This window comes from Cornus florida, unplaced genomic scaffold (genome assembly GCF_030987335.1).
Source record: "Cornus florida cultivar Cherokee Brave unplaced genomic scaffold, ASM3098733v1 CherokeeBrave_3.0.0_Hap2_Chr08, whole genome shotgun sequence".
NCBI lineage: Eukaryota > Viridiplantae > Streptophyta > Magnoliopsida > Cornales > Cornaceae > Cornus > Cornus florida.
In genome coordinates, this window is record NW_026775578.1 from 1,008,190 (window position 1) to 1,152,368 (window position 144,179).

General features: G+C 34.9%; 7 protein-coding genes, 1 non-coding gene and 1 pseudogene across 11 annotated transcripts; 4 read left to right on the plus strand and 5 right to left on the minus strand.

The window, feature by feature from the left end:
• Positions 1-22,614: 22,614 nt before the first annotated feature.
• On the minus strand, positions 22,615-30,743 carry LOC132268781 (BRCT domain-containing protein At4g02110). Its single transcript, XM_059769617.1, has 10 exons — positions 30,394-30,743; positions 30,166-30,255; positions 29,976-30,080; positions 29,115-29,216; positions 28,882-28,966; positions 27,228-27,297; positions 27,030-27,074; positions 24,105-26,474; positions 23,664-23,880; positions 22,615-23,433 (listed from the first exon to the last, which is right to left on the minus strand). The coding sequence occupies exons 1-10, from the start codon at positions 30,496-30,498 to the stop codon at positions 22,870-22,872; spliced, it is 3,753 nt and encodes a 1,250-aa protein (XP_059625600.1). The 5' UTR covers positions 30,499-30,743; the 3' UTR covers positions 22,615-22,869.
• Positions 30,744-34,299: 3,556 nt separating this feature from the next.
• On the plus strand, positions 34,300-34,848 carry LOC132268494 (uncharacterized). Its single transcript, XM_059769332.1, has one exon. It carries the CDS (start codon positions 34,300-34,302, stop codon positions 34,846-34,848), a length of 549 nt encoding a protein of 182 aa, XP_059625315.1.
• Positions 34,849-40,473: 5,625 nt separating this feature from the next.
• LOC132272108 (small nucleolar RNA R71) lies at positions 40,474-40,572 on the minus strand (annotated as a pseudogene).
• Positions 40,573-59,016: 18,444 nt separating this feature from the next.
• Positions 59,017-61,059, plus strand: LOC132268783 (uncharacterized). The gene is made up of 3 exons (XM_059769619.1): positions 59,017-59,377; positions 59,453-59,672; positions 60,591-61,059. Exons 1-3 carry the CDS (start codon positions 59,172-59,174, stop codon positions 60,804-60,806), a joined length of 642 nt encoding a protein of 213 aa, XP_059625602.1. The 5' UTR covers positions 59,017-59,171; the 3' UTR covers positions 60,807-61,059.
• Positions 61,060-68,163: 7,104 nt separating this feature from the next.
• LOC132268782 (phospholipase A1 PLIP2, chloroplastic) lies at positions 68,164-72,640 on the minus strand. Its single transcript, XM_059769618.1, has 5 exons — positions 71,646-72,640; positions 70,180-70,680; positions 69,833-69,892; positions 69,196-69,612; positions 68,164-69,095 (listed from the first exon to the last, which is right to left on the minus strand). The coding sequence occupies exons 1-5, from the start codon at positions 72,309-72,311 to the stop codon at positions 68,517-68,519; spliced, it is 2,223 nt and encodes a 740-aa protein (XP_059625601.1). The 5' UTR covers positions 72,312-72,640; the 3' UTR covers positions 68,164-68,516.
• A 6,251-nt stretch (positions 72,641-78,891) lies between these two features.
• Positions 78,892-84,226, plus strand: LOC132268785 (transcription initiation factor TFIID subunit 13). Of its 4 annotated transcripts, none has more exons than XM_059769625.1 (7): positions 78,892-79,046; positions 79,748-79,877; positions 79,975-80,012; positions 82,413-82,472; positions 82,750-82,824; positions 83,628-83,767; positions 84,001-84,226. In XM_059769625.1, the coding sequence occupies exons 2-6, from the start codon at positions 79,775-79,777 to the stop codon at positions 83,736-83,738; spliced, it is 387 nt and encodes a 128-aa protein (XP_059625608.1). In that variant the 5' UTR covers positions 78,892-79,046; positions 79,748-79,774; the 3' UTR covers positions 83,739-83,767; positions 84,001-84,226. The 4 variants fall into 4 exon arrangements, with proteins under 4 accessions (XP_059625608.1, XP_059625605.1, XP_059625607.1 ...); XM_059769622.1 differs by having other exon boundaries at positions 78,894-79,057; positions 83,628-83,787; positions 84,003-84,226; XM_059769624.1 differs by having other exon boundaries at positions 78,894-79,051; positions 83,628-83,787; positions 84,003-84,226.
• Positions 84,227-85,618: 1,392 nt separating this feature from the next.
• Positions 85,619-92,880, minus strand: LOC132268784 (dnaJ protein ERDJ3B). The gene is made up of 10 exons (XM_059769620.1): positions 92,525-92,880; positions 92,283-92,431; positions 92,071-92,197; positions 91,012-91,123; positions 89,474-89,590; positions 89,109-89,195; positions 88,009-88,068; positions 87,851-87,928; positions 86,226-86,297; positions 85,619-86,107 (listed from the first exon to the last, which is right to left on the minus strand). Exons 1-10 carry the CDS (start codon positions 92,593-92,595, stop codon positions 85,949-85,951), a joined length of 1,032 nt encoding a protein of 343 aa, XP_059625603.1. The 5' UTR covers positions 92,596-92,880; the 3' UTR covers positions 85,619-85,948.
• A 19,515-nt stretch (positions 92,881-112,395) lies between these two features.
• LOC132268786 (transcription factor MYB94) lies at positions 112,396-115,586 on the plus strand. The gene is made up of 3 exons (XM_059769626.1): positions 112,396-112,957; positions 113,150-113,279; positions 114,318-115,586. Exons 1-3 carry the CDS (start codon positions 112,825-112,827, stop codon positions 115,372-115,374), a joined length of 1,320 nt encoding a protein of 439 aa, XP_059625609.1. The 5' UTR covers positions 112,396-112,824; the 3' UTR covers positions 115,375-115,586.
• Positions 115,587-122,763: 7,177 nt separating this feature from the next.
• LOC132272128 (small nucleolar RNA R71) lies at positions 122,764-122,872 on the minus strand. The gene has a single exon (XR_009469970.1). It is a non-coding gene; the product is annotated as a small nucleolar RNA R71 (small nucleolar RNA).
• Between the last annotated feature and the right edge of the window lie 21,307 nt (positions 122,873-144,179).

Below are 144,179 nucleotides of genomic sequence, written 5' to 3' on the forward strand. Positions count from 1 at the left end.
GATCAAGTAGAGAAAGGAGGAGAAATAAACCAGCCCCAAAATAAAATACTAGAGAGCAAGTAGAGAGAGGAAGACGAAACAAACCAGACCCACGTTATCTATTAAAATAATTTCTGTATTTTGAAAATAATGTTTAAAGTTTTTATATATATGGAATACAACGTAAAAGGTGTGGTGAAAATTTAGTTACTCACTTTTTTTAATTGACATGGTGCTTTCGTGGCCACTTATTTCGTATCGGATGGAACTGGTCACTGTGAGACGGGAGGGGATTTTGCACCGAATATGACAGGGAAGATAGGAGAGAAGAGACAATGAGAGAAAGGATAATAAGATAAATGAGTCATCTTTCTTCTTTTACCAATTTTCATCCTCTAAATATGGGCTGAAGGCAGGAGGAAAGACAAGTGGAACTATTATGAAAGTTTTAACTCACAATACCATCTTAATTTATACAAGTTTTAAATTACAATATTATATTCTATAAATTATAATATTATAGATAGTGATGGATAAAACTCATTATTCCATTCTCTTATAACGAACCCAATAAATTGTTAATTTATTCTACTCTCTTTCATTCAGCCGAACAAAAAGAGTGGAAAATACAATCTCTTCTCCATTGATGTCTCATCCATCATTTCTTCTCTCCCTTCCATCTAAAATTTTTCTTTCCTACCGAACGAAGTATAAAACAAATGACGAATACAGATGCGGTGGTAGACAAATTTCAAAAAGTGTGACTCACTTAGTGGTCTTAGAACAAAACGATGTCAAAGATCGTTCTTCCCTAAGGCTTAACTTCGCCTTGTTCTTTAAGGTTCTCAAGAAGCCACGCTTCTCATTGTTAATTCGTACGAGGATTCAGTAATTTTATGTTTTTGTATTGAATGTAGCTCTAAGATTTGGAATGATTAGGAGATTACAAATTGTGGTTTGATAAATTTACAATAATTAGGGTTCCATATGTTCAAATTCTTTGCTGTTGGAGGAAATTCTGAATTTATGTTCTAAGGTTTGAAACTTTGAATGGTGAAAATGAGAGAATTGGGAATTTTCTTTGCTGTTGGATGAAATTCTAAATTTATGTTCTAAGGTTTGAAACTTTGAATGGTGGAAATAAGAGAATTGAGGTTTCATTTAGGTCAAAATAATTTTTGTTGCTCTCTTCGTTGATTTTTTTTTTTTTTTTTTTTTTTTTTTTTTTTTTTTTGGGATTTTTGACATTTCTCTCTTTTCTTTGTTCTAATTGTTGTTGTAGTTGTTAGTGTGGTACTCTCTTTGAGATGTGGTTGAAGTTGACGTTAATGCTGTTGTTTGAGCCACTGACCTTTTATGGAGACTTTAATAAAAAATATTTAATATAATTATTTATTATATTTATAATGATAGTTATTATTATATGAGTGAAAATATATTTATAGGGGATATTATTTCAAACATTATTTCTATAATTTAAATACCTTAGCCGTTACACCTTCTACTCTATTTATACTATCTATATAAAGCATCTATGAGAGGACTTTTGAGGGTGGATTGTAAAAATATAGTGATGTTTTATAAAGCTGTGAACATATTTTATCTTTTTCTTGAGAGTAATTTGGATATTGAGTTTATGAGTAACGAGACACATATAGACTTAAACATAGTATTTCTGTGGTCATGCACGTGGAAGAGGTGCCGCTGCGAGCTGATAGAGTTATATTTCGGAGCTGACTAATTTTCCCAATGCCCACACAAAGGGGAGAACTATCAGCTTTACGGTCAATATGTTTACACATACCTCAACAATCAAGTTAACACTTTCTTACATATTTTACTATGTCATTTTGTTTAATTGAAAGTACAAAGAATTTTCCCCAATTCTAGAGAGAGAAACTTTACACTTCCAAAATATTTTCCAACTACTTTTCCCTCTCATTTCCATCTATTTATAGACGGTTACAATCACTCCTGGGCTGGACCTATCTTCTTTCCTTTTGTTTGGGCCCAACTCCTTTCATCACAATGTGGGCTTCCTTAATGACTTCCTGGACCTGGGCCCATTCAGCGAGGACTTGCTCCATCTCGGTTGCCCATACCCGACCTGTTCTTATCAATATGAATCATACCAAGCCCGGGTCACTTCTGGTGTCTTCATCTGCCCCCATAATCTCTCCCTTAATTCATTAGGGTGAGATTATTGAAAAGACACAATCTTGGTCTGACGGCTCGGAGTGATGGCACAGGGAATCGAACGGCTGGCACGAAGACCCAGACTCCGAGATCTATTGCGCTACTTTTGCCTTAACCTTTCGAATTCTGTGTCGCCTCTATTTCTTCTATTTAAAATCCCTAATCCTCTCAATCCTTGTCTTCCTTTAACACATCCTACTTTTATCCTCCGTTGTTGTCTTCTTGGGTCTCTTCTGTTATCTTCCTGCATTTTTCGGCGAGCTTTCTTCAGTTTCTCCGGCGAGTTTTTCTTTCGCGATTTGGCTCTTGTGCCGTTGCAGAGTACTTCACAAACTCCTTCCTCAAGGTCAGTTTTTTTTTTTACTATCCTTTTTGAAAGAAAAATTTTCATTATCAGAGATTCCTCCCCTTCTCCATGGCTCCCCCTAATTTGAATGCCATTCGTTTCAAAAATAGCATTCCCAATGACGTTTCTCTCAGGATCTACCCCACAAACCTGGATGGGAGCTCTGGTGAGGGTCGCCTTCCTGGGGAGATTTTATTCTCTGCCGTCCACTTAAACGTCATTAGGTTTCCCATACATCCATTCTTTTGTAATATCTGCAGCAAATTGGGGCTTTGCCCTTTGCAAGTTAACCCTAACTTCCTTAGGGTAATTTTAGTCCTTCTGCTCTTGAACCGTGACAGGAGTCTCAATCTTGACGTCATTGACCTCCTCCTCTGCTACCGAATTAACAGAATCAAACATAGTGAGTTGTACTATCATTTCTTTCCTATTGAAAAACGATCAATCTGTACGGACAAGAACTCCTTTGAAAAAGGTTGGAGACAAAACTTGATTGGGGTCGGTGGGAATTGGCGGACTCCGTTCGGCCAATCTTTCTCTATCCCCTCCACCTTTGGAGTATGCTCAGTCTCTGATTATAAAAAACTGAAAACACATCCCACTGAATGCCACTGTGAAAGTTGTCTTCCCCGTTTTTGTACTTTTCTTTGTAGATGCCTTTAAATATCTCATGATGAACTGGTTTATAGCGTTTGTAGGGCTAGGCTAGACATCTTACAAGAGAGTGTACTGAACAACGTCCCTTCAGCTACAAACTTGCTTACTCTTGACAAACTCTCTGACATCTCTCTCCTAGGATCTATAATAGAAAGCATTCAGATTCCATCTTTCAGCAGGAGGAGGCATTCTGCTCCCATCCCTTCTGTTGCTCCTATTACCATATCTTCCTCTACACCTGTTACCACATCATCCACCTTAGTTGTCTTAGCTCCGAAACAGGTTATGACTGTTCCAGTTATAACTCAAGTCGCAGATCATTCTGCTGACGGGCCTTCTGCATCCATCCCTGCTGAGACCCGTGTTATGGATCATTCTGCTGAGGCCCATCCTGCTGCTCCCACCAATCTGCCTTCAAACATTTTGTCTGACACTTCTTCAAAGAGCACTTAGGATGTTGGGGGATCTCAGAACAATGGAGGGTCTCCTCCAGTTAGAGCTGGTATGTCAGAGAAAAGTCTGGGAAAAAGGCCAATGCCTGAGGGCGATTATGACCAGAATGACGTCCCACCAGCTCGGAGGACCAGGATGGCTTCTTTCAGGATCACCAATGTAACGACCCGAACCTGAAAGTTTGAACCGTTAGCTGGATCCTTACTCAAACTCGTGGTCATCTACGTCAATCTTATCATTTCAAGCGTCAAAACATCACCCTTAGGACCATCCCTATGTTGTCACATGGTTTCAACATAATATCCAGAGGTTACAAGTGGGATACTGAAGAGGAAAGAGCAAAGAACCCCAAAGCAGGTGCACTTCGGTCGACTGAAGTGGAGTTTCGGTCGGCCGAAGCAGACCTTCAAGAACCGGTCGACTGAAGGTGAGATACTGAGAGCATGTGAAAGGTTCGGTCGACCGAAATGGAGATCCCGAGAGCATGTAGGAGAATCGGTCGACCAATGCACTATTTCGGTCGACCAAAATGGCTCTGCCGAGCCTGGAACATGATGCTTAGAAGCTGCACTGTGGGGACGAAGATGAACTAAAACAAAGACTTATTTATTGTGATAGACTTGCTCTAACATCACACAAGGGAATGGATCTACAATCATAAACAAGAGTACCAATTCATAAACACATCATAATGAAGCTTGGTTCAAATTACATAGTCCCGTACATGGTCATTTCAAAAGTCTATATTTACAACAAAATGAATTCAAGGTTTCAATTACGTCATCATTTACATACCCACTGAACTTAATACATCTTATTACATGTATTACACAAAACAAGCTCAAACTCTACAAAATTATATCCAAAATGCTTTCCAAGTTCCTTCAATTCAGTGGTGGATTTTCATCCGCTGTTTCTTTGCCATGACCTAAAAAATGTTAAATATTTTTGGGTGAGCGAATCGCTCAGTAGGTGGCACTTAAGACACGCCTTTTGTGTCCCCGTGAATCCATACAAAGAATAGAGCAATGGGAAATAAGGATCATACCATGTCGGGACAATATCACATAACAATCAATCTTAAGTATACACAATATGATGTAATGGGAATACAATGCATGTCAATGTCGCTCCCCATTTTCACAATCAAATCCATCGCTTTCAAACTATTAATATAACCCGTCCTTTGGTGACCCCGCAGTGACACGAGAGAAGGATTGACTAGTGTCCCTGACCTTGGTACCCCCGCGACGTCATTATGGGGCCCATCTAGGTCAACCATGCTAGGGCAAACTCCCTAATTCCCTTTAGGCTATATTAATCTTCTGGCTCTTTGGTACGCTCGAGGCGACCGGGTTTTTACAAAACCAATTTGTCAAAACACTTTCCTAAAATCCCCCATTTTCATTTTCAAATCGATTTCTCCCATTTCATGCCCAGTGCCAATGCATAGATGCCTCAATGACATATACATGTTCATCATCCCACATCTAATACAATTTAACTAACAAGGCATAGTTCACAAGAATATCAAGGAAATCACAACATGTTTTTTATATAACAAGAATCTAGCATAATGATCATATATAATCAATTCTTAAGCATGCTCTTCACCTAGAACATTTAACACACATAGTTACACAATCAACATATATACATAAGAATCAACACTTCAATAGATTTTTAAACAAATTACTCAAGTTAAGCAACAATTAAAGAGAATTAACTCACTAAGGTACAAGATCTCATGGATTAAGAGCCCTTACCTCAAATTGATGCAAAACCCTTAAAATGGGTCTCCAAATTCGAAGTCCCTAAGGAGGCTCAAAGCTGAAATTGATGGTACTCGCGCTTAGAGCTCATCGTGCTCTCCGTTTTGTCTCAAACAACACTAAAAAATTCTAAGTATTGAAGATGGAATCAAAGCTTGAAGTTTGATTATGAAAATGGAAGAAAAATTTGCAAAGAAAAGAGAGGAGAGAGAGACTTAAAAGAGAGGTGAGATTTGAGACCCAATTGTGGTCTCTAAGTCACAAAATGAGTGGGTGGTGGGTCCCACCACCATCCTTTTCTTTTCTCTTGTTCTTTTTCCTTTAATTTCCACACCACACACACATGTAATACACCACCAATAGTTGCCACATAAATCTCATAAAATAAAATATATGAAATGCAAGTGGACTCAACTAAAATACCCATACGCGAAACATGAAAAGACCCAAATACCCTTGCGGCGGCAAAATTTCTGAAAAATTGAAAAATGCTGAAAATTGGAAACATCACAACTGAACCCATGCCTCCACCTCCACTTTTCATTCCAGAGGGTGAATCTGCCAGAACCTCTGGTCCAGCACCATCCGTTCTTCCATTGTGCTCTCTGCTCAGCCGTGAAGATGGCTCGACCATTGGCCCTACAGATTCTTTATACCAGGACCCCCTCACTTCTTTTACTTTCTACAAAGGCTTCTGGACTCCCAAGGATTTTGAAATTCATAACAAGATGACCTTTGGTGAGATGTACCGGCGGTTCCCAGCAGCTGCCATAGAGGTAACTTTTCTTCTTATTGAGATATGTCTCTTTTCTATTTTAACTTTTTAGTGGCTGAACTGACCAGAACTTCCCTTCCTCTGTGCAAACTCTATTTGGGATGTTCACCTTTCAGAAGACCATTGAGGTTCTGAACAAGAAGCTCAAGTCTCTCTCTGCTGGCCTTAAAAGATCTATTGAAGCGGAGAAACGTCTTGAGGCCAAAATCGCTGAGCTTGTGTCTAAGCTGAACGAGTCAGAGAAAGAAACTGCCGCCTTGAAAAATGAGAAAAACGTTCTGGCAAATGAGAGGGACGCCATGAAAGTTGAACGAGAGGCCCTTAAAGCTGAATGGGACTCTTTTCAGGATGAAGTTGATGTCCTGAAAACTGAGAAGAACGTCGCCCTGACTGAAAGGGACTCATTGAGGGCTAAGAAGGGAGACCTTCAGCATACACTTATTGCTGAACGGCTGACCCATGCCAACTCAAAGGAAAAACTTTTAAATAAACGCTCTTCTTTGTTGAATATGATTGGCAAAGTTGAGGGTGGCATGAGAGCTCTCCTTACTCGCTTCACTAGAACAAGTGCTCTTAGGTATGCTGAAGGGTATAGAGATGGTTTTATTGACCGTTCTCCCCCTGAGGGTGAATCTAGCTCTTGTGCTGGTCCGGATGAGCTGGACGCCTCTTTGGATATCCATCCACCAAGCAACTACCAAAATCCACCCTGCGACCTTGCTGAGAATATCTTTATTGAATGCAGAGAGGTTGCAGCCTCAGGGGTTGTTCCACCCTTCCATCCTTTGAGCGTTCTTCGTATGACTACTATCATCCCCTCCACATTAGTTGCCTCTGACAGACTCGTGCTAACTGAGGGGGTGATTCATCTTGACTCTCCCTCCAAGGATGATAGTACAGCTAAAAACAGAGAGGGCCACAATGGGCCAGAAGGAAATGATGGGGGAAACAATGAGTCATAGCTTGGAGAAAATCGTGCTAACTAGCATTCTGCCATCTCAGGCAACAGTTTTTTTTTTTTTTTTGAATATATCTTCATGTATCCTCAGAACATCAAACCATGTACCTCAAAATCGTTTTGTAATGAAGGAACAGGGAATGATAATACCTCTTTTTGGCAAAACTTCTATTCTTCAATTCTAGATGATATGATAACTTGATACCTGACTTTTTTCTTTAACTTCAAGTTTCAGTTTTCAAATTTCAGTTTTCATAAGTGTTTGGCGTTCGGCTTGTAGTGCCAGCTGCCACTGACTCTGCTAAATGTCTGGTGCTCGGCTAGAATGCCACTTGCCACTCGGCATATGTTTATTTTTGAGTAAGTGTTTGACGTTCGGCTTGTAGTGCCAGCTGCCACTTTTTTTGCTAAGTGCCTGGCGTTCGGCTAGAATGCCACTTACCACTTGACGTATATTTATTTTTATGCAAGAATTTGGTGTTCGGCTCGTAGTGCCAGCTGCCACTTACTGTGCTAAGTGTCTGGCGTTCGGCTAGAATGCCTCTTGCCACTTGGCATATATTCATTTTTGTAAAGTTTTTGACTTATCTATATATATAATTAGTATAATGACTTTTCAACTGTGGGGCCCACCTGAGATATAAGGGTCATTACAGACCCATTTAATTCCAATTTGCTTTCTCTCTCGGGCAGCTTAAATCTCTCTCTCTCGCTGCTTCTGTTTTTTTTCTTTTCTTTTTTCTTTTTCAACTTCAATCCTTGATTTCTCTCTCAATTCTTGGCGGATTTAGGTGCCGTTTGAGGCAAAACAACGAGCATGACGAGCTCTACGTGCTAGTACCAGAAGTTCCAGCTTTTGGTCCTCTTTGGGAGCTCGAATTTAAGGACCAATTTCAAGGGTTTTGTTCAATTTAAAGGTAGGGGCTCTTAATCCATGTTTTTCTTGCTCCATTGTGAATTATATCTCTCTTGTTGTGACAAGCATGTTTAATTTGGAAGTTAATTGTTTCAATGATTATATAAATGATGTTTAGGAAAATTCATGATTATGAATATGAGTAGAAAAGCATGCTTAGAGGTTGTCTTGTTGTGTTTAATGTTTTGATAATTTATTTGGAGATGTTGAACATGATGTATGCTTAATTTTGTGGTGTAAAATTTTGTGTTGTCTTGTTGTGTTTAATGTGTTGATAATTTATTTAGAGATGTTAAATATGATGTATGCTTAATTATGTGGTGTAAAATTCTAAATGCCATAATATTGAAAGCATGGGATATACATACATGTACATACCATTAGGTTTGCATGAAATGGGAGAATTTGCTTGAAACAAAAAGGAAAATTTTGGGAAAAGAGTTTTTACGAAATGGTTTTATGAAAACCCGGTCGCCACGGGGGTACCAAAAGGCCGGAGTGTTAATATAGACTAGAGGGGACTAGGGAGTCGCCCTAGCGTGGTTGAGCTAGTTGAGCCCCATAATGACGCCGCGGGGTTACCAAGGGTCAGGGACATTAGCCAATCCTCCTCTCGTGTCGCTGCGGGGTCACCAAAGGGCGGGTTATATTAATAGTTTGAAAGAGATGGATTTTAAATGTGAAAACGGGGAGCGACATCGGCATGCATTCGCATTTCATGGCATTGCATTGTTTGTACTTGAGTTTGATTGGAATGCTGTATTATCCCGATATTGTATGATCCCCATTCCCATTGACCTATTCTATGTTTGGATTCACGGGGATACAAGATGCGTGTATTAAGTGTCACCTACTGAGCATATAGCTCACCCTGCATACTTATTATTTTTTTCAGGTCATGGCAAAGAAACGGCGGATGACAATCCTCCGCAAACTTGAAAGTTGTTAGAAGGTTGTTTGCTATTTTGTATTTTGACCATTCTATGTATATTCATAGTTGTGGAAATGTAACTAAGTTAGTATTCATGGCCTTGTAATTTAATAACGAACTTATCTTTTGTTTAATGTAAATGAAACTAATGGAATCATGGTATATATTTTCATGTAATTGTAACATGTAACGTTGTAAGACAGGGACTTTAAATATTAATCTTGTATTTTGGGACTATAATTATGATAATTTAGATGAATTGATGTGTGGATGTTCCACCATGAGAGGAACTATGTTGAGGTATAATGAACGGATGAATGGGATGCTGGATGATTTTATGTACTTTGTGTATTGGGATAGGTTGTTGAAGGCCCATTTTTAGGGGAGGTTATGCAGAATTTTTTTTTAAATTTTGGCATCAGTTAGGGTCGTTACAATTTTTATGCAAAAGTTTGGTGTTCGGCTCGTAGTGTCAGCTGCCACTTGTTCTGCTATGTGCCTGGCGCTCAGCTAGAATACCTCTTGTCACTTGGCATATATTAATTTTTATGCAAGAGTTTAGCGTTTGGCTCGTAGTGTCAGCTGCCACTTGCTCCGCTATGTGGGAAGAATGCCAATTAATCTTAAGCAAAATAAACTTTTTTTCATAAAACTTGAGAATTTCATACACTTGCAAGTATGCAAGTCAAAACGAGCATATTGTTCGAAATTAAATTCTACTTCTACTGGTAGTACCTTTTCAGAGACGTGGCATTCCATTGTTTACTGACCAACCTTCCTGCCATGGTCTTCAGGACGTATGCCCCCTTCCCTATGACTTCTGCAATCCTGTATGGACCTTCCCATGGCGAAAACATCTTTTTGACTATCCCCACCTTCCTTTTCAGAACCAGATTGCCAAGGGCGAAGTCTCTGTGCTTCACCCTCTTTTTATGGCTATTTACTAGCGTCTGCTGATAAGAAGCAAGCCTTATTGCAACTGCGTCCCTTTTCTCTTCCAGCAGATCAAGATTAAATCTTAACATTCTATCATTCTGCTCTTGATTCCACGCCAAACTTCTAACGGTTGGAACTAAGTACTCGATTGGTATCACTGCCTCGGTGCCATACGCCATAGCGAATGGGCTCTCCCCGGTAGGCCGTCTTGGGGTTGTTCTTTAAGCCCACAAGACGTTCAGAAGCTCATCTAACCATTTTCCTTTTTTATTTTCGAGTTTCTTCTTGATGCAGGCAAATATTGTCATGTTCGTGATCTCAGCGTGACCATTAACCTGGGCATAGCTGATTGTTGCCAACTTTTGATTAATTCCATATTCTTCCAGCAGCTCCTTCACTTGCTTGCTATCGAGATTGGTGCCATTGTCCATAACGATCAACCTTGGTACGCCAATGTGACAGATAATATTATTCCAGATGAAGCGTCTTACTTGAGTTTGGGTAAGACTAGGGTACGGCTCTGCCTCCAACCACTTGGTGAAATAATCTATTACTAGCAGAACGTACTTGTTCTACGATCTTGCGGTCGGCAGAGGGCCAATCACATCCATCCCCCATTGCTCGAAAGGCCATGGCGTGGCCATTACATGCAAGTCTTCAGGTGGTTGGTGTATCAATGGTTTGAATCTTTGGCATTTATCGCATCTTCTAGAGAATTCTTTTGCATCCCGTGCCATGTTTGGCCAAAAGTACCCTTGTGTCATTGCTTTGTATGCCAAAGATCTTCCTCCCGAATAATTTCTACATACACCTTCATGAATGGTTCACATGATCTGTCTAGCCTCTGTTAGGGTAACACACTTCAAGTATGGACCCGAAAAGGACCGTCTGTACAACTGATCACGCACAATAGCATATTTCGCGGCATTGGACCTGATTTTTCTTGTTTTATCTTTCTGTTCGGACAGCACACATTACGTACGAAAGCCATGATCGGATCAATCCAGCTCGGCTCATATGGTATAACATTAACTTGCTGAGCGCTCGGATCGGGCAGCTCATAAAAAATGGACGGCTGAATCAACACGCCAACCGGGATGACCCTAGCCAGTGTTTCTCCAGAACTGGATGCACTACAGTCCAAGCGATCGGCATCTTCATTATACTTCCTCGGCAACTGAATGAACTTAATCTGATCGAAATCTTTTGCCTCACGCAGAACTGTGGTTCGGTATGCTTCCATAATCTTATCTTTGGTTCTGTATTCTCCAATTACCTTCCGAACGATTAGCTGTGAATCGCTATAAGCAATTAGATTCTTGATCTTCAGTTCTTTAGCTAACTTCAGCCCAGCTAACAATGCCTCGCATTCAGTCTCGTTGTTGGTTGCTTTGAACTTGAGTCTGATCGTTTGGCTCAGCATAGTGCCCTCTGGTGTTTGCAATTTGATTCCAATTCCTGCCCCCATTTGATTTAAAGAACCATCAACAAAGAGCTTCCATAAGGAATAACTATAATCTTCCTCCAAGTCTTCAACATCACATTCAAGTAGGAAATCAGCCACCGCTTGACCTTTGATTACCATTCTGGGTTCATATATAATATCAAATGAGCTCAACTCAATAGCCCATTTTGTCATTCTTCCTAATAAATCTAGCTTGTGCAAGATCATCCTTATAGGAAAAGTAGTTAAAACGACAATTGGATGGGATTCAAAATAATGCCTGAGCTTTCTTTTCGCGTTGACCAACGACAAGATCATCCATTTAGCTTTCGAGTACTTTCTTTCCGGCTCGACTATTGTTTTGCTGACATAAAACACTGGGAATTGCTTTCCGTCTTTGCAACGGATCAGAACGGCACTTGTCGCGATATTGGATACCCCAAGGTACACAAAGAGCTTTTTCATTTGGCTCGGAGGCTGATAGAACCGGAGGGTTACGCATGTAATCTTTCAGGCTGGTCAATGCCTGTCATTATTCATCCCCCTGAGCTTGTCTTTCATGGCTTCGTATCATGTCAAAAAACGGTTTACAACGGTCTGACAGCTTAGAAATGAATTAGCTCAGTGCAGCTATTCGACCTGTGAGTGATTGCACTTCCTTAATTGTCTTTGGTTCTGCATTTCTGATCAGAGCTTCCGCTTGGGCTGGGCTAGCCTCAATTCCTCTATAATTGACCACATGTCCCAAGAATTGGCCAGAGCTTACGCCGAATGAGCATTTAGTTGGATTAAGTTTCATTCCGTACTTCCTCAACACACCGAACACATCATGTAAGTGCTCCAAGTGATCATCTTTCTTCTTACTCTTGACCACCATATCATCAATGTAAGACTCTACAGTTCTGCCTATTTGACTTTTGAAAATCTTGCTAATTAGCCTCTGATAAGTAGCTCCAGCATTCTTTAATCCGAATGGCATGACTTTGTAGCAATAGGTCCCACGTTCAGTAACAAAAGAAGTTTTCTCTTCATCAATCGGGTCCATGGGGATTTGATTATAACCTGAATAAGCATCTAGGAAGGTTAATCGCTCGTACCCAGCAGTGGCATCTACCATTTGATCAATCATTGGCAATGGGAAACTGTCCTTTGGGTAAGCTTTCTTTAGATTAGTGAAGTCAATACATACTCTCCATTTCCCATTCTTTTTCTGCACAGCAACGACATTGGAGAGCCAGGCCGAGTATTGAACCTCTCTAATGAATCCTGCCTCGAACAACCGATCAATCTCCTCAGCTATGATTCGATTGCGTTCTGGGGCAAATCTTCTCTGCTTCTGCTTTACAGGCTTTGCGTTCGGATCTACATTGAGGGAATGATAGGACACAGAAGGACTAATTCCTGGCATATCTAAATGGCTCCACCGAACACATCTGCATTCTGAGTCGAGAAGTAAATCAACCCTAGTTTTTCCTCTTCAACAAGTCTGGATCCCACCCTTGATGTTCGATCCGGCTTTTTATGGTCAATCTGCACATCAAGAAGAGGTTCTGCTGTCAGAACTGATGGCTCCTCCTCCCCACTTTTGTTGGGTGGAGGTTTCTGTAATTGTTATCTTGGACTTGCAGAACGGATGGGAATTTTCCCCTTTCCAACAGATTTCAAAGTCACTAAATAACATTCTTTAGCTGCAACCTGGTCCCCATGAATGTCAATCACCTTGGTCCCATCTGGACCCAAACATCGCATCACTTGATGTAGGGTTGATGGGACACCTTGAGCTCTGTGAATCTACCCTCTTCCCATCAAGAGGTTGTAAGATGGATGAATTTCTACAACCACAAAACTCTCAGTCAGAACTCTTTCAGCAGCTTGTACTGTCAATTCCACTATACCAATGGGCTCCACCCGCTTCCCATCAAATCCTCGCAATGGATTTCCTGTAGGTTTAAGTTTTTCGGGTTCGTTCTTGAGCTGGTCGAACGTTATTCTGGGCATGACTTTTGCACTACTTGCTGGATCAGCCAGAACTCTTCATTCCAGGCATTCTGTAACTGTCAGACTGACAACCAGTGGATTTTCATGAGGAACCTGAACGCGTAGCAGGTCTGTTCTGTCAAACATTATCTGTGTCGATACGTGCTGTTGATGCAAAGCATGTACACTGCCAATCCTTCTATTCAACTAGGCCTGGCGTAATCGCGTTCTGAGCTACTCATTTGACTCCGCTGTCTGTTCAGGTCGGCCATGAATTGCATTTATAATCCGAACGGGCTGAGTGCTGTGGTGATTCGGCTTCTGATTTCTCTTGATCTGCTCAGCCGGTCGGACCTTGAACATATCCTGCAAATTCCCCCTTTGTGATCAGCATCTCCACTTGCCTTCTTAGGTTCCTGTATTCATTAGTCTGATATCCAAAGTCACTATGGAAAGCACAATGTTTAGTTTGATTCCTCTGTTTAAGAGGTTGTCTGATTGGTAAGGGAGGGCGAAACTTATCTTTGTTCTCTTAATACAGCCTTGTGAGGGTAACTCTGAGTGGAGTAGCCAACTCCTCCTCTGTGGGCCTTTTATTTGCCTTCCAGGAGGTCTGACGTTATGGCTGAGCTTGTTTTTGCCGGATCTTAGCTTTAGACTTCTCTTCTGTTGAAATAATTGACGTCATCCTTACATTAGCTGCCTCTTCTTCTTCCAGACGCACAAAACTATCAGCTCTCTCGTTTAGCTCGTCCATAGTCTTCGACGTATTCACCACCAAGCTTGTGTGGAATGGTGTCCTTCAATTCATTGCAAGTTTAGACATTTGGACCGCTGTGTACAGGTGACATTCCATTACCATGCTTTTGACAAGATTGAACCGGGAGAGGAAAGCTTGGAGTCGTTCATCTTCGTGCTGCTTCATTGTGAAAAGGCTTGAAACATCCTTCGCCGGGCGTTTATTCCCATAGTACTGGCTTATGAACTTGTCACACAAGTCTTGGAAACTAGCAATTGAGCCTTGAGCCAGATTCTTAAACCAATTGAGGGCTGGCCCAGCCAAACTTGTAGGGAAGCATTTGCACATCAAAGGATCATTGTTAGTATTCAAAGCCATTTTCAACTAAATGTGGTAGATGTGGTCGACTGGGTCCGTTGTTCCATCAAACAGAATGAAGATCGACATGGAAAATTTCTTCGGATTTGGAGCATTTAGGATTTCATCAGTGAACGGAGATGCAACCGTCCTTGCTGATGAGCGCAGTGCTTCGTTTTCCCTTGAAAACCGTGATGGAACTCCCTGATCGGCAGATCTCCTTTCTGAATTGCGGTAATCAAATGTTGCTATTAAAGGTCGATAAGGTGGATCAAATGATCTGTCCTCCGCAAACTCACTTTGCCACGGTGATGCAGCCCTACGATCGTACACCGGCTCTTCCTCTCGCATGATCCATTCGCGGTGTGGCTCCAAATGAATAGATCCTTCTCAATCCTCTACTTGACAGACATTTGGAGGTAGATCGCCTACTAAAACTTCATCACGATGAGGATTCACGTGATTGATACCTTCTGGATCACCTTGATGAACAACATTGAACGGCAAGACTCCCTCTCCTACCGGAGGTGGCCTCGTAATAGTAGGAGTTTCACAACGCTCCATTCCAGCTCGTAATTCTGCATTTTCTTTTCTCAGGGCTTCGATCATGTTCATCAACTCATCGAGCTTTGACTGATGGCCATTCTCCAAGGGATTTGAGCTCTATTCTCTGATCATCATTCCTGATCGGAGCAAAGTCATTAACCGCGGATTTCTTGATCAGATCTGAGCTTTGCTAATGCAAACGCACCAGATCTGGACTCAAACTTGTTGAATTATGTTCGTTACTGGCTGGATTTGGATTACTTCAGCTACGAGCTTGCCGAATTCGGCAATCTCAACAAGTCGCAACTGCACAGCTCGCCGGAACAAGCACAGATCAGATTTGCGTAGATCGGACGCCAACCTCTCGAAATCAACTGGAACCGAGATTCATCAAGACAGATCGCAATTCCATCAATCTTGATTCAGCTTTCAGAGATTAAGCGCCTTCTTCGCAGAGTGCTCTGAATCGAATCGATTTAGATCAACACCAATCAATCCTCGTCGTTCTTCCCACAGACGGCGCAAATTGAAAGTACAAAGAATTTTCCCCAATTATAGAGAGCGAAACTTTACACTTTCAAAATATTTTCCAACTACTTTTACCTCTCATTTCCGTCTATTTATAGACAGTTACAATCACTCCTAGGCTGGACCTATCTTCTTTCCTTTTGTTTGAGCCCAACTCCTTTCATCACAATGTGGGCTTCCTTAATGACTTCCTGGACCTGGGCCCATTCAGCGAGGACTTACTCCATCTCGGTTGCCATACCCGACCCGTTCTTAACAATATGAATCATACCAAACCCGGGTCACTTTTGGTGTCTTCACTTAGTTTTTATTATTATAATAATTATCTATTGTTGAATTATTTATGTTCTTAAATCCATTCGTAGTTTGTTGTTTATCTATGTTGTTCATATTGTTTGAAATTGATTATAACAATCATCACCTTGTCCTGATACAATATTGTCCGTTTTTGGCTCCATGGACCAGAGACTTCCCAGGGGGTCACCCATTCTGGTAGTACTCCAGGTTAAACACGTTTAATTCTGGAATTCTGGTGGGCTCATGGTCATCACGACTTTAAAACGCATTATTTTATAGAAGGGTATTGAATCTACATATAGTACTTACCCCATTCACACCCAGGCGATGTGAAATTGTGCACCTGCAACTCACTCAGTGTAATAGTTTACTGGTGCCACCTGCACACGCTCACACACACCTACTCCCAAGGTCACCACAATTAATGTATTATTCAAAGTTATTCAATAGTGAATTATTCACTACTGTTACATTAATGTATTATTCAAAGTTATTCAATAGTGAATTATTCATTATTTTATTTGATTGTATAATTTTATGTTTGTGTATTGTTCTATAAAATATGTAAAATTTCCACAACATCAAATACTCATTTTCTGTTTTGCGAATGAAGGAGTTTATTAGAGGTTTTGGGTTACCACTTAAGAGAAATAAATGCAGTGTGAAATGATTAGAACAAATACAAGGAAGAAGAGAAGAAGGGGAGGACACACTGGCGATGGTTAAAATAATTACTCCATCTGTCCCATTATTGTTGGGTGTTTTGGGAACTGTGACTCACAAATTTATGAGTCACAATTTCCAAAACACCTGGGACAAAGGGAGTAGAAAGCTAGTTTTGTCTATTAAAATAATTAGAAAGGTTAAAATTGTAATTTCATAATTAAAAAAAAATGTAATTTCATTATTCATATAGGTCAATTAAGAATTCAAAGGGTATGCATACATTTAAATTTTGTGATGGCCTCATAGCCGTCTAATCGGTCAAGAAGTCAAATATTCTTGATCAATTAAATTTTGTAAATGCAGGTCCATCAATGAATATGTGTCAAAATCCTAAAGGTTTAGACCTTTAAAGAAAAATGCAGTTTAATTCAAATTTGAATTTGAATTAATTTCTATATAAAATGGAACAAATCTTTTATTTATGGACAAATTGCAGAATCATTGGAGAGTTTTCAAATAAAACGATCCACTCTCTTTGGCTTATAAATACAAGGCCACCCTACACATTTAAGATACACAGAGAGACCGAAGCTTAAGTCAACAGAAATTCCGAAATTTTTGAAAAAGAAGAACAGCAAGTGTGTCACACCTAAGCCCTTGTATCGATTTACTAAAGAAGTTTAATCAGAGGTAGAGATGGCAACCGGGGGGGAGGGTTTAGAGCGGGTTTCCCTAAATCCCGCCCCGCCTCTTTTAATTTTTGTCAAGTCCATGCCCGCTCCGAGACCCGCGACGGGTTGAATTTTCATGTTCAGCCTCGCCCTGTTGGGAAATACTGTGCCCCCGTGCCCGCCCCGCTAACAAATTTTTTTTCTCTCACTTTTTGGAACTTAAGCTCTTGCTATTTAAATGTGGAAAGCCTGAAAATGGCACAATATAAATGAAATTATGTATCCCAACAAAAATAAAAAAATAACATGCACATAACATAATTAAGAGAACATTATAAACAAAAATAAAAGTTTAATACAACCAAATCATAAGAAATTCTAAGCTCCAACTTCCACCATAACCAAAACAAAAGCAAATTTAATACCAAGTTTACATCCCAAATTAGGATTGTTAGAGATGGGTAACTGGGTAAGCTACTAAAATAAGTTATTAATATTATATATATATATATATATATATATATATATATATATAATATAGTTATATGCTTAGTGGGGCGGGGCGGGGCGGGCCCCTAGGATATGTATACTGAACCCTTACCCGCCCCGTGACCCTCGACGAGTACAAAATTTGTATCCATGCCCGTCTCAACAGTATAAAAAGTGTTCCCATATCCGTTATTAACGAGGTGGGATTGGGCGGGGCTCCAGCAGGGCGGTAAAAATTGACATCCCTAATCAGAGGGAGATTTTGATTGTAATAAATTCCCTAAAGAGGATTGTACCCATTTTTCCTGATTATTAAAAAAATTATTTTTTGTTACATTTATTTTTGTTCCTAGATTTTTGAACACGAAATTTGTGAGTGCGGGAAAAACAAAAAAAATCACTACGTGTCAAACAGTCAAAGATCACATGTAACGATTAAGTAGGTCATTGTTAATTTTATTGAGTGTCGTTCTAACTTGTATATAGTTATTAAGAAATTTTAGGAGTGTGAAGTCATTAAAAATAGATGTTCGTTATTTTTATCTTCTTAAATTTTATACTATATGTCTAATTAACTCATAATATAATTTAAAATATATTCAATTTCATTTTTTTAAAAATGACAAAATTAATATTCTAAAAGTATTCAAAATGTATGATTGCCATATTTTAGCTTTTAGTCTTATCTAATACTAGAAATAAGCATATTCACCGTAACCAACAAGTATTCAATACTGTCGTTCTCACCTCTAGTAAAGTATTTATGCTTTCTGGACCTTTTTTTTTAAAAAAAAAAAATCTCATTGCGCATGCAATGAAATACAATAATGTGGGGTGATTATGAGAAGCTTTCCCTTCCCCTTTCTCTTTTCTGTATTCTTTTCTTTTATCAAACCAAAAAGACCTTCTACCTCCACTTTTCCTTCCATTAATTTCTTCCACTTTTACCTCGTAAGAGTAGCAACTCTCTTTTAATGAATTGGTAGCAAATATTAAAAAAAAAAAACAGGTTCTTAATTCTCTCTCAGTAAGAATTTCTTAAATGAGATATTATTAGCCTCCTTTCCCACTTTTATTTTTCCTCCACTTCATTTGCATCCACTTTTTTCCCCCGAACGGTAGTTGCGATAAATTTTTCTCATTTTAAATTAATAAAGCACGAACACTCCTCCCAAAGGTCCCGTACCAGTGTCGGACACTTTTTGGACACCGACACCCTTGTCCGAGGCTCGAACACGTGTTCGACACTTCTGTAAAGTGTCCAAATATTATTTTTTATTGGACACACGTGTCCGAGGCTCGGACACACGGTCCGACACTTCTGTGAGACAAAATTTATTTTCTCTCACTCCTCTCTCAATCTCTCCTCTTCTTCAATTATCTCTCTTCATGAACAAGATAGATATATATATATATATATATATATATATATATATAAGTTACATGAACAAAACTTTGTGAAAGACTGAAAATATATATGTTTATTCATATACATATTTAGTTCATTATAACTATGTCTCTTTTGCACATCTTCGTTTGGAATTTGGATCAACTTTATTTTTAATTTATTTTTGTTTTATTTATCTGTACAAGATTATAGTAATTATATTTTGAATATATATATATAATTTTATAAGCGTATCCCCGCCGTGTCCGTGTTTTATTTTTTTGAAATTTGCCGTGTCGCCGTATCCGTGTCGTGTCATACCCGTGTCCCGTATCCGTACTTCATAGCTTTAAACTAATGATTCTTCCGTACCTCATTTTTGTCCGGTAAATTTGAAGATAACCATCTTCACATGGTTCTATAATTGTCTAAAATTAAATGTGATAAAATGATTAAAAAAAAAAAAAAAAAAACAACACAAAATTGTCCAAATAAATTTAGTCAATATGCGTTGAGGACTTTAATTGTCTCAACATAATTGAGAATTTCTAATTAGTGTCGTGTAGAAGATATTGCATCTCATGAGGGAGATTATCCAAATAAATTTAGAGTCAAATGTATTGAGTATTTTAACGATGTCAATGAGATGTCAATGATACAACGTAATCATTACTTTCTCTGCTCTACTTTAATTGTTCTATTTTAAAAATCGTGCTGTGAGTCACAATTCTCAAAACAGAACAATTAAAATAAAATAGGGAGTTTTTTTACCAGAAATGGAAGTGATCCCACAATTCAAACATTTCAAAATTGAGATACCAAAGATTTCGGATACCACATAAACACTGAAGTAAACAAATCAATAAAAATCCAACTTCTCTCTGTTTTTTTCTTGTTTTTGCCTGGTTTAATCCCCAAACCCTAGTTGACCTCACGCGATGTTCTCATAATAATGACAGGCCACTCTCATTACCATTGTGTAGGGAGCTCGATGATCAATTCAGTCACGTGCTGCCCAAAAAAGAAAATTCAGGAATTGTGACAGCTAGGTAATTAATTACACTTTGAAGAAGTCAAAAGAAAAGAAAACAATTAATTAGTGCTACTGAACCCTGTTCATAACTGAGTACTGTATATATACATTATATATAAATTTTACACGACTCAATTTGTACAAGCACTATACAGATACAACAAATTAAGATTCAATATTTATAATATTCTTTATTTTATACTACAGGTCATGTCACTAGCTGGCAAGGGCATGGATCAGCTGCTTGACATAACTGATGATAGCTAGCTTCCCCATGACCCCATACTTACAGATAGATGGATAGATGCAATTGCGGATAAAAATGGTCTATATATATATATATATAGATATATATTATACACACACTTTTATATAAATAAATTTACATGTATATATGTAAAGTCAGAAAGTGGACAAAAATAGATACAGATGTACATGTTCACTCCAACTGGAAATGTGTAGAGCGTTGGTGGGAGAAAAGTGGAAAACATGCCCCTCACAGATGTCAGTCTCTGGTTTTGTGATTTTTAAACTCTCGATGCAGATAAAGTTTAAGCAGAAGTCAGTTGTATCATTAACTATTTCTCAATTGTTATTCTGATAATATGTATATAATTTTCAATACATGTTCACACTACCTTAATTAATGTATATTATATAAGTACATGTAATTATATATATATATATATATATATAGTTAGTCGTTATTTTATAGTATTTTCTTATGGTGAAAGAAAAGTGGAAGCATGCTTTTGAGAGCATCTTTCTCAAGTCTCCGCACTCCTTTTAAGCCCTAAATCTAATAAGCCTCCAATGGAGTGTGTGCGACGAAGATGAACCCTTTGCGTGAACTACAGTTTATCCATGAAAATAAAGCAATTGGCCTGGAGGATAAAATAAAAATATATAATAATTGAAATATACTGGGCTTAATTTGGGCCGAATCGATTGTCGCAGGGTGGTAGTGGCCCCCACCAACTTGGGCCAAATTAGGCCCAAGAAACAGAGCTCTAAAATTATTAAAATGAGATGTTGGGGTTTGGAAAAATAAACACGTGATGTTTGAATTTTGAGAACATTGAAAAGTGGAGTCGTGGCCAGATATGATGATGTCAGTCACTGCATGTGATGGGAATCATGTGCGCTCTCTCTCTCTCTCTCTCTCTCTCTCTCTCTCTCATCATATTAGAAAGAGCTCTTCTACTCAAAACCGATGCCTCAGAAAATAGAGCATTTTTTCGTCCAACCAATAATGTAAAATAATTGCTATTCTAATTTTTCGTATCTTAAAAAATAAAATATAATTTTAAGAAGACAAAATAATAATAAAGGTGAAATACCCCTATTTTTTTTTTATCCAAATATCAAACTATTATCAAAATAACCTTAGGCATCCTTTGAGATTTGTTCAAAATTTTCTAGTAACTCCTGACGTCGGGTTAAATTAGTCAATTGAATATGTTTTATAAATGTCCAAATTACACTAAGTGAGAAAAAATGACTCAAATGACCTTATTAGTATACCAATGAACAATCTTAACAATAATAATATATAAATAAATAATAATAATCATGGTATTTCAACCCCAATAATAATAAATATATAAAGTCGAATGGTTGATTTCCTCAATGTAATGTAGGATACTTTTAGAATTGGATAGAACTTATAATATTATTCGTATAAAGTAGTAAATTGTTTTTATACATGAACTTGTGCTCTTTGTCCAAATGTTAGCCTAACATTGTAAATGAGCTTATTTAAGATTTTTTTTTTTTGTCCCGGTAAGTAAGAAAACTAAATTAAAGAGGAAAAAAACTTTACAAATATCCCAACAAAAGAGGCCCAATAGCAAATGGCAAAAGACGCCCAAAAACGAAGGCTTATAGCCCAAACAAAAATAGAGACAAAAGTCGAAAGTTTAATCTTGAAAAGAAAAGCCCACAGAGAGGCCCAGTGTTTTAAGCTTAAACAAAATGCGATTCAAATCATTATTTTAGATGTTTTCTGGTATATGGATTTGAGATGTAAGTACAAATATTTACCTAGGGTTGTACTTGTAAATAATCGAGTTTAGGTGGGTTGGAAATGAACCGAGTAATGTTAGATGAGAATTTAGAATGAGAAAAACAATTGAAAGTGGTTTGGAGTGGAATTAAGAGAAATTAATAGATGGTATTTAACAATCACAACTGTTTAATTAAGAAAAGTGGACTCCATAGACTCACCAACTCAATGCTCATGGCGTCATTAGTTAGGCGGCTGAGCCTCACAAAAATACCAAAACCACACGGGCCAAGCCTTCTGTATGTACGACCTACCTGATTTCTGTCAAATGAATTGGAATTCAGAACTAAATAAAAACACATGCTTAAGAAAATAATGCATCAATATAAGGACAGCTGAAGTAAGTCTGAATCAGAAATGATACAGATTTTATGAGACTTTAAGACTTTAGATGTTATTTGTTCCCACTCCAAAGGGTTTGCTATTAAGTTCATTTCACATAACAAAGAGCACCATATAACTAAATACCAAAAACCATCCATCCCACAGGAGACCATTGCAATATATAGGTGCAGCACCTATTCTTGTAATGAACTTCAATGATATATGTTACAACTTAACGTACAAACACAGAATACCAAAAATACCAACACAGCAAAATCACTTGCTCCACCACAAAGAGGTTCCTGTTGTTAACTCTTAGGAGGTTCATGCAACTCTTCTAATGTTTATGTCTACACAACTGAATGTACAAATTTGAGATGACACCGTACCTTCTACAAAACCCAAAAAGGATTACAACAGACCAAATTCACTTTCTCCTTGTCTTCTTCTTGATACTCTTGCCAGCACAAACATTCACACTCTTTCTGTTATTGCTACACTTTGGGCAGAACCACTCTTCCTCCGGAACCTCTTCAAGTGGAGGATCGCAACAATCAATATGCATACCAACACCACACCCAACACCACCACTTTCATCACCACAAATCAGCATTACTTCTCCTCTGTCACGAGACCCGCAGACTTGACACGGTACATCATTAATACCATCATCTTCGGGTGGTGTCTGCTCCTCAACAATCTCTTCTGACCGGCTTAGCATATTAGCAAATGACCTCTCTGCCCAAGTGTGAGTGTTGTATTGCACATGTCTCTCAAGCGAATACCCAGGCTTGCACACATACTCCACCAAGTAATCAGCCACGACACATGGTATCTCATGTTGTAAGAACTCTTGTACCCACATATCAACACGCGGCATGCCCGGACTTACAATGGCAAAGTCAACCCCAGATTTGAGGTACCGGGTGTAAGGGGGAGAAGTTGCTAATATGGCCCCATCTCCAGCCTTCACTACACGTTTTAGAGTATCCTGAGATATGATGAGAAAAGTTAGAAACAGGTCCCAAAGCAACAAAGAGTACAAAGAATATGCAGACAAGACAAACAACTATAATAAGATTACTATTCCTTCTTTTGTTAAAAAAACAAGACAAGCCAGTAAGAAGATAGTTTATGGAAGATATCTAGTCAATCCTAAGAGATGTGACTGCACTAGCATAAAAATTACAAATTTATAATGCAGGAAACTGTAAAACGTACCAGAGGAGGAGCAATGCATTCTCCATATATGATAATACGCATTCCGTGGAAGGCACCATGACCTGTTTTCTCCCTCAATAGACGCCACTTCCTTGGGGCCTCTAAGTTAATTGATCCGTCCTCACTTAGGCTGTTCTGGTGCCATTCATAGGGCTCCTCCACCAAGAATCTTCCTGCTTGACTGCTAGCAGTTAAATAATCAGTCTTCAGAATCCACCTGCATTTTGAGGCAAAATTAATTAAATAATTAAAAAGTCAAGGATTCTCAATTAGGACGACTCCAATCTCCTCACAAGGAGCACTATCATCATTGCTGGAGTGTCCAACCTCAGAAAGAGAGCGCACCCTTTTAAATATTAATGTTAGATGTTACCATCTATATATCAGGTGATAGGCCATAAATTCAAAGTTCTGATAGTACTAGTGTTGATGAGGCTGTACCTTCCGGATGCCGCAGCAGCAAAGAACTTTTCTGTTCTCTTTATTGGATCTGGTACAATGAAGTGTGTTGCCTGATACGACCATTGATGAGAATCTCTGCAAACCCTTCCTTTCAAACGCCTAATAACCTGCTGGAACTCCTTTCTTTGTAGCCTGTGCCCACTTAGTATGAACCACACTGGTTCAACTTTCACTTTTGGAACTCTTTCTCGACAAGTCTGACCAGACTTCAGATCAATCTTCATAGGTGTCCTATTAGATTTTGAAGCTAATTTCCCATCCTGCTGTTCCCCATGACTGACATTTTGACCTCCAATATCAATAGGCCTATTCTCCTTCTCCTTCTCCTTCTCCACCTCCACAGAGTTATCTGACCTGAAAACAGGTAGACTTTTCTTGGTTTTCCTTGCTGGATATGGAATAATTTTCTCTTTTTTAATTTCAATCTTCTCCTTACTTTTTTCATTATTGGCGTTATCCCTATTGATTCTTTCATTTGATGACCTTATCTCTGTTGCAGTAGGAAGAGACTTTTTCTTTGTTTTACTTGATGGATGTTTTTTCCCTTTAATTATTTTCCCTTTTACAGCACTGTCCTTACGGGTTGATTCACCCAGCTTGATCCTCTGCGCACAAACTGCCTTTTCAAATCCAGTTCCACTTTCATTTTCATCTGAAGTCATTGCACAATCATGCAAACCCAAAACTTTACGTTTGGTTTGATTTGTTACAAGATCCTCACCTGATTTCTCTCCCATCACTATATCTACCATATGTGCTGGTTCAACCTTTCCAGACTTCTCTTCATTAACTGAAGCCTCTAACTGATGATCATCTTTCTCCTCTGGAGCTTCAGTTTCATCATCCATGGATATGGTATTAGCCTCATTGTCAGGTTTTGAGACATTATTTGTCCCAGTCCCTGTTGCTGTACCCACGGTAACATTTGGAGTGACCGTCTCAACCTTCTCAGAATTAACAAACTCCTTACGACCTGCAGTCTTTTCCCCTCCACTCGAACAGGTTACAGCATCCATTTGGGAGGCAGTTTGATTTAAGTAAATAGGACCTTTCTCATTTGTAGAATTACCTGTACCTAACTTTGGTCTAGAACCCAAATTCTTCTTGGCAACCGTCTTTCTCCTAAGTGGTTTTGAAAGTGAGTCAGAATTTACTCCTTTGCGCAAGTCCAAGTTAGCAGGACTATTGGATTTCTCAATCTCTAAGCTTTTGGTTCTGGCAGATGGGACCTCAATATCTTGCAGTTCATTCTGTGGCCCCCAAACTTCATTCATAGCATGTTCTACCTTACTCGTAACATCTGTGGTCTCAGGCTTGCCAGCCAAGCTGGTCCTTTTTAATCCGGCAAAGGACACTCGAGATGCCTCCACCACATTGCTACCTTGCCTAATCTCTGAGATGTCAATTTTAGAAATCGGCATATCGTGAGGCAATGAGCTCCTGGTATAACTCGAGGTCTTTGGTGTTGACAAGTTGACAGAAGAATTCGAAAAACTCGGAGCAGCAGTTCCGTCCATATAATGGGCATTACTGCCAGGAGAAAGATGATTACTTACCTCAAATGGGCCATCTAACAAAGATGCAGGTTCCGACACTTCAGCTCCATCGCTCACGTGTAGACCTTTAGATATGAATGCTTCTGGACTGTGCCTCGTCTTCTGTAATTTGGAGGTAACACAAGAAACATCCAGCTTCCTCTTTTCAGGCAAAGTGCCAATTTTTCCCTCTTCGTAGGTTAGGCCAGTTCCCTTCAGAGTGGTTCTGACACGACGAAAATCAGTTCCACTTCCATCCTTATCTTGTTCTGCTTTGGAGGAAGAGAGGTCAAAACCATCCATGACATTGGATTTTTCCATATTTATTTTTGGTAAGCTACTTAAATTGCTTTCCATTTCTCCCGAGTACATGGGAAGTGTGGTACTCCTTATAGTTTTCCTTGAGTAACTAATAGCACTTAACTTCGCTACATCAGAAGGAGGAGACTTCTTGGCACTTCCAGAAGTACAAGGCAAGTCGAATCCAGCCTTGGCAGAAACTGGAGTTCTGTCATGTGGTTCATTCAAAGCAGCAGCTTGATCAGATGTGATCGTCTTTCCAGTGGCTAATACCATGTCATTAGTATTGTCAACATTTGACAAGCTTTTAGATGCACTTGTATTTAGCAGGTTCCTTGAACCCTCCCCTTTTAATACGGGAGATTGATTCGCTCTTGACATTCCAATTTGCAAATTAGGAGGGCTTGCATTGATTTGATTCTCTCTACGTAGCTTTTTTGCGATGTCTTGACTGTCTTCTGCTTCTTCTTCAGAATCTTTAGCTTCAGCCTCCATCATCTCTAACTCGTAGCCACTAACGAGGGGGAGAGAAACAGAAAGAGAGGGGGGAGGGAGAAAGAGTTTAGTTTTAAAACAAAAAATAAAAAAAGAACACGAGACATGCATATTTTATGCTATGTACTCTAGCGCCAAGTGTTGGAGAAAAAAGTGGTCAATTATTATCTAACAATCGTAATAAAACAAGAATAACAAGATTGGTCAATTATTATCTACAAAACGTAATAAAACAAGAATAACAAGATTACATTTATAGTTACAAAACTCCATAAGGACCATAACTAAACCGGCATATTGACTGTAAAGAAGATAAGTTCCATAAAATCCTGAAAACAGAAGAATATTAAAGCAAAATTGTTATATGCCAATGAATGTTTATTAGACCATCTTTTGAAGTGCTTAAATCTGTGAATGTATAGGGAGAGACATATATCTGAAACCCTCTAACCTAGTATGAACACCTAAATCAAGCAGCAACCTTATGCAAAATATATAGCAATGTACATACATACGTGTAACAGTGCAAACCTTACCTACATTACAACACTAAGCATATTAGCTCGTATCTCACCTCTTATCATAACTATCTTCTGGAACAATTTCCCAAGCATTTAAACTGTAATAAAAAATAAAAGAAGGTTAATGTAAGTGAAATTCCAAATAAGAGAAGGACAACCAGCCATATGTTATTCACATAATCTAAAAGTCATTCAAATTAGACGAATATGCTCAACTACTAAAAAAGTAAGGAATACTATCCTAGACGTACCAGTCTTCCAGCCACCGATGATTAACAAGCTTTATCCTTTTTATTTTCTTGGCAAGCTCATACTTCTCCCCTATTAAAATGGCAACCTCTAGTTAGAATATGATATAATTCAAGCACTCACTAGACATGTCATACAAGTGATTGAAAAGCGTTTATATGTCAGAGAAACTTCACGAAATATTACAAGCAATTAAATTAATATTATACCATTTTGCAACACTTTAGGTATTTGTCTATTTAATATAAATAAATAAAAAACAAAGATAGTTGCTTTTTCTTCACTTCCACTTTGGGTTATTTGATCAGGCCTGTCAGCCAACCTCCCTCATAGTCACATCCCACTAATACATCTATGACCATGTTTTATGCATATCTCTATATACAAGCATGCATGCAGACAAACACATACGCACACATACATATGAACATATATTCATGTGTACATCTAAATATTCACATATTGCTATGTCTATTCTAACCTACACCTATGTACCCACTGAGCTATATGTGCCTGTATATTTATCAATACTCATATAAACTTCTGTACACACATATTCACTTATAGACATGCTAATACAAGTACATATGTCAATATATGTGTGCACATGCCTATATACATGCTTATACACATAAATGTGTCTATATATGCCCTACATGTACATAAACATCCATAAATTATACAAACCTATAGATGCTAATATTGACATATATAAATTCATGTTCACATATATACACTATACATGCACATATACAAATGTGCAACGTGTAAATTACCCTTAAGGCTTGAGCAGAGATATTAATAGCCTTATTGGAAAAATCAATTCTGAAAGATGGTTACCAAGCCTATTTTCTTAGTTTAAAGCCTACATCTTCTGATAACACAAAAATTGTTGGAAATTACTGGCTAAATTGTTCATCTTGCAGAACAAATTTTGCAGTAGAAAGCCGTAAATTGTTCGTCTTGCAGAATAAATGCACAAGAAAACTAATCCAGCAAAAAGAATACCAACCTTGCTAAAATCAAACAAGAATATCCACAATGCAGCATCCATTTTTGTAATGCAATACAAGAAGATAAGAGCAAAGTACAACCCAATTTTATGTACAACATACTCGATCACTAAACACTAGATACGGCAGGGTACTTGGAGTACCACTGACTTTTGAAGGTAAATGTGCAATAAAGCAGCATTGAACTGAAATGATAGACAACTGTGCAGCATTCAAAAAATCTGATCTTCCCCCTTTCCCCACCCCCCCCCCCCCCCCGGGGGGGCGGGAATTGTGATATCTATAGTTTTTTCCAACTGTTTGTTCATATTTTTGTCCTACTGGTTTACCTGATGATCCATTAGTATAACCTCAGTCCTCAAAAGTTGTCTGACAGTTTCTAAAAAGGAATAAAATAAAGAAAAATTAAGAAGGGGGTTGGTGGAATGGTAAAAGCTCAAGCTGCCAAGCATGAGCTATATATCCAAATCTAAGGACAGTACTTTGAAAAGATACTGCCAAATGTGCTGATCTTTTCTTATTAGATGATCATTGACTTATGGAATAACATAACATGTATTAATAAAAATGAAAAATGTAAAGATATTCCATTTTAGTCCTAATAAGTTATCAGTAATCCATGAGAATGGGAAAAACAACGCACCCTCAAATTTGTAGCATATAAGGTGAGTAACTGTGTTTGCTACCAAGGGCTTGGAGAAGTGTGCACCCATCAGGCCAACCATTGTCTGACCAGAAAAGCACAAAAGATAGTAAGATGGCATGGCAGTTTGATACCTCATTTTCTAAAATCGCCGTTGGCAATCACAAAAGCAACTATTATATGAGACTTTTAATCATAAAAAATAATGAAATCTCAAAAATTCAGTCACAAACCATAATGTCGTCTCGACATTGCCGTTGGTATCCAGTCAAGCAAACTATTAGAGATTTTGCACCGGGAATTCCATTCAAATCTCTTACAGGTTGGTACAAAATCTGTAAAAGAGTAGATAAACACAAAATATATATGTATATATCAATATTGTTAGGAAAGCTAAAATTTGCAAAAATCCCCCTTTTAACCACCTAAAAAATGCGGGACTTACATGCAGGTAACCCACCAGGCACCGGGGGGAGTGGAATTTAAAGTAGCTCTGACAGAGACATAGAGACTAAACTAGTAACTCGTATACAATGTATGCCAACATCACATGAAAATTAAATGTTTATAAGATTGGTTTAATTTCATTTAAACCAATATAAACTCCTAAAAGCAATGATAGAACTGCCCTTTCTAGAAGGCTTTTAAATTTTGTATCTGTGTTACAATACAAGGACCAAAGCAACATAAAACTCTGGTAATATAAATTGATCGTGTAGTGCTAGAACAAGAAATCAAAAGGTAAAATGTGACATGACAAATTGACATACCATGATAGGCTATCTGATCAGACAAAACTTCTGCTGATGTTCAAACTCACACATAAAATTGGGATGTAGTCTAGATTAAATAAATGCATAAACAGATATAAGAAATTTTGTTAGAACTAATACACACTTTGTGTGAGCATTTCAAGCCTGCCAGAAAGGGGCAGTTCTATCATTGATTTTAGGAGTTTATAATTTAAAAGTTAATTCCGTAGTGTGTTAGGCGCTTAATGTTGGTCCATCGTCAAAATAACTAACCAAGATGAATAAAATAAAATTTAACATTTTAAAAATATATAGAGAGAGGAAATTGTATGAGAAACTTACAGCTGTGGGATCAACAGGCATTCCAATATCAAAACTATGATCAACCCATAAGGCTGTGACTAGTGTCTTTTCATCTCTTCGAGCCGCGACACATATAGGATCATCCTGCACCAGAAAAATAGCGAATTAAGTGATAATACTATGAAATTAAAATGAAAAACAAAATTCAAGAAATACTAGTAGTACTTACATAAACGAGCTTGTCAACAATAACGTGTGTGCAATTCGGATTATACTGACCAACATCAATCCCGCCACCATTAACAAGTTTAAAACGAACCTATAGTGTACAATAATAGATGAATAGATAAGTAAATTTCAACCCATCCAAGCCAACATATTTAATAACCTCGAGCAATAGAAGAAAATAATAATTAAATACAAATGGAAGAAAGAAATTAAATTGGAAGAGAAAAACCTTGTTGTCATCGATTGGATCGAATCCGAGGAGGACAAAACGTACACCAGCGAAAGTTTGAGAAGGGTGGTCAAATGGTGATGAATCTGGTCTGGTTTCCAACATTGAAGCGAACCGACTCGACTCTGTAGATTCAAAATCAGGTAAATCTTTGAGGAGAGAGGAACACGAGAATTGGGTATATAGAAATATATATATACACACGCTAGTGAGTAGTGTATCTTCTTTGTGTATCAATTAATGAGAAGCAGTTGGAAAGAAGTCTCCGTAGTCAGTCTAAAACTTGTGGAGGAAGGAGGAAATAGTGCTACTGTATAAGATAATGGGTGGGTTGAATTAAAAGGAGGGATTCTTATTTGGTTTGGGGTTTTTGATTTCAATACAGTGGCGGGACTACAAAATTTGTCTCACACGCGGACGAGACACGTGACATTGCAAGATCCACGTGTGTGCTCCGCTTCATTATGGGGCTACGGGAACCGTGTGAACAGAGCACATTTTCCTACGACGTCGTTAGGCATTGTCATAACCATTATACGGCGCCGTATTCTAAGGCTAAACCAAAACAGCCACATCGTAGGTGTTCTTTTTATTTTATTTTTTTTTATAGCACTTTCATTCCTAGAATAAAAAGGGAAGAGATATTGCGTGTGTCAACTGCGACATGTTATTAGTGTGTCCATCGAGTAAAATATAATATATTATTTTATTATTAAAAAAAAATTAAATAGGAAGCCACTCTTCACAGTAGTAATGTTTGCTTCTCCTTCCAGGTACACTTCTTAATAAGTGTTATGGACCAAGTCGTGTTGGCTCCAAGGTAAGCAATAAAAGGAAATTAAGAAAAATGACATTCTTCAATCAAATAATAATGGTATCATTCTAATGTAGGTGAAATGGTGGTTGGGCCAAGAAAAACCTTTTGGACTTTGGGCTTTATGAAGCTACAAGTCCCAGGTTCGAGTCTTTTGAATGCATATAACTTCTTGAACCTTAGACAAGTTCTGTTCTTATCTTCTAGACTCAAAAGTAGAAGTGTAATTTGGGTTGGGTAATCCAAACCCAACACGATTTTTTACAGATTTGGGCAATCATTTTTACAATTAGGGTTGGGCTTGGGTTAAAAATTATCAACTTGAATTTAATTAGAGTTGGACTTGGGTTGAAGTACTAGTAACCCGAGCCAATCCGAACGCGAATTCTGATATTATTTTCATATATATTTTTAGTTTTAAATACATTATATATAGTATTTAAACTATGATTACTTTTTTTCTTTTCAACTTTTTTTTGTTAAATCTTAACTTATTGTATGTTAACATTTAGGATAATTAATTTTCTAAATATTTCTTTATAATTTATTAAAAATTCACAAAAAGTCTTTAAACTTCTTCTTCTTTAAGAGTAATTTAATCTAAAACTAATTTAAAATCATATTAAATATCCGGTATAAAGATTAACCATATGAGTAACTCGAATTAACTCGAAATTTTAACTCAGAATCTAATTCTAAGTTGCAAGCCCGAATTTAAAAGTAAAATAATGGGTTGGGTTCGAGTTGAATAGTTAAGGTTAAGGATAAGGTTAGGGTTGGATTTGGATTTGGATTTGGATTTGAGCTTAGCATTTCATGTGATGGGTTGGGCTCAAGTTATACCTCAAACTTGTCCGAGTTGCAGCCCTACTCAATAGTGATAGTATATTCCGTTTTTTCATTAAATGGCACACTAATGACATGGCGTGCCTAATGCACCCAATATCTACTCACATAAAGGATACTAAAGGCACAACTTGGGTTAGGTAACCCACGCCCAATCTAATTTTTCACGGGCTTAAGTAATCATTTTTACAATTAGGGTTGGATTTGGATTGAAAAATCTCAACCCGAATTTAATTAGGGTTGGGCTTAGGGTGAAGTGCTAGCAAGCCAAGCCAACCCGAACCCGAATTCTAATATTATTTTCATGTATATTTTTACTTTTAAATACATTATATATAATATTTAAAATATGATTACTTTTTTTTATTTTCAACTTCTTTTGTTAAATCTTAACTTATTGTATGTTAACATTTAGGATAATTAATTTTCAAAAAAAATTGTTTGTAATTTATTAAAAATCTACAAAAAGTCTTTAAACTTTTTCTTGTTTAAAAGTAATTTAATCTACAGCTAATTCAAGATCAAATTAAATTTTCGATGTAAAAATTAGCCATGTGAGTAACCCAAAATTTTTATTTGAAATCTAAGCCCGAATTTAAAAAGTAAAAGGATGGATTGGCACTTGGGTTGAATAGTTAAGGTTGAGGATAAGGTTATGGTTGAACTTAGATTTAGTATTTTATATGGTGGTTGGGTTAAGTTATACCACAAACATGCCCAACCCACCTGAGGTGTAACCCTAAAGGATACACCACAAAATTTTTAGAATAAATTATAGTAACTTCTCTTAAAATTTTGACAAATTACATAATTTTTTATCTTTATTACTTTGACCTTTTAACATGTGTAAAAGTCATTTTATGCCCTAAACATAATAATATATCGTATTACAAATATCTTATAAATTAATAAGTCATTTAAGCCCTTCCGTGCAAAATCATCATCATTTGTGTCACTCTACCTGTTAACTCAATAAAGATCGAAATTAATAAAAGTCAACAGTAAATTATGTGTAATTTATTCAAACCTCATATAATGTTCATATAATTTACTTTAAATCTTATTTTCGTTATTTTTATTAATCCATGTACCTCTTTGATATTTATTTTTAGTAACCTCATTCATTTAAGTTTTGATCACTTTTTTTTGTTACACACCCTTCTCCTAAGTGGTATATCTTATATTTTTAAGGGGTAATTTATGCAGATCTCCTTTATGGTTTGTCATAATTACATGGACCTCTCATGTGGTATGGTAATTTACTCGAACCTCTCAAAACAATGAAAATATCCTACACGGACCTCCCTTATGTGTGACGGACCATCGAATGCACTAACGGACCTATCAAATTTACTGAATTGCCCTCACGTTGCCATTTAAAATTACTAAAGTACCCATATGATATTGACTAAGCATGACGTTATTGTGTTAGTTATACACAGCTGCCTTATACATATCCTTTTGAATGGAAAATTGTCATCAATTGTACCTCTGTTTCCTAAAACTGACGTCACTTCATATGCCTAATCAATATAAGATTGTCTAAGTTAGGGTTTTATATCATTTCAACATTTTGAGAGATAGAGACAAAGATTATATGTGATCTGCCAAACCCAAAGTTCGCATTGATAGAGAGAAAAAGGGATTTATAAAAGATCGCATCAACAAACGATTTCTCTTTCCATTTTTGGCATCAAATCCAAGTTCGTTTCTACAAAAAATGAGTTAAGGTTTGTGCGACATCGCATTAAAATAATTGGAACTACAACCTACTGATCTGCGACACTGAAGTGCTCTGAGTTAAAGGTATGTGGAAATTTCTACTATATCTACTTAATTTTTTTGCAAAATCAAAATGTAAAAGTTAGGGTTTTGGTGTTTCTTATTAGTTTAAGGTTTCTGTTTTTAATTGCTCTATATTTAGTTTAGGGTTTCTGTTTATTATTACTCTATTTAGTTTATGGTTTTTATAATTGCAATTCTGTCTATTTTGGAGGTAGTTGTTCAGTTCATTGTTTTGGGTAAATTTTGTTTATTATTTATTTTTTTACAATTTTAATCATTACAGTGATGGAATCAATTCATGATGTTGTTGTTCACTACTAGAAGAACCTAACTTTTTATAACTGGTGTGGATTCGGATTTTTATAGCATCTTTTATAATTGGGGTATTTTATCTCATATTCCACCTACTGTCCCTTTTGTCACTGTATTTGTCATGTGTTATTCCTAGGTCTTCTGCTATAATGCCTATGGATAGTGATAAAGATGTGTTAGAGATGTTTAAAGTAAATGCTAGAAAGAGATTGATAGACTTGTATATTGACAAGGTTATCACTAATGTAAATCCTAAATTTAGCTCAATTGAGACAATGGACTTTGATGATAAGAACTTTGATGACAGTGACTTTGATGATAGTAACCTGGATGATAATGAGACAAATGTTAATAACAATGATGCCAGTAATATAAGAGACAATGAAACTAATGTCAATGACAGTGATGACATTAATCTGAATGACAATGACACCAATGTAAATGGGAACAATGGAGGACAGCCTGAGGATAAGTATGATTTGGAAAATGATAATAATATATTTGGGTTTAGTTCTGAAAATGAGGAATGGAAAAATAGTGGGAATGGGAAGAATCCAGTTCACAATGATGATGGGAATAGGAATGTGGAGGAAAATGATAACCACAGTGAGGATGGTACGTCAGACTATGAATCTGGATATGATGCTAGTACTGAAATTGATAATGACTTATATATGGACAAAAAGGATGTGGAATAATAAGAGTGTGAGATAAATATTGAACAACAAAAATATGAGACAACAAGGGCTAGGTCCTTTTCAAACTGTATAAATGGAATTCCATTTGAGAGAGGTTTGGATGGAAATATTAAGTTACAAGAAGGTCATCTATTTCTCAATGTAAACCATTTCAGGGATATTTTGGTTGATTTTTATGTCCAAGAGGGATGTAATATAAAAAAAATTAAAAATGAGAAACAAATATCTATCAGATGTGAATTAAAAATGAGAAACACAAGTTGAGAGCCCGCTCCTACATACTGGGAGTCGGCTCCCTAACATTGGGAGCTTGCTCTCATAAGCTAGGAGCCGGCTCCATCCATGTAGGAGCCGGCTCTTGCCTTGAGGGAGCTGGCTCCCTCTTTTCCTAGAGCCTGCTTTCTCTTCCGAAGAGTCGTCTGTCCGTTCTGTTTCGTCTTCCTCGCCTCTGGTGATTCCCAAGGCCTTTGTAATGTTTTTAATATTTATTCCAGGGTCCAATCTTAGTCCCAGATTAATCCTAAACCATTGGTATACAACCACGACATGAATTGAACCCAACGTTTGAAAACAACGGCAGCAGGGTTTCTGTTATAAATTCTTAAGCAACACAACACAGATAATTCAATGAAATTAAATATTGTTTAAGCATGCATAAATGATATGTTATACCATTCGTTTAATCCGTTTTAACATTTATTCAATCCCTGGAGCCTACCTAGGCATGCATAGAACACAGGTTTAAAGGAAAGAATAGAACAGAGACTTGCCTTGAGTTTCAGTTTTGAAACTCTAAACCACCGCCTCTGAATTTTTCGTCAACGTCCCAGACTGCTGTTCCACCTTTGTTGCTCTTAGTTTCGCCAACGAACAACCACTCCTTCCTCTTCCTTGGTCCAACCTTGGTCTAAACCAAACCCTAGCCTTCCCTCATCTGTTTTTCTCTCTGTATCACTGTTTTACAGAATTACGCTTACTGTTCTCCAAATGTTTATATTTATAGGCTTATAACAATAACCCTAGTTCATGTATACTTAGAGACTAACCCCCAATTCCAATCCCAGTCGGCTCATAAAGCAACCTAAGTTGTAACCTACGGCGGCTAACGTGAATCATAAAAATAAAACTCTAATTTACAATAAAACAAATAACAGCTTAATGCAAACCAATTTAATAATTAACCATTAATCAAATAATACATCCAAAAATATAATTTAATGAAATGAACCCAATTAAATAATCCAATCAGTTAATCACGTAATATAATTAATAAAACAGTTAAGGCAACTAATTAACTAACTACAATTAAACAGTTAAAACAACCCAAATAATAAAACAATTAAACAACCAATTTAATACGTATTAAATCACATAAAAATAAAATAAAACAATAAACAAAATGCTGAGAGTATCATTTTAAAATTAGGGGTATTACACGAATAATTCCAGATTATTATATAAACCCAGTATGCATCACTAACAACAATTAAAACACATATGATGAAACAATTGATTCGATAACTCAATTTCAAACACAATATAAAGTTTAATTTATGGATTAACATGCACATAAAGCCAATTTTAATGTCTGATTAATCCTGGAGACTATCTAGGCATGCACAGAACACAAATCTAAGGGAAAGAGCATGAGAAAGAACTTGCCTCTAAGATTTCGGATTAAAATCTCAACGTCGTCATCTTAGATTTTCTGGCAAATCCTCGACTGTTCTCTACTCCTCTACTGCTCCTGGTTCAACCAACAAGCAGTCTTCAATAACCTCCCCTTGGTTCAGCTTTTGCTCTCGGCAAAAACTCTAGTTCGTTCCCTCAGTTCTCTCTGAAACCTCTCCGTAATATCTCTCTGTCGACACTGTTACGTGAAAAGGGTTCTAAAACCCTTGGCAGACACATAACACTATATATATAGGCTTATATGAAAACTTAATTCTAATTAAATGAGGAGACATAAACGAAAAATAAAAGAAAATATAATATAAAAGAATTATATATATATGTAAGTCTATCATCCCACACGTAATAATCTCAAATATATATTAATTCCTAAAACCATATAATACATATTTACAGAATATTAATACTAATTTAATTATTTATAATACTAATAATTAAACTAACCTTCTATACACATATATCCATTTATATATGTATAACCATCCATGGGTAATAACCGTACCCATTTAATCTCCTATCCAAGTAATCCATGTGACCCAAACTGTTGGTCCATTATTACTATCCAACCCCAACTCTATTTAATTTAAACAATAAATTTAAAAGTCCACATAAGCATATAATAATAAATCAATTAAACAATCAAGTAAACAGATAAATCAATTAAACAATTAACTAATTAAACAAAAAGCCAAATAAATAAATAATGAAAATAAACAATTAACCAATTAAACAAATAGCCATATAAACAAAAATAATTGCAATAAAACTATAAAAGAAATATCGAGACTATCCTTTTAAAATTAGGGGTATTACACCATGTCATTAATAATTTTAGTGAGTCATTCAATAATTGGGTTGGAAAGCTTAGGTCTAAAATATTTTAAGGCTGTTTGATGGTATTAGGAACAAATTGATGAGTAGACTTGGGAAGGATTGGTGACCCCAAACATTAAGAAAAAATTGAACAAGTTGATTAATGAGTCTAAATCATGTACTGTTACCCCAACAGGGCAGGACGAGTATGAAGTTATAAATGAGGAATGAAAACATATAATCAAGCTTAGATCAATGATAAGTGCTTAAATGTTGCACATTTCAGCACCTAAGCTAGGATATTTCAGTCATTGCATCTATCTTAATTTCATGTTTTAGTCCTAATTTATGTTTATATGTATTTCAGGGCAATAAAGTTAACATGAGCTAAAAACGGTCCATTAAAGCCTTTTTGGAGTCAAGCAAAGATATTCAGAAAAAGTTCAGAAAATGGCAAAAAGGAGGTCGCAGCCCATTGCTCATATAGTGTGTTTATTCTTCAAAAGCGGTCAATCTCAGGCCTTTGATGATGTTCCCAAAGATGAAAAAGCAAACTAATGAGCTCGGGGCCAAAATGGAGCTAAATAGGGATTAAAGGAAATTTCCAACTCTGGGGGGATCGATCCCCCAGGACTTGGCAACATTACAGATTTTTCTTATTGTTTGGGCTTATTTTGTGAACTATTGGGCTTAAATAGGGTTATTACTTAAGGCCCAGTGAGTCATTAGTTTAGGGTTAGTTTTTATTTTATTTAGGAGAGAGTTTTATTTTTTTATTATTAAGTTTTTTTTTAGTTTTTCTGTATCGTGATATCACGTTCTCTCTGGGGGAAAAAGGAAAAGCTAGGGTTTGAAGAACATTTTTACAGAGGCTTTGTCTATAATTGAAGGAAGAAGAAGAAGGAGCCAAAAGATGGAGACGGAGCTTGTTGACACCATGATCATCTTCTCCATAAGCTAGTTCTTCACTTAGGGCTTGGATGAGCCCTAAGTTCATGTAACCCTAACCTTTGTATTTCTTTTCTTGGGGAATTATTATGTTGTAATTAAATTATATGGCCTTGTGATTTCTTTATATATACATGCTTGATTTGATAAATTAGGGTTTGTATTGATGAATTCTTCCATTGAAATCTCCAATTGATTGTATGTCTATGTATGATTAATTAGGGATTTTATTCTTCATTAGATGATTAGAACTTAATTCTTTCATTAATTCTATATGTAATTTGCATGTCTATGTGTGATTGCTTTAGGATTATATTCTACATTAAATACTTCTTGTAGTTGTGTTTAGTGATGGCCATAACATGATACTTATTTGATACAATTGTCCATTAATTTGATAGATAAAGGCTTAATCTTGATGGGTTGTTCTACAAATTAGCTTTCTTGTTATTAGTTAATTGTAGTTAAGTAGGCAAATTGTGTTTGATTATGTTAATCCATGCTTCTAATTACAATTAGTATTATTCTCTTGATTGATGTGTGCTCTTATTTGATACATTTGTGAATGTGTATGGTGGGTTATGACGTAGTATTGAATGGGTTCTACACTTTAGTTTAATTGTCATTAAGTAGACAACTCATTCTTGATGTTGATAATCTATGCTTACAATTGTGATTTGTGATGATAATGTGGCTACATCTATAATTACACTAATGAATTCCCCATTAATTGAAAGCATATGGTTAATTGCATGAGCTTAGTGGTGAATCCTAACCCTAAGACTCTCTTCATATCTCTTTAATTCTTAGTTTAATTTAATTTAATTTACTTGCGTTGTCATTTCTATTTCCATGCTTTCGATTTAACTCTAGTTTAATCACTTCACCAAAAATCTTTTTCTCTCTCTCTCTTTCTCTCCCTCTCTTGTGCAATCTCATTAGCACTAAAATCAAGTTTAATTCCAACACGTGTTCAATCCCTTGGGTTCGATCCCTACTCGCTTCATACTACATAGTATAAGTGTTTAGTGGTTTTATAAATTTTAAAATATGATGCCCACTTGACATTATTTCTAAACCTAAAGTGTTGTGCATTATTTTGTGCACAAACTCGGGTCGCATCATAATTTTGGCGCCGTTGCCGGGGATTGACGGTTTAGTTGGAATTGAATTAGGCATTAGGGCTAATTTGATTGTTTTCTTTAAATTACTATTTTCTTACAAATCCCTGTTGTTCAATTAGGTACTTGAAAAGAAGAGGAGCAAGCATTGGATATTGGCACCACTGTGACATTGTTGCTACAGACGTTCGTGAGCTTCCTTGAATTTCTTTTACTATAATTGTTCAATTCTCTACATGCTTGCGAGATAGCCCTTGTCGAGGCTATCACATTGTTTAAATTCTTGTCCAAGCATAAGCCCAAAAGGAGGCTATTACTTTCTTGATAGAAAGCATCGGCCCGTGTGGAGGCAATTTAATTTTGTGCATTAATATAACATGGGAGTATGGGAACATCGTATGTGGAGGTGGTGAATTGTTGTTGATTGTTGTTGTGGTTTGTTGTTTCTAAGAGAATTCTTCCCATTCTTGATTATCCCACATTTAATGGAAAACCAATTCTAAAATCTAGGGCATATGGATAATCAAGGTGAGTATCACCCTCTTAATGGGCATCCACCTCAAGGTGTGCATCCACCCTTGAGAATTCCACATCCTAATGTGTTTCCACAACCCAATCAATTGCAACAACCTTCAATAATACAAATTCATCCTCAGGATCATGTAGTTTATCCCCTAAATCCTAAATTATCTCTTCGGGATCACTACACTCCAAATGAATACAATGCACCAACATGCATCAGGTTGCCAAACTTTCGGGCAACCCATTATGAAATCAAGCCCGCAACCATCCAAATGTGCCCCATTTTCTATGGGGTGAGCAATGAAGAACCACATAAACATTTAGATGAGTTTTTGGAAGTTTGTTCAACCACGAAAATCACGGACCTTCCGGAAGAAGTCTTAAAAATGAAGCTTTTCCCTTTCACTCTTCGAAAAAAGGCTAAATATTAGTTCAACAACTTGAGGGCGAATTCAATCACATCTTGGGATCAACTACAATATGAATTCCTAAAAAAATTTTACCTCGCAAGTAGAACCAATGCTATGAGAGCTTCTATCCATGAATTCTCCCAAAATGAGGGAGAACCTTTACATGAAGCATGGGAGCGTTTAAACGATTTGCTGCGGAAATGTCCACATCACGACATTCCAAAGTGGCAATTAATTCTTTACTTCTATGAAAGCTTATCCGATACCCAAAAAGGTATTGTTGATGCTTCATGTGGAGGAGCTTATTTGGACAAAAATGAAGACGACGTGTGGCATCTTTTTGATCGCATGAGCGAATATTCAATGCATCATTCTTCATCGTCCCGATTTGGCCAAAATTTGAATGAAGGAGGGAAGAAAACCTCCAGTCTTTCTCAAATGGAGAGTTCCATGGAAATTGCCACCGAAGTCAAAAATCTTACTCAAAGGTTTGATAAATTTCTTTCGAGCCAAAACCCGGCAATTCAATCATCCAACTCTTTCCATTCTCAAAATGTGATGTGCATAACTTGCTCTAGTTATACTCACAATACTTCCAATTGTCCTCTTGGACAAGTTTTTCCGAGTGAGTATCAAGAACAAGTCAATGCTGTTTTCATTCATCCGGAAAGTAATCCAAATTCTAACTCCTACAATTCCGGATGGAGTGATCCTCACTTCTCTTGGAGAAATCAAGGAGAAGGTATCATTCTTCCTCTTCATAAAAATTCTCAAGAAAAGTATGTACCGCCCCACCTCCGAAATGCAAAATCTCAAGCATACTATTCTCCATCTTATCCTCTTCCAAATGTGAATCAATTCTCCAATTCTCATTCTTCAAATCATCAATCTTTTTCTCATCCACCTCAAGAGCCTCCTAGAAATCCCACTTTTGAGGACAAGGTTTTAGAAGCTTTGGGTGATCTTCGAAAGGAAAATCAAGTGTTTCATTCGCATTCTCAATCAATTGCAAAACTTGAAGCCCAAATTGGGCAAATGGTTCAAACAATGAAAGGGAAAGGGCCAATTCAACCAAAACTTAACCAAAAGGCATACTCCATTTCCACCTTGAGAAGTGGGAGAAAAATTGATAACAAAGTTGAGAGACCTAGTGAAGTTAGTGTTCCGGTGCAACCAAGTGTTAGCTCATTTACCATTCCCAATTTCATCCCTACTTCACTAAAGTCAAATGGTCACATTGAGGAGCCAATTACATCATCATCATCTTCCTCCCATGTAGAGAAGTCTTATGAGCCAAAAGCTCCATTTCCTCAAGCTTTAAACTCTACTCCATTTTCGAGGCAAGAAGGAAAAATCCATGACATGATGGAAGTTTTTAAACAAGTTAAAATCAACCTTCCTCTTCTTGATGCTATTCGACAAATTCCACCATATGCCAAGTTCTTGAAGGACTTGTGTACTCAAAAGAGGAAGAACAAGGGACCAAGCCCAAAGAAAGTGCTTCTCACGGAGCAAGTAAGCTCTATCCTTAAGCTTAACACCCCACCTAAGTTCAAAGACCCCGGTGCGCCAACCATCTCTTGTACCATAGGGAACCATGAGGTCAAAAGGGCTCTTCTTGACTTAGGGGCTAGTGTTAATGTTATTCCTTACTCCGTGTATCTTCAATTAGGTCTGGGAAACCTTAAGCCAACTTCGGTAGTTATTCAACTCGCCGATAGGTTTACAAAACAACCAAGGGGAATTGTTGAGGACATCCTCATCAAAGTTGACAAATTTTATTTCCCGGTTGATTTTGTTGTGCTTGACACTGAGCCGGTTCCCAATCCTACCACTTACATTCCAATAATCTTAGGAAGACCATTCCTTGCCACTGCTAATGCGACAATCAATTGTAGGTCCGGCATTATGGACATATCTTTTGGCAATATGATGGTTAAGCTTAATGTGTTCAACACGAGCCAACATCCTATCAATGAAGGCTGGTGTTTCATGGTGAATGTCTTGGATGAAATTGTTGAAAAAGCTATTCCTTCCATTCCTTCTGAAGATCCTCTAGAGGCATGCCTCTCTCACTTTAATATGGACGCATTTGACATTGAAAGCTCCATATATGAAGTTAATTCTCTAATGGACTCCGTGGCCATCTTAGACTTCCCGCCATGGAAAAACTCAAAAGAACCTCTTCCTCCAATCGCAAGTACTATTTTTTATCAAAAAGAGGAAGAAGTTGTAAGTTCACCAATGGCCAATCCAATTTATGAGGACATTCCTTGTAATATTGAGCATGAAGTCATTCAGGCGACTTTAGTGAAGGAGGAGAAAGTGATCAATGTGGAAGTTGACAAAAAAGATGAAGAGATTGAGTTTTCTAATAATCCAACCGAGTCTTTGAAAGACATTACCTTGCCAAGTGCAAGGTCGATCACGATGGACTTTATTTTCAAGACCGTGGATGAAAGGGAACAAATTGCATCTTCCATCATTTCTTTCCAAATCATTCTTTTAGGAGATGTATTCATTGTTGTGAGAGAACATCCATTGGGGAAAATAGATAAACAGATCAATGAGGATGTCTCATATCCGGTTTTTGATTCTTTCGACTAGTGAGTCGCCCCAACGTTTTTCTAGTGACGTTAAACACTAGTTTTTCGTAGAGTTTCTCGACTTTACTTCTCCCTCATTTCTTTTTATTTTATTTCTTACATCTTCGTCTAAATAAAATTTTATTTTATTTTCTTCTTTTACTTTATTTTATTTTTTGTACAATTCTGCTTTCAGAAATTCAAAATAAAAAATAAAAAATAAAAATTGTAAATGGGTAATTTAGGTTGGTGTTTGATTTTATTTCTATTTTATTATTATTATTTTTATATATGTTTCATGTTAGTTTTGCTTTATTCAAAAACATAAAAAAAATTAGAAATTTGAAAAAAAAAAATAAAGTAAAAAAAAAAAATTAGTACCAATTAGTATAGATTGATAAGTGATTTTATTTTAATTTTATTTATTTATTATTATTATTTATTATTTTTTATTTTTTTATCTATTTTTCATTTAAAAGAAAATTAATTAAAAAAAAAAAAATCCATCCCAAAATAGACGGAGATCAATCCCATTTTCTTGGCAGAGAGCAACAAAAAAATAGCCCAAGTAGATTGATCCCGTCCACGTGGATCGATCCCATTTTACTTGTATTTTTCCCTTATTAACCCCATCAAAGCAGATTGATCGCCCGTAGCCGTTGAAACCACGAATACATTCCTCTTGTCTGTTTCTTTAAATTTCTATTCCTCCCCATAAATTTCTTCACCCAATTTTCTTCCTGACGTTCGAGTAGAACACGAACCGAGATCTCCCGCAACAGAACGATTCCGGCTGGGCTTTAATTCCAGCGCTGTTTGAGACTCGCCCTTTATTTTTCCGGCGTTGCGATCTCGGCTAGGACGCTGTTCTTTTCTGATCGCGTCTGTTCTGTTCTTCTTTAGTCGCACCATCTGATCGTCTTTCCAGCGATCAAATCTGTTAGTATTCCGGCGTCGGATATGGGTCACGGCTGCTTCATATTCCAGCGATTTTGACTGGGCTTATGCAGTGATTCGCGGCTGGGTTCTTTCTGGTGGGTCGTCTTTCCGGTGAGCTTATGCGTCATCATCTGCAGCGCCGTTTTCTCGGTTCTTTTCCGGCGCCGGCTGAGTTCATTTCCAGTGTCCCTGATCAACGGTGGTCGCATCTGGGTTGAGGGTCAAACGGCGTCGGATCTGGGACATCGTTTTTCAAGCTTCGCATCTGTTCGCAGTTCTCCAGCGATCTCGGCGTTGCATCTGTTCACATCTGTCTCGTTCTCCGGCGATCAAGGCTGTTTCGGCCTTTATTTTTCCGGCACCATGGGTCTGAGCTATTTTTCCGGCGTCGCAACTGGGTTCATTTTTTCGGCGTCGCGGGTTCGTTTCTCTTTGGCGATTTCGGCTTGGTTTCGCAGGCGAACAAGGCTGGTTCTTTTTCGGCCACGATTTCCGGCTGTTGGTTCTTCCAACAGCGGTCGCGGCTGTTCATCTTCTCCGGCGAGCTTTTGGCTTCGCCGTTCCAATTGATACATAAAAAATAAAAATAAAAAAGAAAAAAGAAAAAGAAAAAGAAAAGAAAAAAATTAAAATAATAAAATAATAAAAAAACAAAAAATAAAAAAATAAAAACATAACATAAAAATTTTAATAATTAAAAAGTATATATATATATATATATATATATATATATTGAATTGATTTATTAAAAAAAAAAAAGTAGATAAAAAATAAAAAATAAAAAAAAGAGTAGCATTGATGTTTAAAAAAAAAAAGCTAAGTAGAATTTGTAGTAGTGTTTTTAGTTATTTATTTCTTTATTTTTTTTGATAAAAATAAAAAAAATATTAAAATAAAATAAAATTTCAGTAACATTATGTCTTGATTTTTCTTATTTTATTTATTTATTTTATTTTGTTGGTTGTATATACATGTTCTTTTCCTTTATTTTTTTTTTAAAAAAAAAAAATTTTTGAATTGATTTATTTTAGTATATATTTATTTCTTTTTAGTTTAGTATATATTTTTTCTTTTTAGTTTAGAATATTTTTCTTTGTGTTAAAAAAAAAAAAAAAAAAAAACTGGGAGATCAATCCCATTTTTGAAATTAAAAAAAAAAAAAACATATCACAAAAATTTCAAAAATATGTGTCCCCGTTATGCCCTTCTGCTTAGTTATGCATGTTTTCATCTTTTACAAAGGGCTTGATATCATATCTCTTTACATCTTATTCTATATTGTGTTGGAATGTATGCTTTACTTATCCCATTTGATATTTGATGTGAGTTGCTAGTGTGACTTTTCTAGTAGGTTTTTGCATCCAAGTTTGGGGAAGACCTCTTTCGTCATGGATCATTGCCAGTTGTCATTAACTTTTGCCATCACGGTATACTCTTTCCATTTCTTTCATTGTTCTCATTGCACATTGAGGACAATGTGCAGTTTAAGTTTGGGGGTAAAGTAACCTTGTTACATTCTACTTTAAGTTGAGCTTTAAATGCATGATTGAGATTTGAGATATATTTGGCAATGATTTCGAACTTTTGAAGCATAGTGCCTTTAAAAAACAAGTTGTTAGAGTCTAATACTTCTCGTATGCTCTAGGATGCCATTTAGGGGTAAATTTTAATTTTTGACATCATGTTTGCTTTTGTGGTACACATCATCTTGTTGGTTGAAAATGCTTTGAGAGTTGATTCTAGAATTCTACATTTGCACTTGCGCACACTAGCATTCAATTTGTGGGGTACATGCTTAGTTGATTATTGTCTTGGTTTATCCCAATTGAGCTAGTATGCTTAGAAAGCTTTCATTCTTGATAAAATGACCTTGCAAAAAAAAAAGAAATAAAAGCACTCACCAAAAGTGAGGAATAAAAAAAAAAGTGCATTCTTTCAACATGTCAACTGATTAAAAAGGAAGACAAGGGAAGAATGTAAGATGTATGATTAGTTTAAGTTCGTAGCCTAGCCATTCCGAGTCATTACGCCCTTAGGAGTGTCTTTACACTTAACGCCCTAAGACCATCTGGTTTGGGAGTCGTTGGCTCAACGCTTGTTACATGGGGTGATTAGAGAGCATAAGGAACTTGGACATTGCACATGGTCATACATAAAAATAAAATTAAAAAAAAAAAAAATGAAATCAATAAAAAAAAAAAGGAATGTTTGATTAAATAACAAGGTTCATTCAATGTCTTGATATCTGGTACTATATCTGCATGCTAGTTTGAGGGTAAGGCTATGCCATTACTTTGATTTGCTAGGATAACAACACATTTTGATGCCGGTTCACTTAAAAAGATGATATAATTGATTCAATTTGCATGATTAATTGATTGATGTGTGGAGGACCGTTTTTGCTTACATGATGTTGAAATATTGATAATAGCTTAGAAATGGCAGAAATTTGCATACTTGAGGTAGTCTACTTTCAACACTTGTTTAATATGTGTCGTTGCTTTTCAAGTAAGAAAGAGCTTTTGATGTTTGTGGGTACCATTTCTGGAAACCCTCACGAGACTTCACTCGTCCACTAGGGGTAACCTAGGGGTTTAAAAGGCTTGTTGCATATGCTAAATGCAACCGTGATCCCTACGAAAGTGGTGTTATCTTTATTTGTTTTATTAGTTCATAGTTGTATATATGTTTATTTCATTTCCATGCTATAGTTCATTGCTAGGGACTAGCAATATCTAAGTTTGGGGGGTGTGATAAGTGCTTAAATGTTGCACATTTCAGCACCTAAGTTAGGGTATTTCAGTCATTGCATCTTTCTTAATTTCATGTTTTAGTCCTAATTTATGTTTATATGTATTTCAGGGCAATAAAGTTAACATGAGCTAAGAACGGTCCATTAAAGCCTTTTTGGAGTCAAGCAAAGATATTCAGAAAAAGTTCAGAAAATGGCAAAAAGGAGGTCGCAGCCCATTGCTCATATAGTGTGTTTATTCTTCAAAAGCGGTCAATCTCAGGCCTTTGATGATGTTCCCAAAGATGAAAAAGCAAACTAATGAGCTCGGGGCCAAAATGGAGCTAAATAGGGATTAAAGGAAATTTCCAACTCTGGGGGGATCGATCCCCCAGGGTGGGGGATCGATCCCCCAGGACTTGGCAACATTACAGATTTTTCTTATTGTTTGGGCTTATTTTGTGAACTATTGGGCTTAAATAGGGTTATTACTTAAGGCCCAGTGAGTCATTAGTTTAGGGTTAGTTTTTATTTTATTTAGGAGAGAGATTTATTTTTTTATTATTAAGTTTTTTTTTTTAGTTTTTCTGTACCGTGATATCACGTTCTCTCTGGGGGAAAAAGGAAAAACTAGGGTTTGAAGAACATTTTTACAGAGGCTGTGTCTACAATTAAAGGAAGAAGAAGAAGGAGCCAAAAGATGGAGATGGAGCTTATTGACACCATGATCATCTTCTCCATAAGCTAGTTCTTCACTTAGGGCTTGGATGAGCCCTAAGTTCATGTAACCCTAACCTTTGTATTTCTTTTCTTGGGGAATTATTATGTTGTAATTAAATTATATGGCCTTGTGATTTCTTTATATATACATGCTTGATTTGATAAATTAGGGTTTGTATTGATGAATTCTTCCATTGAACTCTCCAATTGATTATATGTCTATGTATGATTAATTAGGGATTTTATTCTTCATTAGATGATTAGAACTTAATTCTTTCATTAATTCTATATGTAATTTGCATGTCTATGTGTGATTGCTTTAGGATTATATTCTACATTAAATACTTCTTGTAGTTGTGTTTAGTGATGGCCATAACATGATACTTATTTGATACAATTGTCCATTAATTTGATAGATAAAGGCTTAATCTTGATGGGTTGTTCTACAAATTAGCTTTCTTGTTATTAGTTAATTGTAGTTAAGTAGGCAATTTGTGCTTGATTATGTTAATACATGCTTCTAATTACAATTAGTATTATTCTCTTGATTGATGTGTGCTCTTATTTGATACATTTGTGAATGTGTATGGTGGTATGACGTAGTATTGAATGGGTTCTACACTTTAGTTTAATTGTCATTAAGTAGACAACTCATTCTTGATGTTGATAATCTATGCTTACAATTGTGATTTGTGATGATAATGTGGCTACATCTATAATTACACTAATGAATTCCCCATTAATTGAAAGCATATGGTTAATTGCATAAGCTTAGTGGTGAATCATAACCCTAAGACTCTCTTCATATCTCTTTAATTCTTAGTTTAATTTAATTTAATTTACTTGCGTTGTCATTTCTATTTCCATGCTTTCGATTTAACTCTAGTTTAATCACTTCACCAAAAATCTTTTTTTCTCTCTCTCTTGTGCAATCTCATTAGCACTAAAATCAAGTTTAATTCCAACACGTGTTCAATCCCTTGGCTTCGATCCCTACTCGCTTCATACTACATAGTATAAGTGTTTAGTGGTTTTATAAATTTTAAAATATGATGCCTACTTGACATTATTTCTAAACCTAAAGTGTTGTGCATTATTTTGTTCACACGCTCGGGTCGCATCAATCAATGTCATGTGATTGTAGAGGATGTCAGATTTATGGCATCCCATGCAAATATGCAACTGCAACCATTACACAGAAAAAAAAAGATATTAAATAGTTATGTGATCTATGTTTCTATAATGAAACATACATGAGAACTCATTATAGTATGATTCACCCAATACCTGATCAGAGATTGTGGAAAGTATGCACTATAACCCTGTGAAAGCTACAGTTCTAATGAAAAAGCCTGGCAGACCAAAAAAAGCCAGGAAAAGAGATAAAAATGAGCTTGCAACTGCGACTAGTGATGCTTGAAAGAGCAAATCCTTACAATGATCAGTGTGTGAAGATTACGGGCACAACAAGAGAACATGCAAAATAGGTCCACCCAAACAGGTAACTGACTTTTAACATCAAGTCATGGCCTAATGCCCTTTAACTTGTGACATTGTTTGACGTTATATAAGAGCTTGTAGGGACATACAAGTACACCAACAACCAGTCAAATTGAAAGTGGAAGTTCAAGTTTTACAGAAGAGGTATAACTTGTGGCATTATTTATACTTCCTAATATATTTCTTAAGTAGACTAACTTTATTTTCATTGTAATAACAGATGATGATGCCTACAATAGCTACTCAATTTGAGTGTTAAAGTTCAACTTTACACAAAAAATATAGCTTAACGAGTTTTACACAACAGTTGTACCTAATGTCTTTCATAACTGACAAACTAATTTTGTTTTCCTTGTAATCACAGATAATAAGGAATGCAAGTACCAACCAAGGTAGAAAAAGCCACTATAGGACCCAACCAAGCTAGAATAAGAGGCATTGCAAGCACAACCAAGCTGGAAGATGGTCTGCAAGCTCAAATCAAGTAAGAAGAGGCATTGCAAGCACCAACCAAGCTAAAGGCTCTGCAAGCTCAAATAAACCAATAAGAGGCAATACAATAAATTTTCAAGTTAGAAGAGGCACTGGAAGGACCAACCAAGCTGGATAGACATTGGGACGACCAGCCAAATTGGAAGATGTACTGGAAAAATCAACAAAGCTTGAAAAAACATCCATAATCTAGTTTAATATATTATGATAGTTTATGAAACTTATTGTTACACTTTACTTATTTTGTTATTTAAGGACGTACTTTATTGGGAATTGACAGGTATATGGTAAGTCAATTGTCCAAAAAGAAAGAATTGTTTTGTGGGGAATTGACAGGTATATGGTATAGTTTTGTGGAGTTTAGGAAGTTGGGGATTGACATAGCTTTTGAAGTTGGAATTGCTTATTTTTTGGAGTTAGGGATTGACAGAGCTTTGGACTTGGTATATCTTATTTTTTTGTATACCTTGTTTTTTTGGGTTGGTATAGCTTTTGGACAACTGACTTACTAAACTGAATGTAATATTCTGAATTTTAATGCTAAATGATAAGGTATGTTTTTTTGGCTTACTTTAACTTAGTTTGTATGGTATGTTTTGTGGAATTGATGGTTGCGATTCAAAATGAATTTGCAAAGTTGATAGCAGGTATTGGTATGTTGTCATTGGTTGTTTGTCAATGCAATAGTCATATACGTCTCAAAATAATTAATTCCATTAAGAATTGCAGATTTTTTGGCACATCACATTCATTCATTGATGACAAAAGATAAGTAATGAAGTCATATATTCACTGTACAACAATAAACAAATGAAATGATACAATAAGGACATGGACGTCAACCTATTAATGTAATCAAAACTGAGAAAAATGTAACCATTAGACTTGCATTGATAAGTAGCTTCATGAGTCAAAGGGTTTTTTCAAATATTGCAAATTGAGACCTTATCTCACCAATTTTCAGACCTTGTCTCACCAATCTGTAATAACCCTGATTTTAAAAAGGACTTAATTGCAATTTAATTATTATATTTTAGGTGTTTGTTTAATTGTTGAACTTGATTTATTTGTTTTAAATTGAATTGAACTTTTATGTCTATATTGTTTTTGTTTAATTGGTTACTTGAGTTATTATTTGAATTGATTTGTTTGTGTTAAAGGGAAGTTCTATTTTTGAATTGATTTAATTGTTCATTTGGAAATTAAGTGTTTATTTTTATGTCAAGGAGTTGGGTTTGGATAAGAGTAATGGGCCAATGGTTTTGGGGCATATGGTTTACTTGGATTGGGAATTAAATGGGTACAATTAATACCCATTGATGGTTCTATATATATATTTGGGATATATACGGATAGAGGTTGGTTTAATTATTAATTGTATTAATGATTAAATTAGTGACATTTTTTTTATATGTATAATGTGGTTCTAGGGTTTTATCTTTTTATTAAAGCGCCGACTTATACATATAGTTGGTTTAATTATTATTTTCTTTTCTTTTGCGGTGGCGTCTCCTCAGTAAATTAGAATTAGGTTTTCCTATAAACTTATAAATATATCGTATTAAGGCTGTTTAGGGTTTAAAACAAAAACACAGACTATGTTCACGTTTACAAAGGGTTTATGTTATAGAGGGTCTTTAGAGAGAAACTGAGAGGAAGGGGACTAAGGTTTTGGCCAACGAATTAGGCTGGACCAAGGACGAAGGTTGAGGGTTGTTCGAGGGTTAGAACTGGAGCAGAGGAGTCCTTGATGGCAGTCACAATCGCCGAAAAAACTTAGGAAGACGGCGACGAGGTTTTTATTCAAAAACCACAGAGGCAAGTTCTATTCTGTCTCTCTCCCTTTGGCCTATGTTCTGTGCATACTTAGATGTTCTCTAGGATCTTAAATAGATATGAATTGAATCTTGCATGCTTAATACATGTAGAATTGTGCGTTTGTATGTGTTTAATTTACTATTGAGTTTGGTCTTACAAGTTTAGGTTTCACCGTTTAATCTTACTGACTAAGGAATCGGTAATTGTTGTCATTGTCATATTTAATGTAAACTGTCTTAAGTAAATGATGGAAAGGATGCTGGATGAAATATAGACTGTTAGGATCACTTTGATGAAAAACAGAATGGATGGAAGCAGCCGGAGACGAAGCAGAAGGCCGTAAAAGTTGCAAAAGGGCAAACGGCTCTCAAAAGAGTAAGAGTCGGCTCTCCAAATGAGAGAGCTCGCTCTAGGGCAAGGAGAGCTGGCTCCCCTTATGGGAGAGCCGGCTCTATGCAGAAACTACACATGCGGGTGTAGTTTTGATATTTCTGAGGTTCAGGGGCTGCGGGGTAGACTTAAAATTGTAAATGGGGCTTCTAAATAATTTTAAATAACATATTCAAGTCCCAGGATGGTTGGTCTATGCAATTATGCTAAATTGACATCATGAAATTTAATTGTTTAAATTGTATGTTGTCAACGGAAGTGGAAGATTCAACTGTATGTTACTATTCTAGCAAGTATTAAGGGTTGGTATGATTATACTCTAGTATAATTTAGTATCATGTACTTTGTTGTTTATCTGATTTGTAATATATCAGTCCCTGAATTTTTAATGATTTAATTGCATACTGTAAACGGATATGGAATATTTAACTGCTTGTCGTGATTCAACAAGTTAAAATAAGTAGTATAGTTGAACTCAATTATATGTGAATGCAATATGTTTGGTTGGATTTTCTGAGTTATATTATATCATTCTCTGATTTATAATTGGCACTTTACTGATTGCTAATATTGTTAAGTGCTGGACTGTATTGTGGATTAATTGAAATTTAAGTTAAATTATCAATTACCTGGATGGATTCTAGATTTTAAATTGACGAACAACTAAACTTTGTCTCGTTAATTACATGGTTATTATTATGGATATTTAGTTGATGAACTGTTTCAAATTTGTATTTATCAACTATATGGGTTAGGTGGACTTTATTTGATGGACTGCTTAAAATGTTGCATAATTTACGGATCATTTGCATGCACCGGTATGGGACGGTGGCATATGGAGGGACAGATTAGATCAAAACGCTAATTCCTATCCATTCATACATACAGAATGAATTAATTAAAACAGTTAAATCCTACATGGTTTCATATCTTGTCAACTAAAACAGTTGAACGACATATTGGATGGTTGTTTATAATTCTGTATCAGGAAGGATAAGGATTTAATTAAAACATTTAAATCCTAGTTATATGTTATGTTTTGAGTGACGAACAGTTGACTGGCACAACATTGTATTCGGATGGAAATTATATATGTTAGGAAAGTTAGGGATTTAATTAAAACATTTAAATCCTAATTATATATTGTGTGTTGAGCGACGAACAGTTGACCGGCACAACATTGTATTTGGATGGAATTTATATATATAATTATGGTACCGCGATCTGAGCTTGAGTCTCATAGTCGACAGTTAGGGGGCATATATGCAATAGGATGCGTAGCTGGCTATGCTGGTTGAAGTATACCCTGTTAGGCTTAGGTAGTCATGTCCACTAAGGTGTGTTTTGCATGTTGCCTTCTATTCAGGTTGAGACCCTCATCATAGTCCAGTGAGAGTCCTGTAATGTGAATATATATCTATTTACGGACTATATAGTTATGGTTGGGACATCTAGGATGTATCTGCGTATCGGTCTCTGTTTGGATTGTAGTTATGATAGAACTTGTTCGTGGGCCTGACCCATTATTATTTTTCAGGTAATGGACGATTCCAGGTCTTAGAGCTTGTTCGTGCTGAATAGAGACAACTACTTATTCTTCTGACGACGTATGAGGTTTCTTCATGGTTTAGCATTGGATTTCTTTTCAGTTGTTCGTTTTCCAGTGTTGGTTTTTATTAAGGGTCCACTAGATGGATTTCTAAGTTGTAATAGAAATGGAGCAGTTGGATGTATTAGAATAATTTATGATTTATAAAATTTTACTCTGAGGTTTCAGTTTTTGGATTATCATTTTAGTTTCTTTTTAGCAGTTTTATTTATTCCGGTTTACCTTAATTGTATTCCGTGTTCGTTTATTACTAATTGGTTTGATATCCTCGGGTAATCGGGTATGGGCATGGCCAATCCGCATTCAGAAATCCGGGGGTATCACATAATCTCAAACCTTAACTCACTAATTTCAGACCTTCTCTCACTAATCTTATACCTTAACTTGTCAATTTCGGACCTTATCTCACCAATCTCATAACTTATCTCAACAACATGTACCATGATCTCAACAAATTCATCTTCTTGATTACATGTTGTAGAAGAGTTCTCCGCTTCCTCTATAATTTAAGTGATTGGATTTCACTATTCCTAAACACCACAGTTTCTAATTGGACAAACATAATACAACTTCCCCTTATTGTTATTATCATTAAAACCTGCGACCGTAATTAAAGATTTTGATTTACATTTGCAATACATATCCCTGTACCTTAAATCACCCAAGCTTGAAGCTTTTCCCTTTGTACTTGTAGACATGTTTTAAGAAAGGAAAATCCAAATATTTGAGCCCTAATTTTAAGAACAAATCCCACTAACCTGTAACCCAGAATTCAGTCTTTAATTTGTAGATGAAATCCTCAAAAAATGTATCAAAATTTTTGAACCCTAAGTTGCAGATGAAGTATTATTCATCTTCGTCATTTTTCTTCAAATTCTTTACACAATTTGTTTATTCTTCTTCTCCAAAACATACCCATACGACTTGATTTGTAGATGAACAAAACGTACCCAAAATATTGAGCCCTAAGTTACAGATGAAGTCTTCTCCATCTTCATCATTTTTCTTCAAATTATTCGAACAATCTTCTTCTTCTTCTTCTTCTTATTATTATTATTATTATTTTTCCAAAATGTACCTAGAAGACTTGATTTGCAGATGAACCCAGTCATGGTTGAGCAATGGATAACAGCTCCCAAATTTGAGCCCTAATAATGAACAAAAAATGGACCGTTGTTTCACAACGGTTATGTGTGTGTGTGTGTGTATATATCAATTAGTAGAGACAAGAGTATTATGGAGATTTTAATAAATTTTGTACACGACGTCAGTATATTTCGTCATTGACTAACGTTGACTCTAACAAAAGGGAAGTCCGTGTAGGATATTTTCATTGTTAGGAGAGATTCGAATAAATTCCCAAACTACGAGGGAGGTCTGTATAAATGTGGTAAATCATAGGGAAAATCTTTGTAAATTACCCTATTTTTAAGTTACTCTTATTTAGGAGCAGAGCCAGGATTGCAAAATGGACTGAGCTAAGATAAATAATAGTATTGCATATGGACCGGACTAAGAGGACCAGTAGTATTGCATATGGACTAAGCTGTGTGAACTGATGTACAATAACACTAATTTTTTTTTTTAATCACCATAAATATTCTAATTAATATTAACTATTCCGTATAATACAAAACTTATATTATTATATGTATTTATTTAGTCTTTGTGTGTGCACTGGTCCGTGGAATACTATTCCGTTTCAACCAAATGACCATGGAAAATCAGCAAATTTTTTTCTTTTGATGTTAAGATTTGACCAACCCTTTTCAATTTTATGCTCATTGGCGTCTATTGGACTAGGATTATTATTTATTAATGCCCACCCCAGATTACAACTTTTCTGGTCTACCACCTTTAATTGGAAACACAAGAACACCACATTTGACAATGTGACTCGATTGATCAACTACTTAATGCCCTAATGTGGGAATTTTACAAGTTGAAAGGGAGTGCATGATACGCAGTTTGAGCTTACTTGGTTTTTTTTCAAACATATCAAATATATATATAACTAATTAATATCAAATATATATATAAAAGTAGTTCATAACTGATAGGTAGGCAGAAAGCCTATACAAAGAAAAAACAATAAATCAATAAATTAATTGATATTGAAAAATGATTTATATAAGTCAGTCTGACCCAAGCGGGTCTGTATAGCCGATGCAAGGAGGTGCTCGGCCCTGATGGATCTAGCAAGGACGGAATTGGCGGGCGGTGGTGACAAAGATGGTTCGCAATAAAGAGCGCGGAAGGGCGGCCTATAAAGCCAATAAGTTTAAAAGGAAAAAATAATAAATTAATAATGTGACATTTAAAAAGTGATTTATATAGGTAATTATTTATATATTAAATTGCATAAAAATAATATAAAAATAAAAATCTACACTTTTAATAGCAGAGTAGTGTAGATTTAACACCTAATAAATTATGAGCGTGCAATCAATTTATTAGCTGTGTATTTAAAGTTCTAATAATATGAAGAGAAGTTGCGGGTGCATATATATATATATATATATATGAACAGTAGTCTAAAAGATAAAGCAACAATAGACAAAATGTATCCTTCCAAAAAAAAATAATAAAAAATAGAGCAAATGTACTTGAAAAGCAAAATATTTGTATTTCTTGATAATGGTCGCCACCTCTCCCAGGACCGGAAGATTTGCAGCCAAGAAACCAAGAATGACCGACGAGAACTTATAATCGGGGACCGACAAACTGGAAAAAAGTCTTTTCATAACCTGCGGGCGCCCCTATTTTCAGATGATCTAGAATAGAAACAACAGCGACCAGAGGACGGAGGAACCAAATCCATTGATTGACCCTTGTTTACCAACACCACATTGTCTAACCAAATCCATCCGCTATTTCATATGTCATGTCCCCACACAAGCTGCAAACACTAATAGAGAGAGGCATTGTTATCCCTACCAACCCACAATTCATCGACTATTCCAGAGCTAGGGCTCTTTGGCTGACCAACCCACGAACTCTTGGGTGAGATATTCCTTATTTCCCACAAATGGCAGTCAAAGGAGCGGCCTATCTTGACTATAAACAAAGAAATAGATGTCGCAACAGTTTCATTTCTTGCTTCTTCTGTCTTTGGTTTATGGATACACACCTTGTAACAGAGTACCTGTGATGCACTTAATCAAAATTATCTATTTAAAGTTGTTGTATGAAGGAAAGCCTAAATCATAAAAGAAATATTAAATCAATAGATTAACAATAATAAATAAATAAATAAATAAAAACAATACTTGCTACTCATAGGTAATAGGAAGTTCATACCTATCGCAGACGTGGCTTACAAATAAAATGACAAGGGTCCTAAATATAAAAAAATAAATAATAAAATATTTGAGAGGTTAATGGGTTAGACAGAATATAATCTCAATTAAATCCTAATTTAAATCTATCTCTTACACTTTTATTATTAACCGAAGCCCTAATTTGTAACTAGCCTAGTGAGAGTTTAGTTCTTCGAAACAGATTAGCCTCCAATAAGCAATCTTGTTTTTTTGTCTGATCTTCATGAAGCACAGCAGCGCAGTTGATGTCAAAGAAGAATATATACTCCTTTGGCGGCGGCACCTCCACCATGGCTTATAGTATCTCTGAGGAAGAACTCCAAGCCATATTTTAACAAGTATTTAACTGAACAATTTTATTCTTTCCCAAAAAAAAAAAAAATGGTAGCAAATTAATGGGGTTCTTGCGTTGGATTGATAGTATGTTTAACTTGATTCCCTGTATGAATCATTCGACTATAGAAATTAATGAATAAGATTAGTAAATATATGTTCACCATTATTATTTCTTTCGATTATGTGGTCGGGAGAGAGAATTAGAGAAGGCTAGAGAGATAGAGTTAGATTAAAATTTGATTTGGTTAGATTAGGATTTAATCAGGTTCTTATTTGGTTTAACCCATTAACCTCTCCAATTTTGGATGTAATATGGACACGGTAAAGATACATTTTGGACACTCATGATATGACCGGTAATTTTATTATTTTATATCAAAAATTTTATTATTTTATATCAAAAAAAAAAAGATATTCAATGCAATTTAAAATATATTATAAGTTAAGTAAAAAAATAATATAAAATTTAAGAAAACACAACATTTAGCTCTAAGCTCCAAATTAGTGTTAAAAAAATCCCTCCAAATTAGTGATTTTATTCATTATTATATGGATAAAATGACTATATAATATATTATTATTTATTGTTATACCGTGTCCTATTTTTCTTTGAGATCTAGTGTTTGAATTTGTACTTCCTAATGTAACCTAAACATATCCGCTTCTTATAGATTGTGTGTATGTTGATCTAGACCTAATAGATAAATTTTTAATTTATCAAACATGAGTTCATATATTTAAGGGTAAAGTGAAAAATATATATATATATATATGTTATATAGAAAATGTGCAAATACCTCCTTATTTATTAAAAAAAAGATTCCTCTACATTTTTAAACTGAACAAATAATTTTTTTTTGTTAATTTGAAGACTACAATACCTAAAATGTTCTTAAGACAAAATAAAAATAAAATCATTGATTTCATGTAATATTTTGGAATTTTAATATATATATATATATATATAGTCAAATTTTATGGTCAAGAACAATTTTTACATAGTTTTACATAGCTGAGTTAGTTTTTCTGATTTTTTTTTTTTGGTTTTTTTTTTTTTTTTTTTTTTTCCTTCACTTTACTCTATAATTAATTTTAAAATAACCATGAAAAGGAATCTACAGTAATCCAATTAAAATAAATGCTTCAGTAGCCAAACCAATCCAACAACACTACTACAAAACCGAACATCACACAACTGGAAATAACCAATCAGCAAACAGAATACGAAATGATCCACCAAACAAAAGAATTATATTATTAAAGAATCAGTAAAACAGAATAGGCTTTGTGTCTGTTTGTGAATAAAAGGGGTAAATTGATGTTTAGAGTTCAAAGAATTAGTATATATATATATATATAAATTATATTTATTAATGGTTTCACGGATTTAATCGATTTTTTGAGACCATAATTTGTGAATCGAGTCAATCATACATATTCCAAATTTATAAATCTGTAACGAACCCTTACAGTAAAAAAATCAATTTGAATAGTACGAATTGGATTGAATCCAATTAGATTGAGAGATTAACGGATCAAATAAACATCCCAGTCTAATTTAGTAATACTTTTTTCTAGTTTAACTAAAAATACACTCTTTTGATATTCCAGTCAGTTAATGAATTGAAAGCCATGAAGTCTATTGTAAATTTATTTATTTATTTTGCTGTATTGTTTGCAATAAATTCATATATTTACTTTTGTCTTTTGCATAGACTTCAATCTTGTATACTTTGAAAAGTGATTGAAATATCAATAATCAACCGAAAAAATCAGGCTCAAATAATATAAAGCATGATTTTGCATTGTTTTTTAATTATTGACCTGTTCATGACCCAACAAAAATGAGTCATTAGAAGATTAGTAATTCATTATCGACCCGACTAGTTATGAAACGACTCAAACCCATTCGTTTGTAAGATTGTTAATTTTTTTAATTAATGTTACATGTTTAAGATGTTGCAATTTTAAAAAAATCTTATTTCACAATTTCCATAATATATTTCTTATTATATTTGAGTTTTCAGGAGTGTTTCACAATGAAAAATTAAGAAGAGAATTTATTGGACCATTACCTTAGGTGACAGTGATCTCTTCTTAGCAATTTATTAAGGAAGGTGAGAAATTGCTTTACAAGGAAAACGAAGTCCTCGTGGGTCACGTGCATTAGTCCCACCTGAAAAAGTAGGTGTAGCCAGTAGTACATAGTACATACGAAGAGAAGACCGCTACATACGAAGAGAAGACCGCTACGTTGTTTGCTTTGCTTGCTGCAACCTCCTCCTCAAAAGACGAGACGAAGAAAAACATTATACGAGTAGTAGAATAGAGAAGAAAGAGAGAGAGAGAGAGAATCATAACCCTAAGCGTCTAAGAGATGGGTTGGATTACTCGATTTCTGACTGCGGTGGCTTTTTTGGCAGTGGGAATCATATTCTCACCTGAGTCATTTGGATCAAAATCGGACGGTCACTTTCCATCCAACCTCTCCACCTACCTCAAACTCGCTCATCTCCTCTGTTTTTCCACTGCTTGGGGCGCTGCTTTATGGGTCACCTTTATCGGCGGCATTATCATGTTCAAGTAATTTCTTTTCTCTTCTTTTAACCCAATTTCCCCTTAATTTCTTGTTTACGCTTTATCATTATATGATTGCAGGAATCTTCCGAGGCATCAATTCGGTAATCTTCAGAGCAAGATGTTTCCAGCATACTTTTCAATGGTTGGGGTGTGCTGTGCGATCTCGGTGGCGTCTTTTGGCTACCTACATCCATGGAAGTCTTCATCCACTGTCGACAAGTACCAGCTGGTCTTCCTTCTCTCTGCCTTCCTTTTCAATCTCACCAATCTCTTTGTCTTTACACCCATGACCGTCGGGGTAATTCATTTCATTTCCCAATCACATATCAGGTTTTTTTATTTTATTTTTAAAAAAAATGAAATTTGAATGATTATTTATTTATTTATTTATTTTTTTCTGCTTGTCCAATAAATTATGAGCTTTATTAATTATGGTCCTGAATTCACACTTCAATCTGATCCCTAAACTTTAACATCACCCATCAATTATCCAAAAAAAACCCACGGGTAGTAAATATTTGTGTTGTTGATATATAATATATGAGAAATGCCTCGGCCTTATTGCTGTAATACTTAACCGTGAGTGCTCGTTATTGCTGTAATACTTAACGCACGTTGTACATATTATACATAATCATCCATAGAATGTTTGAAAGATTTTCAAATGAGGAATTCTCCTGGTAGTGTGCAACTATGACAACTTGTCCGGTTACTAACACCAATTATAGTAGTTAAAAGAATATCTCGAGTCAAACACTTACATTATGTTGCATTTTCTATATGTTCTTCTTCATGAGATTTTGCAGTAAGCTCATTCAAATTAAACATCCATTTTTTCTAAAAAAAAAAGAAAGAATTTTTGTTAATAAGTCTTCTCTGATACTTAAATTAGTAGTTAATTGATGATGAATGATATTTTAGTTATTTTTCAGCTTGATCAGACTTTTATGGAATTCCAAATTTGCTATTGTTCACGTCAATTTTATGTTGAGTTCTTAGTGTTGGTCCACTGATCAAAATGTTGGATTGTGGAACATAATAATAAATAATTGTTAATTTATGTCAACAATAATTTTTGTTATCTTTTGGCTGAGGAAGATTCATAGAGAAATGCTGCAAGAATGTCCTTATTCAGTTTGGTCCAGTTTTGAGTTCTATCTGTTGGAGTATTATGGCTTTTCTTGTTAATATCTGAAACTTTGTTCTTGTGAGGTAGATGATGAAGGAAAGGCACAAAATTGAGAGAGAAGAGAACATTGGAGAGGAAGTTGGTTGGTCAAAGAACAGGGAAGCTGCAAAGGTGAACCCAAAGCTTGCAGCTATGAACAAGAAATTTGGCATGATTCACGGGTTATCTTCTCTTGCCAATATCATGTCTTTTGGTTGCCTTGCCTTGCATTCATGGTACTTAGCTGGTAAAATCGACCTTTAGATTGAATTCTGTTGCCCGTGCAGGGAAAGGATCTGTTATGTTAATCATGTTATTAATGTGCAATACTTGGTCGAAACAATCCTCCATTGACTGAAGGGGATTTTGGAGTTCCTTTGGAAAGGAAATAATCTCATTGTGTTATGAATCATTTGAACCAAGTTTGTCCATTTTACATTGCATTTAAAAATACTTGGTATGGCTTCTGTATAACTTTCATCGTAGATTTCAATAAATAACTTCATTTACATCATAATATTAATTTGTTGATGACTCCGTATTCTTCCAAATTGCAATAACTCCATATATAGCATCATAATGAAACTTTTTGCTTGTTCGAATTCTATGTTTGCATGTTTTGTAGTACAGACTTATGCTACAATGGATATATTTGGGATAAAATTGTAAGATTTCATGCATCATTGTTTGCAAATTTTGTTTGATGCACTGGTGATGATTAGGTTTATATATCTTGGTTTTTGAAATGGGTTCAAATTGGCATCGTGATTTTGGCTTTGTATCTTTGAGTATCAAACATCCATTAATTTGCAGGGCTATTTCTGTTCAACGAATCTCAGATTCTGAAGCTTTGCATTAGATTTGCTACATGCAAACATCTGTCACTAAGATTTGTTCTTAATATCTCATCAATTGCTGCATTAAACATCCATCATGTTAAGAGCTTGGCAAGATTTTATTGTTGGTAAATTCCCCTTAGCATTTTGGCCTCGAATCTGTTGGCCTTGATCACAAAAGTCATGCCCTGTGCAGCCCAAACACTTAAATGGTTTTGCACGACAGTAAAAGAATTCTGTTAATTTACTTGATGGAATATATTCATCTATTGATGTATTTGGGTTCTTGTGGCTGCATTTTTTTTTTTTAATTTCTTTTCTGGGCTTGGATTGGACCGTGCATGTCTTTCCATGTGGAAGCACCATAAAGGTGGTTTGCTATTAAGTTTATTGGGGAAATTGCATTCCCCCCTGTGGTTAGGCCTAATATATTGAAATTCTTCTTAATTCAACGTTCAATAGTAATAACTTGTGGTAGTTTAAAAGATCATTATCTAGAGGTGGTCCCATCTATTTGGTTGCTTATATTCTTGTACAAAGTGGCTACTCTTAGACTTAGAACTCATTTTTCAGTGTTTGTCATCTAGTGCTTTTACCTTTGCACCAAATAACGACCCCTAAAATGTAATGGGGTTTTGAGGTGTAGTCTATACAATCTAAAATGTAATGAGGTTAACTTCTAATGTATAATGACTAAACTACTGTCTTCTTCTTAATATTTTATCTCTTCTCTCATTCTCTAAATCGAACTCCCATTTTTGTTCTCTCTAGTCTTACAACCCATCAACTGTCTGTAAAGCTAGCCCCCAACTGATTCTCTCGCTTAAAAAAACCATTTTCAATCTGTTAAATTATGACTATAGTGCAAAAAACACCCCTTGATTTTCAATATAGTGCATATCACATCCTTGTAGTTAGAAAAACACCCTTCTAGTATAACAACAGGGAAAATAAGGTCTTGTCGCTATCCTGCCATTAACAGAAGTGTAAAATGACAAAAATACCCTAACAGTATCCCCAAAAAACAAGAGAAAAAGAAAAAAGAGAAAGCAAACGTTGTCGTTTGATTTACCTTATAACATCCTCAACCTTTCCTCCATCTCAGACGTCTGCCATATCCATAACCACACTCTTTTACTTACTATCTCATAATCACGCACACAGATTTTGTCCCTGCCGATCGACTCGTGTCTTGAGTTTTTGAAAGTTAGTTCTCATAGTGATTTCACAGAGGTACATATTTATGGATGAGCGGTTCCCTCAATTACGTACTGCCGTGAAGGTTTTGAGTCAAAGGATTATATTGCTGAAGGGTAAGGAAGAGAAATAAGAAGCTAGGGTAGCCAGACTGGTGATAGGGGACTAGCGGCAGAAGATGACGGCATTGCAACTCCAATTCCGGAAAGGGTTAATCTCACTCTCTCTCTAGATATATATATATATATGTATGTATGTATGTATACATATATAAATATATATAATGTATATTTTGTTGGTTTGATAAGAAAACTGAGGAAAAGAATAGAAATTTTACTGGATCTAATTAATTGAAATATGTCAGTTGCAAATGTGTTTATAAACATACTTCTGAAATACCCAGTCTCAAAGATACATGGACACAACTAAATATTCATATAAATATAAATATATATATATATATATATTGTATTATTTTACTTTAGGATAAACTGGTTTTTTTGGGGTCTAATATAGATTGTTTAATCTTGAAATCTTGCTCTTTTTAAGTAGTAATGTAACAAAAGTAACATAAAAGAGTTATATTTATATAGTTATGTAATAAATTTGGAAGGATTCTATATGTTTGATAGTTGCGTGTCTAACCATACATGTTGGATAAACATCCCACACCTATACCCAGGTATTTTGTGTTCGAAACGAGTACTTCTGGCATTTAGAAGATACCATGTAACGTAGGTGGTGACTGGTGAGTGGTAGTTGCTGTGATTTCTAGTAGAGAAGAAGTACTGAGAGAAAATGGGAGCAGTTGGTGGAAGAGATGGTGTTGTGGGTGGTTCAAGGTGGTAATGGGAGGTTTGCTAATGGTGGTGTGGTGGTGGTGATTGAGGAAGAGAGAGAGAGAGGGGAGGGGGGACGAAAGAAGAAAAGAAAAGTTCATTAGGGCATAAACATCATTTAAACATTAAAATTACTGAAAATTTTAAAATATTTTCCTGCAAGATTGAAATTTAAAGGCACTGCTGTCAATTTGAATGGGAAATGTATCGTTTCACCTTGCGCACCACTGCAGGGGGTGTTAATGTTACTTTGAACTGTTGAGGGTCTGCTTCTTTTAGGGCCCAATCCCAGGGGATAAAATGCAATATTTCCAAGTTTAACCTATAAACCGAACATACATATGTTTACGAGCATAAAAAATACAAGATTTTTGTTTAGTGTCCAAATAATGTTCAACTGGTATGACATGCTGTCATGTGTCCTACATGCCAATCAACAAGAGGTAGAAACATCCTAGATGTCACAGTTTGCCTGTTCATTTGCATGTGTTGATGGGAAACCCAAGTGCCACTGGACATTCCAAATTTCCAACATAATCTTCTACTAGTTTAGCCCTAGTTTTTCCTTGAATTATATTTTTCATTGTTAGTTTATTGCTGGGTATTTTTTCTTTGGTTCATCTTTCAGTTATCTCCTGGGCCTTCTTTTCAACCCGTTACCCCCTAGTGTTATTATTTTCTTTGGTCCAAAACACGGTAATGTTTAGGAGGTTCTGCAATTTTAATTGACTAGTTAATCAGTCAACATATCTATTATGTTTTAGTAGAGCTAGCATTTGGGTCCTTTTGTTTGACATGTAGGAATGCTTGGTTTGGCCTCCGGCGTGCCCCATCTTCATGCTTGTTTTTGGATCTTTGTATATAATATCTTTAATTTTTGTTTGGATTTTCATAGTGTTTGTGGAGATTGGATGGCTGAAATCCAATAAGTTTGACATCCTAAATATTGAATTTGTTCAGCGTGTTCCAAACAGGATTTGGAATTAGACAACTAAACTGACCACCTTTTTTTTTTTTTGGGTGGTTGTGGGGTGTTTTGGGGGGGGGCTAGGATGGGGAGTTGTGGGGGGAGGGAGGGGAATTCAATTGACTTAGAACTTGGGTCATTTGTGGAATGCAATTAATACTTAAATTGTCATCTCTCTTTTATAAAGTCGATTAACCGAGTGCCCAAAAATTTATGTGACTCGCCAAGTGCTATGCAGAATATGATGAATTCTTTTAATATCTCCTATACTACTTAATCACTGATTTTCTCTTTGCAAAAATTCAATACCTTACACATACATATTGCTTTCAAGCAATTCATTTGGTTGCCTTTATTTCTGCAGTGTGTGAGATCTTCAAAGTCCTGTAGTGTCATCTAGTCATGTTCAAACAAATAAAGTTTCATGGTGACTTCTCTAATTATCCTTTTTATTTTGTGTTAGATTGATATGCAAGTTGTTAGATGAAACCGGCATTGGAACTCAATTTAGTATAAATCCCATCCCCTGGTCGTCCCATTTGGTATCTTTTCAAGTTATGGGGTTATTTTTTGCCATTCGGCCTCAAATTTTGTAAGTTAAGAATCAAAAGGTTTGTTGATGGGTTGAACTGTAGTATACTATATTCCATTGCTTGTATTTATCAAATTACCCTAATAGATCTTTAACTTAATAGAAATGCGTTATTCTGAATGCATACAATTTATGTATTCTAAATGTTCAGAGAGTTACTTGCTGCTGTATACTGTTTATTTACTTTTCTCTAGGCATTAGTTTGCATTTGAATTGCAATATACTACTAGCAGTAGCAGGAAGCATATGCATTGCATTCTGGAGGCTCTTTATTTCACTTTTCTAAGGACTACTGCTAGGGACTTAAAAGACTAATGATGGGATTTCTTGAGATATTATTATTATTGGTTATGTAAATATTCACACACACCCCAAAAATGCCCACCACGGGACTCAAACCCTTTTGAGGGAGGAGAGGTTATACAAGCACAAGTTGGGCTAATGTTTATTGCATGAGATATTTGATGCTAGGATTTGTCAACGAATTGTCTAATGCCTAACGGGAGTGAATGGTCTATATTATTTATCTAGTAAAGTTCGATTACAATCTTGTCATTCCTATTATGCAATAATTGATGACTTCTATTGAAAGTCATGAGAGTTGTGTGAGGAAACTCGAGAATGAAAAAGAGTGATAGTTTTTAAGAACTCTGGGCTGCCTGAGTTTAGCATTTTTCATTCTGATCTACCACTTTTAGTTTGATTACAAGTTTTTAACTGAAAAGTTAAATTCAGTGGTTGCTAGCTACACTGGGGTTTATTGGCACTCTTGAGCAGTTTTTCGGTGTCACAGATTGGCGATGCATCAAGCTGGAAAAAGAGAGATCAATTATGGGATTGAAAGGATTTGTGGTAGATATTATAAAGTAGAAGAATGTTGGAGCAGAGATCATTTGGGGGGGTGGTTTCAATTGCTGCTGGGTGAGGTTGTGTAGTTTACTCCATTTTGATGGGTTTATGTGTGCAAACAGAATGAGATTATTCAGTGTTAACATCTGACACAGTATGTGGATCTCAATGTTTATTAGTTAGTTGTTTTAGTACAGTTTTGACACTAGTTTTACCCAAAAAGTTGTCTTTGTGGATGAAATTGGGCTAAATCCTTCCTCTGTGTGGCTCTTATCCATGACTACATGGTTATAACAGGCAATTGTTTGTGAACCAATGATCTTATTAAGGAAAGAGAAGTTGGTCTAAACATGATGAGAGACACTCTCAAGTGAGAGATTCTGAGATGTATTATTGTGTTTGAAGTTGGAGCTTTCGACCGGGGATTGGTCTACTCGCATCCTAGTGTTGGGTGCGGTCTCCATCCTAGAGCCGTAGCCTAGTTGGCGTCTGTGTGTGGGGAAGAGATGTAGACAAAAAGTAGTATAGGGTTGAACGGAGGAAATATAGCCCACCTTTCAAGTAAGCAATGTTTGGAAAATATCTGTATTTGTGTTTGTTTATTTAAAAATCTCTAATTGTGGGGACTAGATTTTCTGATCGGGGATTTAATATCCACAAGCTGAAGACAAAAAACCTCGGATGTCTCAGCACTCTTTCCCAATAAAGTTTCTTTAAAAAAAAAAAAAAAAATTTAATAGGCAGATTTAGGATAATAATAATTACTCTGCGTTGGAGGAATTTAGAAACAACATTAAAAAAAAGAGAAAAAAAAAATTTAGAAATGTTTGATTTGTAGTTTTGAAAATAGTTATCAAAAAGTTAAAAAATAAAAAAGTTATTTTTAGAGGACTATTGTTCTCTCAAAATAATATGCATTTTAATAATTGAGCTTAACCACACCTTGGTGACTGTTTGGTGGTGCTGAACTTTCTTGTAGGGATGTCCGTAGAGTGCTTTTATAGATGACGACAGTATTTAAAGTGCTTTTCACTTTTATTCTCTATAAATAGACTTTTTAAGAATTAAATTAGTATTTTTTAAATTTTTATTGCACATGATATTGAATCTCAATCTCTCATTGAACATAAAATAAGAAGAAACCCTCTCACATGTTTGTTGTCTACTTTTTAGAGCTACGCTTGTGGGGCCGGTATATGTCGGTTGAGCGTCTCATTTATTTTGATCTCCTGAAGCACATGCATTTTTCCATTGATCACGTGAAATACTTTGATTCATTGTACGTGTTGGGTCACATTTCAAAGCTTTGGCATGTATGGTCGGTCTATATCCAACTTTTTCTATTTTTGTAAACCCAATAAGGATAGAAATGATGAAAGAAAAATGTAGAGTTGGGAAAGTCATTGAAGGAAAAAGAGAAAGGCTTGGATAATGAAAGAAAAATCTACAACTTGGTATTGTTGTGAGGAAGTAATGAATATAGTTGAGGGTGATTTGTTTAAATAAAGAGACATGGAAATGGTAGATGGCTGTTCAGGAGACAAAAAAAACGATTAAAGAGAAAGTATGAAGCCAACCAAACCCATAAGCACCACCACTGTCCCAAAGCAGGGTGGGGTCTGTTTTGCCTTGTTGGATGGATAGATATTTATATGCTTTCACCCAATTTGGACCAGAGAGTTGGGACCGGACCCCTATTTTGTCTATCATTTCAGCCAATTTGGACTAGAGAGTTGGGACCGGACCCCTATATACTTTGACATGTAATGTGAATTCGCATGTGTGTTTCAGTGTTTCTTTTAATCTTATGATAATATATGGGCTATATAGCATGATTTCAAATGTATCTTATAGACTTCCTGTTTGTTCATTTTGGCCTTTTTTTTCTTCGTTTCCTCTTTTTTCTTCTCTCAGTTTAGTTTTTAACAATAATTATCCTGAAAATACTCTCCTTCCACAAGTTTGTGTACTAAAAAGTTACGCATCCAATCACATTTATACTAACCAACATAAAACAATAAATGAGATGTTGTTGGGAGTTGCAATTTGAAAAAACTGATGAATCAACCCAATAAATGGATGACAACATAGCACCCGCTGCATCATCATCTCCAATAAAAAATGGGATGCAACAGACTTGTGAAATTGAGATTTGCCGTGCTTGTTAATTGTCCAACCAACTCAACATTGTGTTTATTGCACACCTCCGCAACAACATCTATCATCTCACTTTCAACCCCCGTTTCATATCAAACATATTTCCCACACCAACAAAATCACATCCTCATAAATATTCCGATTAATTAATATCAAAGGAAATCATTCAACACACTACATCTATGTAAAACTAGCGCACAGCAAACCATAATTTCCTCCATGTCCAAACATCGACTATCAATATATATATATATATGCATGTAAATATTGAGAGAAAAAAACATGGTTCCACTACAACCTAATCATTTGGAATTCAATTAATTTTTGTATTCAATGATATTCAAATGGTTTTTTTTTTTTTTTTTTTTTCCTACCTTTTCTCTCCACAATCACTTTTAAGATTTTCCCATCTACAGATAACAACAAATGTAGATTAATTCCTTCTGTAACCAACGGATAAAGAATAATCTAACCAGTAGTATTCTGCAAGCCATGTCCACCAACTGTGAAATGGCCATCCAGATTGACTAGTTGTAGTCAACGGAAACCGATCACACTGTATGCCCCTACCAATATCAATCGTGCAGGGAACAACAGCACAAGAAGCAAATGCATGTGCTGTGATGCAATAATCCTACCAAACCGTTTCAAAGACTCCCTACCAGTTTGTAAGGCGCCAGAAAAGTTTAACTGGTTTTGGCCCAACTTAACTGATGCCATGTGTCTTCCCACAAAGATACCCGCATTGATGCCACTTGGTGCCACAAGGGGCCACCAAACTTTGCGCCGGTGCTCTCTCTTAGCCTTCCTCATACGGCTGAGCTCTTGCCGGATTACGCTCCGAATGGATTTTCGGTAAGAATTCATGTCGTGATCTCTTTGAATGGTTCCATCCGAGCCATATGCAGACCGCTCGCTTAAAATTTCAAGCGGATGCGGCGAGTTTAAAAACACTGACTGAGCAGCCCGGATCCGCTTCTCTGCCTCGATGGCATCCGCCACTGGACAGCTTAATACATATAGGCCACTGCCTGAAGGAAGGAGATTATGGTTTGGTGAAAAATTATCTTCTGGCTGTAGAATCAGAAACTCCCCCATTGGAGCATACAGCAACTTCTGTAGCAAAAAAAACACATGCAAAAAAATTAATTCTTGAATACCAAAAATGCAAGTGACAATCTATATGGAGTTTGTATGTCCTTTAAGAAATACTTGCCTGTTTCTCAAGACATGGATGGTTTCGAAAATTTCTGTTCACAGCCTTAAGGAGCTCTGCTACATGATTAGGATAATTGCAGGAAAAGGCCCGGGGGACAATGTCTCGGTGCATGGTGATTGCCTGAACATGACTACGAGGCAATCCAAGCTCCCTAAGCAATCGGTCCCCTCCGCACATAATTGATGGTGACCCAAACATTATAACAGGAAGTAAGGAAGAAAGTGGGACTTCTCCTCTTATCAACAACATTAAATTTATGAGCACTGACAAGCTTCCCCCTAGAGAGTGCCCAGTGAAACGGAAAGTGGCACTATCACCACGAGATTTTAGGTGGGCATGGATTTCGGGCAACATCTGTTCATAGATCCCTTTTGCAGCTTCATATATACCTCTATGCACAAACACATCCAGTCCCTATACCAAAAGGATGCATCACATTCCTCTATTAAGCCAACTTTAAAAAGGAAGTCTCATATGGAACGCATTCATCAATTTCAACTAAAAAACATCTGATATGAAAATAAATATACAATGCTCATTTTCCAAACTTGCATAACCACCAGATTGAGCACTCAGAGTTGAAGAATCCCAAAAGACAGCTAAAGAGAAATTGAAAACTGTATCAAAAGAATACCTCGAACTGAAAGGGCTCAAAGAGTAGATTGGCTTGCCATGAAGCTAGTGTTTCTGACCCCTACATGTTAAGAAGTGTAAGCAACACATACAAGAGATACCAAAAATATGCAAAATCTAACGAGGCAACTCATGGCAAAGTTCATATCCTGGGCATTAAAACTTCAGTCACTTTCTCTAGGGATCTAAACATTTTAGAAAATTAAAATGTACAATAATAAATATGCACTAATTTGTTTATCCTTCAAACTAATCTACTGATCCATTGGATGCAAAATTCTGAAAAGAGCATAAGCAACACCATGTTAACTGAACTCTTCAAAAAAAATAAGAACATGTCGTGCCTACCTGAATGACAAAGAATCTTGTTCCACTCTGATCGTCATCACATACGAACCACTCACATGGCGATGATTGTGTCGAGTTCAAATCATCTGCAATAGCCTGCTTCACTTCCTCCTTTGCAGCCACCACAGTTGTCACAGAGTCGGTGGTTGCCATGAAAGAGGCCACCTCGTCATTCATTATATTGATATTGTGATTGATTCCACTGCTTCCTTCAGATGAATCTTCACTTGCATCAGCTTTTGAGGATTTAAAAGGAATAATGCTCATTGTATGAGAATGCAGATAAGAAGCAGCAGATGCAACAATTCGATAAGCAGCAGATGCACTTATTTGATTCCCATTAATCTTCTGTTCTTCGACTTTCTTATGCTCCTTTGAGGTTTCTTCTGCTTCTTGAACTTCAGCTGTAGGCTTCTCTTTCTCTGCTTCCTTGGCCAATTCTTTCTTCTCCAATGATGAAGTCACAAAACGTAGTCCGTGATATTTCAGGAGATTTCCTGGCTGTAAGCAAAAACAATGAAAATACTCTTCATCCCCAGAACATCAAATGCTGGTGAACGGATAAAATTCACTTAGAACATTCCCGAACATGAACACAATACCATAAATAAAATTTACAGGAACTCTCCTTATAACCAATGCAATTAGAGCATTGGATAGAGAACATCAACCTAAACTTATCCTTGTACAACCCAACATAATACTTTTGGAATACACATGGCAACAAAGTGAAAAACCAACATGGAAGTTTGGAAAGACATGTTATTCAAGAAAACAAAGTGTTTGCAAGTGACTCTCGGGCACAAAAAGCCATGAACTTTGTGAATACAGCATATAACTGTTATACAACAAAAAGTTGTTGCAGAGATCGCACAATAAATTAGTCGATATTGTAAGATGTTAATCAAATTAAAACTATGCCCATCAAAACTTTCTTACAAGCATCCCAAATATTGATGAAAATTCAGTTGTAACAGGGATACACTAAAACATTGTAACTAAACATTGAAAATGATATCCGTGGTTTGCCCAGATTTCTCTGTGGAAAAGCTCCTAGAGTAAACAGAAAATTTTGTAATTGGGCATACTTTGGTGCTGAGGTTTCAGGACAGAAATTTCCCTGATTTCTTCTTATGAAAACAGACTGTAGGAGATCCCAAACATTATATTAAACACAACTCAGGCATTGAATAAAAACCAATCTATATAATCGATTGAAAGCACCTACATAAAGATTGAAAAACCCATCTGGAGAATACTCCAGATGCAATGAAATAAAAAAATAAAAAACACATAATGGATGGCTAAATCTGGTGTTACAAAAACAACCACCCAAACCAACAAACTCTCCCATTGGGTTCATTTTAACAGAAATCTTGGAATCTGGATTTGTTCAATTTCAGCATTAATGAAAGTAAACCATATAACAAACAATTTGTCTACAAAAGGGAGGTGTAAAGGCGTACCTTGATTTGGGGTATGCAATAAGCCAGGTTCCCCAAATACGACATTTGAGCATAAACCCTTGCTTCCGCCAATGACACCCTCCGAAGCAGCTTCGAAAACGAATCTCTATCGAATTCGATCTTCTCATCATCAACTCTACACAAATCACATTCTTCATCATCATCGCCGCCACCAGAACATTCACAGCTCTGATCATTCACCCTGCCTTTTTTTTCCTCTTCTTCTTCCTCCAATTCTTCAATCCCTCCCTTCCCCTTCTCTCTCCAGAGAGACTTCACATGAAGGATCTTCAACACCCAATTACCGTTTTGCTCATCCCCATTCTCATCCTCTTCAGGATCAACAACTCCCATCTTCTTCTCCTGCTCTCTTTCCTCAACCAAAACGGCGTCGTCTAAGGCAATGGCGTCGTACCTTTTGCTACCTCCGGGCCACAGAGATCTGAGAGGGTACTTGAAAAAGAATCCCTGGGACGACGTCCTCTGAGAAGGCGGCGCCGCAGATGAGACAGTTGGCTTCTCCACCGAAATCCCGTTTGAGGACGCCGTCCGGCCAACGGAGGCGGTAATATGAGACGGGTTCGTACGGAGCTCAAGACTTCCGCCGCCGACGGCAATTGGTGACGTCATCCCGTGAATCCCTGCTTTCAAACAGAGACTATCCATTCTTGAATTCTATGTTAATATTTTTCCTCTGGGCTGTGTGTGATTGCTATACGTGTGAGTTAGATCGCGTTTATATTGTTTATGTGGAAACTCAGAGCTAGCTAGGGCTTGGGAGCAAATATGGGACGTATAGCTTTAACATGCATCACAATATTTGAATTTTAGGGTTTTGGTTTGATCAATTTTAAAGAGAGATAAATATGAAGAAGAAGAAGAAGATGAAAAAGGTTTCGTCTGCGTTTTAAACCAAACAGGTCACCAACCTCACGCCTCTCCCTCCCTCTTTCTCTGGCAAAGCAAAGTCTCAACCATTTCAATTAAGCTTTTGTTATTCCTATTTCATGGGAAAGAACGAACACGATTCCTAATACGGCGTCGTAGGCATAACAAGGCGTTTCGATTTTTATTCAATACGACATCGTATGTAAAAATGGAATACCACTACGTGTCTCCCACGTGTATGGTACACCAATATCAAGAATTTGCAGCTTTTTATGGATACGAAAGCGCGTGTAAGGTTCGGGACCCATAATGGACAATTGGTCTTTGGATGTTTCTGGGATTGCCACGTCATGAGATGAAGTACTAAAGCCATGTTGACGTGTCCGTAAAGCTTTTATCATATCTTTCGGTAGATTTAAGTTCGGGATAGCTGACACCTCATATGTGGTACCGGCCGCCACTACTATTGCGACATCTAATATAATATTAGTAAATTATGCCATCCGTTTTATAAAAAGTATTATTTTGACTTCCATAAATTAAACTGTTAAGATTTTTTTTTTTTTTTAAATATTTCTTTTGAGATGAAAATTAAAAAGAAAACAAATGCAAGCTAGTTTCACTCTTTTAACTTCTTATATTTAACTTAAAAAAAACAAACCTAATTTAACTTTCTTACATTAAACCATCACTTTCACCGGCTCTAAATTTGATAATTCATTTAGTAACAATATAATAATAAAAAAAAAAAACTAAAATTAACATTTATTTTGAGATTAATAATAGTGTGGCAACCAATCATGTTAAAACAGATAATTTCTATTAATGAGTTTGTATTTTAGTTTTAAAATTTTATATTCTGCTGAATTATTGTTGTTGAAATTGACTCTCAATTTTGTATTGTAGGAAGTAATAGACTTAAACCAGTTTTGGAAGAAAGAGATTACGTGATGGTTAATGGGCGGTTAGGGTATGATTGGTGTTGATAGTTTTTAGTTTGTCTACCTAGAGAATATAGCATTTTTATCTTTATTCATATGTACTCGCGTAAGCCAAGCCTCACCAGAAGAGGAATGCTACAAAATTCATTTGTTTATTATTACTAAATAAATACTACATTTGAATTTTTAGCACCTAAACCGGAAAAATGTAAGGCTTCAAATTTTTGTTTGTTTTTATTTTTGGTTTTGGCAAGGACCTCCAATATGCTAATCCCAGAACATTTTCCTTTCAAAGTTCCAGAAAAGTATGTACCATTAAGAATTTGGGGCTATTTCCTTTATTTCACTAGCCATGCCCGGTTTACACCCACTATCTTGCTATTAATTTATTATTTTTAAATTCTTTATTAAATAATTAAAAATATTTTTAATTATTTATTTTTCTTTCCTCAACAACTATACTCCCAACCGTTATATTTTAATTTCTATAGAGATCACTCATTCCATCTTCTTCCAATTCTCAAATCCACATGCTACAAAAAATAAAAAAAAATTTCTCAAGTTCGCTTATTTACATCCTCAAATTCATTTTTTCTTATTTGACTCTTCATCTTTATTATAGAAAAAAAAAAAAAAAACACCTTTCTATCACATCACGTTCTATTTTAGTGCATGTTCAAGAAGTCTATTTCTACACTAAATTCGTCTGATTCAGTGGGGGAGATATTTTTTTAAATCTATGAAAAACGGATGCACGTTGTGGGAGGGTTGTTATTGCCCAATATAGTGCGAATATTTTTTAAACCCAGAAAGATAAAATATATTAAACATGACAGAGAGTAAGACAAAATATATTAAACATGATAGAGAATAGGTAGCGCAATAACTATTCCAAGATTTCAAGAAGAGGTGTTGAATGAAAATCAAAATTGTGTTAGAAGGAGAGAGAGTTTTTGGTTGGACAAAAAAAAACATTTTGAGTGTGTGAGAAGGAGTCATTTGATGAAAATAATAAAAAAAAATATATAAAGTGAGATTGCAAACAGTTAGAAATTAAAAATAGTGAGGGACTCACCAAAGAGTAAGAAGAAACAACTTTTAAAAACTTTACTAATTGATAATAAGGTGTAGGACTTGTTAAAGTAGCTATTCAAAGTGCCAACAACCCTTCTCTCTACTTTTCTCTCGTATTTTCTTCTTACCTGTGCAACCTGAATGCCCTAAGCCATACATTTTCTCGTCCTTCACCAATGTTTAACCACTCTTTGACATGGTAGGTATTTACAAGATTTTGACAATTATAAAAAAGACCAAAGTCATAGAAAAACACAAGGCAACCAATTCTTTCTCTTTCTCGCGGAATGATGCATTCAAAAAATCCAATTTTTCTTAATCACTTAAAATCACTTACGATTTATGAAATTTTAAAATTTCACACTTGTTATTAGTAAAGAGATAAAAAGTGGTATTTTTATCATTAAATTAAGGGGAAAAAAACAAAAAATGAATGTCATTATCAAATCCTATAATTAATTGTAATGATATTTTGTTATTTCTTACAACTTCTCTTATTATTTGAGACTTTAAGTAATTAATTGAAAAATACTTTGGTGCATAAGTGATACCTGGTATTATCAATCAATTATATATTGTCACATTAATATAAATATATTTATTTTTAGAGATTATATCAGTACGTGTGAGCATTGATATTTCAGTATTTTCTAATAAACAATACAATCTATATGAGTGGAGGAATCGATCTTCAACCTTTTTTTTTTTTTTTTGAAAAGAGTAATAATAACAAGGATAAAAACCCTTAGGTCTAAGTATCTGTACTTATTTATTTATTTATTTATTAGAATTTCGGTTAATTGATTAAGAGCGTCCAAGGTTGGTGGGTGTTGGTTAGGCCATGACTTTAGAGCGTTAGACATATCACACTTAAATGTTTGCCATGGAGGTGCTTCAATGCTATGGCCAAAAGACTTTCAATGCACCATTATTTAGTTGTGCTGTACAACTCGAATTGTAATATGACTAAAATTTTCGAATTTAAGCGATTGGTCTATTTGGTATTATTATAAGTAGAATTTAAAATTTAGGTCAATTAAACGATCCGGTTTGACGAATGTGAGATTTTAGTTCCGATTTCAATTATTTGCATCTATTAACTTTTTAATCTAACCGACATTATAAAAAAAAAAAAAAAAAGCAATTTTTTCTTTAATATTTACTATTTTATGAATTCTGATGATAAGCTCTTGAATGGATTCTTAGGTTAATCGCACATTATTAATCGTTTAAGAATTAGAGATTAACAAATTTATTTTATGTACCGACAATTAAAGCCAAGTGTTAACGACAATTAAGTGTTGGGTTCTGTCTTCCTAGATTGGGCTACCCTTTGGGCTTGTATTGCTGCCTCTTTGGGCTTGTTTTGGCCTAAGGCCCACCGTATATCTTTTAATTCCATTTATACAGTTGCTTTAAATTCCCCCAAAAAAAAAATTAAAGCCAAGGGGCTATGCCTCCGCTTACAGTGGGTGTCTGAGAGTGTAATTGGTGTTGCCTATTCCTTAGCACAAGTTGCACTTCTTGTGTTTATTTTATCTGAATTGATTAGTGTTCGCTTGATTTGTTATATAAAAATTAGTTATATATTTTTTAAATTATTGAAAATTACTTTCTGAGTAACAAACTACTGTTAATTTTTATACTGAAAACAACACTAAGAGATTTATTTTTTTATTTTTTATACTGCTATGGCTATGTATTCCTTTCCTTTTTCTTTGCCCTTTTTTTCCCCCTTTCTCAACAAGTATTCTCAAACTCTCTACTGTTGGATAGCACACTATATCTTTCACACTCTCTACACTCTACATATGATATTCAGCTTGTGTTTAATTTGAGAAATTTGTGTGAGAGTTCACCATTAAAAAGAGAGTGGAATCAATGATATATCTGCTTGATGAAATTTTAAACTGGTATTTCGGGTTATACTTTGTTGTTATGTAAAAATTCACTAAATTAGTAAGTTTTTATTTGATATTTTTTCTCACAAAAAATTAAGTAATGACGCATTTAAATGACAGAACAATTATTCAAAATATCCTTTCATCATTTCCTTTCACTTATATCAATAAACGTGACAAACCCACCACATTCGAACCAATTATATCTGCTTAATGAAACTTTAAACTGGTATTTCGGGTTATACTTTATTATTATGTAAAAATTCAATAAATCAGTTAGGTTTTTATTTGATATTTTTTCTCACAAAAAATTAAGTAATGTCACGTATAAATGACAGAATAATTATTCAAAATATCCTTCCATCATTTTCTTTCACTTATATCAATAAATGCGACAAACCCACCACATTCAAACTAAACCCCCATTTTTATAACTTTATCTTGTTCTCTTCTCAATTGGTCAATTGGGTTGATCCCAACAAATTAAGGAGCTACAAATTTGGATGATAAAATATAGGAAGAGAAAATGGTTCAACCTTCTTCAATTTTATGGGAATTAATTTCATAAAACTATTAGCCGCACTCCTTTTCACCTTTACAGATAGGAAATAAATAAATAAATAAAGTTTGTCGATCCAATCAGATAAAATAAGGGTAAATCACGTCAAATACCTAGATTTAACACTTTCACTTGCTGGTTTAAATTTTAAAAAGTGTGCCATACTGTTACGAACTTTCTTATTCTTTAAAAATTGAGCAGAAACACTTATTAAATTACTTTTTACAGATATACAAGATATGAAGTAAAGTTATAATATCCGTTCTATCTTTTTACTCTTTAAAAAATGTTCCAAGAGTGTGTGTTAATATTTCATAATAAAAAAGTGTTATGTGTACATTAATTATATTTAACCCGCTATTAAGAATTTTCTCATATTTTAAAATATATATATATATATATATATATATATATATATATATATATTTCTTAATAGTGTGTTATCTCTGTATTATCTCTTTTTGAGTTAATGTTTTATATTTCTTAGGACTTAATAGCACTCATAAGTTAAAAAATTCTAATATGTGTATTTCTATTACTGGTTAAATGGAACAAAATATATATATATATATATATAAAAGTGTTCTCACATTTGTCTAATTAATATAAGTGAATCATATGAAATGAAAATCTGATTCTTTTATTTAATGGAATGAAAATCCGAGTCTTTTATGTAATGAACAGTGGCCTCAGGCCATATAAAAAGAAAATTCCATCTTATAAGTGATATAGCCTAAGCAAATATTCAAATTAAAAATATTATTTAGAAAAGACTAAAAAGGATGAAACCGATTTTAATTGGGTCTCAAAGGAATCCATTTGAAGATCCACCGCCCCCTCCCCTTTCCCCTCATTTCACTCTCTCCAATTTTCGCAGCTAACCGAGACAAAATAACATCCTTTAGCAAAAATTCTTAAAATTTGGATTTTTCTCTCGTTATTTTTTCCTATGTCTAAATCTGGACATTAACAAATCGAGTACATCCGTCAATAGAAAAAAATACATGGGTAAAACAAAGGAATAATTCAACGTTTCAAGTAGTTTGAACTTTGAAGAGAGAACCAGAGACCTTTTCCCTTTATCTTATCATGTAACGGAAAATCGAATACTCCATTGTGTATATTTTTTGATAAACTAAAAATCAAGATCGTAATACATCATACATACACTCCCACGTCCGCCACAAATTTCGAAAAAGTCTATGACATATGATATAAAATTCAAACATAGGGTTGCAATTTGGGTTGAACAATTCAGATTTAATATGAGCTCAGCTTAATTTTTTTTTTTACAAACTTAGCAATTATTTTTAACTCAAACTTAATTAGAGTTGAACTTAGATTGAGGTGCCAAGTATACCAATTATAATATTATTTTCATATGTATATTTATTTTATTTTAAATACATTATATAAGATATTCAAATTATGATCGCGTTCTTTTCTTTTCATCTTTCTTTGTTAAATTTTAATTTATCATTTGTTAGCATTTAGGAAAACTAATTTTGTAACAATTTGTTTGTAATTTATTAAAAATTTGCAATAGGTTTTAAGATTTTTTTTTTTTGAATTAAAAATAATTTAATTAAAAATTAATTCAATATTACATTAAATTTTTATTATGAAAATGGGTCATATAAATAACCTGAATTAACTCCATTATTGTTACGGAATCTTTTTGGGCCGAGTTTGTGGCTTTGCGCTACATATAGTAGGCATTTCAATCAAAATGTTGGGCTTAAGAATTATTTTCCTTGGAACTTCAAATAAAACCCTAACATGTGGGTCAGTGGGTGTTTTATGTAATTCCACCCACAACAACTACAAACCCCGTTCGTTTAACAAAAATTGTCCGGGCCGGTTTTTGAACCGGATATTCATATGACCGCTCACGTGATCCTATTTATTTTCCTAAGAACCAACCAGTTTCGCACCGCCTCTTTGCCTTTCTAAACGCTCCGACCCGTCACGCCGGCGAACCGACGAAGGGCGGACGACCAAGCCAAGGCTGACACCGTTCAACGGCGGCTACCGTTTGGTACGGTATTGGTCAGAAGATTCTTCTCTCTGCCTCTTTGATTCGTTTTTGTTCCATCTATTGAACATCTGTTATCTTTCTCGTTGAGATCACGACTGACTACAAACCACTTCTTACAAGGATATATTTTGTTTTAATCTAGTTTTTCTTTCGTTCATTTCTGAAATCTTTTTAATAGGTCAGAAGTGTATGAATTCATATACACACTTGTTTAATCAGGTTAATTATTCAACGTCTTTGTTAATTACTTTTTTTTTTTTCCCCTCTCTCTATATATTCATATTCCGCAAGAAAGTTCAATTTACATGATAAACTACTGTGATGTTGTTTTATGGTTCAGTATATTTAGTTTTTAGATCATATTCATGTGAATTATTTGATGCATATTTTGATCTTGTCAACGCAGAACATCCATATTTTCTTTTGTGGTGTTTTTCATATTTCAATAGTATAAGTTAATTGATATTATTGAACATTATTTATGACATAATTATCACGTCATTGTCAATTTATGTATTGCTTTGTGTCCATTGTGGGATTTAAAACACTGGGGGCATTGGGTTGTGTCATGTGGTGTATGATTTAGTCGTGTGCACTGATCAAGGAACCCATAAACTTCACTCATTTTGTTTGAAATAAATATATGTTTTAGTTTATTTTTTTGGATAGTTAAATATGCGTCACGTTATTTTTTGCAATAGATTGGAGGGGATAGTTGGGTATAGAAGATGAATACCTCTTCAGCAGGGCCCTCCTCAAGAGTGAGAGTCGGATCATCCCAACCATCGGAAGCTTCATTAAAGCGCAAGCGAGGAGTTTTTCAGAAAGATTGTTAGTAACTACCTCTCTTTAGTTATGAGTTTTGCTTAAAGGAATTAATTTATTCCTTTTCTTTATCCTGTTATTTATATATATATTTTTTTGACAGTGCAACACATGATGTACGGTTTTGGAGATGATCCCAATGTATGTATCACTATTTATACTATAATTTTTCAAGTTTTTATATTTTCATATATATATATTTTTTATTGTTTTAACAACCAAAATAATTTTGGATTACATTTTTTTGTTCATAATTGATTGAAGTTTGGAGCTATTGATAATATTTATCAAAACTCTGTTGTACTTAAGTCGTAAGTGTTATTTTCTGTTTCCAGGATAGAGACATTTGCTAGAATTGTCAATTATTGTATAATTATTTTGGTTGATGTCTCACCTTTATGTAAACCAGAGCTATTTATACTCGGAGTTTGTAAAGTTCTATTGGCCCATGACAAGTCATAGACTTGTGCCTCGTAAGAGTGGAAGGGACCAAAATAATTTTGTGATAATGATATCTATCATTGCTAATTTCAACATCAAAAATTCGTAGTTAATAAGAAAGAATTTACTATGAAATGAAAATTTTGTAGTAAATACTGAGGTATTTACTACGAAATTATTTCCATAGTAAATACACTATTATTTACTATGAATTTGGTTCTGTAGTAAAATATTCCGTACCTAAATGCCTCTTTTCTTGTAGTGATTATATTCTTCATTTTTTTCCAAACAAACAAAATAAGTTAAATAAACCACATAAGACTACAATCCCCTAAGAAATAACCCTTAAAGCAAGCAGACATGTCCACTGGAATGACATGAAGAGCGAAATCTTGAGAAGTGTTGCTTCTGGATAGTCTAGCCATCGCATTGGCCACCTCGTTGACATGCTCATGAACATGGCTAAGACAGAATCTAGAAGCATGGACTTTATATCATACGAAAGCGGAAGGAGGGCTGGAGGACAGTTAGGAATAGGGATGGCAATGGGGTGGGGCGGGGCGGGGCAGGGATCTCATTCCCCATCCCCATCCCCACTGAATTTTTTAATCCCCATCCTCGTCCCCATCCACGCTTAAAATTTCACCACCACCCCCATACCCGCCCCTAGCCTCGCCTCCTTATCCCCAGCCCCGGCCCCGATTAACATATATATTTTTAAAATATATATATAATTTTTCTTATTTTCATATATATATTAAATCTAATTTAGTAATAAATTATTATATGTAAGGGTATATTAGTAATTTCACACTTAATTGGGGCGGAGCTGGGCGGGTTTACCCATTCCCCGTCCCCGTCCCCACCTCCGCCCCCGTCGGGTTTTCAAAATTTATCTCCATCCCCATCCCCGTTTACATAAAAAGAGTTCCCATCCCCGCTATAAACGGGGTGGGGCGGGGACCCAGGGGGAATGGGGAATTTGTCATCCCTAGTTAGGAAAGGATTGAACAACATTGCAAGCCATAAGGGAATCAGATTCAAACCAAAGGTTTCTAAATTGAAATCATTTAGCCCACAACACCGCCTGGCACATGTAGTAAGCTTTAGCAAAGGCATCATCGGAAGCATGGAGTGGTATTTTTCCTTTTCCTTAACAAATAACACATTAACATAGTCTATCTCAACACAGAAACTTAAACCCTCAAACTTCGATAAATTGAAAAGATTTCTCCTACAATTATGTATTTCATTCTATTTCTGTAGCCGTGAGTTGATATTTTGACATGGCAAAAAGAGCGCAGATATGTGGTCTATAGAGCTGAAATGCAGAAGCTGTATTTTTGGGGTTGAACTTGTATTATGTTATTTTTTCTTGTGATCTTAACATCTTGTTGTGTTTTTGCTTGCTCCAATTGAATGTTACTGGTCTTATGTAATCTGCTATTTTACTTAAGGAAGTTTCCATGTCACAATTTTAAAATTTTGTTTATAGGGTTAGCTTGCTAGAAAGTATTTTTCTTGCCTAGTGTTAGTCCCACAAGTGTATGGTATATAAGAGGGTGGACTAGATATGGACCCAAGTACCTAACTTTTGGCATTTTATGCATAATGTGGCTGCTCTTAAACTCAAACTTGTATTCTCATTCTTGGAAGGATGGCAATCCAAGCTTTTAGTATGTTAACAAGTACTGTAGTGGCCTGAATTGTAGGGACCAACTCTTCCAATATGTGGGATGATGACGAACAACTTAAATAACACTGGTAAGTTGAAAAACACCCCAAACGACGAGTTAATGGGAAACAAGTTAGAGAACCTCCTATCTTTTACACGGCTTTTTAAAGAAGGGAATGTACTATGGAATCGTGATATAACCATGTATTCATATATGTATAGTATGTCATAATAGCAGTCAAGGGTTGAATCAAAATTTTCTTTCTCTGAACTTTATTTATTTATATTGTTAAAAGTTGTTTTTTCATCAGATATATAGGCTGGATTGAAACATTCATGTATTTTTAGTTATGCACTAGCTTTATATTAAAGCTCACCACAGTAATCGTAACTTTCTACATGAATTTCTTGTATTACAATGCCAGCCGCTTCCAGAAACTGTGGCGCTTTTGGAGGACATTGTTGTGGAGTATGTCACAGATTTGGTGAGCCAAAATTCTTATTCTTGTGTCTCCTTTGTCAAGTACTTACATTTTGCTGTCAATGATTTCAAATACTTGCTCCCATTTAACATGCAGACTAGCTTTGGGTGATAGTGGGAAGATGAGAATACATAATTGTGTGGGAGTAGAAAAGTTAACCAACTTTTAGGTTCACTGCGATTTTGTGATGGTTTTTTATTCTTAGGCGGCCCGTATGATGTCTTATGATTCTTATCTAAAGTGAGATGGAATATATAACCATATTGTGACTTTTCTGTAGGTGCATAAAGCTCAAGATTTTTCATCAAAAAGGGGAAAGCTTCTAACTGAGGATTTTCTGTTCTTAATCCGCAAGGTACCCTTTTACTTTTTCTAATTTCCCTTCTCCATGGCATATTCATTTATAGATTTAAGATTCATTTGCTTCATGTGTAATGGAAATTTATTCTTGATGAGTTCTTACTTAGAATGAAGTGACTGAGATATAAAAAATCTTATTTATTTCATTGTATCTCACATGATTTACTGAAATAGTCCTGTTGAAGAAATTATTTGAGGTAATTGGATGTTGAAAATGGTTCTGCTAAACTTATGATACTATCTTATTGGGCTGCATGCATTTCAAGTTTTTCTTTGTAACAAGTTCATTGGCTCCTTTTATTTTATTTTTTATTTATAAAGAATGAAAGTAAATGAAGAATGATCTGCCAAATTTTTTTAAGCCACAGTGATAATGGCATAATGGAGGAGGAATGAGAAGAAATGGAAAGTAAAAGAGACGGAAAAAGTCCAATGGGTTAATGTGAAAGAGGAAAGAAAGAAGGAAACCTTTTTACCATTCATTCTGTCACTTCAAATTATTCTTTCCCTAGGGTTATGTTTTCCTTCCTTCCTACTTCCAATTTGACAATCCTTTGTTCCTTCCTTCTCCCTAATTCTTTTGAGTTGAAGCAAGTCCTTTGCTTAAACCTACCTTTCCCCTTCCCCCTTCCCCAGTAAGTTCTAAGAAAACCACATTGGCCGGTAACACTTAGTGTCTCATTTATAACTTAACAAAGTGTTCCATTTGAAAATTGGTATAGTCTGACGATGTTGCATAGCTTTTTCATGCTTTTGGAGATTCAATATTAATGCTGCTGCTGAACCTTGACCTTGTAGGACTTGCCAAAACTTAACCGCTGTACTGAACTGTTATCTATGAATGAGGAGCTGAAACAAGCAAGGAAGGCTTTTGAAGTCGATGAAGAGAAGCTGACAACAGTTGAGTAACGGGGCAGAATTTAAACCACTTACCTGCTCTTGCATGTTCTCTGCTTCGGTAAGTATTTATGAGGAATAGGTACTTGTGTGCTTTTTTTTTTAATTTTTTTTTTTTAAAAAAAAAAAAGGCTTATACAGATATATTTCAAGTTGCATACATTAAACAATAGCTTGCATCCGTTATTGAGCTACTTTCCTGGTTGGAATTTGAATATCTTCCAACCATCTCTTCATTTCTTGTAACTATTGATTCCCAAAATTCTGTGGGTACAGTGATGGAACTTGCTGATCCAGACAATTGTACAGTGCCCATGCAACAAGACAAGCTTCTCTATGTTTCTAATCATCTCGTCTGCTTTAATTGTATTGTTCTTGTGGTTCATTATTTTAAAGTTCAAATTATTTCTTTTCTGTTTTGGATGTTGTAATGGTTTTAAGTACGGTAATTTTGAATTCTCGAAGAGGGGCTTAAAATCGAATGCATAAACCTTGTTTTACCTTGCCGTGCCACATACCATTACTATTCACTATTGATAAGTGTGATAGATTTCTCAAATCGCACGGCCGAATTTTGGTTTTTATTTTTTATCAAGGTAATGATAAGGTCAATCTTCAAATATATATATACATATTCATAATGGGTCAACCTTTACTCTTCAATTTCTTTTCCACTAAATCTTGATTTATTGTGAATTACTACTTTGAAGAGTTAATTTCTTGAGAAGTGTCTATTTCATATGTTTAGAGAGTTTGTTTGACAACCACTTTTGTTTTGTGTTGTGTTGTGGGTCTACTTTTTTGATAAGTAACTTTTTATTATGATTTGAATAGAAGTGTTTTTTTCCCAAAAATTAGAATTGCCATTTGGTGTTTCCTAATGTAACGTTAAACTTTAGATTTTAATGCGCAAGAGTCATCTTGATTTTAATGCGATGGTTTATTTTTTTTTATGAACAGCGTCTCAAACCGTCGAAGCTGCTCGAGTTACCCTCCTGCAACAATTAGCCCCAAACCATTGCAACATGATCAAATTAATTGCATTCTAGGAACTAAATAGATGAGTAAACCCATAGGAAAAAATAAAAAAGTTTAATATTATTTCCATTTAAGATTGGTATCAAAATTTAATTTTCATGGGAAGCCACAACAACGTGAAAATTCAAGTTTCAATTTAAAGCCCCAAACCATACCAACATGAGCAAATTAAGTGCACTTTGGGAACTTGATGAGTAAAACTAGAGGGGAAAAGAAAGAAAAAAAAGGAAAAAAAAAAAAAAAACATAGAGAAAGTGAAGAAATTGTTTAATATTATTTCCATTAAGATGGATGGATGTCAAAATTCAATTTTCATGCGTCCAAACGAACAAAAAATATAGGGGCACTCCAAAACCTTAAAAACTATAACCAAATGAAAACAAGAGTTGCAAATAAAAATAGGGTAGTAATATTCGGGCTAAAAAAAAAAGGCCTAGTTATACTAAATTGAAATGACAGTGCTGCCCTTTAAAATATTTATGAAAGAAAGCCTATTGATAGTTTATTCATGTACGCCACTTCTTCTGCAGGAATCCAAATCCCTTCCAACCTCTCTCTTCCACGCTCCGAAAGCACCCATTTCAAGCTGGAAGATGCTCTGTATTTCTAAATCAATAAAAATAAACTTGGAACCCAAAGCTTTGAAACAATTGAAAACTGTATACTCAATATTTGATCCCAAAAATTTAGAGCAATTGAGTACTAAAAATCTACATTTTATAGTGGAAAAAAATGCTTCAAAGTTCATATGTAGCAACGATATGCCGCAATGCAGATAAAGTTGCCATTTTATATTTTTAAAACATATAGTGGAGCGCAAGAGGTATTTTTTGGAGCGCCAATAGCACCACCCATAAATATAATACCTTTTAATTAAAATAATAATAATAAAGCAAAAATGTAGCACTTTTACAAGCTCAACGCTGTTGTAATCCTTTATATGACTCCGAATTGAGGAAGAAACCATACCCCAAATTTAAAAAAAAAAAAAAAAAAAAAAAGAAGAGTGCTAAGAGTCCTTGAAACTTAGAAAGACTACGTCAGGCGCAGAATACCTTAAAGCAATATGTATTACTTGTTAAACTGATAAGAGGGAAAAAATTTCTCTGGCTGCCTGAATCTAGGCCTCATCATGTTACAATGGGAACAACTTAGGACCCAGCGAAATTGTATAGTTCTATATCCTAACCAAGAATAGCCTTTATCTTTGTTTTCTGGTCCTCTCTTAGTGAAGTAGGGAAAAGAACCTCGAATGTGACGTATAGATCACCCTTCTTTGTGCTAAAATGTAATGGCATCCCTTCACCTTTAATCTTTCTTACTTCCTTGGGCTTTGTAATTCCCTGTGCAGCGAAAATGTTAATTTCAAAAAATAATACCTTTTAATAATACATTCAATCACCCATCTCACTAGTTTTGTAAAACGGAAGGATGAAATATTGAAGAATACTTCATGCTCACCTTTGAGCCAATGTCCACTAAATGATCATCGAGGTGTTCAATGGTTTTCTCAAAACCAACAAGAGCTTGCACCTGCAGAAAAACATAGCTTGCTTGGTAAATGAACTCCACAAGAAAACCATCATTGTGAAAAAGAAATACAGCAGCAAAACATAACCCCATGCAAGGTTGCTCAATAGGACTAGTGCTACAAGGGGAGTCTTGTCCTATGTCAAATCCAGATGGGAAGTGAAATGGGTACAAATAGGTTGGGTGTTGGCTCCACCTAATAGCTTAAGCTTTTGGCTCAGCCCGCTAACCACCCAACCCGTTACAACTAGCCACAATCCGTGAACCATTTGTATTCTTCATACATCACTTGAATAGTCCAACTTTGTATTTCTATTGACTGGGCAGCCCTCACTCAGCACCAACCAACCCACATGAGAGTCAAAGCCAAGTCTAAGAAGGGAAAGAATAAGAAAAAGCAAAAAAGAGAGTAAAAACATCTTTTTCTCCAGCTAATAAGTAAAAACAAAACATCTTGTTTGATCTTGAATCATTCTACCCGTAGCACACCCATAAATCCTATTATAGTATAAGTTAAACTATTACCTTCTTGTTCTTGAGGCCATCCTCTTTATTCTACTTCAGAAAGTGCTAGTGGGGCTGGATGGCCAAAACCCTACTCAATTCAGATTATAGATTAAAAACCCAATCTCAACCTTCCATGAAGGTTACCAAAATCAAAACTGACTGGAGCCTTGAATTATTGCCCACATTGATAATGAACAATTGCCTTCCCAAACTAATGATAGTCAACTTATCTCCTTTGTGCATCTTCTCTCTTAGTCTAGTATCTAGCACCAGTAGGTCACCATCCTTATCTTACTCTTTCTTCTTTCTTATTACCTTCTGGCCATAAAATGTTACAATTGAGGAGCTGTTAGAATTTCCTAAAGGATGTTAAGCTACGTTCACAGGCAGCCCTCTCTCTCTCTCTCTCTCTCTCGCGTTGAAGAGAAAACCAACTTAATCTGTTTGAATATCCCCTAAATTACTAGATCCTTGTGAGGAAGCTGAAACACAATACACGTTAGTCATATTTATTATGCACTAAAAATGAAGGCAACTAAATTTTTTGGACACCTTTTCTTGGTCAACTGGGCTTCTAAGTTTCGTATACAGATGCAAAAACAAATATCTTGAAAATAAATATTGTATCCTTGTGGATCTATGCAAATAGGTGAATTTTAAGTAGGTTTTTCTAGCCTAGATCACTCAAGGTAGTATGAAATACTTTCAAACTGAACTCTTTAACAAGGTGACCTGTTGGTGTTACTATGACAACCTCAAAGAAAATGAGCAGTACAGAATCCAGTGCCCAACAAAGAGCCTGAAATCATACATTATTCAACACAGCCAAAAATAAAAAATAAGGGCAACTTGGTCACAGATTTAAACTACTAAAATAAAAGAATTATCAGCTAAAACTACTAAAATGCTACATTTGGAGTCCCTCCAACAAAGAAAATATATGTAAAAAGAATATTTAATAGCAAATATGTTGGTTTTGGTGACATGAAAAACTATTTGGTGGCATAATGAACTCATAACAACAGTGAGTACTGTACTGGAGAAGTTACCAGTGTTATAGTCACAGTTGTGTGCAGGTCATTGCCTTCCCTTCTGAAACGATCATGGGGTGCAGTACGTATACGAAACTGCCCAAACATAAAAGTTACTGTCAGTACACATCTTAAATGACCAGGCCCCATTACAAAATCAAGGATGAAAACCAAACCTTCAGATCTCCAGCTTCACCATCAATAATAGGCTCACCATCTTCATAGAAAACCACCTCCTGTAGAAGGAGAAGTAAGTGCCATTCTGAAAATCTAATAAAAAAATGAAATCCAAACCAATAAAGAGGAACATTCTCTCCGTTGTTTCCATATAAAGATGAGCAAAAATTCGTAAAAGGACAAGGAAAAAGATAGCTATAATTTATGATGTAAAAAGAATGCTGCTCAATATTGTAATCCTCGTGCCTCATCTTTCAATGCTCAACAATATTATTATCATGAATCATTTACGAATTTCGCAAAATCTAACTGTGCTGGTGTACCAAAGGACAACCACCATTATTGGCAACAAGTCAACATTATTTTTTTTTTTGTTAAGTAAGCAACAAGTCAACATTATTATCGACAATCCTAAGAAACTTTTGGATGGTCCTCATCACCATTATTATCATTGCTGCACATGGGTTGGAGAATGTGTCATACAAAATGTGAAAACAAGAAATGGCTTCGTCCTTAAATTCTATTTGGAGTTGCCAAAAACGATGTTTCTCATAACATTTTATAGTATTGGAAATAACATGGGAGAAGGATATGCGAAACAAAATAGATATGAGCAGTTTTAAAATGAAGTTAATGAACATAAAATCTAGTGCAAAACTAGGTTATAATTTATAGACATGTCAAGATAAGTTGATAAAAAACCACATTTCACTTCAATGTTAATCTTCTTTCTGGAAGCAGATCCCCAAAAAAAAAATTTAGAGTTAGGTACCTAATAATTTTAGGGTGAAGTGTACAATACATTTAGTTTCTCCAACAAATGCATTACTGGAAGCACTTCTTCTGAGCAAATATTTGGGGGCGGGGGAGCATTTAACATAAACCATTATGTTTAAGGGAAAACATGTTCCACAGTAAAGAAAAAAGGCTACCTAAAATTTTCTACTAGAACAATTAAAAATAATGGTCAACATGTGAGTTTTTTTAGGGAACTCCTATGCGCTGGAGGTTTTATGATGAAGTAGAGCATTGAGAAATTTAGAATAATATACAAGCAGGAAACATGGCACTTTAATTCAGTAAAATAGAAAAAGCTTACTTCACCATCTTGCATTCCTTTCTCAATATCAACAGTGACAAAATACCCCTCCCTTTCGTATTTCACATTTGGGCACTGTTCACAGACCTGAAAGGACATATTAAATGACTTTAGAATTTCAATAGCAGCAAAGACAGGTACAATGGATGGTAGAATAATATAGATACAATGAAACAGCCAAAGGATAGAAGGCCAACATGGTCCCGGTCCCCAACCATGGAAATTAACACCTTCCCAAAATCCCCCCCACCACCCAAAATAATAATAATAATAATAATAATAAGCAAATAAAATCAAGAAAAAAATGAAATATCTTCAGAACAGTTTCTATTACAGAATTTACAGGATTATTAAGAGACATGGACCTGCTCTGTCATCTGTTGGAACATCCCTGGACCAATTTGCCTGTGATGGACCTCATTTCGACAGTTACAACGTCTCTTACCCGGGGCTGGCTTTAAAATGTTTTTCTCCCTCCAAACCTGATGGATTCCACATAAGACGTGTAAAATGAATAAATAACCAACCAGTAAGAAGTAAAGAGGAAAATCCTCAGCACAATATGAGAGAGAGAGAGAGAGGGAAAAAAAAAAAAAAACTAGCCCTGATGTCAAATGCCTTGGCATAATATCCTGACTTTGTTCTGTCTTCCAGCTGCCTTAATGAAGATTTACGGATTAATATATATATATATATATATCCAACAGTGTAACATAACTCATAAAATTTACACTGGGCTGATATTGGAAAGTTTCACAGACACTTCAAAAGGTTGAAGTAACTGATTGAACACAAATTCTTACACCAAGGACGGACCCAGAAAATTATGTAGGGGTGACGGCCTATGTTGTGGGAGCAATAGTGGGGTTTTTCTGTAATTTTAGTGGGAACAATTTTAAAATTTTATAGGTTTTTAATACAAAAAAAGAAGAAAACAACAGGTATAAAATACCAAAATATATACATATATTTTCAGTGGGGGCAATTTGCCCTCACTGGATACAAGGTAGGTCCATGCCTGGGTGTAATGTAGACCCTAATGTTCTATCCAGAAAAGGAGAAATGGGCTACATTTGTTATGAGATAAAAATCTCTTCAACGTTCTCTTAGCAAGTTTCAAAGGTATATGAATAACTTTTTATTTTTTTGATAAGTAAAAATGTAACAAAAAGCGATCAAAAGGGGAACGCGTCCCAAGAGTTATACAAATACCGAAACCAAAAAGGGAGTCCTATGGACCCAATGAACCCAAAAAGTTCACGATTTCATCTAAAGATATACAATTTCCCCCCATAAACCAACTAAAAAAAGAACAAATAATAGAAAACTTCAACGCCCCAATGGAGATTCCTCCCCATCAAAAGATCTTCTATTCCGCTCTTTCCAAAGACTCCACCAAACACAAAAGGGGGTCGCCCTCCAATAGTCATGAGCATTGAACCCCCACCCTGTGGCCACTCCACACGTCAATCAAATCCCTTGAAGTCCGGGGCATAACCCATTGGACGCTAAACAGACCAAAAATAAGACTTCAGCAGTCATGAGCCACGGGACAATGCAAAAGAAAGTGATCCACTGACTCACCAACATTCTTACACAGACAACACCAGTTGACTATGATTTGTAAAGGTATATGAATAATTCAAAATGAGTTGAGCACACATTCCTAACAAATTTGTGGTTATTAATATATAAAATAACAAAAAGAACCGAATAGTGTTCACAGTTATTGACATGCATCAATGTTAAAATATTCTGTAGGCAGTTTCATCTATCATTTTTCATCTATCAATTATTGACGTTCTTTATTATGTCAGCCCAAAACAGTTGAGAATAAGTCCACTTCTTTTTGGAAGGAATAAACACATTTCTCACAAGTTCAACATATGATCAAATTCCGTACCTTCAGTGATCCTCCCATATACAAGTCCTCTAGTGTTGCATCCAATTCCACAATGACATCATCACCTTTCACGATTCTCTCTTCCTCTTCCATTGGGCCTCCACCAAAAAACCTAGAAGAAATCTTGTCAGCAATGATACAAAATGTTTTACACTGGAACAACACTTTCCATGTGAAAAATAGATGTTACTGCTAATAGAAACAAAAGCAACAACTGCCAATTCAAGTGTGATGGGTTGATTCATAGAGATAGCATGTGCCAATTAGAAATGACTATACTTGTACATACAAAACAGCAACCAAATGTAGGTTATAGACATCAGGAGACTGTGTAGAAAAAGTGAATCCATGAGTTCCAAAGTACAGATTCACAAAATCAGCAAAAAGGGAAAAATATTGGACCCATAAACTCCAAAGTATACTATGATGGAAAATAAAGGAACCAATCATGTATTCAGAGTTATGCAATATTTTGCATGGCAAAGATGGCTATTCTTAAATGTGCATAAGCCCTATAAAAAATGATGGCCAGTGATGGTCCAAGCAGGTATGGTGGACTCCAAAGACTCTCAATGTGAAATGAAGGATCAGACTTCATATTATTATAAAATAAACTTTTTGCAATACGCTTATCAAGTATGTCGTGGCATCAAGCCTTTGAATAGGGCGCGAGGCCAATAAAGGAAGCACCAATCAAAGATTACACTATCATAGTTCATACAAACATATACATACATACATACATACATAATAAAGTGAATCCCTGTATTAGTCCCCAATTAATATATTTCAACTATCCGTATCACTATTAAAATTGTTTATTAGTGGAAAAACAAAGTAATTCAAAGAATTCATATTTAGTTTTAGCAATAGAGGGAAGAAGTTGTTCAAAGTATTCACAGTTGGGTAAAAAAAAAACAAAGAAAATATTATCATATTAAATTCCATCTGATTTATAGAATGCCCGTTCAAATTTCATTCCAATAAAGTTATTATAAGGAATAAGCATTCATGGAAACATAAAAGAGAAAAATAAAAATTTGAAGGACGTTCACTTACGAGCTAAATATGTCTTGGATGTTCATTCCACCACCTCTGCCACCACTGGCAGCGTGCTGTTTCAGACCTTCTTCACCATACCTGTCGTATATACTCCTCTTCTCGCTATCCGATAGCACCTCATAAGCTGATAATGAATCAATTATAAGTAAACTAATTTAAATTAACAAGTCAACAAATCAACACATAAAACAGACTATATCAGAGCGTACCATTATTGATGTCCGCAAATTTCTTGTCAGCTTCTTCATTTCCAGGGTTCTTATCAGGATGATACTTCAGTGCGAGCTTCCGATATGCTCTTTTGATCTGTTCATCTGAAGCACCCTTTGCAACTTGAAGAATATCATAATAGCTCTTTCTGAGATTATTCATATAAACATATCATACACACACACATACATATATATATATATATACACGTCAATATTCAAAAGGGACTATCCGTACTTACCCTGCAATGGCGATTAGAACGTGCGATAAAACGCATATCAGGAACAATAATTTCGATCTTCGATGCGCCATAAAGCTTCGGCACAGAGATCAGGAGAGATTCGAACCCTCCAACTGAAAATCTAGGGTTTGCCTATCAGATCTACGGACCGCGCCAACGAAGGATAAAAGATTCGCCAATGTATGAAATTCGTGGAAACGCTCTCACTCTCTCTTTCCCTCTCTCTAAAACTGAGAAATCAACCGTCGACCCTGTAAAACACACCCACAATCTCTCTATTTCAAAACCTCTTTTTTGGTAAGTTCTCTCTCTAAACAATAACGAGAATACAGAACCACGCAAACGGGTGAGTTTATACGACATCAGGCATCAACGACTGACTACTCTTTTCAACGTGGTATTGCAAGTACTAACCAATAAGAGAAAGGCTCAATGTTGTTTCTCCCAATAGTTATTAGCCACGTGTCTGCCCTTCCCCCTTCTCCAAGCTCGGTTTCTTGGAAGGTCGGGTCGAGCCTACCAGAAACAAGCATTTGTAGCTTTAAATTGTGGCCCACCTTGACTGGGCTAGGTCGGGCGTGTATCTCACGGCATAAAACTTTTCAAATGTACAATTGGGTCACACCTGACAAGCCCAAATCTGTACAGATACCGCAGCAGGCTTAGCCCATGTTTTGCATTTATGATTTACGTTTTAGCAGTAGAGATTTTGTGAGGCTTGAGTTTAAAATTGGTGCTTCTTTAATTGTTTTTTTAATTAGAGGTAATAATTAATTTCTATATTAATAGAAAATTAATTATATGATTTTGAGTCAATCACTAGTCCACACGCAAACAAACATGTCAATTTTGTAACATTTTTTTGCTTATAATTTCTTCTATTAATGGAAGGATATTTAGATTTGTGGCATATGAGACACAGATACAGATCTGATTGCAAAGAGAGAGAAACAATATCTGGTTACCGTTTTTTAAACCTAAAAAAAATGAGTTCGATCGGATTATAATTGTTTTAAATTTTTTTGACACATGTTTTATTTTTATTGGCCTACTGAGAAAAAAAAGTTATGAAAAAATTATTAGTTGGTTGTTGACCATAAGTGAAATAGTTAAATACAACTCTCAGATTAAGAAAATGTCTATTAATATATTACAAAGTGTCTTGATTCAGATAAATTATTAGACCACTAAATATCAAATGGATCAGGACCATCTAATCATTTTTTGAGGGTAAGTGTTGTAATGAATTACCTTCCAAAAAAAATATTGTCATGGATGAAATAAACCAGTGTAAGAATAATGATTGCCTTAAGCCGCATAAGAAGAAATGATGAAGTGGCACAATAAAATATTAATAAGTATTTAGATTTTAAAAGAAAATAAAATGATGATTGTGGGGAATAGAAACTGATTCTTTTGTTTTTTTCTCTCGCACTGATATATATTACTTCTGTGTTTTAAATCTAAAATCAAATATGTTTTTCACTTTAGTGAATCGAACCATGTGAGTTGTGAGTTGAATTGATCAATAGTAATGTCTTCATCTCAGGACAAGTAGTTCACCATTCCATCGCTGATAGCCTTCGAGTTCGTACTTCTCCACATCAATTTCGTCCTTTTATGAACGGTGGTGATGGTGGACTAATGTATCGCTCATGTGTAAGATATTTTCTTATATTGTGTGGCCCACATGTTTTGGACATGTGATATATTTCATTAATTAGTAGTTAAGTAAATATGTATCAGATTAATATTATATTAGTTGGTCAACTTGTAAATTACATTTATGGTAATTAATTATTGAATATGTGTTTTCCTATTTATTCCTTACTTTGATGAAAAGTGGAATTAAGGTTATTAAAAAGGAAAACTAATACTCTCTCTACCTTTATAAAAGTGCATATATCCCATTAATTATGTACGATTAATGAACACAACACGTAAAAGTTTTATGTGTGCAAAAGGCCAAGAGAGATAAACCAGTTTCCACCTTTGCCTGTTGATCAGAGTTACAGATTAGTTCGTGGTTAAAGAATTTAGACATTGGATTTAATCCCAACAAGACTTGCAATTACAGATCGAGGTATTTATATCTAACCATTTATTTATGCATTATACAGATGTGAAAATCATGAAGTTCTAAGATATGGGATTCATGTAAATTTGTGATTAATGGCTTAACACGAATTATTATAGTTTACATGTGGTATCAGAACTTATGGTTTAGGAACTTTTTATTTTCCACTAAAGTTTGCATAAATAATATATATATAAATTAAAATTAAAATTAAATAATTAAATTTGTTTTGGAATCATGGGTGCATAATGGATTAGTATGATGGATCAGTTGATTAATTTATTTTGGTTTGCATGATCAATTTTAAGCCTGTAAATTGATTTCCAAAAATTGATTTTTTTATCCTTATTGAATTGTTTGATAGTTGAAGTATATGTATGAGTTTTTTTTTTTTTATATATTCCGTGCAGGACTAGAATAGAAATTTGAATTGAAATAGTTGATTTTGTTTTTTTGCATAAATCGAGGTGATAAATTTTAATGCTAACTACTGGTTTTTGTACAAACTTATATATATATTTGTTATCATATATCATTAATTACATATATGATAAATTAATGGAGAATGATTTATTTTATTGTAAAAAAAAAAAAAAATTCTTGAATAATGTGTGAGTTTAGAAATTTAATTTAATTTTGTTAGATATATAAATAAATTATTATTTTGTATCCAAACATACATACATATTGGAGAATCAATTTAAAATTGATTCAATTATGATTTTCAAGTCCGAAAATAAAAATAACATATTTTATTAAGTATATAAAGTAAAAGGATATTTTTTATTGAATTTTTGGGCTATTAAATTTTTGGGATCGAACCTATCTAAATTTGGATCGATCAGTATGAGTATGTGTGTATAGTATTAAATGGATAAATTAATGATTAATTAGTTACTAGCTAATTTAATATTCATATTATGTAAGGGTTAGTAGCTACCAAAGTGGCCAAACCATAATGGTCGATAAATATTAATTTTAGTAGTAAATATAACTTAATGATGAATTAATCTCTGTCTAATTTAATATTCATATTATGTGAAAATTGGTAGCTACCAAAGTGGCCCAATCATAATGATTGATGAATATTAATTTTTGTAGTAGACATAATTGATCATAATTAGCTACTATCTAATTTAATATTCATATTATGTAAAGGTTGGTAGCTACCAAAGTGGCCTAACCATAATGGTTGATGAATATTAATTTTAGTAGTAAACATAATAGCAATATTTCATGAATTATGATACTTTTTATTTTTTGTGATATTCATGAATATTGAGTTTATTTAATTATGAGAAATAATTCCTCAAAGGGAATTGATTTTCAAGTGATTAAATGAACATTAAGGGATTGTATGTATTTTTTAATTGGGTAGATATAGGATATCCAAATGTAACTTATCTGTTTAATTAAAAAAATGCATCACCAATAAAGGTATACATATAAATATATATAAGTATCATTATTAGTATTTTATAATTGTCACCCAAAGAGGTACTACAGTTATACATTGTATTTATATTTTTAAGTTATACATACGTGTTGTTAACTCAAAGCATTATTGTTGTGAGTATTTTATCTTATCATGTTTATTTTATTATATCCCTTAATTCGTATGCTACATCTGTTATGATTCTTGATAAGACTAACTTCTCATAATGGAATGAGTAAGTTGGGTTTAAAATTTAAATGTGTTAAATCTTGATTTAACATTTTAAATTGAGAAACCTACTGTTATTACTGATAAAAATAGTGAGGAAAAAAAGATTCCCCATAAAGCTTGGGAGAGATCGAACAGATTAAGTATTATGGTTATACGAATAATTATTCCCCATAGTAATAGTGTTAAGGAATATTTTGACTAGAACAATGTTTTCGTATTGTAAATAAATAACTAAAACGAAAATTATTAATTAATATCACTACTATGTATTTGTGTTAGTATTCGTATTGCTACAAAATTGAGAACCTTATAGATGATTGTCGATGGAAATTTTCTTATTCAATTTATTCTCAATTTTTTGTTTACTCAGTATGGGTCATTTCGAATTAACACTATTAAGACAAGTGGAAGTGAATGAATTAACCATTATGTTAATTTAGAAGGAGACAAGGTTTAAGCAGCAAGGTAATCATTATGTTCATTTGATGACTCAAGAAGGTAGAAATAAATTTTAGGAATAAGCCTAAAAAGGCATTAAATGAGCAACACCCAAAATTAAAAGATTTAGGTCAATCTACTAAAAGAAATGAATGTAATAATGAAAAAGTGGCATTGATGTATTGAATACTTTTAGAAAGATTACATGAAATATAAAGAATGATTTGAAAAAGAATGGTACGCTTTTACCTTTTGTATATTTCGAATTACTTATTAAAATTCTTTATAATTTATGATAGGTTGTCTTAAGTACTAATATTTATATTTCTAATAAATGCAAGAAATTTTTTATGGCCTAAATCACAAATTCAAATAAGAATTTCTTATTTATGATAATTAGGAAAAAGTTTTGTTGAAGCCATTGTAACATTATGTTTAATGTTAGACAGTGGATTTTATTTAAATTATTTTAAACGTTTTATGTTTATTCAATTTCCCATAATTTGATTTTATTTCAAAATTTTATGTTAATGGTTTTTCATTTAAATTTGATAATGATATTTATTCAAGAAATTCTAATTTGTGAGTTATAATATTATTGTTGATGATTTCTGTAAATTCAAACTATATAGTTTATTTATTAAAAACCTTTTGATCTTGCATCATAATGTTAGAATTAAGCGTAACTCAATTGATAGAAAATTTATCTTTCTTGTTGAATAAAAGACTAGGTCAATATCTAGTGAAAGGTTAGGAAAATTAGTAAAGGATGTGATTCTTCTTAATCTAAACTTTACTGATTTTGGTGTGTGTGTAGATTGTATTAAGGGTAAACAAACCAAACACACAAAGAAATAAGCCACAATAAGTATAGGGCTTCTTGAAATTATTCATACAGACATTTGTAAACCTTCTGATGTTCCATCTTTTGGAGGAGAAAAGTCTTTTATTGCCTTTATAGTTGATTTTTCACGTTATGGATATATCTATTTGTTGCATGAAAAATTTCAAGCAGTGGGTATTCTTGAAGTATACATAAATGAGGTTGAAAAACAACTAGATAGAAAAGTGGAAATTCTAAGGTCATATAGAGGTAGTGAATATTATTGAAAAGTATGATGAAATGGATTAATACTCTAACCGTTTGCTAAACTCCTTGAAATGTATGACATTTGTGCTCAATACACTTTGCTACACATGCTACAGCAGAAGCGTGTAGTTGTAAAGTATAATCGTACTCTTATAGAATTGGTTAGGAGTATGTTAAGTAATTCCTCGTTACCCATAATATTGTGGATATTAAGTAATCTAAATGGTACAAGTTTTACTTTCCTAAACACAGTACGATAATTATTGAAACTAGTAATGTCAGATTCATTAAGAATGGTGAAGTCAGTGGGAGTGGTAAAAATAAGAATGTTATCATTTAAGAAGTTAGGGTATAAATTTCTTTACCCATAACTTCTAAAGAAATAATTATTCCTTCAGTTGTTGAACCGTATAACAACGAAAAATATTTGAATAATCAACAACTCCATAATGAGATTGTTACCAATGAATAGATTGTAGAAAAATCATAAGGAATAACATTAAGACGATCTCAAAAAGAAAGGAAATCTGCTATTCCGGATGACTATGTGGTATATCTGCAAGAATTTAATTTTGATTGATTTTCTGAATGGGAGTTTAGAAAGATGAAGTCTGTATGGAACAACCTGAAGGCTTTACATTAAAGAGTAAAAAATACATGGTCTGTAAACTTAAGATGTTAATATATGAATTTAAACAAGCTTCCTGACAATGGTATATTAAGTTCAATGATACCATTATTTCTTTTTGTTTTAAGTAAAACACTGTTGATCAGAGTATATACTATAAGGTTAGTGGGAATAAGTTTATATTTCTGATTCTATATATATTGATGATATTTTGTTTGCTAATAGTGATCTTAATTTATTATTAAAAACTAAAAGTTATCTCTAAACACTTTGAAATGAAATATATGAATGAGGCATTTTACGTAATAGGAATATAAATATTTTATAATAGATCACGTGAATTTTTTAGAATTGTCTCATAAAGGATATATTAAAAGAGTTCTAAAAGATTTGGCTGGAGGAACAATATTATGAAAAGTGCAAAGCAATTTATTATTACTTTGTCTATTATGAATTTTTTAATTTGTAGCATGCTTTGAGGTTACAATTTATTGTTGCAGAATTTATTTCAGGACTTGGAGTTATGGGTACTATTTTCAGATTGCTGAAAATTTATGCTGCAATTGTTGATTTTCTTGTATGAAAAATGATAGGTACTCTAAAGTTGAAATACTTTATCATTAAAGATGATATTTAGAAACAAAGAATGTCTATTAAATATATAAATACACAATTTATGATTTCAATCCATTAACGAATGAACTACCACCCAAGACATTTATGGAACGCGTTGAAAGAATGGGTCTTGAATGTAGTCAATGATGATTATTTTTTTTTTATTGTGAATTGCTTAACAGTGTTTATATGTATTTGACATTTTGCGCTGATTAAATGTATTTCTGATATTTCCTATTAATTAATGTACATGTACGTATTGCTTTAATAAATGGTAATAGGAATAGTCTTGGAAAAGATATTATTGTTAGATCATTATTGATACTTCTCATTTATAGACTATGTTGAATAGATTATTAGTGTGTGGTACATAGAAGGAACTGTGTCATTTAAGGACATATAACCGCCATGACTCGCATTAGTAGTTTATTTACCATGGTATTTATGATGACTAATTTAATGAGTCAATTTGATTTATGGTGCACACTAATGACTATTTTATTAAACCGCTACCGAAGTTATCATATGGGCCAAGTGGGAGACTGTAAGATATTTTCTTATATTGTGTGGCCCACATGTTTTGGACATGTGATATATTTCATTAATTAGTGGTTAAGTAAATAGGTATCAGATTAATATTATATTATTTGGTCAACTTATAAATTACCTTTATGGTAATTAATTATTGGAAAAGTGTTTTCCTATTTATTCCTTACTTTGATGGAAAGTGGAATTAAGGTTACTAAAAAAGAAAACTAGTACTCTCTCTGCCTTTATAAAAATGCATATATCCCATCAATTATGTACGATTAATGAACACAACACGTAAAAGTTTTATGGGTGTAAAAGGCCAAGAGAGAGAAACCAGTTTCCACATTTGCCTGTTAATCAGAGTTGCAGATTAGTCCGTGGTTAAAGGATCTAGACATTGGATTTAATCTCAACAAGACTTGCAATTACAGATCGAGGTATTTATATTTAACCATTTATTTATGCATTATAGAGATGTGAAAATCATAAAGTTCTAAGATATGGGATTCATGTAAATTTGTGATTAATGGCTTAACACGAATTATTATAGTTTACATCATGTTCATCTTCGGTGGTGTTATTTTACGGCTCCGGTAATGGGTTCAACTCCATATCCATGACACCGAGTTGGAATTTGGAACGATACCATGGCGCACGTACGCCGATGGCTTTTCCGTTGTAGAAGGAGTCTATTGAATAGCCTATGGAAACTTTTTGAAGTGTTTATTGCTTGTAATCATCATATTTTTTTATTTTTTTTATCATTTTAAACTTAAACACGTGTTGATATTTTATTGGGCAACCTCATCATAAGAAGGAAGTTTCTTCTTATGGGCCTAAGGCAAGCATTGTTCATATTTCCCTATGGAAAAAGCTTGCCTTAGGCCGCATAAGAAGGGCTCTCCTTTAGATGTTGATATGGATTAATAACAACATAACATTTGTTTTTTAAAAAAAAAATTAAAAAATTAAACATGAATCATTCAGATCTTTTCACGGGTCATCAAAAAATGAATAAAATTTTCCCTTACACGTCTGTGAGACCTAGTAGCGGACTCTCCTTATCTTTTAACTAACGATTCTTAATCTCTTCCCACTAAATCCCCATTGATGCACTCCATCTCCCCAATTCTAAAACCCTAATATTAATTCTCTTTTCCGCCAACCGACCTCCACCACCTTCATTGCTTGCCACCTCCTCCATTCTCAAACCATAATCTTTTACAACCAACCTTTAGAGATGATTCAAGCCACCAATTAATAAATACGCATAACTCTTGTAGTATCCAAAATTTTGAGATTTATCATCATCTGTTGCAATCTGAATCCAAATTAATTTCCTTAAACTCCATTGATAATTGTAGTCTTACAGTTATGGTTAATTTACCATGTTTGGGCTAATTGTTTAACTTCTTCTGTAACGGATTGTAATATGAAACATTTGGAATAGAAAATCCCAAACGCATGAGGGAAAAAATATATTATTTTTGACACATGTCATATTTTTATTGATATATGTCAGCATCATAAACGACGTTCCTACTTATGGGACTTGGGGCAAGCATGGTTCATTTTATATATAATATTTTAGATGCCAAAATCTCGGGTCACTTTTTAGAAACTCCATTAGACGACTACTGGCATTACCAATTTAAGCCCAAAATCTCTAAAATCAAAACCATTGGACATGCTCTTATATGTATTGATATGTATATGCGTACCGGGGTAGCATTAGAATGCACTGCAAAAAGAACATATAACAATAACAGTAACGAGGGCGGCCATAAAAGCCATTTGTAAAATGAGATCATGGAAAGATTTTTGCTCAAAATGGTGTCAAATTATTTTTAAAACAAAATGTTTTATGATTTGACCTAACTTTTTGCTTTCACGGGGCATTATAAATATTAAAGGGTGCTCTCTTTTGTGTAATGTCAAATTCGCATAAGATTTTTTTTTTGGGGGTGTAAAATCTCGTATTATAACTACCTAGCTAATAGCAAGAAACGCAAAAATAAAATATAAAAAGTGCAAACCAACACTAAAAAAAACTAAAAAGCACTTTTTTCAAAATGGGTGTAAGTTTTTTTTGTCAATAACTCCCAAGGTGGGAGCTGAAAATATATGCTTTGAAATCAAACATATTCATTAGTTTCAAAAGTAGAACTGAGAGATGGAGTTCCTTGGAAAGAAATGGGGGCGCGTTTTTTTTTTTTTTTTATCAAAGGAAAAAAAAAAAATAGTAGATTTATCATTGATTAATAGAATACGTAATATAAAACTGGAACTAAAGGAAAATGACAAATTACCAGCAAGCTTGAAATTTCCAAAACTTAAAAAAAAATAAAAATAAAAATAAAAATATGACACCATATGACTACATTTTTAAGAAATAATTATCTATTGTTCACCTTTTTTTTTTTTTTTTTTTTTTTTTGGGTAAGTACTACTCCCTCCTCCAAAAACAAAAGTCTCTTTTTATAATATAACGAATTTTAATATTTTTTATTATATTGATAATCAATGAATTATTAAATTATTCATAGTAGACTTATATTAATGTGATAGTTTACTTTTTATAACTTCAATGTAAAAAAGTTAAATTGATAATATTATAAAAAAAAATAGTACCTTCACTTTTTAATTGAAAGATTTATTTGAGACAATAAAAAATATAAATAAAAATATTTATTTTGAAACTAAAAGAGTATAAATTATCTATTGTTTACTTTATGAATGTACCATTTAATACTAAATAGACAATTACAACTAGATGGGAATTTATTGTTGTGCCACATTTAAGTAAACAAAGAAGCAACTGGTAAACGTCTGTATCCCCAAGGGCTTCTTGCTGTCTAGGTGGCTTCTCCGTTCTTCATGTCCGTACTTTGGCCATGGGCGGAGTTGGGTAAAACTTACTTGGTTTTGTTGAAAAATCCATCATACAAACTTCGTCTTTATTTAAAGACGGATTTTGTAATCAGTAGACCATTTTTATCTCTATTTCAGTAGACAGCGTAGTGTCTCCGCCTCATGTGCTTTGCTTAATTGCAGGAGGGGATAGGGTGGGTTATGCCACTTTTATTGTGTATTAAAAATAAATAAATTAGCTCAATGTGTTCAAATTGCGTTGATAAATAAGTTGACCTATCTTTTAAATTACTAGTATTGAATATTAATATATTAATGGACACTAACAAAGTAATAAGGGTCTTAAAAATATTAAATACATATTTTTTATATATATAAAAAATTTAAAGGTACACATATAATCGGGGCGGGACGAATTTATCACTAAATCCACTCTCATCACAAATTCGTTTCGATTTTTTAATTATTTTATTATATTCGTCCCAAACTTATTTAATGTGCTACTAAACCTGTCTCATAAGGGATGGAAAGAAATTCCGCCGGGTCAAAAGAAATTGTGATCCCTAAAACTAACTAGGTTTCTGAGGAGGCCCCGGACGACATGGGCCGGATCCGACTCGCAAACACAACATTCAGTTCGTACAGCTGGGTCGGCCCATATAAAGACACTGCCATATGGGCCGAACGGGAGTAAGCCCATCAAAGGTGACCAGGGCTTATGGAGGAATAGGCCCAGATCCAGCAATCAGTAAATATCTTGTAAATATCTTGTAAATATCTATAAATAGGATAAGGAATGGAAAGGAGAGGGATCTTTTTGGGTTGAGGTGTAAGAATTTCTAGAGAGAGAAAGAGGGAAACGAATTTCTTGCATCTTCAATTAAAAATTTAAAGCCAAGTGGCAAGTGACATCCTAGCCGAGCGCCAGGCACTTGCCATAAACAAACACACGGCAAAGCTAATATAAAAGAAAAAGAGAGAAAAGATATGTATGTATTGAAGATAAGTTGAATAGAGCACAACACATAGGGAAAAAGAGTTCTGTCGTTTCATTAATATTGAGCATTGAGTTTACAAAAGAGAGATGTCCATCATTACAAAAAGATATGGAATGGAAGAATTCAAAGGAGCCCTAGCTAGACGCCTCAGTACCAACAGCATCCTGGCCGTGCCGACTCGCCTCCTCGGCCCCATCAGCCGTCTCACCTTCATGAGGTGGGGAATCAAGGTGAATGACTGAATCGTTCGGCTGGGGTTCAGCGTCAGCAGTGGCTATGGAAGGAACCACGGTTGACGATTGAGGAGCGGTCAGTGGCAGAGCGGTAGGAGGAGCTGTGATGATCCTTGAGGAAGCAATGTCCTGGCACTCATCAAATATGCGCTCCGCTTCGGTGGGTTCTGGGTCGACATAGACCCCCAGAGGTTCAATCCCCAGATCCTTGTCTACCTCATCCGGAGTGGAGCTGGTCTGTCCCTCATCCGGAACCCGGTCGGCGAAACCTTCCCGGAATCCTTGAACATACCGAAGAGCACCGACCCTTGAGAACCGAGCGTGAAGGGCCAGCATCCCACCACCCACTCTGCTGATCGCGTCGATCAGAGCGGTACGCTCGTCCAGAGCTCTTTTTTCAAAAGCCATCCGAGCAGACTGTTCATCAGCTAGAAGGCGCTGGAGTTCTGCCTTTTCTTCTCTAATTGATTCCCGCTCGGTCTGCCAGACGCTCTTCTCAAGCTGGAGGGCGTCCTTCTCATCCTGAAGGGAATCATTCTCCTTCTTCAGAACATCTCTCTCTTGCTCGGTTTTGTCAAGCCGAGCCAGTACCTCGGTATTCTTCATGGCGAGGAGGTCGTTTTCTTTATTAGCCACCTCCAGGCTGTCAGAAAACTTACGGGCCCTGGCGTTCCCCATCTCCACCTGCTTCTGCATGGCCATCATTCCGAACAATGTCTGCATAGGTGCACATTAAAAACGGTTAAGCCAATAGTCAGGTCGGGCGAAGGCAAGACCAAATAATATGAGAGAATTCGTAAGTTAGAAAATAAAAGTCACCTCCATAGCAGATTGAGGAAAGCGGCTGAACACATCCTTCTGGGAAAGGCCCTTTGCCGCCTCAAGGTCCTTCGGAGTCCACATGCTCCTGTAGTAGGCCATAGCGGTCTGGCCATCCTTCAGCATGGTCTCGTTCGGTTTCACGAACGTCCCATCCGTTCGGGTGTACCGAGGGGCCCATGGCGGTAAGGTGGGGATAGAAGGGGGGCCTGAAGCAGAAGCAGAGCCACCAGCTGCAGCAGGCCCAGAGGGAGCAGGAGCTCTGACCGCTCGGTGCAAGAGAGCACCCGGCCCGGAGACCCGGGTCCTTCTAATGAGAGGCTCCTCCTCATGATCGACTTCACTATCAGGATGAGGCCTTTTGCCTCGTTCTTTGTCCCGACCGCCCCCCGCAGCAGCAGGAGCTATGGTAGCTGGGGGGGACGCGTTCTGGTTGGCAGCAGGGGCGCTGGCAACAGGGTTAATAGCCACTGCGCTCGGGACAGTGTCAGATATGGTGGCTGAGGAAGAAGCTGACGCTGGAGAGGAGGTCGCCCCAGCAGCAGGAGTGGCTGGGGGAGTATTTTTCTTCCTGCCAAAAGAAGGAATCTGAAGTCTGCTCATGTTGTAGCCGAGTGATGAGAGCGCTAAGAGGTTGTCTGAAGTGAGGAGATCTGAGCAGGAAGGAATATCGTTCAGAACGTATTTCTTCAAGTAGTTACTCCTATCCCTGCAAACACTATAGCTCAAGTCATCACAAGGTATTCCCAAGGAACGGCATAAGAAAGTGCAAAAACGAGGAACGCATGTTTCGCAGGGGCAGTCATGTTTATGAGATTTGAATTTCTTATAGGAGGAGACAGAACAGACACCAAAGGCGCTCGGGATTGGGTAATCCTCTGCAGCCGGCGAAGACCAAGCCCCACTAATGCCCACGATGCTATCCCTCCAACCCTTCTCAGATTTTATTGTGTCCGTACATATGGACATCTTCTCGAACGGGTAGAGGTGGTAGAAGGGTTCGTTAGTACGGATCTTACTGACCTTATAGCACAGAAGGAGGTCTATGAGGTCGAGGTCGAGGTCCAGATTTCTGTCACGCATCAACAAGAGCATAACAGATATGATTCTAAAGAAGTTGGGGTTGACCTGCAGAGGGGATATCCCCAATCTATTGAAGACATAACTAAAGAAAGGGTGCAGAGGGAACCTAACAACATTCAATTGAAGGTTCGTGAATAAGACTTCGCCGGGCAGGAGGCCGGCGCCGGTCATAATGTTAACATCCTGGGGGCAAACCCTAACTTCGATGTTGTCAGGAAGTCTAAGTCTCATACGAAGAACATCCAGATCTACAACCATGGTGGAAGTGCTAGAAGAATCTAAAAGGGGGTAAATGGAAGCCTGCCGAAAGTAAAAAAGAACGAAACTAACCTCGGAGGACTGCAAGATCGCTGGAAGAATGACTCTTGAAGGATTTCACCAGAAAAAGCTTAGCACTGTTCTAGAAAGAGAGAGACTTGGCTGATGATGGAGACGGTAAAGGGAAGTGAAGTGGAATTCTAGAGCATTATAAAGGCGAGGGGGCCCGAGGGCCGAAGCGTCGGGAAGGCGAGAAATTCCTCGAGCCCCGGAACATTGATTCTGGATCTGACCGTCCGCTCCCCCACGTGGTTATCTCGAGCCGTCAACATCATGATGAGACGCCATCAATAGTTACCCCTTATTAAATAAGGGGCAATTATGGGGGCAGTTGAGGAGGCCCCGGACGACATGGGCCGGATCCGACTCGCAAACACAACATTCAGTTCGTACAGCTGGGTCGGCCCATATAAAGACACTGCCATATGGGCCGAACGGGAGTAAGCCCATCAAAGGTGACCAGGGCTTATGGAGGAATAGGCCCAGATCCAGCAATCAATAAATATCTTGTAAATATCTTGTAAATATCTATAAATAGGATAAGGAATGGAAAGGAGAGGGATCTTTTTGGGTTGAAGTGTAAGAATTTCTAGAGAGAGAAAGAGGGAAACGAATTTCTTGCATCTTCAGTTTCTCATATTAGTATTATTTATTTGTATATATTCATTAATAATATTATTATTATTGTTAAAAAAAAAATGGATTTAGAATAATAATAATAGGTAACTTTCAAGGCTAAGAATATCTTCTTCTAAAAAAAATTAAAGAAAAAACAAAAGAAAAGATCATGTCAAAAGTCTTCTAGTGATTGACATGAATGAAGAAACTATATCTATATATATATATATATATACATTAGCAAAAGAGCACGTGCATATCCACGTGGTGTAAATCCAAGTTATTAATAAGATTGTAATAAATTATAAAAAAAAAATATTTGATCTTAAGAAAACTTTGATAAACTGATTTATTTGATTTGATACTTTTCAATGTGAAAGGAATTTGGAAATATATCTTCATATGTTATCTATATCACAAATGAGCTTCTATTTTTTAATTTATTTTTTTGTTACTCGAATTAAATATTAACCTTCCAGCATTTTGCATTGCAAGAAAGAAGAAGTATCTTCTTTCTCTTCTTCTTTCTATAATATTTTTGTTAAGACTTTCCTTTTCAAGGACTCAAATTTCTCGAGATGAACGAACTTTAAAAAAATAAATACAATGGAGAAAGAAAAGAAAAAATCACAATCCAAAATTCATAGAAACAAGTTGACATACAAATACTATCTAAATTTTTCCAAGGAACAGACCGAGGAAAATTAAAGAAAAATGTTTTAAAAATTGAATTAACAAATGCAAATCAAATGAAAACCAAAACAAGTGAAGGCTTTGGATAACATCAACAACCAAACTTAAGTCCTCATTTGAAAAAAAAAAAAAGAAAAAAAAAAAGAAAAAGAAAGAAGGTACATGTAATCCAAAGGAAGAATACAACAAAATACTCATATTCAAATAAATACTTCAACATGAGTACAAGAAAACTCAATAATTGTTAATTTGATGAACGAAACCTAACAATCATTTGATCATCACTACTCCTAATATTAAAACAATTTAATATGAATTCATCACTATGAGTTAAACTGAGTAGAGGATTCAAAACATACAAATAACTTAACCAAGCTAATTGATGCTCCTGATTTGTTGCACATGAATTCTCATCTTCACCACCAAAGCTAATTGGCGAAAAATACTCCTTGATACTTCTTCTTCTTGTGATCCCTACTTGTAATGCTCTTGTTGACATCTAATCTTGCTGCTCCCTTAATATTAGAGCTTGATCTTATAATTTTTACCTTTATTTATATAATAGACCTTTATTTATATAACAGACTTTTATGTTATTGTTTAACATTTTAAGAGACATCAAATACTATTAAAGGTTGGAAATTTCAAAAGTTACAAAAGTTTTGCATTAAACATAAAAATAATAAACTTTTAAAGAAATTTTAGGTTAAAAATTCCAAGAGGTTATACATGTTTTGTAGTCCACTTTTAGTGACATTTTTTTAGGTTGAAAATCTCAAAGGTTGTTAACCATTAAAAAAATGAAATGAAATTCAAGTAATTAATGTCCACTAATACTTTTTAATAAAATTGGATTTAATTTAAAGTGAAAAAAAAGAGTTAAGAAATACTTGGTTGAAGATTTCAAGTATCAAAATAAAAATAATACAATTTTAATAAAATATAAGGTTGAAAATTCCAAGGGTACCATTTCACTTTTAATCGATTTAAAAACATGTTCTTTTGGTTGTCCTCAACTTTTTTCATAAAATATTTGGTCGTATATAATGTATACATTTATAAGCTATACTATTAATGAATGAGGCATGATTCATTATGCTTTAATGTACTTATTTTGTTTTAACCTTTCTGGAGGCATTATAAACCATTATATATAGTTGATATATACGTTAATAAAATTTCTAAATTTAAAATAAGAAAAAATATTTGGAAATAGAGAAAATGTCTGAAGTTAGGTGGATATATGTTTTAAAAATAAAAAATGGTACATTTTTTCATTTCCCTTTTACGTTTTCTTTTTCCGTTTGTTGTGCATTTTTTTTTTTAAACAAAGTTGGTATTATTTTTTTTTTTCCTTTTGGAATAATGTGAATTAGGCTCTAGAATTTTTTGGGAGGAAATTTTTGGGAAGGAACACGTTTGCTTTTAAATAGTGGGAATATTATATATATTTTTCCTTTTTTTATAAAAAGTACAATTAATTTGATTTAAAAATACTTTTAATATCCTTTTAATATAAAAATTATGGTTTAAATAAATACATATATAAAAGAGTTGAAGAATCTGAACAATCAAATAGTATAATTAATCGGATTAAAAACCTTCCTCAACTTTTTTCAGAAAATATTAGGTCATATATAATATGTACATTTATAATTTATACTAAGGCATGAATTATTATGCTTTAATAAACTTTTTATGTGACCAAAAAAAAAATGTTAAATTCTCTACACTTTTAAAAGGATACCTAAAAACTTATATACTATCATTTGTAATTATTATTGGATTTCTTCATGAGTTTACACATCATAAATCAAATGTCAAATTTAGGTCAGTAGTCTATAATTTTTAAATCTTTTACTAAAATTCTAGATATGAAATGACCTTATTTAAGATTTTAAATCTTTCAAGTTGAGGAGGACCATCTTAATCCCATGGATGTCAACACCAATTTCATAATCCTTCTATCAACAGGTTCCATGGCTTTCACGCAATCCTTAATTCCTGCAAAACCATAAAAAGGGACTAAAAAATAAATAAATAAATAAATAGTCAAGTGCAAACAAGAGATTAGCAAAAGATTTACATGGAAAAAAGCTTAAAATGCTAATATCTGATTATAAATTTGTCATGATTAAAAAGCATGTACTAACCGTTAATGCTCATTATCCACTTTCCCTCCAAAATTCCAATCAAAACCTTGAGGGTTGGTCAACAAGGTCCATTTTTATTTGTTGAAGCAATGTCTCCTAAAAGTTCAAGGCAGAAATGTTAGAATATATTGTTACCATGTATGGGAAATAATATGGAAGTCTCACAACAATAAAGAATTGGTAATGAACAATTGGATAAAAACATCATAGCTATAAAATATTAAAGAGGGAAGCAGATAAAACATCAAAAAGAGAAGCTTTGCTTTCCTTTTCGGCCAATCACAAGATATAGATAATTTTCCATTATTGCAACTCCAGAGAACCTGTCAAATTCAGAAACAGTTTTGTGCAATTCAAGCTAGCAGGCTATTTACAACTTCTTTGGTTCAGTGTAGGAAATGAAGTCAGAAATGAAAATTGTATATTACCACTTTTCGGTTAAAACAGTGAAAAAAAATCTCAAAAGGCACAAGTGTTACATCATAATTAAAAGCAATTGAATTGCAATTATTATGATTAAAAACTATATTTAATCAAATAATAAATTGTATTAGAAAATATTTTGTACACTTTGAATCAAATCAAAAACCTTATTTTTATAATTTTAAAAAATATGAAAAAAGTTTAAAAATTCAAAAAATTCTTTACACTTTTAGAATAAAAAAAATATTATTTTAGGTATAGATACATAACCAAAAAGATACAACTAACAAAATTATTTTATTTAACAAACATGAAAAATGTTTTTCCAAAAATTCTTTGCATTTTTAGGAAAAAAATATATATTATTTTAGGTATATATATATGTAACAAAAAAAGAAAAAAAAAAAAGAAAAAGAAAAAGAGAGAGAAATTCTATGTGTATATATTAATATATAAAAGCAATAAATTAAAGTATATATATAATAATGGAGAGACAGGAGTTATGAATACGAATCATCAATTAATTATTATATGTGTATATATTAATATATGAAAGTAATAAATTAAAGTATATTTATCAAATTAAAAAATTTAAAATATTAAGAAATTCTTTACACTTTTATAAAAGCATAGATATAGATATATAAATATAGAGGGATGTCGATATATATATGAGCTCTAGAACCCCCTTCTTTTTTCTTTTTTCTTTTTTTTTTTTCCTGTAAATATAAGAGCTCTGGTCCCTTTTTTCTTTCACAATTAAGTATAATAATGGTTAAAATTAATCCATTTGTTCACCCTTTAAGCAAGCCTATCGTAATAATAATAAAAGTCATGCATGACTTTTGTAATTGCCTTCAAGAGAAATAAAAAAATCTCTACCAGTGTCAGATTTGTCCTTCCCAGTGTAATTGCTTAGAAACGACAAGTTGGTTGTTCAACCCAACTTTCTCGTAAAGGTGTTAACCAATTAATACCACCCAAAAAAATGAAAGGCAAGTTGCGATTTCAAAGATAATATCTTCCCACATACACATCAATATCCATAAGAAAGCAGACGTTTCTATACACGACAAGAACTTCTTTTAGCTAAGGCGGCCATGCCTTCAAATTTTTTTTTTTTTTATATACCCCGCTCGAATTAATAAATTTAAATTAAAGTAATAATTCCTTTGAATCCTTTCAAATTTATCTAATAAAATATATATTTTTCTATAAGCCCTTACTCCAAATTTTAGAGGAAAGCAAGTGGCAGAAGAGAGGATTTTTCTCCCATTCCTCTCATTTCTACCCAAAAAGGTCCAAGTAAAATAAGTTGTTTTGTTAATTTTACGGATCATTATACTCTAACCCGGTTTTCAAGTGAGCTTATGTAAGCCAAAGAGATTTTCGATGGAGTAGATAAGATCAACATTGAAACCATATAAAAATTCATTTGGCTACATTCTCAAATATAATAGAAATAGACCTCATAGCATCACTCTTGTTTGATTGAAGGCATTGTTAAACTCTTGGTTTGAAATTAATTTTAGTATGTCTCAAATTTTAGTCGAAAGGATGGAGTTCTAGAAGAGTCCGACTTGTCCAACTTGAGTTCAACCGATTGCATTTGTCAAATATTTGAAAATTAGATTTGGGAAGGAAGTTGGCTTGTTAAGCTGATATATTAGAGTTGGATATTGATTTGGCAACTCCTTTGTAGGCCAGGGGTGATACTAATTGGTCCAACAAAAGAATTGGATTTGGGTAGAGGGAGGGGAAATGTAAGGGGCTAAAAGGGTGAGTATTGTAAAGGGAGAGGAGAGCAATTCTTGGAGATGTAACGCGCCTAAGAAGAAGCGAGATTTTTAGTTTTCTTAGTGCATACAAGAGAAGATGAGTGAATGGACGGAAGAGTGAAAGAGTGTTTAGGTTTTGAAATTCGTAATTGTATAGTTTTTTTTTACTTGATACATAATAGAAAAATCTTTTTATATAGGTTGTTCTAAAATTGAGTGAATCATGTAAAATATTATGTTGTACTTAAATGTATATGATCGTAAATTTTAATAAATATATGGATAAACCTTAAACCTATTAAAATCTAACATGCCACTCCACAAATAAGTATATATATAGATGGTGGAAAATATGTATACGAGGATTTATTCTCAACAACAATTAGGGTGAATTGGAGAGACTACATATCCCTGACAACACCGGCCCCATGCCACTCAATAAAAATATAATAATAATAATAAATAAATAAAGTGAGTTGTTATTTTAATTTAATTGAATCATGAATTCCGCAAGACCAATAAACCTTGTTTGTGGTATGAATATTTAAGAAGAGATGAAACAAGGAATATACGTTTTAGCCTTAATTAGTACTTATTACCAGTGTTGTAGCACCCATAATCCATCCCATATATGGCCATATATAAAGACCAGTTTGTCCTTGCCTGTGGACTAATATCTCCAATGTTTGCAAGGAGAAACATGACTTAATTTCCAGAGGAATTACCGAGCTACATATAGGGAAATATATATATATATATATATATAGAAAGAGAGACGGTGAAAGAAATTAAAAGCTGGGTACGAGAGGTAGATGAACTAATAAAAGCGATGAATGTGGAGGGGTGTTTTAAGGAGGAAGGACGAAAAGGATTGGGACAAAACGTGATCGTCCGAGGGATCGTCAACGTGGTGGATGGAAGCCCCGTCACGAGCCTCTCGTCGGCCAATTAGCCACGACAGGGGATTTGCGCTGGGGTCAACGTGGCACTATCCACCACCGTGCACACTGGTACATCACCACACCTTTCTCTCTCTATAAATTACAAAAAATTTACCACTGCCAGTACAACACACACACCGCTATATGTACACACACTTCTCCTACCAACAAGTCAACTAGTTCACTAGACTCACTACCCACAAGCCTACAACTTTTCACTTTCACTTTCACTGATCATATATACGGAATATCTTTGGTGGTCTATATATATCTTGGAGTCTTGCATGTCCTCTTGCTGTGTTGTGTGTTGTATGGTGTTTCCAGGAAATGGGGAGAGCACCATGCTGTGAGAAAGTGGGGTTGAAAAGAGGGAGGTGGACAGCTGAAGAAGATGAGATCTTGACAAACTACATTCAAGCTAATGGGGAAGGCTCTTGGAGGTCATTACCCAAGAATGCAGGTAACATATGTACTACGTACTATAGCTATACCAAAAAACACACCTATAGGGTATATGTACATGCACCTGATGTGTGTGGATTAATTAATTAATTAATTTTTTTTAACTATATATTTGGGTTTATGCAATTAGGTGATCGATCGAATGCTTAATTGTACTGATATGTTAGCGTTATTGTTTGGATTTTTGAAGGGTTACTGAGGTGTGGGAAGAGTTGTAGGCTGAGATGGATCAACTACTTGAGATCTGATTTAAAGAGAGGCAACATAACAGCAGCGGAAGAAGATGTAATTATTAAGTTGCATGCTCAACTGGGGAATAGGTTAGTGGCACCATTCCTGTTACTCTATTAATTATATATAGGATAATGTTTAGCTACTCACTAGTGAATTGGGTGAAGCTACTCACCCCTGTGTGATTCAATAACAAAATAACACATCACTTTTAATAATAAAATAATTACACATTTTTTTTGTTTTTTCGAATCAAGCATTACATAAATCGCATATAGTGGTTTTAGGTATAAATTATTTTATTTTTAAATGTGATATGTTATTTTATTATTACATCATATAAGAGTGAATAGTTTCACTCCACTCACTAAATATTATTTATATATATATATATATACACACACCCCGGATCCGGTGCAGTATTGTTGCCGTACTGCACCAGATCCCAACACAATATATCCATATCAATCTCCATGATTTCTTCATCCAAGAAACACCAAGCAAAACCACTTCCTAGCTAGATCTTTGTCTCTCTCAAAATAAAAAAAGGTAATCGTGGCATCCTGTACATCATAGTATCATGCGTCTACTTTTCAACCTTTTTTTTAATTATTATTTGGATTCATTCAAAGATTTTTCCACTTATTTTCCAAAAACAGCTTTTTCTTCAATGTCTCTTTCTATATATATATATCATATGTTTATTCAACTCAAAAGTTAGTATCATTAATAATTTAGTTAGGAGTTGCTACACATTGCCTTAACTAGTGCACCTCAACTTCTTCCAAAATACGGAGTAATTAAATTTTGTCATTTTATGAGACCTATCTCATCATGATAGATGAAGCTAGAGGAAGAAGTTATTTGATTTATTTAGTAAGTAGGGGAAATTATTAATTTGTGGTAGACAAAATCAGACAGCTGAATAGAAACTTAGAATGGGAAAATAATTAATGCAATTCGTTGTAGAAATATCACCAATAATTCCAATTTCCATCCACTTGTCCCCAAACTAAATTAGGTGATAAATAAAATGGTGAATTAATTAAAAGAAAATTAATATGGTGTGGTAAATAAAATTAAGTATTGTTAAAGTGGATTGATTAATAATAATGTATGGTTTATAGGTGGTCGTTGATCGCTGGTCACTTAGCAGGAAGAACAGACAACGAGATAAAGAATTACTGGAACTCTCACTTGAGTAGAAAGATTCACAGCTTCCGGAGGCTTAGCAATGAAAACCTAGCAGTAGCAGTACCGGTGGTGATGGACTTAACCAAAGCAAGCATTGCAGCGAAGCGAAGAGGAGGCCGAACGAGTCGCTCCGCCATGAAGAAGAACAAAAGCTACGTTAATAATATTATACCTGCTCCCGAGTTATCAACGGAAAAGCCTTTTCCGAAGGATATTCAAAGTGGAGTTATGGAGGGAATGGTGCCAATAATGCCAACTACACCAACCTTAGAGAAAGAGGCCACTTCATGGAATACTAATGATATTGTTGTGGTGGATCCATGGGCAACAGAAGAAGAAGAGGGAAGGAACAATCTATCTGTGCTCAGTGATTCTCAAAGGGGAATGTCGGGTTCGAGTGATGATGATCAAGAGAGAGAGAATAATATTTTAATGTCGTGTCACAGTAGTGACCATAGGAATAGTGAGTTGGAATTGGTGGGAAGTTATGAAGGTCTAGATAGTCCCATGTTGTGTTTTAATGACATTATGGGGGATGATTTGCAGGAGCTGGGTCCTGATGGCTATTTAACAACAGGTAAGGAGGGAGAAACTATTAATAACGCGGTCGGTGGTGATGAGAGAGAAAATAGGGTCACGGATTCAAACACCATAAAGGAAGTGGATGTTGGTCAGAGAGGTAATCTGAGCTCAAAAGGAGATCATAGTAGCAGTAGCGATTGGTATTCTTGCACTACTTCAACAAATTCATGTATGGAAGATATTATAAGGGCTGATTGGGATTGGGATTTTAATAATGATTGGGATATGGGTACTGTTGTTCAAGGACATCATCTACCAAGGGATGTTGAGGAGGAAGAGAAGACGTCTTGGACTTCATTGTGGGAGAGTTATAATTTGGATAAAGATTCTAGTACTGCAGTTATGTTGGGAGAAGATGAGATTCACTGTGACAAGCACGAGGCTTTGGTTGCATGGCTTCTCTCTTAATTTTATTTTTCTTCGTAATTTTCTTGTATTTTTTTTTATTTCGGTTTTGTAAAGGGTGATGGTTGAGGTAGTGGTTAGAATTTCTTTTTCCACTTTGGGACTGACATATGATCGTTAGTTAGTAAAATCAAAGTCCCACTTAATTATTGCTGTCACGTTCTACTATTTTGTTGAATGAATATGATGTGAATGCATCTGTTTTCTTCTTGGTACTTTCGTGTCCCAGCTGCTTCCTTCCAGCTAATACGGGTCCTCATTGCCTTTTGGATAATACTGGTGAATAATTTCATCATATTCACTGTGTTTTAATAATAGAATATCACATTATTTTTAATAAAAAAATTATTTAATGGTTGATTCTAGAAAATACAGAAGAATGTGAGTTATTTGGTTATTAAAACTGATGTGGTATGTTGTTATTGGAACACATGAGAGGTGAGTAGGGTGAAACTACTTACCGGTGAGTAGCTAAGCATTATCCTTACCTTTTTGAGTTGTACGAGCAACTAGAAGATTCTTTTATTTCGATCCACGATAAAATAAAATAAAATACTACCTACACTTTTTCCTAAAGTAAATAACATTTATATAATACGAGTACCATTCTTCTACTTGACACTATCCTAACATTCATTTTGATGATTTGGGTGATAACACAAAAATGTCATATTATTAGCTTACCTTTTAACCAAGAAAAAATAAAAAAGTCATTAATCATTACCCAATAAGACGTAAATATGTCATTATTCATGACTTGAAATATAAGGAAACACCACAATATTGTGAAAAAAAAAAAAAAAAAAAAGGTCAAAGTCGACAAAAATAATGTACAAAAAACATGATCGGGTCTCACTATTAACCACGTCAATAGCCTTCTCGATCATGTCCAGCCCTTTGATTGGAATAAGACACATTAATTCTTTTAATACAGAAGTTATAGGCGTCGCACCTTTGGTGAGCATACCACACACAATTAATGAGCAAGAGCCGACAAAATGGATGACTAGTAGTGGGCAGAGTCACATACTTTTGTCCCATCAAGATAACCATACATACCGAGTGAAGTGACACAAATAAAGTAGCACTCAAGTCCCTATATGGCCCGATAATTCCCACCCCATCAACTCAGCTACAAACCAACCTAGAAGGTCACATCGTGTTAGTTCAAGAATGACGCTTCACGTGCAAATGTAGCCTTTATCATAGAACCATCTTGGTCGTCCATGTGGCGTACATCCAACCATGGTTTGCAATTGTGATAACGGTCTCGGTGTAATGGAGTCGGGCGAATATTACTGTAAATCGGTCGAACTGGACGATTCATGGAGGTGTATAACGGTATCGAATCCTTAAAAAAAGGTTACGAACCGGACGATACGTCTCGTATTGGCCGATACGGCAAACCATGGCACCAACACATACATATATCTTTTATGCATCTATCCGACCCTGTGCCATCTAAATTAATGTACTTAGGAAAAAATTCAGTAAGCTTAATAAGTCCGTTTTCGACAAAACATGAGGACCAGTTTGGTGGGAAAAAATGGAAGGAAATAAAAAGAAAGGAAATTGAGGGATTTGGAGTTTTGTGATTGGGATAAACTTTTGGAAGGAAAAGAGAGGAAATGGAAGAACTTAGAGGGATATGTTTAAAGCTTGAATAGTTATTTTGTTTTCCCTTAAAAAATGGAAGGAAATTGAGGGAAAATGTAGCATTTTTAATGAGATTTCTGTAATGCCAAATTTGTCCTTATTTTTATGAAAGACAAGAATCGTGGAAAATGTTATAGTGGTAAATTCATTAAAATAGTTTTTTTTTTTTTTCAAAACATAATTACCATCATTTCCTCTCTTTTTTCCTTCATTAGTCAACCAAACACGATAAGTAGCTCACACTATTATCTCATTTCCTTTATTTATTTTTTTTCTCTCGTACCTAATGTTATCCTTTATTTTCTTTTCCACTGTACCAAACATAGCTTTAGTGTTTTTTTGGGTGAAAACAACCCATTGAAAAACACAACACGCCAAGTATTTTTTCGGCTGAAAATATTCGTTTAAGACTCTGAAATTGGGTTTGTTAGATTGTTAGGGAGACTGTATAATATTTATAGATTTTTGTTGGAGGTTGAAACGAAGTCATGTTGTTCTAAATTTTATATTTAATACGTAGTAGTTTTTATTGATTAGGTTTTTTATAATATTTTTGGAGAAAGTTAAGTTTTAGGCTTTTTTTTAGGTTTCCTTTTATTTTAGCTTCCTTATGTTTTACTTTTCTATTTCTGCTAGGTTTCCTTACAGTATTAGGTTTCTTGTATTATAAATATGAATGTACTGTAAGAATATAATTTAACCTTTGATTAATAATATATCTAATTACTTTGCAATTTTTCTTCAATTTTGTAGATTCAAAGTAGTTTATCATTCATTGTGAACATCATAGCTTACAATCTGTTTACGTCATAGATTTAGCTTTACATTATCATGTGAATATACTTCAATACATCTATATGCCTTCTGTGATACCCTTTAATTTCGGAACACAGGTTTATCAAATCCGCGCACAAAACCAAGGGATATCAAAACAATTAAAGTATGCCAAACAAACACAGAGTACAAAGATGAATAATAAAGGAATAAATAAAACGCTGAAGAAACTAATAAATAATAATTTCATTAATTGATAAACCTCCAACAAGTACAACTCAGGAATCCCGTAATACAAAGACCCCTTAACCAATTATCTATTATCCAGAAAAAAATCTATAAACAAATATTGTAGTCAAATGGTGTAATAATATCCTACTTTGAAATAAATGGAAAGAATAGATAAGTCCTCCAGCTGCAGATCCTCAACCTTAAGACTTTAACCTCTAATAACCTGAAAGATAAAAATAAGTAGGTTAAACCGACGAGCAAGTTCTCTCTATCAGGCCTCTGAAAACCAATAAGCAGACCATCTCTGATCAAAACCAAACCTAATAAAGTTTTAGCTTTAATATAGCATGATATATATATCTATAAATAATTATATATATTACAATAATCACATCTATTAATGGGTTTATTAAATTTCCATACCTATTAAAAAATGATTAAAATAATAATCATACTTAGACCAATCCACCATTTCTTTTAAAAAGAAACTCCTTTAACCTTAATCCCATCATAGTCAGTTATTTAATCATTTGAACAATAAATTATAATAAAAAATATTATATTTACTCCCAAAACCCGATAATGATTTTAATTATTTAAATCACATATCCAAAAGCTAAACTTTGACAAATCATTAATGTCTCCATCAGTATTATTTTATTAATATGTATAAAATAGTACACTAACCTGTAAGTACTAGACTATTCTAATTTAAGAATATCTAATCCTAATCCAACCTATACATACAATAATCATAGATGATACTTTAATCATTTAACACGTAGGAATTTAATTATATTTTGGCAAATCAACCATGCCATTATAAATATATTTATTTATATATTGACAATTCAACCATGCCTCATTTAAGTATATTTATTTATACATTGGCAATTCAGCCATGTATTCACAAGTATATATATTTATACTATTAAACTAGCAACTCATCCATACTTCCTATGTATGTATTTTATTCATACAAATATTTAGGGCATATATTTAAGCCTTTGGCAACTCATCCATGCCTACAATTCATATATGTACCATTTTAAACATAACAATAAACCATGTCATACATAGATATCCCATGCATATTAAAAGCATAATATTAATTTAATAACCAACCTATTATGATTTAATCAACTATATTACCTATAAAAATATGATATACCAAATAAGAATAATAACATTAATTATCTTAAATGATATATACATATACACATATATTATTTAATATAGGGATAATTTTACTTACCTCTCCTGAGGTTAAGCGTAATTACAGGTGGTACCCCTTACGTTTCAAAAATTACAGTGACCTCCTTCAATGTGACTGTCGGCAGTTGTATTAGAAATTTATGTGAATGTACCAATATACCCTCCATTATTATATTAATAATAATGAAAAGCTATCAAATGATGGTTTTATCCTAACAAATTTTATTTAGTTATTATTATTTTTTTTAAAAAAAGTTTTACCCTAACAAATGTTTCATGTTTGAGTCTTAAATTTGCAGACCACGAAGGCAGAACAGCAACCATCTTCACCACCGTCATAGCCATCGCCACGGCCACAACAAAACCACCGTCTTCACCACTATAATACCCCTAATTTTAAAAGGATAGTGATGAGCACCGAAAAGTGCGCATTTAAACCCGTCAAGCTTAAGCATTCTAGTACCTTTATCTATCTTACTTTGCCGTTTTAGACTTATTACGTGTTATTTATATTTTCAGGCACTAATCCCAAAATTGAGCTAACTCAGCCAAATAAGAGCTTAATTGAAGCAATCCTGAGATAAACCAAAGGAGGGAGCAAAGTGGAGAAAGAAAGGAGCAAAAAGGAATCAAAGTTGTGCAGCTGAAAAGTTCGATCGATCCAACTTAAAGTTCGATCGATCGAACATCTATGATCGATCACAGTACTTCTCGATAGATCCAACCTCGGCCTTTGCTGAAATTCCAAGTTCGATCGATCCAACATCACCTTCGATCGATCGAACCCTATTTTGTCCTATTCAAATGATTGATCTTATCCACAGCTGTACGCCTACCAACCACTTTTGTCCTTTTCCCCATAAATATCTTCGAAATATCTCAACTTTGTCCTTATCCGGAGGAGTCAGACCACTTCGATCGATCCAAGATGCAGTTCGATCGATCAAACCCATCTTCGATCGATCCAAGTTAAGGTTCAATCGATCGAACTTCCTCCAACGAGAAAAAGTTAAAGTCCAGCTCATTTATTCCGTCCTTCACCCAATCATTGGAGAATATGCCTTGCACGACCACAGCTCATCATAGGGTGTATTTGACCTACCTATATAAGGAATATGATACACTTTTTGGAGGGGGGTCTAGAGTCTCTTGTTACACATTGAAAATCATCTTGGAGGCTATTCTTGGAGAGGAAGAAGGGAGGAAGCTAGAGCAACCATTGGAGGAGATCTTCACCAACAAGGAGCAGCCATGGAGTTAGCCCTTGAGGGTTGGATCATCACTACCATGAGTGGCTAGACATCTTCTTGGGGCTAGAGTTAGCCCCAAGCATGCTTTCTATACTCTAATCTTGTGTATTATTGAGGGATTAGTGTTGTATGATACATCTTGATATTCATGTATATATAAATCTTGATTATTTCATGGTTTGTATGGTTTAATGCTTCCAATTGACTATTCTATTCTATCCATATGTCTATGTATGCTAGAGTAGGATATTCATGTGCTTATCTCTAGATTTAGTGTTTTTGATGCATGTCTATGTGTATTGATGCTATATATCTAGAGATTATTAAGATGATATGTTTAATGAATGCTATTTTGGTTCATTTGATGGTTTATGCCTATTCTTGATGGTTTGTGCCTATCCCCTAGTCTAGATAGCTTTATTTTCATGCTAGTAGTGTAGATTTAGTGTAGTGGTAGTATAATGTTAGATGGGATGACAATCTACTCTTGATGTTTGATGTTCCATGCTTATGAGTCCAAATGGCATATTCCTCTAATATTGTGTTGCATATGGATTGTGAGCTTAATGAAGGATTAATGACTTGTTTTGATCTATTGTGCTATCCCCATGTTGTCTAGACAATATATGCTCTATTGCTTAGATATATTGTGCTCTTCACATGATGTTTAGACAATACTTGCTTGATTTGTCATCCTTGCCACTTGAATCAACCTAATGCACACACACCCTTATCATATTGCAACACATCCATTACCCTCAATTGATCACTTGTTAGTAGTATAGAAAAGTATTGCTTGGTGGTGATCTCTAAACCCCAAGACCTCTCTCTCTCTTGTTTACCTCATATTATTTTATTTAGTTGAATTCAATTTAGCTTAATCAACCAACCAACCAATTGTGTGATCACTCGACCTACTAACCCTAATTACCATAGTTTCACAATTCGATACACCATCAAATCCCTGGGGACGATCCCTACTCGCCCTATCTATATTTTATATAGAGAAAGGTAGTAGTGGCTTTCTATAAATGTAAAACTTGGCCACCTCCTAAATTCACACACAAATTTCAAGCTTGACTTGGTATCGCGACCCTTGTAAAAGAGGACTCGGTCAGTTTTTGGCGCCGTTGCCGGGGATTTTAAATTGGCAACGTCGAATTGTGAAATTCAATTAGGATTAGTACTCTTTTGATCGTGTCTTTACTTTCTTTTTATTTTCTGTTTTTGATTACTTATTAAGTTTGTTCTTCATTAACAAGGTGCATTGAGCAAGGAGCTAGCAAAGTAATTCCAAGCTAAGGAGCAAAGTAAAGCAAAGGAAAAATGCTTAAAATGAAAAATTGCTAATTGCTAAGCTAAGCTTTTAAATTTGGAGTTGAAGTGCTAAAGGACTATTGTGAGACCTTCTTACTCAATCTCCTTAGTTAAATCGGGGGCCCACGTGGAGGCATTTATTTGACATACATTGCATTTGAAAATTGTGGTTGTGAAGTTTAATTGCATTGTTGAAAAAAGCTGCTTATTCGTGTTGCATTGTGCATGCATGGTCGTCGTTCATTGAGACCTACTCTTGTCCCTCTTGATTTGCATTTAGAATCCACTATTAGGAATCCAAGGGGAAGAGGAAGTTCACATAGAACCAATCTACCAATGGATGCTCTCAATGATGATCATGTTGAAGACCTTGGTCACATAGACCAACAAGGCATCCTTCACCCTAATGTGCAAAATGATAATATGCAAGTTCCATTAGGCATGCCTAGGCCATACATTCATCAACCTCCTCAACAACAAGACCAAATTCCAATGGGAATTCCAAGGCCAATGTATGCACCACAACCCCCCATCATTAATCAAGCTCAATATAACCAAGGTGTCCATGTTGCACCTCAAGTTGCTAATCCACCACTCGCATTGAGAGATCACTATGTGCCTAATGAGTATAATGTACCCACATGCATTCAATTGCCACCATTTAGAGCACACCATTATGAGATTAAAGCACAAACTATCCAAATGCTACCTAACTTTCATGGACTTCCTAGTGAAGAACCTTACAAGCATTTGGATGAGTTTCTTGAAGTTTGTTCTACCGTTCGATACACAGACATGCCGGAAGAAGTTTTAAGGCTGAAACTTTTTCCATTCACCCTTAAAGATAAGGCGAAGTATTGGTTTAACAACCTTAGGCCTTTTTCTATAACTTCTTGGGCAGAAATGCAACAAGAATTTTTGAAAAAGTACTATCCGGTTTCGAAGACCAATGCTATAAGAATCGCCATTAGGGAATTCACACATGGGGAGGGAGAAACTTTCCACGAGGCATGGGAACGCTTCAATGAATTGCTTAGGAATTGTCCTCACCATGGCATGCCTAAATGGCAATTGGTCCAATTCTTCTTTGAAAGCTTATAGGACAATTATAAAGGCATGGTTGATGCTTTAATGGGAGGTTCTTATATAGTCCGGCAAGAGGAAGACGTGTGGCGTCTTTATGAGAGCATGAGTGAAAACTCTTTACATAGAACATTGTCATCTAGGAATGGTAGAAATTCTCAAGGTAGGAAGAGTGTTGGCTTACATCAAGTTGACCACTCAAATGATATAACCGCCGAGATGAAGTCTTTATCTCAAAAGTTTGATCAATTGATCAATCAAAACTTGGCGAATCAAGTGTCTTCCTTTCCTAACCATTCTCCTAGAGCTCAAAATGAATCATGTATGACTTGTTCTAGTGTTCTTCATTCTACTTCTAATTGTCCTCATGGACAAATTCAAAATGAACCCATTGAGCAAGTTAATGCAACATTTGTGAACCAAGGGAACAATCCTTATGGTAACCATTACAATCCCGGTTGGAGGAATCATCCTAATTTTTCTTGGAAAAACCAAAGGGAGGGCTCGAACTCTTCCCAAGGCGGTTTTCAAGGGAAATACATTCCACCTCTACTTCAAAACCAAGGATCCCAAGGTTCAAGACCATATAACTCACAAGGAAATCAATTTACTAGTTCTCCTTTCCCTAACCAATCATATTCTCAAGGAAATTCTAGAGGTTCCGCTTTTGAGGAAAAGGTTTTAAATGTTTTGGGCACTCTAGAAGCAAATACTCAATTGTTGCATTCTCATTCTCAATTAATTGCCAAGCTAGAAACCCAAGTAGGGCAAATAGCTGAAACACTTAATGCTAGAGAGAAGGGAAAGATGCACATGAATGCCCCAATCAAACAACAATGTGTTGTAGAAACCAAATCCTCATTGGAAGGGCATAATGTTGAGCATGTCAATGCGGTAATAACCTTGAGAAGTGGTAGGGTAGTAGACAATCAAGTTAGAATGCCAAATGAAGAGAGTGAACCGGTACAACCTCAAGTTGTCACCCGTCCCGTTCCACACACTATTCCTCCTTCATTGCATGTGCATGATCTTGAGAATGAGAAGCCCTCAAATTGTGAGTTGAAAGATGATTTCCAAAGAGATTCATTGAAAACAGTGTTGAAAAATGTGTTTGAGAAAAGTTCTTTGAAAAATGTTATTCATGATTCTTCTTTGAAAAGTGATTTGAAATCCAATGAATCGAACAAGTCCAATGCTGAAAATTCTTTGAAAGAAAATGCTGAAAGAGTTTTTGAAAAAGCTCCATTTCCGGATGCCTTGAAATGGTCCATTTCAAAAGAAAGGCAAAAGACCAAGAACAATGAGATAATGGATATGTTTAGGCAAGTCACAGTTAATCTTCCACTTTTGGATGCAATTAAGCAAATTCCGGCTTATGCCAAATTCTTGAAGGACTTATGCACCCAAAAGCGGAAGAACAAGAGCCAAATATCAAAAAAAGTGGTCTTAACCGAACAAGTGAGTTCCATTCTACAACACAACACTTTGCCAAAGTTTAAGGACCCCGGTGCACCTACAACATCTTGTGTCATTGGTGAACATGTCATCAACCGGGCACTTCTTGACTTAGGGGCTAGTGTTAACCTTCTTCCCTATTCGGTTTATGTCAAATTGGGCCTAAGTGAATTGAAACCGACGTCGGTGGTTTTACAACTTGCCGACCGATCCATTAAGAAGCCTAAGGGGATAATTGAGGATGTGTTGATTAAGATTGATAAGTTCTTCTTCCCGGTTGACTTTGTCGTCATTGACACGGAACCGGTGCCCAATCCAAAGAACCAAATTCCGGTTATCCTTGGCCGTCCTTTCTTGGCAACCTCAAATGCCAACATAAATTGTAGGACGGGGATAATGAAGATTTCTTTTAGGCACATGAGAGTGAAGTTGAACATCTTTAACCCCACACCCAATCCATTTGACAAATATGAGGAAGTTAATGTGGTAGAGGAATATCATGATCTTGCTTGTGAAAGGAATGAGCTTTTGTGCATAAACAATGTTTCAAAGCCTTCATCTTCATCTTCAGCATTGCATGCCAGAAAAGTGATTTCGGATTCTTGTTGTAAAAGGGCGTGGAAGCCAAAGGAAAGTTTTGACAAGGAACTCAAGACGTCTTTTGAGTTTATCCCAACAAGTTCTTCTAAAAACCATTTGTTGGGAGTAACTCGAAACATCTCTCATCCCAAAAAGGAGGGGATGCATTGCAAGATCTTTGATCCGGGTTAAAAGAACCCTAGGTCTTGCTAGAGACGTTAAAGACTAGCACCGAAATTCATAGGATGTCAAAACCCTATTCCTCCCTCATTTCTATCTTGCATTTTGATTCTTGCGAAATCTAGATACTGTTTTTATGGTTCATATACATTGGAAGGAACTGAGTAAGGGATTGCATGAGCATTCAAGTCATTTTGAGCATTTAGGCATAATTTCGATCGATCCAAGTTTTGGTTTGATCGATCGAACTTTGGTTCGATCGATCCAACTATGGACTCGATCGATCCAGCTCTCATTTTGCACCCAACACTTAGAAAAATTTTGGACCTGCATCCAAATTCCAAAATGCATGCTCTCGGGACTTTTCAAAATTTTTCATGTTCGATCGATCGAATTCCAAGTTCGATCGATCCAAGGTTCCAACACGTGTCAACTCTTGAACCCTTAAACTTGTACATTCTTTATCCTCTTCGATCGATCGAAATTTGCATCTCATTAATCTAATTTCCTTTGATTTTTCAAAATTCATTTTAAAAAAAATGCCAAAATTTCAAAAAAAAATGCCATTAAGAGTAGAGACCTGAGTTCGATCGATCGAACTCTGCATATCGTGTTTTTAAAATATAATCGAGTTGGATCAATCACTTTGGATCGATCTAACTTCAAAAGGAAACCGAACCCTAGTCTCCCTCTTCTCTTAATCTCATCCTAATCCGGCAAAAACCCAATTCCCAATCATCTTCCCCATCTCCAGCAAGCAAATTCCGGCCAACTCAAGTCTCATTTTCCCCGCGGCTTCACACCTTTCTCTCATCTCATCTCTCTCGGTTTAGAGGTAAACCGAATGCAATTTTCTTGATTCCAAGCTTAAATTGATGCATGTTATTGATTTTCTATGTCGAATCATGTTATAAATGTGTAAATCGTCCATTATTGAAGCTTGAATTTCCTGTTACATAATATACGTATACATATCCATTCGGCCAAACCAAATTGGGGATTGTGATGTGATTTGTGGAGATTGGGGAGTGTTTGGGTGTTGAGGATTGGATGTTTGGTGTGTAGATGGGCCCACAAACACGTTTGTGTGGGCCTCGTGCTCTAGATCTCACAGATCTGCGACTTTTCAGATTCGGCATTCACACAGTTCGATCGATCGAACTTGTGCTTCGATCGATCGAAGTAATGAACTTCATTTCACTACTTTCGATCGATCCAATCTTGTGCATTTTCATGCTTCGATCGATCCAAGTGTTGGATTGATCCAATTCACTTCGATCGATCCAACTTTTGAACTTTTTCACTTCGATCGATCGAAAATTTTCGGTGATCGATCGAACTTTCACAGATCACACATACACACTCTATTCATCTCATGTTGTCTTCATGCTATCTTTATATGCACAATGCCTGTGATATTCCACATTGGATGCATTTCATACCTACATTGCTTAGCATGATTCACATTTCATCATCATCATAGATTCATGTCATCCGTATTTTGTCTATCTTATTTGACATACATGTTTCTATTATGCACTTAAATTTTTATATCTGGCACTGACTTATATTGAAATTTTCTTGTCTTTTTACAGATCATGCCTCCGCGATACAAGAGTACAGCCAGGAGATCTTCGGGGCCACAGCGACCCCACAGACATATACGGCCCAGGATAGAGATGGTTGCAGAGCCATCTCATGCTCAGGAGGAGCCCGCACAGGCTACTCCCCCTCAGTCCCCATCCCACGAGGCTGAAGAGGGAGCTGACCACATGCCATCTACATCCCAGGCTCTTCCAGCCTTCACACTATCACCTTCTCCTGTGCGCCATCAGGCAGATGCAGCCGCCATGCCATCACCGCAGCCACCTCTACCGGCTCAACGCCGTGACCAGTTGCTGCCGAGATATGCAGCTATGACCGTGGCTCAGGAGTCATACTTCGATACTGAGTACTTTTCCGAGTCTATCCTGACCCGGTCTGGCTATCGGGATATCATGCAGCGGGGCCTCTCAGCCATCTTTGCCCCAGTCACCGGCCTTGTATACCCGCGACTGGTGCGGCTATTCTTTCAGCATCTCCGGCCCTCGCCACGATCTACCGCGGAGATGATCACTACACTGGACGGCCACGAGATTGTCATCACAGTTGACACTCTGGCCCATGCTTGCCGGTGCCCACACCGGTGTCTACCTGAGCTTGCAGAGACATACCCGAGGCTGCATAGGCCTTCATTTTCTGACATGGCTGTCTCCTTGACAGCCCATCATGCCGGTGGTCAGACATTTGCCACCAGGACCTTCTTGCCTGACGACCTCTGGTTCATCGACACAGTTCTCTTCCAGAACATTTACATGGCGGGCCACAAGATCCAGAGGCGTCATGACTACTTGACAGGTCTTTACGCTTTTTACACGGGCTACTGGGTATCTATCCCAGTCCTCATCTGGAGCGTGATGAGGTTGCTATATGATTCTTTCATTTCCAGGAAGGACCCTAAGCGGTCCAAGGTCCTGCCCTTCGGACACCTCATCACGCAGATCCTTCTTGACCAGCGCTACAGAGTGCCCCCAGATGAGGAGCCCCTTGCACGGTCCAGCTTCTATAGGAGGAGCGACTGGAATAAGAGCTACAATGTTCTTATTCGGAGTCTTCAGGAGCCAGCTGTAGAGGCAGCAGCTGAACTAGAGGAGGAGGAGGCAACCCAGGCACAGCCGGCACCTCCAGCAGCAGCAGATATCGCAGCGGACGACGCACCAGTCGGTCCGGCTACCGATCGCATGGACATTGACCTGGAGCGACCTGCGGAGGAGTATGCTGATGCTGTAGATGATGCTGATGCCAATGATACCAGTGATCGAGCCGCTGCTCAGGAGCGAGTTCGGGAGTCTTCTTCAGAGGCATCTCTGCCTGAGTCTCCAGTTCCCACTCCCGGATTCGGAGCACGCTTGCAGACACTGGAGGAGGACGTAGCAGCCATGCGAACCGACATCACTGCCCACCAAGCTGAGTTCACCTCTTTCAGGGCGGATGTCATGGCTTGCTTTGCCGATCTCTCCAGCCAACTCCCTGCACCTGCACCCGCACCTGCACCTGCACCTCCGGCCACTGCAGATCTTCACGATCAGGCCTCCTGAGACTCCACTTCCAGTTGTTCTATGCTTTCATTTCTTTTATTCTGAATCTGTATTATACTGTCACTGTTACTGTATTATACTTTGCGGCCGATCTGTCGGCTTTATTATTTTATTGATGTACCTGCACTTTATATTCTCTATATATTGCTTTTTGATTATGGATGTCTCTTAGTATCTCATATTTGTATGTTTGACTCCATCAGGTACACCACAGTGACTTCAGTGAGAGAGTGCTGCCCAATTTTTCAGGACCACTCTTACACCTCTATCTCTATTCTCTATTTATCCCATTTTACACTTGCATGTCCACTGTGCACTGATTATCCTATCTTGTTATCTAATGAGTTTATCCGAGTGCAAACTTTTCAGGACCATAGTTTATCCCAAGTTTGGGGGGGCTATGCCACCCACTTTGGATACTTCTATCCCGATCATTCATGTCTAAAGCACTGGTATACTCTTTCCTTTGTTCTCTTCACACATTGAGGACAATGTGCAGTTTAAGTTTGGGGGTATTAGTGTATGTTTCAGTGTTACTTAAAATTCAAATTTTGAGCATGTTTTGTGTATTTGAGGGATATTTCTATACTTGGTCCATTTCTAGCTATGATTTTGATCTTTTGAGGACTATATTGTTTAAAATTTAAAAATTGCTTGACTTGAAAGTCCAATATTCCTTGTATGCCTTAAGGATGCCATTTAGGAGTAAATTTTTCAAAAGATTGATATCTTGCTTGCATTTGTGGTCCACATCATCCTGAATTTGTGATTGTTTTGAAATTCATTCTAGGATTTTACACTAGCACCGGTGCACACTAGCATTCATTTGTGGGGTACATGCTTTGTTGATTATTGAATTGGTTATATCCCAATTGGGCTAGTAGTGCATTGAAAGCTTTCATTCTTGATAAAGGTGGATAACAACCCATTTTCATTGAGTAGCCGGGATTCTTGCCTCATTAAGCTGTGAACTTCTCGCGCCGAAAGGTGGAGGGCCCAAACTCTAGGTTAATAATTGATTATTCATTGGAAAAAAAAAAAAAAAAGTTGCAAAAGTAATAAAAATGAGGACTTCTCCCAAAATGTGAGAAGTAGGAAATGATTAGATGGTTGTTGTCTTGATTTGTAGCCTAGTTGATTTGAGTTTGTAAGTCAGTTGGGGTGTCTTAACACCTAATGCCCTAAAGCCATCTGGTTTGGGAATCATTGACCTAAAGCTCGCTACATGAATCTTCTAGAAAGCTTAAGAGATCAACACATTGCACAATATTTCCATCTTTGATCCTCAATAAAAAATAAAAATAAAAAAAAAGAAGAAAATGAGTGAAAAGAATAAGCGCACCTAGAACAATAAAGCTTTAATAAAAGGTCCACTCTTTTTGTCTTGATGATTGGTACTAGATTTGTGTGCTAGTTTGAGGGTAAGGATGTGATTACTTCTCTAGTTGGCTAAGATAGCAACACGCTCGATGCCGGACCTCTCACATGGATTCTAGACTTGTTTTGATTTTCATGATCATTTTCTTGATGTGTGGAGGACCATACTTGCTTGTTTGATGTTGAGATTTCGGGAGATTGCTTGGAAAAGGTTGAAAATTTGCATACTTGAGGTAGTTTTCTCCTAATGCTTGTTTGCAATACTGTGCCTCTTTTGAAAGAATGAGCTTAATGTTTGTGGGTACCATTTCTGGAAACCCTCACGAGACTTTACTCGTTCACTAGGGGTAACCTAGGGGTTTAAAAGGCTTGTTGCATATGCTAAATGCAATCGTGTTCCCTGCGAAAATGGTGTTATCATTTTACTTGCTTTCCAGTTTATACTTGTTTAGTTGTTCATTTCATTCCTTTACTTCTTAGTTCGTTGCTAGGGACTAGCAATATTTAAGTTTGGGGGTGTGATGAGCACCGAAAAGTGCGCATTTAAACCCGTTAAGTTTAAGCATTCTAGTACCTTTATCTATCTTACTTTGCCGTTTTAGACTTATTACGTGTTATTTATATTTTCAGGCACTAATCCCAAAATTGAGCTAACTCAGCCAAATAAGAGCTTAATTGAAGCAATCCTGAGATAAACCAAAGGAGGGAGCAAAGTGGAGAAAGAAATGAGCAAAAAGGAATCAAAGTTGTGCAGCTGAAAAGTTCGATCGATCCAACTTAAAGTTCGATCGATCGAACATCTATGATCGATCACAGTACTTCTCGATAGATCCAACCTCGGCCTTTGCTGAAATTCCAAGTTCGATCGATCCAACATCACCTTCGATCGATCGAACCCTATTTTGTCCTATTCAAATGATTGATCTTATCCACAGCTGTACGCCTACCAACCACTTTTGTCCTTTTCCCCATAAATATCTTCGAAATATCTCAGCCTTGTCCTTATCCGGAGGAGTCAGACCACTTCGATCGATCCAAGATGCAGTTCGATCGATCGAACCCATCTTCGATCTTTCCAAGTTATGGTTCGATCGATCGAACTTCCTCCAGCGAGAAAAAGTTAAAGTCCAGCTCATTTATTCCGTCCTTCACCCAATCATTGGAGAATATGCCTTGCACGACCACAGCTCATCATAGGGTGTATTTGACCTACCTATATAAGGAATATGATACACTTTTTGGAGGGGGGTCTAGAGTCTCTTGTCACACATTGAAAATCATCTTGGAGGCTATTCTTGGAGAGGAAGAAGGGAGGAAGCTAGAGCAACCATTGGAGAAGATCTTCACCAACAAGGAGCAGCCATGGAGTTAGTCCTTGAGGGTTGGATCATCACTACCATGAGTGGCTAGACATCTTCTTGGGGCTAGAGTTAGCCCCAAGCATGCTTTCTATACTCTAATCTTGTGTATTATTGAGGGATTAGTGTTGTATGATACATCTTGATATTCATGTATATATAAATCTTGATTATTTCATGGTTTGTATGATTTAATGTTTCCAATTGACTATTCTATTCTATCCATATGTCTATGTATGCTAGAGTAGGATATTCATGTGCTTATCTCTAGATTTAGTGTTTTTGATGCATGTCTATGTGTATTGATGCTATAGATCTAGAGATTATCAAGATGATATGCTTAATGAATGCTATTTTGGTTTATTTGATGGTTTATGCCTATTCTTGATGGTTTGTGCCTCTCCCCTAGTCTAGATAGCTTTATTTTCATGCTAGTAGTGTAGATTTAGTGTAGTGGTAGTATAATGTTAGATGGGAGGACAATCTACTCTTGATGTTTGATGTTCCATGCTTGTGAGTCCAAATGGCATATTCCTCTAATATTGTGTTGCATGTGGATTGTGAGCTTAATGAAGGATTAATGACTTGTTTTGATCTATTGTGCTATCCCCATGTTGTCTAGACAATATATGCTCTATTGCTTAGATATATTGTACTCTTCACATGATGTTTAGACAATACTTACTTGATTTGTCATCCTTGCCAATTGAATCAACCTAATGCACACACACCCTTATCATATTGCAACACATCCATTACCCTCAATTGATCACTTGTTAGTAGTATAGAAAAGTATTGCTTGGTGGTGATCTCTACACCCCAAGACCTCTCTCTCTCTTGTTTACCTCATATTATTTTATTTAGTTGAATTCAATTTAGCTTAATCAACCAACCAACCAATTGTGTGATCACTCGACCTACTAACCCTAATTACCATAGTTTCACAATTCGATACACCATCAAATCTCTTGGGACGATCCCTACTCGTCCTATGTATATTTTATATAGAGAAAAGTAGTAGTGGCTTTCTATAAATGTAAAACTTGGCCACCTCCTAAATTCACACACAACTTTTAAGCTTGACTTGGTATCGCGACCCTTGTAAAAGAGGACCCGGTCAGATAGTTTCGGTATTTATTTACTTGTTTTAACTGTATTTTTACTTATTTAATTTTAATTGTATTTTTAATTATTTAATTAATTATTTGACTAATTGCTTATGTGTTTAATTGAATTAGGTATTACTTGATTATTTGATTATGTGTCTATGTATTATTTGTATTTGTCTATGTGTTAATTGTTTAATTAGATTATGTGCTTAAATGGTGTTTTGATTAATTGTAAAGTAAATGTTTTCTTTTCTTTTATTATTTTAGTTTTCTTTTATGGTTATGGTTAGTAATCATGGGCCAACCAATTGAGTCCCATGGATTACTTGAATAGGAGGTTGAATGTGTATGGATTATTACTCATGGATTGTTGTGCATGTATATATATAGATATATATTATATACATATATAAAAAGGAAAGTAATTTATTAATTATTTTTATGGTAAATTGGGTAGTAATATTTAATCTGATGTATATGTTTTATATTTAAATAATAAAAATATACATAAATTTGATACGTGTTATGTTTTAAGTTATTTTATAATATTATGATAACTTAAGTATTATTGGATAATCCATTAATAAATAATGGAATGTGTATAATTTATTTATTTAATAAACATATACATAAATTATATACGTAACATATTTTACTTACCTTTTTAATATATATATAAAAGAGAAAGTAATTTATTAATTACTTTTATGGTAATTTAGATAGTAATATTTAATCTGATGTATATGTTTATTTAAATAATAATAAATATATATAGATTTGATACGTGTTATGTTTTAAGTTACTTTATAATATTATGGTAACTTAAATATTATTGGATAATCCATTAATAAATAATGGAATGTGTATAATTTATTTATTTAATAAAGATATACATAAATTATATACGTAACATATTTTACTTACCTTTTTAATATTTTAATTTTTTTTTTTTTTAAGTTGACTTGGATTGGAAAAAGAGTTAGGGTTATTTTATTTAGCCTATAAATATATAGCTATAGGTTGTAAAAGGGGGTTAGAAATATTCACGCGATATATACTGGAGAGATAGTGTTAGAGAGGGAAGGAGGAAAAGGAAGGAATGAGGAGAAAAATCCTGTAGAGATAAGATCAAGGTAGAAGAAGTTTAACTTTCGATCCGAAAGTTTAAGGCAAGTTCTTCTTCTATCTCTTTCCCTTTGATTCGTGTTTCTGTACATGCCTAGGAAATTTCAGGATTTATTAAACACATAAAATTAAATAATTATGCATGTTTAATTGGGTTAGAACATAGGTTTTATGAAATTGGTTCATATCTGTTCTTGTGTTATGAATTGATAAAATGCATGATTTTGATTTGATTTCTTATGTGAATTTTTACATGTTTAAATTATGTATTTTTCATATCTGTGGAATGATGGAACGTAGAAACATGCCTAGGATTCCTGAACATTAAATAGGGACTAGGTTTGGGTTTTAATAAATTTAAATAGACTCAATCATAATGATGTTTGCTATTTGAATGTTTTAAACAAACGAATGGATTTAATCTTTTAAAATATTTTAGCAATTGAGATTCAATGTGTAGGATGAATTGGATATAGAGAATCCTTATTTAACGGTATAATAAAGTATCATCATGTATAAGATTCAGTTTGTGTAGGACATATGATATAGGAAGTTTAAAGAAATAATAAGTCATTCCTATTATGTGATAACTTGATATCATATTTATCATGATTATTTATGGAATGTTTGATGTATTTCCTTAATTGTTACATCAATTGTTGGATTGTGTGGTTTAATGCACCGGTATGGGACGGTGGCATTCTAGGGATGGATTAACTTATCAGTTAAGTCCTACCTATTTTATATAAGGGAATGGATTAACTAAAATGTTAAGTCCTACTTATATTTAAGTCAAGTCAGCTGAACAAGTTGAATGACTTATGGAGGATTAATTTATTATATAAGGGAATGGATTAACTAAAATGTTAAGTCCTACTTATATTCAAATCAGGTCAGCTGAACAAGTTGAATGACTTATGGAGGATTAATTTATACTGGATAGGATGGTTATTAGATTTTATATATATAAGTATGGTGTCATGATATGAGCTTGAGTCTCAGGATTAATGGTTAGGGCGCGTATATCGCCAGGGATGTGTAGCTAGATGTAGTGTAGTTGTGTACCATGGTAGGTGTAGGTACTCATGCCCACTATATGTGAGTTTTGCATGTTGCCTACTATTCAGGTTGAGACAACCCTATAGTCTAGTGAGGTTCCTTCAGTGTGTATATATATATATATACGGACTACTAGTTACTGTTGGATTGACTAGGATGTATACGTGTATCGAATCTCTGCTTGGACTGTAGTAGAGTAGAACTTGTTTATGGACCTGACCCACCATTATTTTTCAGGTGTTGTCACGAGTAGAGGTTGTTCGTGCTGAGCGGGGATCAGTCTACTTCATTCTTCCGATACTACATAGGAGTTCCTTTATGATTCAGTTTCTTGTTTTAAATTACTGTCATTTGTTTAGTTTGGATTTTCTAGGGGTCCACACAGTATGGATTCTCGAGTTGTATTTTGGAGGATCAGTTATATCAGAAGAGTTTATTAATTAATAGAAATATATTATGAGGTTTATTATTAGATTATCATTTTAGGTTCTTGTCAGCATTTTATTTATTCTTCTTTATTCTTTTGTACTCTGTGTTCGTTTATTATCAATTTGTTTTGATATCCTCGGGTATTCGAGCGTGGGCCTGGCCAACCCGCATTTGGAAACTCGGGGGTATCACAGTTGGTATCAGAGCACTCCAGGTTCAAGTGTCCTTAGAAGTGTCTTTCGTTATGTGACTTCCGCTTTGCGTCTCTTAAAACTTAGAACCCATATTAAGATTCGTTGTACTCTATTTACGGTTTGTTAGGAGGAGCTGATATTAATTATATTCTGTAGTCATAGAATAGTTGGCACTAGGAAAATGATGGGTTCAAGGCGAAAGCAATAAAGACCCAAAGGAGTACGTTATCGATTTCGTTGCCAGAAGGCAGAGTTAGGGATCGATGGTTTAGGTTCATTTGGCGTTACTTGAAAAGTATAAACCAAGGAAGGATTTAGTTGTACGTGATAGGTCACCGCATATCGGGGCCAACACGACTTCAGTTGATCTCAAAAAGGAAACAAGCGAGGAGTAGGAACAGAAGAGGATCCTAATGGAGGAGATTTATGTGTATCCAATAAAGAGGGTACTAAATCTTGAAGATGGATGATCGCGCGAGGTGATCTGAATTGCTAATAGTATAGCGAATGTTATTAGTAGAATTGGGGTTAATCAATCTACAAATAATTAAGCTTTCTTATCATCTCTAAAAGAGGTATATAAGAAGTATTGTTCAGGAGTTTGGGGATCGGATGTGTTCTTATCAGAATGAAATACATAATTTTTAAATCACATGCAAGAGGGCATTGGTATTATGTTGTGACGTTCTAATTCGCTTTAAAAAGCTAAGTTAGACAGTTTACATTCCGTATATAAGAAGGATGAGGGTTAAGCCTTTGGTATTTGCTTAGGCAAATATTTGTGTTTTTAAGCTATGTTTTAAATGATATGTTTCGAGATTGGATGATTATTTATGAAACTATAAAAGGAAATTTTGAAAAAATCTAGTAAGGTTGATTTCAAAGGAGACTTTCTTTTTTAGAAAAAACGATATCCTAAGTAGGAGTATATCTTGTTTTATTGTGTTTATCATACGTGTTTTATTATTTTTATTTTATTTTTACTTTTTTTAATTTTTGTTAATTACTCGGGATTTGGTATGTGGTTTAGTTGAGGACACAAGTGTGTGATCAGCTAATTATTGTTTTAATAACATGGAGTCATAGCGTTATTTACGCTAAATTTGTGAGCATACGGCCACAACACAACCACCATTTTCACCACCACCGTGATGACCATAACCACCATCACCACTTGGTCTTCAATTAAAAATCGTGGCCGCAATGTGAATATAATCGTGTGCAGGGATTTGGTATTTTTTTGGGAGTATATCGTCGGCGATAAAAAGTTCTCTTAACTACAATCAGAGGCAGATTGCGAGGTTAAGTGTGGCTAAGGACCTTAGAGACATGTTGGGCTGGTAGTTTGTGTTAGAATTTTGCCTCCATGGGCTGTTCTTCTCGTTGGTGTTATGCATAATTTAGTTGGGTATGGTTGCAGATCTATCATCTCGTAGGTGAGGTTGTGCGTGCGTGCGTGAGAGGCATCGCCTGCGGCGACTATAGGGAAATAGACGTTGGAGGCACGTGGCAAAACAGGTGGCTTTTGTCAGAAAGTTGCCTTAATACCGGTGAAGTTAGCGGCGACGACGACTAATGAGGGAAGAAGCAAATCGGTGTGGCAGAGGTTGCCCCTACGCTGGTAGTGACGACGATCTGAAGTGCCATTAGGTGATTTAAGACGTCTGTGGTGACCATTGTTACCGGCAAAGGAGTCGTCGATGGCGACAGTGATTGGATTACTGTGTCGGCGTATGAGAGTCTGCCACGGTTACTTGAAAACACACAGAATTTGATTCGAATTTACATTGATTTACCTATTGTCGTTCAATTGGGTTTGTGCATATTGAATGACCTATCTCCAGTTTGTTTTTCCTTAGTTTCCTTTCTTCATGTTGTGTGTGTATATAATATTTATGCATATATAGATCAAGAGAAAGACAGTTATGGTAACCAATGTATATTTACACATGTATATATGTGTGTGTATATATATAATGACCAGTATACATACATATATATATATATATATATATATATATATTGACTAGTATATATATGTATATAGAGAGAAGAGCTAGTGTAGGCTTATAAAGATATCATGCAGGGCTTTTTTGTCTTTTTATTCTGGGTATATGGGTTATTTTAATACAAAAGTAAGGGTTAAAATGTCTTTGCAAAGATAGTAAGGGCAAATGTGGTATTACAGGGTTAAAAATAGCTAATGTCATCAGAAACCATCATTGACCGGCGTTGACTTTGACTGAATGGGGCAGAGTGTTATAACGAAGCAAGCCTTGAGGGAGGACGGTGTAATTTTTGAAACGTAAGGGGTACCGCCTGTAATTATGCCTAACCTCGAGGGAGGTAAGTGAAATTATCCCTTTAATATTTACATGTGTATAACACCTTCCATAATAATCCTTGATTATTTAAATCATATATATAAATACTTCTTTCCATACTAATCACAAGTTAAATAAACCATATAAACGCATATATATATATATATATATATATATATATACACACACACACACACACTTCCTTCCGTAATAAATTATTAATTAATTATATTACGTAAATAAATGCAACTAAATAATGTAATAGCATCCTACAATCCTCAAACACCTAAAATACCTTCACTATTGATTGATTTCAACATTAATAAACTTGAAATCAATTTTGGGACATTAACGGACTCTACAGCAACTTCCCGGGACCTAAAACACCTCCTCACGCGCCCCCACACGCCACCAAACGCGCCAAAGCCTCTGCACGCGCCTCCACGTGCCACCCCTAGCTGACAGGTGTACTCACGCGCCCCCACACGCGGTACACGCGCTGCCACGCGCCTGTCCTTCCTTTTGGATGACGTGGTTGATTTTGGTTGGCTGATACTCCCTCCCTTTGGTGAGCTACGCTACACTAAATAACTTTTGGTTGATTCCCTATCTACGATCCAGATGCATGCGCGTACCATGTTTCTATGTACCGCGATGCACTGGATCAATTTATATCCATCCACTCCCTTCAACGGTCCAGATCAGTGTATGCACTGCTCCCATGCACACACGCCCACACTGAACCATTCCATTGCTCATCAGGACCATCTAATGGTCTTGATTTGGGGCGCACTGCAACTCTGTGAGCCGTGTCGCATGGAATTCTCCCCCTATACACATGCCGATTATATATAGCCTCCACTGTGTGTCTATCAGTTAATTAAAAAAACCTAAATTAATTATGAAATAAATTCTACAAATTCCAGAAAAATATAAAACAAATTCAGAATATTTCAGAAAATTCCCATAAATTCTATAAACCCTAATTAACCCTTTTAGGTCATAGCATAACAATTGATTTAAAAATAATTACAACACATACATTTATCAATTTAAAATTTAAAGTTAAAAGGAAATAAAAATATAATAATTCATTCTTTTAATTAATCCGATCTAACCATGATTTAATCAAATAAATTAACTTAATGTTTTTTATTAATCCATTCTAACCATGATTTAAATTAATAAATTAAATCTAAAGCCTTGATACTCAAGGTGAAATCCTTATGAGTTCTAATAGGAAAAATAGAGAAAACTCGCATGAAAGTTTCGAAACGAAACCGACGATTCAAGCCTTGATTGTCTCTTCCAACTATGGCGTGCTTTTTCTCAGATCCGGCGTCCTCCTTGCCAGCCCTTTCTTTTTCTCTCTCTGCCTCTCTTATTTTTCAAACGTGGAAAACTTTTATCGATAAAACCTTAAGTGTATATTTATACATATTAATACCTAATCATATTCCAATAATGACTACTAAATAAAAGAAATAATAATAATCATTAACTAATATATATATATATATAGAGAGAGAGAGAGTTATAGACACACATATTTTATATAATAGATATGTATATTACCTTTCATAATTAATTCTTAATTAATTAAATCATATATATCCATATATATATTCATAAATATATATATATATATATATATATCATTCCATAACACTTATTAATTAATTATATTTATATAATTAATACAAAAATGATCATTTAAATAATCACATAACCATGTGTCTTTATTAATTAACCCAACAAGGCTTCATTCAAGCCTAAAACCATATCCATTGGTCTCACTCCTCTTAAGCTTAAATCCATTAACTTAAATAAATAAAATAAATAAATGAAAGCTAATAATTACAAATAATTAACAATCAATTCACACAAACATAAATACACACAAATCAAATCAACAATTCAATCATAACATTTCACAAAACAAAACATCATAACAATTCAACAAATATTATCACGAAAGATAATATAATTAAAATAAAATAATTAATCTAAACACTCAATTAACTAAAATAAATCAAATAAAAATAAAAGCAATTAATCCCAAATAAATCAAACAAATCATTTTAAATAAAAATAAAAATCATTAATCCCAATAAATAATACCTTCAAAATATATGGGTATTATACCTTCTTAGTAATCCTAGGTTCACACTACTTAATTTCCTTTTAATTACTTGTTTTCATTATGTAGTTTACAATTCTTCCCTCTACATTTCAAGCAAGAACCATTGTAAGAAGTTAACAATGGTTTAGTTGGTGAGTTATTTATAATGAAATTAACTAGGTCTTTGTACATCGTGCGAACTAAGAACTTATAACTGATCCCCATTATACTTACCCAAGTTAATGAAGAAAAGTTTACATCTTTCTTAAAAGGTATATTATCAAGGCCGGTGGGCTTTCAATTTGGAAGGGCCTCAAATTTTGCAAATATAGACACACACACACACATATGACATTCATGCCATAATTTTCATAATTAAAATAAAATACATACTTATATATTATGTAAATTAATGTCAATAAATAACTTTTTTTAAAAAAAAATGGTAATAAACACACGTACTTATAATATCAATTTATATATGTTAAACAATAATTTGTATGGTAAGAACAATTTGTTTCATCCCCTCCCTTCAAAAGAATATATATATATATATATATATATATATATATATATATATATATAAACTAATTATGAATTGATTTGTTTTATTATTATATTATTTTTGAGCTCATTTGCATGCTTGATAGGCTCCGTTAAACCCAATTCAAACAACCAAATTATTTTCAGATGTACATGTCTTAAGAGAAACTTTACCAAGAGGAACTAAAAAAGACAATTGAAGTATTTTATTTTATAAAAAAGTTAGATTATTATTTTACAAACGCTTAGATTGCATATAAATTATTATTGTATCCCAATTAAAGTTGCATTTGCTGAGAGTCTGAGAGAAGTTTTTTAAAGTTGAGGTTGAACTTATCTTAGCTACAATTGACAATATTGTCATAAGAGTATTGAAGGGATTGACTATAATATCTATTGAAAAAGATATATTGGATAAACTTGATTGGACCACTTTAAGTGATAATTTTGCAATTCAAAATGTATGAGGATCACATTTACTTTGATATGAAGTTGAATTTTAATTTTTGTGATTAAGTTGTGTTAATATTTTTTAAGCGTTTGATATAAATTGGATCATACTCTTTATAAAATACGAAGACCAAATTTTGTTTTGTGTGTATTTCAACATTAATGTATTTTATGTGCTTATCGTCTCATTTTAATAAAAATTTCGCACTTTTAAATTTTTTTTGTCCTTGATAAATTTTATGAAAAGTAGTCTAGAACTTCTTAAAATTTTGAGAATTTCGGGGCGTGTATTACTGTTCGTTACTTGCGCTTCTGGTCATAATTCATAAAACACTTCTTGCCGAGTAGTGTTCCTTCATTCGGGCCGAAATGATGCGAACCTAAGAGATCGCCAAGTCAAATTCACCACACGTGCACACACTCACGGCAGCAGTGGCTGTAAAAATTACAAATACTGATTTAAGAATCCTAACGTGCGCCCACACTTTGAAATTACAAACGTATCCTTAGAGGCACACTTGAAGACAGAAATGAAGATTAAAGACTAAACTAACCTTAATAGTAATTAATGTGAAATGACAACCGTAAGATTTGAATTCAGGTCATTTCTTATTTAAATTCAGATGATCCATATCTTCTTTAAAGAAAATAGGAGAAAATTTATTATTCATATATATTTGAATTTGAATGTAATTGTTGTTTTTGAGTTTTTATGGGTAAGTATAGTGGGTATTTAGACCCGTTAATGGATGGCATTTTGATTTAAATCCGATCTGATAATTCAAATGCGGATTAAATATTTAATCCGATAGCTCACTAACGATTCGAATATTAATTCGATAATAATTCGATTCGACATAATATATTATATAATATTTTAAACATATATTATCTAATGTTTTTATAATAATTTTCTCGTCTTCCTTTCCCTCTCCTTTTTTTCTAGGGTTCGTTTGGTTAGATGGAAATAAGTAAGAAAATAAAAGAAAAAAAATAGAAAGTGAATAAAAAGGAAAGAGATTTTATAACATGCATTTGGTTAGTATGAAAATTTATCCAATAAAATTATAAAAAAATATTAGTTTGTTAGTTTGGATAACATGAAAGTGAAACGAAAGTGATTATATATACCAAAAATGATAAATTATTAAATTCAAATATATAATTGTTTAAATTCATTTTTATTATTTATATTTAGAATAAGGCTTTATAATATTTTTTAAAGTAAAATTAATTATAAGTTTAAGATAAACAAATTAAAAAAATTAAAAAATTAGAGATGAAGAGGCAATACTACTATTTGGGAGAAAAATCAAATATTTCACGATTATGAGTGGCTAGAATTGCAACATAGAACAGACAATTAAAAAAAAAAAAAAATTTATTTAGAAACATGATCTATTTTGAGCAATTTTACCCAAATTATCATTGATATTCTGCATAGTATAATTTGTGTTGCAAACTTACCTCATAATATAAATTGTTTTGGAGAGAACTTACCTCATAATAGAAGTTGTGTTTGAGAGAACTTTGCACGATTAAGTTACTGGATAAGATAGGAACTGCAAATACGTGAAGATAAAATTTTCGCCTGTTTTTTTGTGAAATTTTTTTTTTTAGGGAAAATACTAAATTTTCCATTAGGTTTGTGTTTCTATCTATTCAAAACTCAAAAAAAATTTAAAAAATTCTATCTTTCCTTTCTTTTCTAGCTGTTTCCACCTAACCAAATAAAGCCTTACACTTAGTTGTTTTTTCTTTGACAAGTGTAAAGATCTATTTAATTTTTTTTTTTCTCTTTCATATATATATATATATATATATATATTCTTTTTCTATCCTTTATATTCTAATTATTGTTTGCATTTCTCTTTTAACATTGGTTATTTTTTATTTTATTAAAGATCAATAACAAATCGGATACGAATTATGCATCGCGTTATCGGATCACTAAATAACTCTATCAGATTCGGATCGAATTGGACTCGACCAACCAGATTCGTTTACAAGTTTTGCCTTGGTTTGCTTCGCCTTGTTGGAATTAAATGATGGTGGTCAAACAAACTTCTTTTTTATTTTGAACTCCTTAAATTTTTTTATAGGAATTATATAGTTGACCCTAAATAGTTGAAAAAAGGTTTATTTGTTATTGTTGTTGTAACTTCTTATAAAATTTAATAACATTTTAGCAATTAAGTCCTCTAATTGTTTTGATTTTTGCATAGTTGAAAATACTTTTACATCAATCTATTATTAAAAATACGATAGAGTGTCCTGATGCAATAATAATAAAGTACGTTCAATATTATAATTTGTATAATTTGAAAGTGAGTCGTTGAATTAAGAAATAGTTTATCCTGTGTAAATTCTTTTGGATATAGTGGGCTAGTCTTTTCTATTGATCATGATATGATATAATTTGATTAAGAAAATAAAAAATAATTAAATAAAATTTATTCATTAGAAGTCAAATACTATACAAATAATAATATGCATGGTTACCATCGAAGTTCGAATCCCGACCTTTCTTTAAAAAGAAAGGGATAATATCACTGGCCATTTGATCATACGTGCTCTATTTCTGTCACTGTCCACCTCTTTCGGTGCATTGTTTAATTCAGTCCAGTTCATGCCAGTTTCTTTTTGATACAGAGTACACAGAACAATTTTCCCTTCATGCCAGTTTCAGTACATTGTTTAATTCTCATGCCATTTTCTTTTTGATACAGAGTATACGGAACAATTTTGTATTACCAAACCCTCTGCTCACATTTAAATGCGTTGAAAACAAATTCCCTATAGTATTTAAATTGAAAATGATGTGATAGTTGCACTATTTTTTAATTTCACGTGGAAGCAAATTGAAAATGATGCGATAGTCGCACTATTTTTGAATTTCACATGGAAGCAAATAAGACACATCGTCTATAATATATATACATATGACAAGTTGCATAAAACCGTCTTTCATATTTTGGAGGTTCTATGTAATTTTCCCTAAAACAATGTACAAAAATTGAATTTGTAAGGGACTTTAATACCCACATACGAAACTCGGAAACTATGTCATTTTTTAAAATTATTTTATAATTATAAGATTAAAATTATTACAAATATGTCATTCAGAGTGTTGTTAAAAATTATTCTGAAAAACATATTTAAACGGATGATATGTGTATTAAAAAAAAAAAAAAAACTATTAAATGTACCTATAAAAAAATAAAAATACATTAAAACAATTTTTAAATTTTACAAAGGATATTTCATCATTATAACATCACTTTAAGGGTGAGTGAAACTTATATGCTCTTTAAAATTTAACAGCTAAGCTAACTAATGTTGGGGGCATGTTGAATATCGTTCAAGAGGGTTGTAGGCTTTTTTGTTTTGTCTTGATAGACGGTATTGTGCCAAAAATGAAAAGTGATTTTATTATTATTTTTAAGCAATTTGGTCCCGTGAGTGAACGTATTACTCAGGAATGGACCTGTATAACAAACAATGAGAAACGAATAGTTTAATTGGTACAAATCTACGTAGCACGGACATATACAAGACATATATACACGATGGTGATACGTTTAACACTTCAAATATTTTAAAAATAGGACATGGATATGGCTTGAACACCACTATATATATAAATGTGAATTTTTATTTATATACATATATTGAATAATAGTATTATAAAATTTTAATTCATTTTTAATTTTTATACTAAGGGCTGTAATGACTTTTATATAATATATACCGTTATTCCACTACTTTTTATAATAAATTTTTTTATTTTAAATGAACAAATATTATTTAATACTTTACTTGTAATCATATGTGTATAATG

Coding starts and splice junctions, on each gene's coding strand:
- LOC132268781 (XM_059769617.1), bottom strand. CDS start 30,498: ATGTTGGAAACCAGACCAGATTCATCACCATTTGACCACCCTTCTCAA. Junction 27,075..27,227: donor CATCGGTGGCTGGAAGACTG/GTACGTCTAGGA, acceptor TTTTTATTACAG/TTTAAATGCTTGGGAAATTG. Junction 23,434..23,663: donor AATGCATTGCTCCTCCTCTG/GTACGTTTTACA, acceptor ATCATATCTCAG/GATACTCTAAAACGTGTAGT.
- LOC132268494 (XM_059769332.1), top strand. CDS start 34,300: ATGCCTATGGATAGTGATAAAGATGTGTTAGAGATGTTTAAAGTAAAT.
- LOC132268783 (XM_059769619.1), top strand. CDS start 59,172: ATGGGTTGGATTACTCGATTTCTGACTGCGGTGGCTTTTTTGGCAGTG. Junction 59,378..59,452: donor GGCGGCATTATCATGTTCAA/GTAATTTCTTTT, acceptor ATATGATTGCAG/GAATCTTCCGAGGCATCAAT. Junction 59,673..60,590: donor TTACACCCATGACCGTCGGG/GTAATTCATTTC, acceptor CTTGTGAGGTAG/ATGATGAAGGAAAGGCACAA.
- LOC132268782 (XM_059769618.1), bottom strand. CDS start 72,311: ATGGATAGTCTCTGTTTGAAAGCAGGGATTCACGGGATGACGTCACCA. Junction 69,613..69,832: donor TTGAGCCCTTTCAGTTCGAG/GTATTCTTTTGA, acceptor CTTTTGGTATAG/GGACTGGATGTGTTTGTGCA. Junction 69,096..69,195: donor ATCCATGTCTTGAGAAACAG/GCAAGTATTTCT, acceptor TTTTTGCTACAG/AAGTTGCTGTATGCTCCAAT.
- LOC132268785 (XM_059769625.1), top strand. CDS start 79,775: ATGAATACCTCTTCAGCAGGGCCCTCCTCAAGAGTGAGAGTCGGATCA. Junction 82,473..82,749: donor TGGAGTATGTCACAGATTTG/GTGAGCCAAAAT, acceptor ACTTTTCTGTAG/GTGCATAAAGCTCAAGATTT. Junction 82,825..83,627: donor TTCTGTTCTTAATCCGCAAG/GTACCCTTTTAC, acceptor TTGACCTTGTAG/GACTTGCCAAAACTTAACCG.
- LOC132268784 (XM_059769620.1), bottom strand. CDS start 92,595: ATGGCGCATCGAAGATCGAAATTATTGTTCCTGATATGCGTTTTATCG. Junction 91,124..92,070: donor ATCCAAGACATATTTAGCTC/GTAAGTGAACGT, acceptor GATTTCTTCTAG/GTTTTTTGGTGGAGGCCCAA. Junction 87,929..88,008: donor GTGAAGCTGGAGATCTGAAG/GTTTGGTTTTCA, acceptor ATGTTTGGGCAG/TTTCGTATACGTACTGCACC.
- LOC132268786 (XM_059769626.1), top strand. CDS start 112,825: ATGGGGAGAGCACCATGCTGTGAGAAAGTGGGGTTGAAAAGAGGGAGG. Junction 112,958..113,149: donor GTCATTACCCAAGAATGCAG/GTAACATATGTA, acceptor GGATTTTTGAAG/GGTTACTGAGGTGTGGGAAG. Junction 113,280..114,317: donor CATGCTCAACTGGGGAATAG/GTTAGTGGCACC, acceptor TATGGTTTATAG/GTGGTCGTTGATCGCTGGTC.